The sequence below is a fragment of the Tauraco erythrolophus genome, chromosome 3 (assembly GCF_009769465.1).
Source record: "Tauraco erythrolophus isolate bTauEry1 chromosome 3, bTauEry1.pri, whole genome shotgun sequence".
Taxonomy (NCBI): domain Eukaryota; kingdom Metazoa; phylum Chordata; class Aves; order Musophagiformes; family Musophagidae; genus Tauraco; species Tauraco erythrolophus.
Window position 1 is genome coordinate 57,517,297 of NC_141467.1, and position 136,070 is coordinate 57,653,366.

At 41.2% G+C, this 136,070-nt stretch overlaps 1 protein-coding gene across 4 annotated transcripts; it reads left to right on the forward strand.

Annotated features, from left to right (window-relative positions):
* The first annotated feature begins 5,990 nt into the window (after positions 1-5,990).
* On the forward strand, positions 5,991-104,877 carry DTNA (dystrobrevin alpha). Of its 4 annotated transcripts, none has more exons than XM_086609263.1 (22): positions 5,991-6,075; positions 11,112-11,192; positions 35,388-35,601; positions 44,220-44,305; positions 45,691-45,845; positions 50,450-50,555; positions 52,965-53,131; positions 55,631-55,755; positions 60,962-61,042; positions 62,892-62,981; positions 68,682-68,759; positions 69,377-69,469; positions 76,462-76,549; positions 79,060-79,157; positions 80,543-80,656; positions 83,964-84,060; positions 85,515-85,535; positions 89,598-89,757; positions 92,900-92,989; positions 93,547-93,715; positions 94,452-94,584; positions 104,722-104,877. In XM_086609263.1, exons 1-22 carry the CDS (start codon positions 5,991-5,993, stop codon positions 104,875-104,877), a joined length of 2,487 nt encoding a protein of 828 aa, XP_086465389.1. The 4 variants fall into 4 exon arrangements, with proteins under 4 accessions (XP_086465389.1, XP_086465390.1, XP_086465391.1 ...); XM_086609264.1 differs by having other exon boundaries at positions 85,515-85,532; XM_086609265.1 differs by lacking the exon at positions 62,892-62,981 and having other exon boundaries at positions 68,661-68,759.
* The last annotated feature ends 31,193 nt before the right edge of the window (positions 104,878-136,070 follow it).

Consider the following 136,070-nt stretch of genomic DNA (forward strand, 5'->3'; position numbering starts at 1 on the left):
ATTAAACATGAAATTACTCTATTTTGGCTCTCATGTTTTCTGTCTTCGAATTGCCCTTTCTTTCTTTAGCGATGAACCTCTTCACAATTTGTTGTTTCGACCTCACAGATAAGATTTGCGTAGCATTCAGACTTCTTGAAGACTTGAGTGTTATGAAAACGAGTTGCAGTGGATGCCTTATTAGGCATTTTTGACAGTTTTCTACTAAGGATATGAAGCTCCCAAAGGGGGAACTGATGAAAAATCTGTTGGAAAATTCTTTTTTAAAAACAAGAGACACATTTCACTAAAGGAATAAATCAAGAATTTAAATTTTTTTGTAATATTAAAATTGCAAAATCTGACAGAAATAAGAAGAGGCAGACTTGCTGAGGCTCCTGTTGGAGATAAGCTTAGCAACAGCTTTTATTTTCCCCCTTCACAGTAAATGCTCATCTAGATAGAACACAAACAAGCACAGTAAGTGCAATGCAATTACACCTAGCCTCAGGAAAGAGCACTGAACGATTTTATTACAGTGCCAAAGACTGGTCCTGGAACGTAAAGCTGAGAGAGACCTATTAGGGACCTGCTTCGTTAAAAGGTGTGGAACAAGACATTCATAAGGCACCAATAAATCCATTAAGGAGAAGAGGGCTCTGAAATGGTCTTTCATGATTTTCGTTATTTACTTCAAGGATCGCTGAGGCTGGTGACTTTGCAAATACGGTTTTAGCTAGCACTCACTGTCTCTTTTAACTCTCTGTTCTCCAGTCCAACTTCCCTTTGAAATAAGCAGCCATAACTCTGCTCTAGTTAGCTAAGCAGCATTCACCTACCCGGGCTAAATTTAGAGAAAATGGGAGAAGAGGAAAAGTCTATGGAAAATCTTCTCTCTCAAATTGCTGTGAATCCTGCATGAACAGCACTCCAAACCTGGCTGTTGACTACAGCTTGTAAGTTCCTCGTAAAGTCACTGTAAGCTAGACCCTAGCAGGCTCTTTCATTTTCATAAATCAAAATTTCTGATGCTGGTAAATCCTGAAAAGGAATAGCAGTTTGTTATGTATGGAGGGCATTTTGATGAAACTGTCCTAAGCAATGGCAGACAGGAAGCCTGTGCAGCTGAAAAATGTTACTGTTGTCTACTCAAAGCTGGTTTAAATATTGACCAGCTGCTTAGACAATAGCATCTGATTTGCCGATGGCATGAAAAATAGCCACTGAGAAACCAGCACATTTCTCTACATCCTAATGCTTCCAATTCCCAGAGATACCAAAGCAGGTGTCTAATATTTGACATTTCATGGAAGAAGAAAAGTAGCTGTTTATATCAGAAGTTGAAGATTTCCTTGCTAGGGAAATACAGACTGCTCTCAATAAAGGATGCTTGAGCCTGATTGGTATTTTCTACCTAATGATGGTACTTTTTCCAAAAGAGATACTCACTGTTGGTTTTGCTAGTCTTCTGGAGCAAAACCTCCAGCTAGGAGTTGCATCCCAGAACACTCCCAAGCGCTTCAGAGCCGTAGCGAGCATGACTGGAAGAGGCTCAGGTAGAGATGAGTGTTCCTTTTTATCTTCTGTGCCTGTTGCGATGGAAAAACCAACTTTTATCCGGCCTTAAAGACTGTCAGGAATGTCACCGATCAGGATTTGGAGCCTCCGTTGTCAAACGCACGGCTGCGTCACAGCCGTCACATGGGACTTGATAAATTTTTCATGCCACAATTAATCAATTTCAGCAGATGATTTTCCTCACTGGCTTGCTTCCCACCTCCCTGGGGCACTTCATCCGTCACAGATGAACGGGATGGGGATTTGGGGAAGTGTTAATGGAGTGGCTTTTCTCAGAGCTATCAAACTGTGTGTGCACGTGTGTGTCAGGTCAGGAATTTTTGACAGTCTTCTGGGAAGCGTATGGAACTCTCCAGAGGGGAGCTCCTTCTCCAGGTATACAGGCAATTACTTCTTTTGATGTTTTTTTGGAGCTAATGGTTTAATTGTGGCAGGCATTGCTTTTACCATCGATAAAGATAGCTCAAGAAATGGAAATATACTAATTACAAGAAGGATGACTTAAAACAAGGGTTAATAAAATACGGTATTTACCGTATAAATACTAAACCAAGAAGAACACTTATGTGTGAGAGAGATTATTACAGTACTCATAAGTCAAAGCAGCACAACAGCAAAGGAAATAAAAATGAGGCATTTAGTTCTCATGTATAATAGGTGATATGATGTAATATATGATATTCCTTCCCACGTATTATAAACAAATAAAGTATTAAAAAAAAGGACCAACTATGCTTCTGATACATGATAAGCATGAAAATGAAATTGTAATCAAAATAATTCAAATCAAAGTAAATTATTTCTTTATTGTTTTCCTTTCAAGTGCTACTAATGTCATGAAAGTTTTCAGCTTGTAACACTGGTAGAAATGAAACATCCATGTTTTTTCTGAGGCTGGAAACCTTATACTTGGAATGATTTCTGCTCTGAAATGTCTGTAATATATTGAAGCCTTAATACCTTGCTAATTGGTACCTTACTAATTAGCTCGTGACAAGAATTTTAATTAGATGCACAGTAGGTGTTCTCCCTACTATTTCCTGGGGAGAAAAGTGAAGGGAAAAAGGTAGTGGAAGGAATCAATAGAAGACAAATATAATATAATCCCTACTATGGGAAGAGTGTACATTAATTAACATTTTTCAAAATTACGTCTCTGATAATTTATTCTGTTTTGTAAAGTATGTTAAAGTTCACTTTGTGATTTGCTCTTTTCCCCTGTTGAACAAATTGTACTTTTTTTTCTGTGACTTGACATGTGTTATAAGCAAAATGAGAGATACTGGAACATGACTGTAGTCCATTATGTTCATGGCCAGCCCCAGGGACTGAGCCGAGCGCATTTCGGGCTCAAAGCGTGAGTCTCTGTACTCTGAGTTAAAGATCTGAGCTGTGTACCTGTGAGCTGGATCAAGGTGAACGAGGCTGAAAAGGGAGATGCCCAACACTCATGACCAATGGCGTTAGTTGAACCTGGGCTCTTGCACATTCTAGAGTTAAAAATGCATACGAAAGGCTTGGAAGACACAGTTCAGTGAATTCCTATCAATGGTGATCCAAAAATAACAATATTGATGAGCATCATCTACAATTTTTCTTCTATCAGGAGAAGATGTAAAGGAGGGATAGAAGATATCTGTCTGAAAATACTGCCACCACTAATGTTCTCATTAGCTTAATGCCATATATCCCATTGCAGAGGATTTTAGGATTGTCATTTGGGATGAAGGGTATTTTAAAATCTGCAAAATATCCAGTGCAGTGAGTCTTAAAAATATAAATGCAAAGTTTCTTCCCTCTCCAAGGAAGCCTGATTTGCCTGTGTATAAATATAAAGTTATTTGTCAGGCCTGGTAATCCCCATAAGGCCCAGCAGTGAAAAAGGTGATTCAGTTTCAGTAGATAATGGGACATTGTGAAAAATGATGGTCAGGTCCAGGGAACATTTTATTTAAGGAGATAAAAATAAGGAGAGAATGAATTGCACAAAAGGGAAAACAAGTTAATGATTTTTACCCCATGGAAAAGACACTTTAGGAATGGGCTCTCTGAAGGACTCAGAGAACTTGCTGTACAATTTGCATTATTTGAAAAATACTTTTTTTTCCTTAATTTTGACCGGGAAAAGTCTCCTGCGTGGTGAATAAGGTCACAGGTGAGCCATGTTCCCGTGGATGTGCTGTAGATATTTAAAAGCAATAGCTAAGAAATATTTTAATCCAAGAGGCAGTTGGATGAAAACAGTTATTGGCAGTTATCCAAGGGAGGTTTTTATTATCCAGTTATCCAAGTTTCACCCCTTTTGTTTTCGACAAAGTTTGCAGCGATCACTGTGAGACCAGTGATTATTTCACAAATGTTAAAGAGCATTGATGAAATGAAAACAGCAAATTACTAAATGGAGAAAAATCTGTAAGATTTAAGTGTAAATTGTATCACAAAAGTGAAAGAAAATTATATAATCCTCGTGCCAAAATCAAAATAACCCAATCTCAGTTAGTTAGTATGAACAGTATGTAGTCTGAAAACCAGTTGCGTATTGTTTGTAGAATAGTTCTGAATACAGGAGAAGTCAGAGACAATTACGATGGCCTGTGGCCCACAATAATAAATGTTAATCTAAAATTGTATTTGCTCTGAAGTATTCACTCAACTGCTCTGCCTGGTAAAAGATGCTATGCTATCTTTTCAAAGGACTTTATTAACCCACCTGTCCTACGACATCTGGTCATTTGCCATGACAAATCTGTCTTCTACTGCGAGTTTGATTAGAAACAGGAAGGAGAGAGGAACTCAAACTGGGATTAGTGGGATTACATCGTTTTTCATATTTTATGGGCAGAGAATTAAGGCTAATCCAAGTACGAAGGATATTACGACTTGCAGACTAATTAGGATGTAGGTTGGGTCTGGCGTATCTTGAGGTATATCTCGTTTTGCAGGTAGGTGTGAGTCCTCCTTGACACCTCTAAGCTGGCAAAACACCAAGTACCTCCAGATCAGAGGCTGTGTGGCCGCTTCTGTAAAGCACAATGCTGAAAGCTGTTATCTCTGCGGAAAGGCAGGATATGTTAGCTCAGATTTAATGCCATGCTACACACACCTGTATCACTCCAGGCCAAATTAGAGCATAAGGGTGAGCTTGAATATCCCTACAAACAGGCTGCAGCCATACACTCTGCCCACTTCCTAGTGGGACTGCTGCTCACATCACAAAATGTCCGCCATAGATAGCATTTTAGCAGAGCCTTTATCAGTACTCTGAGAATTGAATAGGCTATTTGGAAACGGCACTTATAATGTACCACCACTTCATTCGAACAGTGCATTTTGGAAGGAAAAAAGCACCACATAACAAAACACCTCTTATGTGATTGCCTTTCTTCTCCAAGAAAAAAGGAAACTGGTTTTCTATCCTGAGTCCTTTGGTGGTGGTAGATTTCAGCATGCAGTACTTTCATCCTTCCTGTTATGTACATATGTGAGTTTGCTATGGGATAAAGTGGAGTATTTTGGATTGCAGGCCTCCGCAGAGCATCTCCTTTATATCCCAGGTGGTCCAGTGTTATTTTACACAGTCTGGTTGAGATAAGGATGTAGATTAAAATGCAGGTCAGAAGCCCTAACCAGACTTGGCAGGGAGGAAAGGATATTGGTTTGCTAGAGTAATTACCCATAGGAAGTGGTGATGCTGACACTGGTTTCATTTTTTAAGTGGTAAAGATGTTTATCTTTACTCTGAAGGCTTTAGTCTTTTATGGTTTGAATGCTGGCTGTGAAGGAACCTGTCTCTTTTCTCTATGCTCTATCCAGCGGTAGCTCGCTTCGAAATACCATGAAAATTTTTATATCTGAAAACTAAAGGAAAATATATTCTTACTTCTGAGCCTTTTACTGGAACTCATTTAATCAGAGATGTACTGTCGTGAATTTGCATGAATATTTGGAGTGTACTTGGTAGAGTAAATAGAGGATATTCTGTTGTGGAGTATAGAATTAGTTGCTGTTGTGTTATTTTTTTGTCTCCTCCATTCAGAATTGGCTAGAAAGGCATTTTCTAAACTACAAAATAATATCCGAATCTTGTATGATTTCTTCTCTCTTACATAATTTAAACCGAAGATTCCTTATTTAAGAAAACCTAAAATGAATTTCAGAGCTTGTGTTACGTAAGTCGGTTAGTTACATCAAGCAGAAAAACTGAACATTGCCTTTGGGAAAGAGAGAGAGGGGAAAAACAAATGCTTGAAAGCAGATTCTAGGGAATGGAGGACAATTGTGGGACCAGCTTCTCCGCAAACCATGCCACAGAGAGGCTGGCAAAAGGCATTGGGTACGCGTGGAGCATCAGTCAACCTCAAAGGTTCTCCAGGATCAGTTATGGATGCTCATGTACGTATGTTCAGTCTGGGAATAATACTCAATATTTTCACATGATTTTGTCTTCCAGAATGATTGAAGATTGTGGGAAAAGAGGAAATACCATGGCAGAAAGAAGGCAGCTGTTTGCAGAGATGCGTAAGTACTTCCTAGAAATGTTTCGCTGTGATAAACCAAGCCAGTTGCAGTGCAGCATCAGTAAAATTTATGCAAGCTTTTCACCTCAAGTAACTGATATCTCCATTTCACAAATGGTTTAATGTCGTGAGACCAAAACTACAGGAAAATGGGCTGATTTGACCAAATAGCAGGAGAGAGGGATTTTCTACATCAGATTTTGTGATTGAATTATTTTAGTCCTTAGCTTCTTGGGACAAAAATGCTGCAATGCACAGGTAGCAGTGAAGAGGGATAAAGGTCTCCAAAAGACTACATCCTTTGGTGGGGGAATCTGTAGTGGGTTCGCACCAGCCAGCTGCTAAGCACCCACACAGCCACTTGCTTAATCTCCAACCAGCCCCCAGCAGCATGGGAGAGAATATAGAGCAAAAGCAAGAAAACTTGTGACTTGAGATGAAGACAGTTGGTTAAGTGACAGAGAGGAAAAAAAGTGACAACAAAACCAACAACAAATGATGCAAAGGTGGCCACTCACCACCTTCCAGACCGATGCCCAGCCAGTCTCTGAGCAGTGTCCACCTTGGAAGACAGAACTCCCCACCCTCTTCCTCCCCTACCACAATTTTATTGCTGAGCATGACATTATATGGCATGGACTATCCTTTTAGCCAGGTGGCGTCATCTGTCCTTGCTGAGTCCCCTCCCAGCCTCTTGCCCACCCCTAGCCGATTCTGGGAGGGGATAGAGTAGGAGTCAAAAAGGCCTGGATGCTGTGCATGCACTGTTCAGCAATAGGTACAACATCGGTGTGTTATCAACACTTTTTCAGCCACAAATCTGAAACACAGCACCGTGCGTGCTGCTATAAAGGAAGTTAGCTCCATCCTAGCCAGACATAGTACAGGGACTCATATACTACATACCCCACTTCAGCACATTTTTCATAGTTCCTAGTGAAGCTTTGTGTTCCCTGAAGATTGTTGTGTCAGGGATGTACTATACTTACAATGTTCCTGCGGTTCTCTTGACAGTTATTTCTCTTACAGTCCACCATTTCTCAAGGAAATTCTATTACGTATAAAGTTTGAGACTGTCACCCTGTTGCTAAGACTTACTTAAGTTCTGTCTGTAATTACTAAGCTTCCTATTATTTGTCCCCTGCAACATACTAAAAAATGGCAGAACATCTCCACCATCTTCTGGGGAAGACTGATATGAGCGTTACTGGGACTGGAGCAGCTGTGCACACTGAAAGGCCGGGTTTGTGCTGGTGAATTAAACATGCTTGGGACTGTTCTCCAGGGGTGACCGAATGCCCTTCATCTGCGCTCCTGAGCTCTCCAAATTAAGGATTTCTCATTCAGATGGCCTACTGAGATGGTGTTGGCCCGTTCCACTGTGTCCACTAGCTCTGTTATGCCCTGTAATTATTTCAATATCACATGAGGCTTGCTGTTGTAGCTCAGATGTATATTTCTCTCATCCCTTGTGTACAACATCTTGGACCAGTGGAGACAGGGGTTGTTCTTTGTCCAGAAGAAAAAAAAAAAAAAAAAACAGGAACAAGAAAAAAGGATGGTGCATTTGTCCATTATCAGAACATACTGTACTTTTAATTAGAATTATAGAAAGGACTTGAGCTTATATCAGCTAAAGTCGATAGCATAACTTCCATTAACTTCAGTTAGTTTGAAATATTCCTAAAATGGAACGTAATTGCTTAAGACTTTGCTGTGAAGATTTATGGTTTGTTCCAACAGCTTTGAAGGCTGTTTTGCTGTTGGGTTGTTTTGGAGGAGTTAAGGAGGCGTTGGGAAAATTTACAATCAGTAGTTGGAGGCAGAGGAGGGACTGTTTTCCCATACTGTATGCAAATAGTTATTGCCTACTATTTTTTCTTTCACATTTTAGTATTTTGACATACTTACTTGAGTCCGGTTTATCTCGTATGTGCTTCCCTTTTCTGTTTGCCTGCCTCCCTTCCTCCTCCTACACATGTACACAGAGAACTGGGTTCTAACTAGGTAAAAAGTGGGGAAAATATTAAGTCTTTGTGAAAAACTAAATATGTTTTAGGCAAGGAAAAGTCCATATTCATAAAACACTGAATTTTGCGTTTGGAGAGTCCTTTGGATTCTTGTGTGTGTAAAGGGTGTCCTTCACTGAAACAGAAGCTCAACCTGGCCTTGCATTCAGGTGGCCTCAGCTGTGTGCAAGCCCACACAATCCGTGTTTGACTAAAGCCATGTGCTCCACATGCCCTACATACTGTGGGCCGTGTGAAGCTTGTTAACATTATAACAAACATAAGCTTCTGGTAAAAAGTTAAACTCCACAGCTTGCTGATGTTAGAGGAAGAAAATTCATAATATAGAGGACATTGTCGGTGGTTTAGGTTCTTGCAGTCATATTTGCAAGTTTGTGATTAAAACCCCACAATACTTTTAGAAGGTGGGTCATGTTCCAGACTACACAAGACAGCAAAAACAAAAAAATAAATCCGACTTTTCCTGCCTTTTTAAGTAGGAAATTTGTTCTGAACAAGTAATAGATGGATTTGATTCTCACTTTAGATTTAGGCCACTATGTGATTTTCCCTGTATTTGAAGAAGTTTAGTTTTACTTTTTTGTTTCCTTTCCTTCAGGAGAGGCATCTTCCTAGTTCCAAAATATAAACTTCTATGAATTAGTATCATGATCAAATTCATCTTCTGTAGAGTCCTGTGGTTAAAGCTTAAATTGTGTCTTATATCTCAGAATGCACCATTGGACGTCAAATCACTAGGCTACCCTTAGTTTTACCTGGCATGCTCAGGTGCATGCTTCAGACTGATGAAGAGAATTCAAAATGTACATCACTGTTGTGCTGCCAGCACATATTATCCAACAAGAAAACAGCATCTGAAGCTTCCAATTTATCCCTTTATTATTTTTGCTAACTGCAAATGGTGTTACCCGAGATGAGCATATTCAAAGGAAACAGAGTGAAACACTGCCAACGGGCAAAAGGGAGGAGAGGCCACTGGCAGTCCTGTAGGCAGGTTACGAATTCACAGTTCTCATTTGCCGTGCTCAGTCCCTCACATCTTTCCACTTGCTTTTCAGGACTCTCCAGGTAAGTGAAATCATTTTTTTACAGAAGTTATTTGACAAATATATCTCTGACGGTGGCAAAATGTGAATCATGATAAAATTAAATTGTCTGTTCCAGGGGTTTATCAGCAAAAACACTTACTCCCAAAACAATGTTGAAGTATACAATCCATTGTGTGTGTAAATAGTAAAGAAAAAAAGCAACATTATTGGCTACAAATTTATTTATTCAGGATTAATGCTGCAACCTAGGAAGCTCAATGAGCCAGAGTCTTACTTTGCTTTGAATCTTTACATCTTGTTAAAAGGCTGAAGTTTTATAAAGGAGCAGTGGCAACTTTTAATAGTAGTTTTCACTGAAGTTAAGAGGGAAAAAGTTACATACATTTTACTCATTGAACTTATTAAAAAAGGAAAGACTTAGTGTTACAAGCATTATCCTTCCTTTTACTAGTAAAAAAGTTTTCCAAAAGCTGTCAGTGAGATACTAATGGAGAAGAGAAAACATTCTCTAATAAATAAAGCACATGATGAAAAAAAAACCCTTTCCAGACCTGACCTCAACTAGTTAAGGGTAGCTTCTCCCAAGAACAAATGATGTTAAGACAGCAGACTGGCAAAAGGGAGTAGCTGGGAGCCCCGGGAAGATGGTTTGGGAGAATCCGGTCAGGAAAAGATCAGCATCTGGGGAGAGGGGAGAGTATCACTCTCTTTTTCATCTCGCAGGTCAGAGCACATTTGAAAAATGTGGGTCCAAAGGGTGGCAGATTGTTTAAGAGTGCGAGTGAGCAATGCCGACACAGCTGTATGTACAACAGTGATGCTGAGCGGCCAAGCTAACAACGTCAAGATCAATCTTAAAGAACACATTTGGGAAGCATGTGTAAAAGCAGAACAGGGCCATATTCCACTCCACTTCTCTTGCAGCCTGATTGTTCCTTGTTTGGATATGTTTCATGTGGACAGTTCCCGAAGAAACTCTGTTTTTTCTGTCTTAGTACCTTGCTCAACTGAACAGAACAGATTTTACTCCTGTTAAAGGGCCAACCACTACAAAAAAGCAAATATGCAAAAATTTAATCTAATGTGTTTCCGTGAAATGTGTGGTAAAATTAATAAGCAGTCTTGTATTTCATAGGACATATTGTAGCTATGAGGCAACACTTCTGTGCGTTAGACATACCAGCCAAGAAGGAGAAGGATTTAAATCAGAATGTCCTCATGGACTTTTAGAGGTGTTTTGGGACGTGTTACAGGTGGTGCACAGCACCAGGTTCTGCCCCAGCCCAGTCCCTCTCTGCTGTGCTTGCGTGTGAAGTAGCGACTGGTCAGTTTATACCCATCTCCTGGACAGCTGCTTGGGAAACGCTGCCACATCTTTGAGTGGGAGCAGCCAGGGCCGAGCTCTGTGTGAAGCAGAGAGCTGACCCTTTGAGGTGTCTGTTGCAGAGAATGTGCCTCCACAAAATGGAGAAAGGCCATACAGCCTGTGCGTTAGTTTTGCCAGCTTCTCCAGGCTGCTCTCAGCCTTCTCGTTACGGCATGATATTGTTTCTAATTTGGTTTGCTGGCAATACTTTGTTCTGATATGGCATGTCAGCCAAAGATATTTGCTATGAGCTTTGCTGCTAAATATTAAAATTAAATGAAGGTTTTCCCTGCTGTTGGAGCCTGGCCAGTGTGTCTTTTAGCCTGCAGCTTGACCAGATTTTCTTCAGAATGACAGACACAGTGGGCTGACTATTCCTTCCCTTCCTTTATGAAAGTCTTTTGACACTGTAGCTCCTGGGATTCCCCTTCTTTCTCCTCACCCCTCTCCACTCTCCCTGCAAAGGAGAGAGCCTTGAAAATTATTAAATAGAGTCAGCTCATGGGTCCTCTTTGTTCTCTGGTTTCCCTGCTAGCAAAGATACATGCGAGTTGTGTTCCATACCAATGTCGCTGTCATTCTCTTCCATTAGGGGCTCAAGATCTGGATCGCATTCGTTTATCCACCTACCGAACAGCATGCAAGCTTAGATTTGTTCAGAAGAAATGCAACTGTAAGTATGTCAGCACTTCTTTCGTATCCTGTCGTTATTAGCTTTCCACTGTGCTCCCTGGTCTGTCCTTCAGATCAGTCACAAATGGGAATTGTTTGATTCGGCATTGCAAGGAGCACTAACCAGAATGCCTGGGCAGATTTTAAATATTAACCTGTTTATATAAGGAACTTGTCTCAAACATGCCAGTGATTCAGTCATAGAAGGGTGGGTCGTGATGCAGGACACAGGTTTATTTAGTAAGTACATTAACTGCATTCTCCAATTTTCTTGTAAAATAACGTTTGGGAGTTCCAGCAAGGTCCTGCAAATTAAATGCTTTTTAGCAGCTCCATGGAGAAGAAATGGTGGTTCCAGTCCTTGTCTATTTGGAGTGCGACTAAGTAAGTGCAATGTCAGTCAGCTCCCTCTGTTCCAGAAGGCCAGCCAGAGACATCTCTTCTAAGAGGGTCAACCTGTTTGTAATCTCTGTATGTCTGTCTGCCTCCGTCTAGGCTTCACTCTTGAGATGTTTCCCACTCGATTAGTGACTTTTTAAATGCTTCTTTTGAGATTCAGGCTTTCTTGCTTTACAGCTGCAGTTTCTATTAGCTCAATCATGAGAAAAGCTGTGAACTTTAATAGAGAAATACATATAAAATCTGTAATGGATTGTATCCTTTCTTTCCATCCAAAATATTTAGAGTGATGCGGTTGTTTTATGTATTTTAACAGATCTTTCCACACTAAGTTTAAAAAAAATCCTAACCAGGGGAACTCTTGCCAGCAGTAGCAGTAGGGAGAGGACTAACGCAGAGAAAACGAGTTTTTTAGTCTTCATATCTAAACTAGAACGAGGGCATGGCTATGCTTGTACTACGCACAGTGGTAAGCACTTTAAGAAATGCTCACTGCAGACAGAGATTAACTGTCCAGGAGAATGTTCCCAGGTTTGAGGCTACATGTGTCTGCGTTACAGAAATGTTTAACTTACACTGTCCAAGTACACTGGAGAGACCAAGTTGTGGCAGAAAAGACTTTGGGGAGTATTTAGTGGGTTATTAGCTACAGCATTGGTCTTTCAGTCGCTTCTGCAGCACGTTTCTCATGTTTTTAATATGTGAAGTATGAATTGAAGGATTAGTATCACATTGTAAGCAGGCTGCCAGACACAAAACCCAGGAGGGGTTTAGTACCTGCCCAGCAGCTGGCTTCTCCCATTCAGAAGGAATTACATTGAAAGACACTATTATGTTGTACTCAGTTGTTTATTTAAATTTTTTAAATTTTATGTTTAAGAGGCTAAAATGTTCATTTTTTTCATGGTAACTGAATACAATAGTCTGTGGTGACAAAAGTATCCAATTAAATTGACAGTGATAGAAAAGTCATAGCATTAAAAGCAAATGAAAAAAAACTAGGGGTGCAATAGCCTCATTGTTGGGAGTGTCTGACTGACAAAAAATATTGGTTGTTAATCCCAAGTTTGTTCCTCTTATTTATCAACTGTGATCTCCTTTTGTGGAACTGTTGCTTCTCTTCATAGAGAACCAATACACATTCCTTTCAGACTGCCAGCTTGTGCCAGGTCACTCGTGGACAGTGCTTGCCTTCTGCTTGCCATTGATAACCTAGGAGAAGTGATTTGCTGATCTTATATCAAAAGCTATACTATATCAACCTCTTCTGAAGAAAAAAAAATAGGGGAACAAACAAAAATGTCATCCTAAGAATTAGGTTCTGTGCAATTTAAGGAATAATGCTTCTTACTCTGGAATAGGATGAATTGCGTGTGTCTTTTCACTGTCGAGTACAGTTTTCTTCTAGTCGTTTCTGGTAGACTGCTGCTCTCCCAGATGGCTTTCTCTTACAAGTGGGAAAAGAAGTCATTCGTTCACCTGATGTGATTTCAGCAGTGACTGGCACTGCCCCGAAATGGTTAATATCAGACCTCCGGCTTGTGTCATCCACTCTTATTTTTTTTTCCCCCTACAGAAATTGCCATTATGCATCGCTCAATACTAAGTTCAGGAGAGAAAAAAAAAAAAACAAAGGACATGGGAAAAAAAACCTTTCTGCAGCATCTGAACTGTTTCATTTAGGGGAGAATATAAAAAGAAAAAGCTCAAAGGCAGCTCTGCTCCACTCCCATTGCATAGCACCTCCTGTCACTCAAGCCATCCTTGTCTTCTTTCAGCTGTGCTCTCCTGCCCTGCCCTGGCACACCAGGCCAGACTTACTAGGAAAACATTGCTTGGAAAGAGTATATTTAAGAGTTTCTTTTAAAGAGCTAATTTAATAAATTGCAGGGAGCTGCTCTTGGCTACAGGCTGAAGGTGTATGAAAATGGAAGCAGAGAGCTGCTTTGAGTGCCAGAAGTGGCTGTTCCAGGAAAAGCAGAGCGGAGGTTTTAGTAACACCACCTTTTTTTACCCGAAGGTGCCCGTTAGCGTAGACAGTCATGGGAATCATCTAACAGGCAGCTACACTTGCAGACGCAGACACAGACACAGCTTCATCTCGTGGCCTCCCTTTGTGAATTCTTCTCTCAGTAGAGAAGGGTGTTTTGCTGAAACCTTCAGCAGCCGGCTGGGTTTTACTGGTGAAGTTGGCAACGTGCGATGGGCAAAGGTGCCTTCATGTTCTAACAGCCATTCTCTCTTGCAGCATTTCTCCTTAAACTAGTTAAATTATCTGGCCAAAGATTATAGAGGAAGTGATAGTTGACTGCCATTTACCAGAACACTAGTACATATGTTGCACTTTGAGTTGGTCAGATTAATTGCTCCATCGAATTACTTCATTTTCAGAAGAGGAAAACTACTTTAAAGATATTTAGCAAACAGCCTTCAAAATTGCAAATACATGTCTTTCTGATAATTCTATAAAATTTTGGGAAAAATACTGTGCATGTGAAAAGTATTTATTTTCTAAAAATTTCTCTGAGCGTTTAAACCAACAGGCAGTTTAAATAAAATCAGCGAAGTGAGAAAAATCAATATCAGTCATTGCAATTATTTGTCAAACAGGATAGAATTTAATCCAGTCCAGCCTCATTCTTCAGAAAAGCAAGAAATTCTTCCTGAGAACTCAGAAAATGATGAGTAGATGAATTTTAAAAAGCTGTAATGTTATCTTTCAAAGAAAAATTCTTTCAAATATAAGCATTCCCCTTTGCCTGTGTTAATGCTACAGATAGATAACATTTACAAATTATTGTTGGCACAGTTCTGAATCTGCGAAGTGCCCAAATGTGTGATGCATTATGTGACAAAAATCCCAAAAGCAAGAGACTCACAAAATCCTACATGCAGGAATCCTAAAAGCTGGAAAGCTTTGTTAGTGCACTATGAATATAAATTCCTTTTATGCTTCTCTATTTCTGCTGACAATTTCTAAAATTGGAAGTATGGAAAAGAGAAACTCTGTAGGTAATGTAGGTACCTTTGAGGATGTGGTGGGTTTAGAAAGAGGTGATTGCAGACTACTTGCTTATTACTTTGCAGAACTCCTGTAGCAATAGACCTGTTGCAATAGCAATAGTCTTCACTTAGTCATAAATACTAACACAAGATGTAGACACCTTTTCTGTAAAAAAAAAAAAAAAAAAAAAAAAAAAATCAAAGAAATACTACAGAAGTCTTGAGAAGATCTTGAGATCTGGACTTCAATAATTCCAAAGGAATGCCAAGAGTCTTGGACAAACAGACCCCAGAGAAAACACTGCTAGTGCTGACATCATCTTCAGATCTCAGTATGTAAAGCAGGAGTGTGTGGCTGCTCCACTGGATCATGGTGTTGGATATAGTCTCGGAAATAGCAGCACTCTAATCATTTGAGGTTAAATTTCATTATTTGAGATAATAAAAGCAGATAGGAAGCAGGTGCAGAAACCTGATCAAACATGCTACGTGTTTATTCCGGTCTGTACTGTACAAAACATACAAAATGCGAGTAGCTGACTTCTTCATCATCTGAATTTTCTAAATGTGCTTTAAAGGTTGCCCTAAATAGTGCACACTGCAAAAATCAAGGAGGGAGATGGAAAAACTACAGGTGAGCACCATGAGGTCTGCAACAGTCACAGAACTTGAAAACCCTACAAGCCAATGTCACTCTGACAAAGTCACACATTAGGGTATTGTCCTTCACTTCACCTCCAGTGCATCGGAGCGTGTTTTGGACACCTGATATACATTCTCACCGTACAGACTCCTGCTCAGCACCCATTACTGCCAGGAAAATGCTGTCTTGAGAAGGTTGATTTACAGCTGTTTATCCGTAGCATTCAGACACAGAAGCATAATAGACTTTCCTAAAACAAGGCGTGAAGGACCAATGACAGCAGTTGCACATGTCTCTCAACGTCCGCCAGTATTCAGGAACCACCAAAAAGCACAATTTGTAGTTATCCCCAGTGATCATTGCGCAGTTGGTTTATTTTAATATTTGATTTTCACTAAATTTATTATATCCCAATTATTTATACAGAAAAACAAGGTGAAATATTGTGTTCACATGCAAATTCCTTCTGGGCTATGGTGGCAGCAGGAGTAAAACATAACAACATATCGTAATCAAAACCATTATACCATTAAACATCACTCACTAATACAATACAGAAGTGTACAGCCGGAAAACTACTGCTGCCCTTGATGAACTTTCCTGAATGTGTTGTGAGATTATTTTATGACTCTGGCTGCAGAAAACAGATTTTGCTGATTTCCCTAGATCAGAATAAATCATTGGCAGTTGAAAGCTTGAATCTAAAGCCATGCTGGTGATAGTAACATGGGGCTTAATTAATATAGACAAAGAGGGAGCTTGTTTTCTCTGGCAGTTTAATCCCAGCACCTTAGGGTCTCAGTGTCTTTGTTTCTCCTTTCAGTACTCTTCTTCGTGGGTGCTGTTTTTTGGTGGGTTTTTTTTTTGCTTTTCTTTGTCTTATCCAAGCTGTAGTACAGCTGTTTCCACATAGGGAGCACAGCTGCCATGCCTGTGATGGAGACCTTGTGAATGTCCAAGAGAGTCTCCTCCATCTCCACCCTGCTCTTCCTCCTGCCTCCTCTGGGCTTAAGCAGTCACAGCTGAGGCATGTAGGCATGTCAGCTTAATTTTCATACATGCTTTTGGATACCTCCCTGATCTGATCTGTCTTTTTACGTTTGTTTTAAGTTAGAATGATTTCTCACCCTCCTGAAATATAATAATTTCTCACTGAAAATGAATGACAGTTATTGTAAACACCCTATTTTTAGATACTTTTCTTAAAGCTTTTTCCCATCTGTATTCTTACACCTCCTGTAACACTATAGCAAGCTGCTGAAACTGTTTTTATCCTAGAAACTGAACGTTTGAGTATCAAGTAATGAGATCAGCCTGTGTGAGCTACTGGCCCCTGTCAGGATGGCAAACACTTTTTAAAAATTACTTGATTATTTGACTAAATAAAATTACTAGGGTTTGGGTATATACTTCATATATATATATATATATATATACTTTTCCTATACTGGGCTGGCAGTTAAAATATCATTTCATCTCATCCCATTCAACATGCCATCCATGACAAAATGAGAAGTGACAGTATCTGGTGCTTGTAGTAAAAGGAAATGATATGAAAGTCTTGATTCCACACTCAAAATGGTGCTGTGACCTTTGTGTTATCCAGTGGCTGAGAAAGTCAACAGGTTCAACTTTCTCTTCTGCATGGCAAAATCTGCACTGATCTTACATATCCAGAAAAGTTCCCTAAGCCAAAGCTAGAGTATATTCAGAAGTGTTCCAGTCTGGCCTGTTGATGCTTAACCACCAAGTGTTTCGTCTTTACATGTTAATTGATTTACGAACTGACAATTGCTTCTCTTTATCTAAACGGGACCTCTTGCCAACATAGTATAAAGCCATTCTTTCTTTGACTTAGTATTTATTTTCTCTAAAGTGTAATGGAGTGCACAAGAAATGCTTGCTGGTGGTATCCTCAGTGTGCAAGAATCCCATGGAGATCCCTGCCATGGCAGGAGGCATTCATTCTCAATATCCTGCCTTTTACTTCTCAAGAACTGTATAACCTGTGCAATTTTATGCCTCATTCTTTTTTGCCCCTCATTCTTTTTTCCTCAGGATGACCAGCCACCAAATTATCATGATTACAGAATTGTTTGGATTCAATAACTTAATCCTTCATCACTGTAGGTTTCCTCGGGTAGTGCTCTGTTCTCATCATTGGTTTTTATCATGTTTTTCATTCCATCTTGAAAGCAATAAAGCACAAGATAGCTTCAGACTGGGTCACGGAGCAATCAAACTGAATGACAAGCAATGTTGCCTACTTGAGAAGTGCAAAAGGTCTGCTTGGCTGCAATTTGAAACAATCTGCCTCTTGAATTTGTGATCGTGGCATTCTCATATTCTTCTAAACTCTCAGTGATCAGTCTTCTATGAGATTTGCTTGAAAATCTTGCAATTTGGAAAAAACCTCACCATTTTGAATTCTTATTTTTGTTCTTTGTTGACCGTCTTGAATACTCTATGATCCATGTATTATTATTACATAAAGATAAGGGCTGGAAATATTAGTTGTGTTCTTTGTTTTCAATTTTAACAGAAGCTGAGTCTTATAGTTAACTTACAGTGAATGACATAATTCACATGGCTCCAAGAAATACAGCTTTAAAAAAAGAAAAAGCACTGTATATTACAGGAGTCATGATACCATTGTGTAAGTTACTAATTCTGGTATCCTGCAGTACTTGAATAATGGAAAGAAAGATGAGTTAATGAATTTAAAAACTTTTTTGTTCCTTTGTCTTTACCAGCGACTTAGAGACTAAATGCTTCTGGAACTGCTAGTACCATTCCATATGGGTTTCCAGGCAACTATGGGGAAAGGATGCATATATTATACGTTCTGCATTATGCATCAATTATTTAATCAAAAGTTCAAAAGGGCTTGATTTAGCATATTCCCTGCAGACAAGTCCTTCGTAAGGATTGTAGTCTAAATGTTCACTCACAGCACAATATCCTGAAAATGGGTTTGAGTTTTCTTCTCTTTTCCTTTTAACTGTAAAAGTTTATTAATGTGCTTGACAGATTGCAATAGCTGTTAGAGAGCTGACATATAACCTGTATATGTGGCGTGTTCATTGAGGGACTACTATTCAGCTGTTTCTTCAATGTTAGCACAAAGTGGACTGTTATTACGAAAAGAGATTGTGGTATCTCAGATGTCCCCGAGTATTTGCTCTTAAAGGCTACCACTGCAAGTCTGTCTCATACAGGATTGGTACAAGAACTATCAGTGGACATTTGGAATTCATTTTAATGTCAAAAAAAGTGAACCAAACAAGGCTCGAACTCTCGATTTTCATTTGCTTAGAGATTGATTTTTCAAACATACCCATGATTCCAAGTGGCTCCTGTTAAAAAATGAGTTGCAGAAGTTTGTCAGCTAATATTATTTTGCCCTTTACAGAGGAAAATGACTGAATTGGCTTCCTTTGAGTCAGAAGTTGACAGGTGCATAGACTAGGCCACGTCCCAAGTATACCTACACGCTGCCCTCTGCTACACCAGTGGCTCAGCCCTGCCTTGATGCAGACGGCTTTTGTAATTGGATCATAGCTGAAAATCTCTTCTTACTGACTTCCTGAACTCTGCTATAACTGCCATTCACTGTGCTATTTCTGATGGCTTTTCTGATGCAGGTTTAAGGTTGGACAGTCTGTTCAGTTCCCCACTGATGTCTCTGAACATCTGCTACTGGTAACAGATGTCAGTCACCTTTGGTCTGGCAGGCTTTCAATTAGTTACCCAAAGCCAGAAAGTTTGTGCATCTTGCTTCATATCAGTCCGCCTAATGAACACTTCAAACAAAATAAAATGTGTGATTATTAGCTTAGTATTGTTCTAGAGAGTATAAAAATTGCAGAATATATGCAGACATACAGTCTCATGCAAACAAACTGATACCTTGGTGATAACAAGATCCCTGTATCTTCTGAGGGGCGCTGCTTCTTCACATGAGCACTTTTTCTCCTTTCACCTTCTTGTTTTTTCCCCTCGAACTGCAACTGTGTTCTTAAGTCTCCTCCTTCATCATTTCCCTGTCCTTCTTCAGCTCTGTGTCATTATCTGTGGCATTTGTTTTATCTCTGACTTCTCTGCAACCCTCGTTCTCTTGGCTGCTCTTTCCTTTCCTGTTATCCTCTTGGCTCCAAGCACCTTTCTTCAGGCAAACCCTCTCTTACACTTGAGCCTTTGTTCCCTTTCCCTGGGCTGTTCTGTAAATACTCTGTTTGAGTATTTACTGGGCCTATCCTGATGTCACGCAAGCACCTCCATAATGTGCCAGAGTGCGTTAAGCAGTGTGACTTAATGCCTGTCACATGTTGATCATTCTCTTAATTTTTTTGCCTTATGACAACATATTTATGTGAACAGGGGGAAAAAAGTAAGAAGTCCTCCTTGGAGCAGATATCAGTGAGTTTGGTGATCATGATCCTTTGTTCCTAGGGAGCTTCAGTCCATCGTCTTGAACCATCCCTGCCTCTATTCTGGATTCAAAGCAGTAAGTCTGGAGGAGTCATACATGCTTTCTGTAGAGCCTAAAGGACTGTTTTGATGTCCTTGAAGAACATTGTTTTCCTAAGAAAATAAGCTTCAGCATTTTGCCCTATCTGTGTGCTGTAGCATTGCATTCAAAGTGTCTTCCTCCATTGCATCTGCTGAGTTGGGATTTTGCTGAGGATCTTTTGCCTTTTCCTGGTTTTGATGCTGTCACTCAGCTGTGGAGGATGAGTAGACACTACGCAGCTTTCCTCCACCTTAACCACACAGTCTGCACCATCTCCTTGCCTAAACAATGATCTCTGCTGCAGCCTCCCATAGATGGTCTGAACTGTCTCCAGCCTTTCCTATTTCCCTTTCAGTATCCACCTCCAGTAACTTTTACAAATAAATCTGCTGTGGAGACAGCAAGTATGTTGGCTGTCCATGTTCTCAGCAATTATGAGCTTCTTCAGGGTGAGGACAGCAAATGGTCCACAGACAGACCATTGGAGTGTGGAGCTTGACATAATTTTAATATAATTCTGTCTTTCTATAATTCCCAAGCAGTGTTTTTTTCCATGTTCATTTGTTTTCAGTTACATCAAAAGTCAGTCTGTGTACCTCTAACAATACAGATCAACTGCATAACACCTAGAATATTCAAAGAGAAGCTTTATCTTAACTGTTATCTTATATTTTACCCCTCCCCCCCCGGCTGCACCTCGGATTATTTTCTGTAAGTCTTGGTGGAAGATTTCATATAGCATGTATCTGGTATGCTAGGACAAATTGTGAGAACAGAAGATGTTAGCCATAAAAATAATTTCCTGCTTTTGTAAGTGCGAAGAGACCACACAATATAATGTCCTCAGTGTGCGTTGTTATTAATATAGTTCTGGGACTCTACACAATGAACATTCAACTTCCCGACGTTGGTTGTGATATACAATGGCTTTACAGAGGCAGTTTTCCTTGTGCTGAATTAAGGCATTGCTGGGCTGAATTCAGACTCAATTATATCTGTGATACTGTTGTTGGCTGCAATGGATTTCCAGCAGGGTATTTGCGAGCAGCCTTTGGCTCTGTACTGTGAGAAGTGTGGACTAATTCCGGGAGAAGTTCTGTATATGCTCAGTCTTTTCCTTGGTCCACATGAACAGATAGACAGATGTCTCCTTACCTGACAGCAAGTAAATTGAAAGTAACTCTGTTGAACTCACTGACATTACTATGGCACGAAGGAAGGAATGAATCAGTTTCGGTGTGTATCATTTGAGGAGGTTGAACTCAATTTCTCGTAAATGAAGCTGACACTAGTATCATACTGCATCTCTTGTAAAGGTGCTGATCTTCCCCAAGTTTAATTTTCCACATTTCGTTCATCTATATTTTGCCCTGAAACTATTTGTCTCGGTTTTGCAGGATACCTTTAAGGATTGTATGTGTAAAATAAAGGATGACAGATAAGTGGCCATGTGTATCGAGACTCTTACTCCATCTAGGGGCTCTGACAATGTCATTAAAGAGCTTCTGACACACAGAAGAGGAAGAATAGATGTGTGGGACTTCACCTAAATCCCATTTATCTGTCATTTCGCATTCTTCAGTCTTGTTCTCTTCTTGTTGTTGCTGATTGTCAAGCTGTGTTTGTGTCAACTGGAGCTTTTCTCCTTTTCTTGCCCTGTTTGTCATACCTGTTTCCTTAAGAGATGGGAAGTTTTAGTGTGTGATACTGCAAATCACTGCAATGGGAGCCACTGCAGTTGCCTCCTGCTACTGGCATTGTGGCAAATCAGCCAGGGACCTGGCGCACCGAGCAGCTCTTGCACAAGACATTGCTTTGAATGTGAGTAATGGCAGGAGGGCAAATGTGGAAAGATCGTGTGAACACAAAGCTGGAGTTCAGTCAAATATTCACTATGGTTCAAATATACTAGGATCGATCTCATTCTCTCTGAAAGCTGAGTGTACCTCAGGTCCCAAAAGATTTTTTTGGCAAATAAATCTTGTTGTTTCCAAATGTAATAGGTGTTTAAATACCTCTGAAACCTTGAAACAGTGGCAGTAATTAGCACCTCCATTACCAATCTCACCAAAAATTTAAATAAGATTAGAGTCTGAACTGTCCTTATGACTTCAAGGGTAAGATGCGTTTTCACCGAAGTCCTATGTGTCACATGAATGTCCTGCTTCATAGCAAGGCTCTTGCTCTCAACAGTTCAGGATGATATTGGGATTTTGCCCCAGAAAGCCTCTGGATTGGCCCAAACTCTTCAGAAGAGAGAAGTGTATGCCATCACTCTTTAGTGTGTCTCTTCTGGTCTGAGGGTGAAAAATGGAATTCTTGTATCAGGCATTTTACCCAAGTATTAAGTTCATTTTAAATATTTCTCTGATTATTTTTAATAGATGAAAACGTTATGGGCCAAATTCAGTCCACACTACATAAGAAATTATTTAAATTAATAGAATAAGAATTGGCTAAGAATATGCATTTGTGTGTAATGTTACATATGTAAGGAAACACGCAATTACTGTTTCATTAGTATCCTGTACCTTGTGTTGCTGTTTACAGTCTAGCCAACCTTAAATGGTTTAAAAAAAAAAAAAATAAAGAGGAAAAAATAACCATGGGCCAAACTTTGAAAAACAGGAGATGAGCCAAGGAGGTTTTTTGTCTTCAGGTGGTTTAAAATGTGTAATAGGTGCTCATTTATTTTCATTGACCTTTGTGATATGACTGAACCTTAAAGGTTAAGAATGTAATCTCAGCCTTTTTTCTATAGCCATGAAGGAAGAAATTGTTATAAAGAACTGTTAAATTGCAGATTCTCTTGTCATCACAAGCCTCCAGTATCGGGGATTTTAAAGAAAACAGCAGTTAATTATGAGAATGGGGATAATACCCTATATCCTTTGAGCTGGGAACACATACTGCTTCAAATTAATTTAAAATGCAAATAACTCAATTTGTTAACATTTACATTCACTTTACACTTGCTTTTTGCTGGCAACAGTGCCAAAGCAAGCTGTAGTCCTCTTGTGGCATGGGAAGTTTTTCAGGGGGGATAGAGGGAGCTGGCAGTGGTTGTATCAAAAGAAAAAAACCCTGAAATTATTTAAGAGAGAAAGAGGTAGTCTTAGTCAGATACGACTTTTGAAGAAACATACTTCCGGAGGAGATTTTATCACTGTAATAAGGACATTCAACATGAAGACGTTCTCCCCTTTCCACCTCATGGCTTTGTTATCATTTGTCTATTGCATGTGATGGCCTGTATAGGACATCCGTCCCACCAGATCTCCAAGCACATAGTGTTTATTCAACCAACTACATAGACAAGGCCATTTTCTGGAGACAGCCTTTGATTTGTGTTAGCTCGCTTGACGTCGTGCCAGTAGAGTTAAAACGTTATAGCAAATGTGTGCTGCGTTTACTAAAATATACCCGGTAGTGCCATCCTGTGGTGAGGACTACAGCTACCAGAAGGCTTGTGCACCGTGTCCCGCCTGTTTGCTAAAAGCCGTTTTGCCTTGGCTTGTTACACACCATCTGAGTTGTGCCAGGCTCTAAAATTATGGTTTTCTTCTCATATGTTCAGTCGTTTCTGAACTTCTAGTTTAATCTGCTAAATAGGAGGGCTGGAATATGGCTTTTTGTTTTCTCAGGAAACGTTTTTTGAAAATCTCCACAATTCAATTTCTGTCACCAGATCTTTAACAGAGATGATACTCTGAAAATCAACTCCAGATACAGTTGCCACCCGGTCTGAGAGTTTTTTTGCCACCTTTTGGAAGTGCAGAAGCTTCTTCCTAATACACTGTTTGCTGTGATATAGCACAGAAGAGTCATATTTAATTAAAAAATTGAAATGCTGTAATTTTACTAATTGAAATATGAACTCAGATGTAAGGCATATTGATCTTATTTTAAGATAAATGAGAAAGCTATTGTGTATTATATATATTTACTGACCAAGTTTTGTTACCTCACATCTCCATGAATTCTTTGGCTAGTTTAAAGCTGATGCTTGGAAAACTCATTTGAAGGAATTATTTAGTCGACTGAGGCCTGATTGCACAATGGCTCAAATAAAGCCTTTCTCATTAAAATAGTATTATGGTGGGATAGCAATAATAATAGAGATGCATAATCTAGGAATACCATCATCTGTTTGGGGAGGGGGTTTATAAAATTTCTGGCTATGGAATACAAGTAGCAACAGGTCTGCTATTAACACCTTGGTCTTTAATTCATAAATATATTTAAGTCTTAAAACAGGAAAATTATGTGTAATCAATGGGCTTAAGCTAAGCGACTTATTAGCAACAGTGCAGAGTTTTAATTGAGTGATCTTTCCTGGTTGTCATCAAAATATTAAGCTTAGAGTTAGACTTTGTAATTATATTATTTTATGTGTGTCATGTGTCATTCAGCATTTTGAACAAAGGATTTCAAAGTGTGTTTGATAAAAGAGAACACTTCCCCAGCATTGGGGTGACAAATGGATGACAACAGTTTCCCAGCCCAGCACTGCAGGGTGCATCACCCCCAGTTCCCTTTTGCAGAATCAACTGTCATTAGTGCTGCTCCTTGGGAAGACTGATGGCTTCTTCTGCCACCCACAGAGAGCCCTTCAGGCTTCACTTAAATATAGGTGAGGCAAAATAGGCAGGAAATGACAGCAGGAGGAGAAGGAATTTTTATTGTAAATTAAACTAAGGTAAAAGAGAAGAATTTTACTGGAGACCTTTATATACGCTTACAACTAGGTGGATTTGTCAGGTAGCATATTAAAAGTAAAAAGACCACATTTCAGTGTATTGTTATCCTAGTGGTTATTCCTCATTAGTAGCACTTGGCCAAGTTGACAGACACTTCCAACAGGCCACGTTTGTTTAATGTGCTGTAGCGATCAGAATCTTGGAAGGTTTTAGAGTTACTCATTTTTCCATCTGGGCAGAACAGTAGGTGAGGATACAAGGATGCAAGCCCAGCTACGTGGACAGGAGAACCTTTCAAACTTTCCCCCCAAAAGTTCAGTGCCTCAATTCTACACGGCACGTCCTGCAGATTTCTGGACACCAAGCAGCTAGGTTGGGCAGCCACTCAGAAATGTCAGCAAGCGACTGGCCAGCACGTGCACAGAGAGCCCAGCCTCTGATGAGCAGGACATTGCATCTGTGGACTGATTCCACACACCATTTTGAACAAAGTCCAGCATGTCCTGTGTGGTGTGTACCACATGGAGAGGTGATCTACATGAATTTAGTGAGTCCAAACGCAGCTAACTTACTCTGCATGCACAGTAGTTCAAAAGAAAGATGTTTCCGTTGGCTGGTCTGAATGTTCAGTTCCTTTTCCAGCACTTCTCCTCGTGCTGAGTGTCTGCCGTTGGGGTGGGCAGGTAGAAGTGGATAGCCTTACTCCACCTTCTTGCTGGGCCAGTGTGTACCACACACCTGCACACTCTCACAGCACAGGCAAAGAGATAACGAGGAGGAGGAATACATGTGGCTGACAGGGGACTAAATGAAACCATGACCTCCCTCTGAGATCCCTTGGCATTTGAAGGAAAGCTTGAGGTAGTATTTGAGTACGCAGAGTGCTGTGAAGGCCCTGTTTGCACGTCACACAAAACCTCTTGAAGATATGGAGGACTCTTTCCCAAGCATTCAAGGGGCCTCAGAGCGAGGTCTGTGGTTTTTTGTTTATTACATGTGTCAGAAAAGAGACTTGGAGCACAGCTTACTTAAGCAATGGCTTTAGAGAAAAATCAGTGAGGCAACACTGATTCCTCCCCAGCAAGAGTTATTATATGTTTTTGCAGTATAAGTTAATAACTAGACAAGGACATCATAGAATCACTGAGGTTGGCAGGGACCTCTGGAGAGAGCAGGGTCAGCTAGACCAGGTTGCTCAGGGCTGTGTCCATTTCGATTTTGAACATCTTCAAGGTTGGAGACTCCACAGCCTCTCTGGGCAATCTGTCAAGTGTTTGACAACCTTCACAAGCAATTTTTTTTCCTCTGTTTAAATGCTTTCCCATATTTTAATTTGTGCCCATTGCCTTCTGTGCTTTCACTGTCCTTTCCCTGAGAAGAGTCTGGCTCCATCTTCTTTATTCCCTTGCATCAGGTGTTTATACACACTTACAAAGTCCCACTGAATGTTCTTTCCTCCAGGCTGAACAGTCCCAACTCTCTCAGCTTCTCCCCATACAACAGTTGCTCCAGTGCTTTCATCATTTTCGTGGCCCTTTGCTGGACTTTGGACCCAGCACTCCAGATGTGTCACAAGTGCCGAGTAGAGGGCAAGGATCACCTCCCTCCACCTGCTGGCACTGCACTGCCCGATGCAGCCCAGGAGGATGTTGGCTGCCTTTGCTGAGAAGGTGTATTGCAGCTCAGCACTCAGCCTGTACTGGTACATGGACTTATTCCTTTCCACATCTGGGACTTTGTATTTCTATTTCTTGCGCTTCTTGAAGTTCCTGTTTGCATATTTCTCCAGCCTGTTGAGGTCCCTCTAAATGTCAGCCCAGCCCTCTGGTGTATCAGTCACGCTTCCCTGTTTTGTGTCAACTGCAAACTTGCTGAGGGTACACTCTGTCCCATCATCCAGGTCATTAATGAAGGTGTTGTTAAACAGTTTTAGCCCCAATATCAAGACTGAGGGTATACTAGTGACTGGCCTCCAACTAGATTTGGTGCCACTGATCAGAAGATTTTCAGCTAATCTATTCAGCCAGTCTTCAGTCTGCCTCACTGTCCACTTATGCAGCCTGCACTCAATAGTTTGCCAATGAGGATATTATGGGACACAGTGCTGAAAGCCTTGCTAATGTCAGAATAAAGAGCATCCACTGCTCTCCCTTGTCCCATAAGCTAGTCATTTCATCGTGGAAGGCAAAGAGGTTGGTCAAGCATGATTTTTGTCTCATAAATGCATACTGACTGCTTCCAATCACCTTCTTGCCCTTAATATACTTGGAAATGGCTTCCAGGAGGATTTGCTCCATCCCCTTCCTGGGGATTGAGGTGAGGTTTTCATTCACTGGATCCTTCTTCTTGCTCTTCTTGGAAATAGGAGCAGCAGTGGCTTTCTCACAGCTCTCGGGAACCTTCCTCAGTTGCCACAATCTTTAAAAAACAATTGAGTGGCCTCACATTGACATCAGCCAGCTCCCTCAGCTGTGAGTACATTCCCCATGAGATCCTATGAACTTGATTATGCCAGTCTGTTTAAACATCCCCCAACTGTATCCTCCTCCACTGAGGTTGTCCCCCGGCTTGTTGCAGGGGCCTTCATCCTAAAGACAAAGCTTACCAGTAAGCCTTGCCAAATTCAATTCCAGGTGGACAGTCTTTGTCAAGATTTTGATTTTTGTGAAGAAAGAAGTAAACGTTGTCTGTGGTTACTCTTGGTTATTAATATATCATCCTCTTATAGCTTTTCATACTATTGTATGGATCTAATACACACATCTCTAAAAATTAAGGCATTTTGGTATCAGAATAACACAGCAATAAATTTATTGATATTTCATTAATTTCTTCTTTAAACTTGCAGTATTTACTCACCAATCGCTGCATCTATAAAACCTAGAAATCAAGTGAAATAGCAAGAAGATGCAGTGAAATATATTTTGACATTAACATATTCACGTACGTTCTGGCAAGCTAGAAGTCCACCACTCATGCTTTTGGGAAACAGTGGTGACCATCCCAAGAGCTGTTGATGGCCTGCAGAGCGTTCTGAAATGGCCCAACTCACACCAAGCTTTTTGGATCAGCTGCCCGCAGGCGCCCAGCTATGCTAGAAGTGGGCTATATGAACTGTGTCTGGCAGCAGAGGTAGGCAGGGGAGGTAGATGAGGAGCCTGAGAGACATGGGAGCAGGAATGGGACTGTACAGGACATTTCCAGGTACAGTCTGAGCAGAGGCAATGAGTAGCCTGAGTGTGCCAGGCTGTGTAGGGTGACAGCTGTCACCAGATGTACCCAGCCAAAGAGCTGGGTACCTCATTTTAGCCCTGTGCAGAAGCAACACCCTGGTACGTTTTCTTCTTCATGCAATTTGGCACCACAGAGCATAGAAGACTGCAAGACATTGTAGCTGGACGTCGATCTGTGTAGTGGTGGGACGTGCAGATAAGGCCTTTGGTGATCATGCTGCAGGTGACTGATTTGAGGGGCAGCTTGGCCACAGACAGGTGAAGTTTAGAGGGAAAATGCGGCTCGCTCAGTCCTCCATTACCCTTCTGGCAGTGGGAGAGAGGGAGCCAAACAGAAGGAGTGAGTGACTTCCCAGGGCTTCATAGCAGTGACAATGACAAATGGCTCCAATACTCTGATTTGTGATGGGTTCATAGATTCTAATCGGAAAAAGAATTGTCTCACATATGTTATAATATTTTTAGGACTGTTAGACAAGGAAGCATAAATCTTTCCCTTTTAATGAAATCCACCTGAAATACCTGACATGCGTTCAAGTGCCATTGATTTCAAATGGCAGTACTAGTGTGTTTAAACTCAAGCATGTCTGTAAGAACTTTGCTGGACTAAAATCTTAATGAAATGTATACTAAAATTTTGGAAATAATTTAAATTAATACTTCTTTAAAAGTTTTTCCTGTATTCACCAACAAAGGAAAATCTGACTAGGAGGAATTCTGTCCTAACTATCAATTAGGTATGTCTAACCTAGATTTAGGTAGGCCTACTGTGTGTTAAGTAAATTTGCATTGATTATTAAAGCCCTAATTTAGTCGCTTTCCTTGTTTGATTAAATGCAATCTCCTCTTCCATGTTCATTTAGTAATAAATGGAAAGATAACATTGTAGAGTTCATGGTTCAGGTGGAATACTAAAAGTACAGTAGAACAGATGAAGATTTTTGCATAAGTAGATCCATTTAATGGTAAGAAAGCATAAGCACACAGACTGGTTTTAATTGATTTTTTTTACCACTTAGAAGATAAACTTCTGCTACAGTTTTCTTTTTTATTCCTGCTTAGGGCAGCATCGTTTCTTGACAACTTGATGTTTGAAGTAATCTGCCCCCTTTGAGATTACTCATATACACAAAATTATCTATATCTCTTAGCCTTTCCATAATTCTAAATAAACTGCATGACAGAAAGAAGATTGCATTTTTCACTGCATAAATAAATTCTAATTTCTTTGCTTTGAGTTGGAAAAAGAAGAATATAGTCCATCTCTTCTCTCACATTTTGGCTATTATGATATCTTTATCTACCAAACAAAAAATCAGTAGTTGTAAGTAAATTAAAGTTACTAGTTACAATAAATTAAAAATACATTAGTTTCCTCCTAATGAAGAGACTAAAAAATGCTTGAAGAAAAGAGGGAGGATCAAGATCAATAAAATTGACATATGCATTTATAGTAAGCAACATAATTTTATCCTAAATTCTGCTTTCTCCAAATGTATCCAGAGTAGACCTCTTCCACAAATTAGCCAAATTGTTGACAGAGTTGTAGGTGATGGAATTCTGCACTGTAACTACTAATTAACACTTTTTCACTATCAAAGTAGTAAAAAGTCATAGGAAAAGTTGTCCTGAACACAGGTAAAGGCAGAACGGCAGGATGTAAAAGTTCAAAGGTGTCTGAAAACTTTGTAGTTTGAGGAAAATATAAAACTCCTTTCAAACTGAGCCAGCCGTCTTTCCTTCACCCTTACATCCGGCAGAAGGAGACTGAGCCATTCAGTTACAATGTGCTGGCAACAGGCGCTCTCCAAAAGTTCTTTTAACAGGTGAAGGAGTCCACTGAAGGAAATAACATTTGTTATTTGGAATATGTTTTCATGCATTAATCTTAATTCTCTGCAGTTCAGCCAGAGTCTCCTCAAAGTATGCGTTTGTTGGTCCCGATTGCAGTGCAGTGAATGGCAGCCATCCGTAACGCTGCTCGTCTGCATCATAGAATCATAGAATCATAGAATCGTTAGGGCTGGAAGGGACCTTCAAAGGTCATCTAGTCCAACCCCCCTGCAAGGAACAGGGATATCTCCAACTAGATCAGGTTGCTCAGGGCCTCATCCAACCGGGCCTTGAACGTCTCCAGGGATGGAGCATCCACCACCTCTCTGGGTAACCTGTTCCAGTGTTCTACAACTCTCATAGTAAAAATTTTTTTCCTAATATCCAACCTGAATCTACCTCCCTCTATTTTAAAACCATTACCCCTTGTCCTATCACAACTGGCCCTCCTGAACAGCCTCTCCCCATCTTTCTTGTAGGCCCCCTTGAGGTACTGGAAGACCGCTATAAGGTCAACCCGGAGCCTCCTCTTCTCCAGGCTGAACAGCCCCAACTCCTTCAGCCTGTCCTCATAGGAAAGGTGCTCCAGCCCTCTTATCATCTTCGTGGCCCTCCTCTGGACCCTCTCCAACTGGTCCATGTCCTTCTTATGTTGGGGACTCCAGAACTGGACGCAATACTCCAAGTGAGGTCTCACGAGGGCAGAGTAGAGGGGGAGAATCACCTCCCTCGACCTGCTGGCCACTCTCCTCTTGATGCAGCCCAGGATGCGGCCCAGGATGCATCGTCCCACCTCTGTCCGGATACTGAACTTTGTTTGCATTGACTAATCACTGTCTGTTACGGAACATGCTCAGATACGAAACCCTCTATGACAGTGCTTAAATGCTACTTAATTTCATAAAAGCTGAATTAGCAGACAGTGTTTACCATAGGAAATCTAATAATGCGGATGTTTAGTTTACCTGTGACTTTAGAAATCTCTTCACAGAAAATCTAAGGGGAAATGTTGCTCATGGAAATCATTACTTTTTTTTCAAACATCAGGCAAATGAGGGAGATCTACACCGGGATACCTGTGCTATTTTCGGAGTGCGAGGCCTTTGAAGGGTCTGTAAAGATTGGCTGGGCTGCGTGATTTTGGATTGCCTTCTGCCACACAGGTGCTAGATACAAGCAGCTTTTGCTCCTGCTGCCTAGTGATCTTCTGCTGATACGGAAGAAACAATTGGCAGATTTCTGTAGCTTTAAAGATCCCTTTGAGAAAGGGCATCTTTCTCATGTTAAGGGATAATTCGCTTTTCGGAGGGAAACAAAAGCGGCAACAGCAACGAGAAGTTGAAAACAAACTTGAAGAGTCTGACTTTGTTGAGGGAATTTAAGGCAGATTTTAGGACAGAGAAAGCTCTCCTGCATCTGTAAGCTCTTCATTACACTGCAAACTCTTTTTGTTAGCATCATAGTAGTATGTAGAAATCAGATTCGGGTTTTATTGGACTACCTGTTGTGCAAAAAAGGAAGGACACCTGCCTTCTTCAATGAGATTAAAGCAATCTCAGGGACAAGTAAATAAATAAATAAATGGGTGTAGCAGGTATTATAGCAAATGGGTAACAGAGGGGATGAAAATTAAAATGAGAGGAATGTGAACTTATGCAGTTTGCAAAGTTGACATTCTGTTATTACATTGAAAAGACAGATATCATAATATATCATATTAGCTGTAGGCATAAATTTCTCATAGTAGAAATGAATAGAGTCGAGCTTGCAGTGGCCTGTGTTTTTCTCTGCGTTTCCCATTGTTGATAGGTTGACTATAGCATTATAGCATGATATAATATGTAAGACTCTGCTTACTATGTGAATAAACTTTAAAAAAATAGGATTCAAAGTAACCAGCAGAGCACTACAGCCAGATGTAATCTGCACAAGGTTAAGCAATGCAGTGTAAGAGACTGTCACTATGACAGGATTTGGTAGCTGTTCATACAGATTAAAGCATTTATTATTCACGTTTTATATAAAATCTGAATTATTCTTGGCCATGTAGTGGTCAGAACAGAAAAGATACCATTTTTTAGTGTCTAAAGAGCAAGGTGTGAGATTCAACTCAGTAAACTTTACCAGCTCTGCGATACGTGTCTTACGTAAACTTGTTGCTTTAGGCTTTGTCTGAGTCAATGAAGAAATACGGGCACCTCCAAAGCACTGTTCGTCCTGTCTCCTGACAGCTGCTTTAAGGTGCCTTTTTCTTCCACTGACGTTAGAGGGAGCCTTGATCAGCAGCTGACAGTGGACACCTAATTTTTGACATTTAATTTTAAATGGATGAATTCTTGCCTGTAACAACTGACTTGAGTAGAGGCCAGAGACTTCAGTCCTCTGTATGACAGTCTAACAAACGCTCCTTGTGATTTTGAGCCAGACATTTCAACAGATATTTTCAAAATTAGCAGATCTTGTTAAAAATCTGGATCTTGTCCATCTTCCATTTCCTCCTTCAGGAAGTATTACTTTCTAGCCTCTATAGAGAGATTTCAAATTCATGAATAAAATGCAAAATAAAATGGTGCAGTAGAATTGTTGTTTATTCAGCTTCAAGTGGAACCAAAGTGTTTCTGGGAAAAAAAAAAAGCCCAAGTAAAATTATTTATAGTACAAATGCACAGCAGTTCCTTGAGACTAATATTTTATAGTGGGTGGGGGACTGTTACTGCTATGTAATTTCCAATAAGTCATTTTCTTATTCTTGTGCCCTACCTTTCTGGCATACCAATGAATATCAGGATAGCTTATGAGGCTTTCAGCTTAGAGTTAACACTGAAACCAGTATTTTTCTTTCAAATGTGTTAGTGTACTGGTATTATTCCCATGTCTGCTAATCTCTGGATATTTCCCTTCTCAGGACCATCATCAAAACCAACTCTGGATATTACTATGTTATGAAAAATATAATATCAGTGCGAAAAGAAAATAAAAATGTGAAAATCTAACAACCACATAGTATCCGTACTGGATCATGTAAAGAATAGACACCAAGCCCCATTTCAGCCTCGTTCCTTATATGCCAGCTGTCTTCCTCCGTGCTCATGAGAGTTTTCCACTACTAGGCTATAGCAATTAAAGTTAACTAGCTGCGTAAAATTCTCACTGTTAGAGAGTCTGGATGTCTGGTTCATCCTCCCTGGCTGTCCTTTTATCAGTGCTAGGGAAACTATCACAGTTCCCCGTGGCTGCAGAAGTAAACACACGTATGGTCAAAACAACAGGCTTATTGCCGCGTTCGTTCCTCCGCACTGGTCAGGTGCAGAGCTGCGTTAAAGGTACCCCAAGCAGCTGTGATGACATGATTTGTTACCCTTTAAATTCCCCTTTTCCACTCCCATGCTTTTTTGCTCTACCATGCTCGTGCACTCCCAGATAAACGGCCTGTCCCTGTTTATTCTTTTCCCACTAGCTCTAATGTTGCTGATTTTACATCCTTATTCAGTATTTACGATAGAGTTGCCCTAGTAATGTCTGCCTCAGTCAGCAGTGCTGTTAAGGTAGTACCCCTGTTTGTGCTGTTTCTCGAGTTGCTATCTTGTTAGTGTAGCCTCAAGTCAAGGTTAACCATCTGCATATGCATTACTCCCTTTTTGCTATTTGTTTTGGCTGGTCGTTTCTTGTGTTGTTTTCTTGTTAGTGTAGCTGCAGTTCAGGTTCGACAGTTTGCACCTACCCTTGCACTCAGAAACCATCCTGGTGAAACTGATGGTGGAAGCACCTTCACCTTCATCTGTTTGGTCTGAATTACCAGAGACAACCCTCTTGGCCAGCGACAGCTAGACCTTGAGGGAAACATCACTCTTAACCTTCTGCTTTCTGCCTACCCTTCCCCTCTTAATAAGGTCACAAATTACATGCACATGGTCCAGCCTATTGCTGCGTCTTCTGATGTAGTGCTCTATATTTCTTCCTTGGTTGCCTTACAGTGGTGACCCAAAGTGGGAAATGCTCATTAACTCTTCTCTCCTTGACCAGACGATGGCCTACTTTCTGGTGACTTCTTTCATTCTCTGCCAAGTCTGGCGTCTGAGCCATGTGGAGAAGCTGCCCAGAAAGGGTCAGTTATGTGCCGGCTGTCTTCCTGGAGATCATTCATCTCCCGTTTATCGGCATTACCTCTGTGGCAACTGATTGAATGAGAATGAGAATGGGAATGACTGCATTATAAGGATTTGAGACCTGTGCCAGATTTTTTATGGGGAAGATGCTCTTTCCCCGGCTAGAAGACAAAAAGAAAGAGTTCCAAGACCTTGTACACTCCATCCACCTGGCTTAATTCAGGATGACACTCTGAGGACGACCTGCCAGCATATAAAATCACCTATAGAAGTTTCTTTTTAATAGAAAGGCCAAATAAATATTTAGATGCCACAAACTGCATCTAAAGAACTGCATCTTTCCGGTTTTCCCGATTATTTGCTAGGGAACAGCAAGAAGTGGAAAAGTGCCTCATCTAGTGCCTGAAGTAGTTGCTGGTGTTGCCACTCACCTGTATGAGATATCTTCCTCCTTGGGCTTACACATGCGGTACCAGGGCATTAGAGATTATTTTTTTCCTGAGGCAGAAGAAACCCAATCATAGGGAAAAAATCTAGACCACGTAAAACGACTGTAACTGATTGCATTATCTATCTAGTATCAGCTTACATTTCCCTGCCATCAGACCATCGTGCCACTTCACAGTTTGAGACAGCGCCTGCAAACCAAGCAAGTAAAAATATAATGATAAGGATTAGAATTAAATTTCTCTACTCACAAAAAAATGCATCTCCTTGCACATACAGATGGCTCTATATATGTCATAAGACTTATCACCATGTTAAGCAGTAAGAACTATACAGTAGTTTCTCTGGTAAAAAAAAGAGAATTTGCACCCTGAACCTCATGATTTGTTTCTTACTGACAGTTTAGTAGGACAGTAGGTAATACTCAAGATAAAAAAAAGGGATGATTCTTTGATTCCAGGTTTGAACTAAATCCAAATTTTGAGTGGCAGTAGAGTTTCTTTGTTTTTGGCATGGTCCACCACTTCTGGAAATGTCAATCTGCGGAAAGCGGATCATAGTGCCACAGTAACAGTGCTACACAAACAAGATTTCTGTTTGGGTACAATATGAAGTCTTTTAAGCTGTCCTTGTAGGTGAAAACAGTCCCCATAAAATTCAGCTCAGAGTAGGACTTCATCATGGAGAGAGATTTAAAAATCGTTTGGCAAATATATTTAGAAGACAGGAAACACAACTTTGCGATCACTTCATTACGTGTTCTTTGTTTAAATGTAGCTTGTCTTCCCTGACTCAATTACAATTCTGTTTCTGTAAAATATTTTGCTTTCCATACAAATTGCTGAAAAGAATTTTCAAAATGTCAGTAGATGATAAGCACTTAGTATTCGTAGGATCTTCTGAAAAGCCCATCTGCTATGCAAATTAATATCTAAGAGTAATTTCTGAATGGGGATTCATAGAAGCATGGTTCAGAAGAACAATTAGCGTATGTTTACCTTCCAGTGGTTTCCGTAAAATATAGATTTTTACTTGAATATTTTATACAATGAGGAATGATTTCCCAAGCTGAAGTTGTACTCATTACAACTAATAATATCAATATATTGTTTGCTTATTAGCGGGTTTGAATTTTATTTACTCATTCCTCCACCAGGTTCAATTCTCAGTGATGGAAAATACATTCATTCGTTTAATTATTCATGAAGCATGTCCTGTGTGATTGTGTTATTCCCTACCCTGTGGGATGAGGTGACTTTTTTTCTCAGTTGCTTTCAGGAGCACGTGTCTCCACTGACTCTTTCTGTCCTGTCCCTTAGTGCACTTGGTGGACATCTGGAATGTGATAGAAGCCTTGCGGGAAAACGCACTGAACAACCTGGACCCCAACATCGAGCTGAACGTGGCTCGCCTGGAAGCTGTGATTTCGACCATCTTCTACCAGCTCAACAAACGGATGCCGACGACCCACCAGATCAACGTGGAGCAATCCATCAGCTTGCTGCTCAACTTCTTGCTAGCAGCCTTTGATCCGTAAGTCTGCCTTTCTTCCCTCCTCTCCCGACTGGTGAAAGGATTTTACTTGCTCTGGAAATATCTTCGGAAAACACTTGCCAAGCTAAATTCGGACCAAAATAATGAGCATTTGAATAGTGCTAACTAGGGAGAGAACCTAAATTAAGGACCTCTGCTTTCCTTTCTGTCGAGCCAAATTCAGCACAACTGTGTTTTCATCCAGTTACTCAGGCTTGTTCCAGTTTATATCAAAGACGAATTATCTACAGAAACAAATTTACATCCACTTCTAATTTTCCTTGTTATTTATTGACACACCAGTGACTGACACCACTGCAATGCCTCTGCAGCAGTGACATGGGTTAATAGCTCATTATTTTGAAAGAGCTCATTTTCCTGCAAGTTCTTGCAGCTGTAAGCAAATATTTTTTCTGGCTTGTGCCAGTGCAGCATGATTTTGAGACCATGACAGAAATAGGATACAGACCTGGAGGTGATGCTGAAATTCATGTTGTTCAGTACTGCATGGGACCCGTATTGCAAAAAGGACAAGTCTGAGACAGAGTGAGCCACTTACCTTAACGGGTATACTGTGTATACATATTAGCATTTCCGAATACATAGTCATCAACTATACTGCAATATGTGCAATCCTCAAAACTGAATTATTGGAGAACAGTGGTGAAGTCTGACTGATGTAGGTGACCTGCTGCCTCTTTATGGCCTGTATTTTGAAAGCTCGCCAGCTGAAAACATTGCCCACAACGCATTAAAGTAAGGATGCTGCCTCTCTCCCCCTCCCTCTTACCCGTCCTCTTGCTTGAAGGTCCCGGTGCTGGGTACCATGCACCTTTCAGAGCCAGCTGGCTCAGTCGCCATGGCAACAGTGAGAACAAGTAGATGTTCCACATGACGAGGCTGCACCCAACCTCCCCTCTGTCCCCTCTGAGGGGAAAAAAACGTAGGCAATCTGTCGTGAAACCGTACCCTTCAGGAATATTTTTCTCGCCCCAAAGGCAGTAGAAGAAGGAACAGGCATTTTAATTTATACCGTTGTGGCTGTGACAAGAGCACTAAAAGGATGATGTAAATGGCTGGACACAGACATTGGTGCATGCTGCCAGCCAACTGCTTCCCGCTGGTAAACACAAGGAAAGACCCGGGACCGTGGAAGCAAGACCTGCAATAATGTGCTTGTTTTGTAGCTCGCTGTAATAGGGGTAGAGAACTCAGCTAGGCGTCAAGGCTACTTGCAGAGGAGAGGATTTTACTCCCCTGTAGGGAAACAGAGAATGTACTTAAAGGGGCAAGGTTTTGCTTTCCCTGAAAACGTCCCATGTGCTGTGCGTTGTGACCTGTTTCTGGGGTCCCATAAGGACCTCCTGGGGTTAAGGAGGCTGTGACTGTCACTCCGTTCACCAAGCAGCAGCTCAGTCTGCCATGCTGCCTTGAGCAGGGTGCACAGGATGCACTTTGCAGAAGGTCAGAGACACCCAAAGGACCCTCAGGAAGAGGCTTCCAGCTCTGGGGTCTGAGATAGGGGCTGACTCCCTATAGCCCCATTTTAAATGCATCAAACATAGGGCATAGAATCATAGAATGGTTTGGTTTGGAAGGGACCTTAAAGATCATCTAGTAAAACATCTGGGATGAGGTTCAGATGCAATCTGAGATATCGAAGTTCAGGCTTCATAGGGATCTGTATCAACTAGATTTTTCTTTACAGTAATGGGAGTTTGGACACTTAGCAGAGATATAAACATAGAAGTTAAACGTCTGATTCCCAAAATGTGCCCTACCCTTTAATATGATTCAGATTATTTAAGTTTTGGGTCAGGTGTTGGTTTAGTGGCCACTGGTGGTCCAAATTTCCATTTCTGGGAAACAGAGGGAGGCAGGTGGCTTTGCATGCCAGAAGGGCAGTGTGAGAGCTGCTGGGTCTAACCAGAGCTGACATCTCTGTGTGGCTCTTTTCCCTCCCTTCCCTTGCAGTACAGCAGAAAGATCCTTCTCTGCTAAAGGCTACCCGTTGGCAGGAGGAGGAGCAAGGTCTTTTCTTGTGCTCTCATGCTCAGAGGGAAGCAATGCATTATATATAGGGGGAACAGGGAGTAGAACTGTGAGGCGGGATGAAGTCTTTTTCTCACCGTCCCTCCATTTATAGAAACTGGACAGTAAAACTAAATTGCCTGCAATCTTCTGCAATGAAAAAAAGAGTTTTACTAGGTGCACGAATCATACTGAAATCATGACAGTCAACCCTAAAATAATCCTGCTATCTTTGCTCTGGATTCACTCTTCTGTTTCTTAGCCTTGTGTTCTAAGGAAACAGTTGGCCTGCAGAAATGCTATCCAAATTTCTAGGTAGCTACTGAGGAATTATTTTTCATGCTTTCTAATGAATGTTAATATGATCACATTTGATTTTATGAATGCAGACAACTATAAAAAAAAAAAAAAACTAACCAAACTCCTAAAAAAAACAGAACCGCTTTCTAAGACCATACCAGTAGACCAAGACCAAATAGCACAGTATAAACGAGAAGGCTGTTCTAAGTGATCATGGATGTTTTTGGTGTTTGTGGCTAGGCAGAGCAATGGCTGCTCCTGCTGTACTGTGAGCAGGTCCAGAAAAGGTTGTGCGGTTTCTCATGTCTTGCTTGAAATGCAAAGAAAGAGAGTGGAGAAATGGAGTCTGTGACTTAACATATACGAAAGGACCACAAGGGACAAGTTAATGTGTGATTTAAAATCTAATAAGCCTACCACTGTCTCATTGATTTAGTTCTAGTTAGTATATCCTGCTCCACATGTGCTGTGCTGGCTGAAGATCTTCCAAACTTTAAACAGAGCTTCTTCATTTATAGCCTGCTGAAAACCTGGCAGGTTTTTTACCATCCTCTAGCAGGAAGTATTTCCCTAGGCCTGCAATACAGATGTCTTCTCAGGAGCTAGAATCTGGCTAGCAAAACTGAAGAGAACCACGGTGCAATGCCATGACATGTAGGCCAGCTTCACTGCCTATGCTGAACTTTCATCACAATTTTGTAATGATTTTTTCATGGCCTTGGGGATTCATTAAGCCTACAGATAATTATATTTCCCTGCTGCTCAACCCTGAAAGGAGGAAAAAATGGGGAAAAATTATAGCATATAAGATGTCATGTGACACTGAGTACGGTGCTCCTTTATGCTAAGCCAAAACCGAAGTGCAACCTTATAAAGTCAAGTCAACAAAATAAAAATTCACAAACAGAAATGCTACTCCGATTAGTTTGCCATTAGTGTGTGAAAATCAGCATCGTGTGGTAGAGGACCCCAACAGACCAAAACCAGTGAACAGAATGAGGCAGTCAGACTTTTAAAAACTTGGACAAAAACATGCCTGATTTGCGTTTTCAACTGCACGTTAAAATTTGGCAATAGCTTCTGCTTCAAGGTCTAAGGTGATTAACTGGCTTTTTGAAACAATGGCGTACTTCCTTCACTGGCACGCCAGTACTATATAAAAAGATGACAAGTTCAAACCTCTCTGAACAATTCATCCCAGGCTGGTGTCGAAGCCTGCGCAGGCGGCTGGGTGGAATGTCAGCCTCATTCAATTGAGCCGTTCCCAGAAAGACTTTTTAAACAGACTGTAAAATATTCTGTGCTGGATCATCTTCAGCACTGACTCAGTATTGCAATACAGCTATTCCTGCTGCAATGTTTAACTGAGATGATCACAGCTGGTTTTTCTCTGTCCCTTGACATACCTGTCCTGCGAATGGAGCTGTGGGCTGTGGAACGGACCCAATCTGGCTGGAGAGGCTTGACTTCTACAAAGAAAAGATAAAGTTTTCACGCCCTTGTTTAATCAAATGCACATTTGTGTCATACTGAGTTCAGTACATAAAGATGTTTAGTATCTGTTTTGGAAGTATAACTTCTTGCTCATCCATCTGTTCAGAGCTGTGAAGTGTTTAATTCCCTCTGTTCTCCACTAATCAGTGAAAGCCATGTAGGCCAGCCAGCTTTTACGAGGGAAGTTGTCATGGTTTAACCTGGCTGGCAACTAAACACCACGCAGCAGCTCACTCACCCTCCCCCACCCCTGGGAAATGGGGAAGAGAACTAAAGGGGAAAAGAGAAGGAGGCTCATAGATTGAAATAAGAACAACTTAATAATTGAAATAAAATGAAATTAAATGTAATAATGATAAAAATAATAATAAACATAATAATATGTGATAATATACAAAATGATAATAATGTATACAAACAAGTGATGCACAATGTAATTGCTCACACCTGGTGACCAACGCCCATCCCATCCCAGCAAGTGACCCTGAAACAGAGAAGTCCCAAAACCACAATCCCATAAGAGAGAGAGTCCCAGAAAGACAAACCGGGGGAAAAAAAAGGCGAGAGAGAGAGAGAGAGAGAACTAGACAATCCGAGAATCCGAACTTCCTGGCTGACCCTGATCTCTATACTGGGCATTATGTTGCATGATAAAGAATATTCCATTGGCCAATTTGGCCCTCAATCCTAAATCTAGGCTCAAATCATAAATAAGGAGTTTTGAGTCCTTTGTCTCAGCCATGCTGCCCACAGCCTGCTGTGCACCTGCACACTGGCAGAACATGGGAAGCTGAAAAGTCCTTGATGTGTCAGTAACAACTTTAAATATCAGCATGTTACCAACATTGTTCTCATACCAAATCTCATAATAAATCCAAAACACAACACTGTTGTAGCTGCTAAAAAGAAAACTAAGCTGAAACCAGGCCAGAAGTCCAGCAAAAAAATGCATTTCAGAGATTTGGTCATTATGCATGTGACTCTCCTAAATCAAAGAATTTTACTTGATTCCAATAAAATTTCCTCTCTGAAACTGGTTTACGAAAATGGGAAATTGTAATTACAGTGTCTGACATTTCAGAATTGACTGCCCTGATTAAGGTGGGCAGTAGGAGGTCCACAAGTAACCAAAGAAATTCCGTTACTTTTGGAAAAGATAACTTAAAGCGTTGGGGGAGCAGTACTTTATGCCTAGTTAGTGAGAAGAATCATGTTTTCTTAATGTCCATTTCTTGGGACACATTTACTGTTTCTGAAGATGAGGTGTTACTTCTTTATAGCTTTCCTCACCATATGGCTGTCTCAATATGAGTATTGCTAGACATCCTGACAAATGTCAGTGTCATCCATTTGGTACCACTCTCCTTGCTGACCTGAAATTCAAATCCAGGCCCTGGGGCTGGACTTAGCCTTGTATGGTGTGTGGACTTTATCAGGCAGTCTGTGGGGCTTCCTTGCTCTGGGGAGAGGCTCTCTCTGTGCAGTCAGAGATTTCAAGAGAAAACTTTCTGCTCTGCTCTGGTGTCTAAAAGCATGTATTATTTTTTGCCCTTTTTTCCCCAGGCAGCAGGAATTAATCTTAAGCCCTGGCCATCATTCCATTTCCTAAGTACTCCATCCTGTGTTGTTGCTAAGTGTACATCAGCTTCAAGGTTTGCCTTTGCCATCATTTATGGTGCTTTCCTGTAGGGATCAGAAGAGTAACCTCAGTAAGAGAGGTGCGATATAAAATCAAAATATTTTCTGTCCTCTCCTATTTCTACTAGTAAAATTTATCTCTTTGCATTAGCCAGCCTAAAGCTTCTTTCATGGAGCACCAGCTTCAGTGGAGATCTTCATGCTGCAGTGAGCCTCTGCTTCAGCATTTGCTTTTACGCAGCGAACACTGCGAGGCCCCAGTGCTGCCAGGTCAAGGGCAGCTGTAGTGCTTAAACATAGCTTAGGGCACTTCTGGATCCAGATGATATTGGCCATTCTTATGGCCCAATTATCTTGTCCGTTCATCAGTCATGTATATTTATATATGCATATGTGTATATGTATGCACACACACATATATATTTGGAGGGCAAATTGAATTTATACTGGCTTTAGTGATGCTTTTATGAATACAAATGACTGACACAAAATACAGTGTCAAAACTAATCAACTCAAATGGAGAGATTGAAGAGATAAATGGAATCTTTTCTTTTTCTGTTCCATAACCATTTAAGAATGGGAAAAGCTGATGGCTCTGGGGTGGAAAGCTGAAGGCGAGTTGCTATGTGTCTGCCATTGGGGAAAATAATCCAGTTAGTAAATGTAACTAAACCTACTGGGAAAAATAATTTAAATCTGAACCACTTCCACCTGGGCTTTATTTTTTTCCTCTAATTCTTCCATTACTTCTTAATAATGCCATAGCTTCCACTTAGCATTTATTTTTCTTTAGTATAACAGCTCTTTTAAAGGCAGGTGAAAACCTCATGATGAAACACTGCGGAAAAATTCCCAAAGGTCTAAAGGGTAGCATGCACAAAAAGAATACAAAATGACCAAATTCTCAGCCATAGCAGAGCTAGGTCCTGGTTTACACAAATTAAAATCCAGTCAATGAACGATGGAAATACAGAAGACTGGAATCCCTACACTGTGATTTTAATCTTATGAAGCCAGTCAAAGAGAACACAATGTAATGAAAAAGAAAATGTGCATGAAAGCCAGCATTAAAAAGCATAGTAGAGATTTATTTCTTAAATAATGAAGTAGTGGATTTATTTCTTTTTGTCTGTATTTCTAGTTGATTTTCTGACAAAAAGCAGAATTTTAAATGAGTGTAAAAATATTTAGACTTAATATTTAGAATCATGAGTTACACTGAAGTAGAACTAAATCCAATTCACCGAACTTTAAAGATTATTAGCTAGCCAAGCTTAGGGAACTGACTCATTTTCTGAAGTCTGAGTGACTTAATGAACATAGCAGTGAAGCATGTTGCATGCTTTAACTTATCGATATGAGTGTACCATTCATGTCTACTGTATATATGTATATGTTACTGCATTAATCTGATTTGGGGTTAGCAGAAAGAGAGACAGTCACAGGCTCTGTGTCTTTCCAGAATCAGTTCATTTTTTAGTTCTGATCAGACACAATTTTCTTCATTAGAATTATGAGTGACAAACAACAGAGTAATTTCAGAAATATTAATGAAGAGCTAAATTTCTGTGTATTGCTATTGCCAGTGCGATTAGACTATCTTTTGTGCGACATTGTATATATTTTAACAGGAAATCTCTTATAAATGTACGGTTCCTGATAAAGACTGAAGGTCACAGAAACTCCACTTCCAGAAAATGACACAAAACTTTATTTTCTGGTCCCATCATTAGCCCTGTCAGTAGAATTTAGAAGGAGACATGGATGCCATTTTGCTAAGCTCACAAATGTTGGCTGTCTCTTCTTTAAAGCATCATGACAATGTGTTCTCACTGATGTCATTAAACAGGTATATGAGAAGCTATTAAGTAATGCTGAGGAGTTTGGATGACAGATAAAAGTTGCTCCAGTGCAACTGTGGACTCTTACTGCCTTATAGTAAGACTCTGAGAATTCCAAGAAAAGATACATTTCACCATTTGGATGCCAAAAAAATGAACATTAAAAAGCAGATGAACTTACAAGAGCATGTTCATTCTCGTCTTTGGAAAGGGACTGAACATTGTAGCATTTTTGTTCTACCATTCCTGTCAACACTGGACTTAGTTTTGCCTAAACTGAGGGGATATAGGTCTTTTAGGAGCTAAGAGTGCTTTGCAGTGTGTGAAGTCATGTGTTACTCATGCAGCTTGAATATACCAAGGTTACTGTAAGGGCAGGTAATCACTGGGGACCATCATGACTGCAGAGGGAGAATGAGGATAGCAAGAGGAGCGATAAAGTTAAGCTGTTGCGTGCTTCGAGACAGTCGAAGGAGGAGTTGGCAATGTGCTAAAGGTGAACACAGCATCCTGAGAGTGCAGTATATGGTCTCATCCATAAAAAAACAAAAAAGAAACAAACAAAAAAAAACACAAAAAAAACCTTTCATTTTTATCTGAAAGTGACTGGATTTACAGAAAAAACTCTTTTTACCCCAAGGCATACTTCTGTGCGCATATGGGGTTTAATAGCATTATGTGTTTCAAGTTGAAAATAGAGAGCCAGGTATAGCCTCAACTTGAACAAACCAGGGACAAGACTCTTCTACATATCACAATAAATGTCCTTTGCGCATTCTGGATACAGGTATAGTCCCCATTTTTCAGCAAAGTTCTTCTTAAAGGTTCATGGGAGTCAGGTGTGTTGTTTAAAAGGCAATTTTCACGATGCAGCTTGTGCAATGGTGTGAACTCTTTCTACTTTTTCACTTTTGTTGCCAGTGTTGATTTTTGCACTGATTTGCAATCTTCTAGGGACAGGAGATACACAGTGCACTTAGGATAAGGAGATCATGAGTATGATAAGTGCCTTCCAGTGCCACTGTAGCACAAATAGTAGTAAGAATCATCATCTTAGTGTATATTGAGATATACAGTTTAATACTGAGCTTCATATACATAATAGATCTGTTCTGAGATCTTTACAGAACAATGTACCGATGTATGTTCCCACAAAACAAACTTTGATTCTGAAGGTCTTGTTTCTTTCTATGTCAATCCACATATTGTGTGCATTACAATATGTCATGTCAATGATACACATTTTAAATGGAAAGAGGTCCATATTATAAAATGGACATGGTAAAATATGTTTGCTTTGTACTTTTGAACAGGGAAGGACATGGTAAAATTTCCGTTTTTGCTGTCAAAATGGCCTTGGCAACTCTTTGTGGAGGAAAGATCATGGACAAATTAAGATGTAAGTCTTTTGAGTGACCTTTTTTACCTGTTAATCATTGTTGTACTTTGAGAAAGAACAGTGCAGCTAGGAAAAGAAGGAATTAGGATAAGTTACAGCTTCATGGCTGGGTTTGGGCTTTGTGCTATATATGTCTTCAAGTAAATCCCGCGAAATATTTCACTAAACTTCACACTGGAATTCATATTTTTGAAGCCAAATTGCATATATTGAGGTTCTGATTGGTGGATTTTATTTTTTTTCTTTGGAATGATTGAATTCAGAGTACAGGTAAGTGCCTCAAATGTTTAACGTCATTTCGCAGTTTCTTCAGACTTTTTTTAATAACATCTCTCTCATTGCACACTTAGAAGTACAATATATTTTTGCACTATTTATATTTCTTCCCATAAAGCATATACTAATTCCATCTATTTTGGAGAACAGGTTCTCATTTCACAGGATTTATTCCCAGTTCCGCACTAGCCAAGGCAAGGTTTACTTGCAGCTCCAATGAAAGACTTTCTGTTTAGTGCTATGATATCTGTCGCTCAGGTCCAGAACACCATTTTTCAGGCTTTTTGACCAAAGGATTAATATCAACCTTCAGTTTCCTCTGAGCCTTCTCCCACAGCCAAAGAAAACTGAGTTTACAAATTGTTGTTGATTAGAGTAGACAAGTAGAAATCCCAGGTGCTAACTTAGTCTTCCAGATTTGGTGCCATTTTTTGATATATTATTTCTATGTAGAAACTCAAATACAGACTCAAATTAAATTAGAAATTATAAATTGAATGCTATTTGTTCCCTAGTCTGCTTTAAGAATAGAAGCAGAGTCCTTCCAGTGGAAGGCTGGAGTACAGTGCTGTTTTTTCAGGTCAGCAGGCCCAGAGTCCTATTGTCAGAATTTCCCTTCTAGGTACCTGGAAATGAAGCAGCTGACATGACAGCCTGAAAAATCATAAATGTTCCTTAGTCTATGGTTCCCTGCTAGGCTTAGGATAATTTTAAACAAGGGGAAAAGTCAAGGCTGAGTAACATGCATCACCAGAATAATAAAACTGTGATATCTTTCTTTATACACGAACAAAAAAGAAAAAAAAAATAAAGAGTGAAAAGTAATGCATTTGAAAGACCTTCAGTGCTTTGTGTGTCCAAAACAATAATAACCGATTTGATCAACTCATTGTCAAGATTTAGATTTGACATGGTAAGCTGGCAGTAGGCAAAAAGCTGATGTCGCATATCTTGTCAAATTGGATTAAACATGCAGAATATTGGAGGCTTCCATAAGCAGAACATGTTGTTTAGCACTTCTAGTTCAAATCAGATGATATTGAATTCAGAGCAAACCTGTAGCTCTCACTGAAGTTGCAGTGTCCTTTCTTTGTCTTTTCCTCCCTCAGATATTTTCTCAATGATTTCCGACTCCAGTGGAGTGATGGTTTATGGCAGATACGACATGTTTCTGCGGGAGGTTCTCAAGCTGCCCACGGCTGTTTTCGAAGGGCCGTCATTTGGTTATACTGAGCAATCAGCAAAATCCTGTTTCTCGCAGCAGGTAAAGAAAGAGTGAGCATCCTAGACACAAAACATCAATCACCCCTCAGAGCAGGTCAAGACTTTCTTCCTTTCTTACATATATGTGCATATTTGCCCAGGAAACACATGGCTGGGTGGAGGGGAGGTCCGCTTTGCTAATTTCTGGCATGAGAGTTAGGTGTCTTCAATAAGAATCTCCTCTCTATAGGTTCCTCTTATAACCATGGAGAAGAGAGAGAGGCTTAGTAAAGAAGTGATTCAGAGCAGGATCTTAACATAGATGTTCCTAAATTAGGGAGCCTAGGGAGACTAACTTTCTAATTTTATCACCTAAGTTAGAAACTTACATTTAGGTGGTATAAATATCCCAAGACATGCAATCCTCCACTCCAGTTAGTTGTTGTTGCTATAAACATATATGAGACTTTAATTTCTCCATACAAAGCTCAACTGCCACCGAAAAATCAAACTGTGTTTTCCAAGTGATGATATACACACATGAGAAGTTTACCAATGAGTAGAAAATTGCCTTAAATCTTTATTGAAAACGGGAGTCAACAGGTATTAGAAAATCCCTAGTCTCTTAGAGATAATATCAGTGAGATAGGGTCAGGAAAGCAGTTAATTTATCCTGAAGAAAAGATGAGATTTTTCCAAAACGTACCAGACTCCATAGATGTACTGAGTACAGTAAGTTGGCTGCAGCTAATACCTAGCACTTCAAAAGATTCCGTAACTGGGGCTGGTTGTCCACTTCTGCAGTGGAGAAAGAGACAATTCCTCTGGCTCTGGCCACACATCACACTGTATAATTCCATAAAAATGAAGTAAGGGAAGTTGCTGAAACTAGGAAAATGTTAGAAATTAAGTGGTATTTTCCGTCTCTTTATCCTTCTGTTCACTAGCTGAATACTGTTGGACAAATAAGTTGAATGGAGCAGGAATAGTGTCATTTTCATGCAATATAGAGGCATTTTTTATTTTCCCTCAGTTTCGTCACTAATCAATAGGCACTCCAGTCAACCAAAACGCATTATTGAAATTCATTTATCGAAGCATCTCCCAAATAATTTTAAATGGTAATGTTTGCATATGTGAAACTAGTCTCATTTCACCAAAAGAGACTTAAGACAGCACTTCATCTTATGCTGAAGAACTTGCATATTTGTGTCAAAAGAATGCTCTTACACAGCAACAGGACATTGAAGCTTTGCATGTTGGACATGATATTATTAAAGATCAAAAAAGACGTTTATTTTCTTGAAAAAATGTCATTCAGGCCTCATTTTCTATCTAAGCAGCCACCAAAAATGGCACTTTCATTGGCATCACATCCAAATGAGTGGCCCAGATGTACTAAAGTACCTTAAGAAACAAAGTCTGCAAACAGGCATTAGGTGGTTTAGTTTACAATCTCCTTTAAAGCTAACGAGAGTTAGGTCTCTGACTGATGTAGGTACACAGCGATTTACAAAGCTGCTGTTTTGCATCTGTAGGCAGCCAAGTGCTCCGCTAAATCTAGTCTAATATTTCACTTAAATTCACTTCATGCAATTCTCGTTACATCTTCACTAGGGATGAACCAGAGTTTTGTAATGAGAGCTGAAACAACATACCCCAATGACACTATGATAAATGATACCCACAGTCCTACCCAATGACTGTAGGTCATTCTTTCACTCTCTCATATTGCACTTAGCGTTATCAACAGTTGATACCTTGGAATAATTTTGGCAGTCTCTCTTGTTCTCAGTGTGGATCATTTTTGCTCAGCAGAAGCCTTTCAGCCCCTTGATACATAAATTCCTCAGTTTCAGGGAAATAAAAAATTCTGGGAATATTCTTCTTCTCACAGTGTCAAATCTACTTCAGTTTGCATCTGAAAGTATTTTTGCTATTGCAGAAATCATAGAATCATAGAATCATAGAATGGCATAGGCTGGAAGGGACCTTAGAGATCATCTAATCCAACCTCCCTGTCATGGGCAGGGACGCCTCTCAGCTAGATCAGGCTACTCAAGGCTCTGTCTAACTTGGCCTTGAACACCTTCAGGGAGGGGGCATCCACAACTTCTCTGGGCAATTTAGTCCAAAGTCTTACCACCCTCATTCCCCATTGTACCAGTTTATTTGATCAAACCATGTATTTTCCTCTGTCTGTGAACCACTGCGAGATTGAATGGCTATTTAGAATAGAAACAACAGTGTTTCCTCATCAGCAAATTTATGGAACAGAAATGCCAGAGCAACTGACATAATGTTTCAGAATACAAATCTGTGGCTCAAAAAGGAGTCTTATCGCCACCACTTTCCTCTACAGATAGGATTAATGTGATGTTATACTGTATTTGTATTAAAAAGTGTTGTTATTATTCTAAAAACCACTTTTTGTTTCTATTTTTTTGTCCCATACTAAAAAGATAGACACTAACTTCATTTTCTTAGCGCTTGGCTAAGTGTTATTCCACAAACCTAGACTCCATCTGCATGTGGAGTATATTTAGAAAACAGCTTTCAGTTTCAACTTTCCCAGCAGCTGAAAAAAAAAACTGTGAGAGGAAAATATGCCTTTTAAAATGTATGGAATTTGCTCTTCTGCTGTTCTTTTAAGGGACACTGCTCTCCCTAATCCGTAAAATCAGTGACCACCAGAGGAGTTTGGCCATAAAGCTGTCAGTGAAGCAAAGTTGCTTTATTTGTTGGAAATCAGCTTCTAAATTATAGCTGCATTCAAAAGCCTATTCCATTGTGGAAGAGCTGTTGTTGTCTCCCCATCTATTTGCTTGTTTAGACTGGTTGTGTGTTTGCTGTCAGCTTATCTGCCTTCAAGAGCAGAGGGAAGACTTAAGGCTACACAGCTCTGCAGTATGGTGCACTGGAGGACTCTTCTTTTCCTAGACTTAGTTTTGCCTTTTCTCCTCCTGTTCTCAGCACTGCTGCAGACAGCACAGACGTTTGCTGGTGGTCAGCAAAGCCTTGCCAAACATCCACAGCAGATCTCCAAAAGAAAGATCCCTTTCTGTGACATGATGCTTACAGTGTAGGAAGCCTTATCTGGGAAGTGGTTATCCCCTTTCTATGGGTGGGAAGATCATTCATACGACAAGCAATTGGTAGCCATTTGTTTTGACTGTCATACTGCAGGTATCATGGGAAAAGGTAGTATTTCAATGAGACTTAAAGCTCATATTCTGGCTATTTCTGTTCATTAAAGAATCAAGACCCTTTTCACAACTAGTCTGAAGTATTTTCTCTTCTTCTAGGGACAAATACCTTTATATATTTCCCAATATCTTGCAATATTTCAGCCCTGAGACTGTAACAGAGTGAGATGTTTTCTGTTGATCACTCAGTTGTATAAGAGAAATAATGATTTTCTTTATGTCTGGTGGCACTTGTATATAAATGCAGCACAGACACTCCATCTGGAAATCCCAGCTCTTAAAAGCACTCCACAACACACGGAGATGATACATGTCACTGCATAGCTGCTGTTTTGCTTCCTCATGGGGTAACCACAGTTCTTTAGCAAGTTAAAGCAGTAGCTTATGCAATCAGATATGAAAATGTAGCAATCCCTTTGGATATGGGGATGCTGCTTAAATATGTATGTCTATAAATTACATCTGCACACATTCTCAACAGGGCTCAATATTTTTGCATCTTAATTTTATTTTAAAGGAAGGCTCACTTGCTAATCTCTTAAGGACTCACTGTCCTTGACAACCCAGTAGCTGTGAACTTTAGTACATACTGTGTGGCCAGTATACTACCTAGGAAAGAGCAAGTATTTGTGGTGGAGGTAGCTCAGGCTGAAATACCACCTGTAGGTCTGAAAACCAAATGAACTAAGATTTATGATGACTTTTTCCAGACCCCTGAGAAATTTAAGGCCCTCCATTACATTTTTCAAATCAACAGGGAGTTTAAATCTCTTTGAAAGATAGAGGGACATAGATCTTCAAGTGTTTACAGGTGTGGAAAGTTTAAGAACAGTTGCAGTCCCTGAGCGTATGCGAACAAGCACAACATCCCACAATCAGAGCTCACCCATAACTATTTGCCATCACTCAACAGACAAGCATAGTTTCTTAAATTACAGTAACACAATTGCCTGTGATGGTCTGTCCTTACTCTGTATTTGTTTTGAAATTATACTCCCTTGTCATTATTGCCTTTCATTTCATTTGCTGGAATACCATCAGTCATTCTCTGCAGTGACTTTACCTGTGAAAATTGATAATACATAGTGATACCCCACATGCAGTTGTGCTCATTATGGGGTAATCAAAACGCATGAAAACACGGAGAGTTGAATGCCAACCTTATTCACAAAGCATCTTCGGGCAATGACTTTCTTCAGAGTTTTAAAGTGAGTGGGAGCTAGGTGCCTCCAACCCAGCCTTGTGAAAAGGCTGCTAGTCATCAGTAGTATACGTTGTAACTACTGAAAATAGCCTGGAGAAGCTTTGCTGGTATCACTTGTTCTTTTTAGTAATCCAGGGCTACAAGCAAATGATGTCTGAAACTTGTTCCCAAGTGTTTCTGTAAGGACAAGATAAAATCATTTTGATACGTCTAATTACTGATTCTTTGTGCATGTTTGTTTGCTTGTTTGAGCAGAAAAAAGTCACATTAAACACTTTCTTGGACACTCTCATGTCTGATCCCCCGCCACAGTGTCTAGTGTGGTTACCACTTCTGCATCGACTAGCAAATGTTGAAAATGGTAAGTAAGAGCTGCTGCCAAAAATAGTCAAAAGAGTAAACTTTTGTGTGATGATTTTCTCACTCTGTAGATGGTTTTGTAGGAGCTACTGTACTGGGTTTGTTGACTCTATGTGTTATTTTTACAGTCACTGGTAAAATATTTCAAGAATCTTGTTGGTCCTCCAGCCAGGAATGTGGCTTAATTTTTGCTATGCTCAGAAAATTATTGTGATCATGTCCTCTCCTCCTGTGCTCTAGATAAGCAAAGAGCAATAGAACTTGATCCAGTCACACACTTACATTTGGTAAACTGTCAAGGCCAGAACTTTTATTAGCTATGACATCTGGCAGCAGAGAAGGAACAGCTTGGCAGTTTCCGTTCATGCATAAGTCTTGGCAAGAGATGTCCAGTGCAGTGCAAAATACCAGCCAAAGGTCCTTATGAAGGATCTCCTCCTAAGCCTACACTACCAGACAATATACTCTGAAAAGGTGCAAGGAAGTTCCAGATTTGTCCTTATCCTTTGCTTAAGGATTTAACTGTGAGGTGACTCTTTCTCCTCAAGGGTTGTCTTTCCCCAAAATGTGTAGATCACAGATATTTAGGCAGGAAGGGACCATGAAGATAACTCATTTAATTATTGCACACTGCATGTTGCATCGCCCTGGACAGTAACATCTTCCTCAGCCTTACAACTTCTTGAGTATCTGGGAAAAAGTTCGTGGACTCACGTGTAGTCCTCCAGCCAAAGCCTTCATATTTTTCTGCAGAAGGTGCTGCCACACTGAAAGTGTAGGGGCAGAGCTAGAAAGCCTGTGCATCTCATCTCACTGTGTGCATCACGAAATTGTAGCCTACAAACTCTGTACAGTTCCTCATGTAGTTCTGGAGGAGTTCCCCAGCTCCAAAGCAGCCTGCTTCTGCTGTCCACATGGACCAGCACTGCCTATATTAAATAGGAAAAAAAAGACAAGAAATGCGTTTTTACTGTCTTGTTTAGCTGGGTATACTTGTTCCCAGTGTGGCATACAAAAATGTTAAAACATTAATTTAGCAAGAGAAATAGATTTTTTTAAAACAGTTTTCCAGCCCAGTATTTTGCCTCAGAGCTTGTTGTGTAAGGGGCTTGTTGAATATATGTTGCTCCCTTGAAGGTTTACCTCCAGCGTAACTGAAGCTTTGGGATGCTGCAGGAAAAAAGAAATAGGGGGGTAGGGGAGGGGCAGGAGGAAGAAAAGATCATGTATACTCGTCCTGTTGAGGAATAAAAACATTTATACCATATTTCCAACAAGAAAACATGGCTGGAGAAAGGCGGGGAGGGCCAGGGGTGCAGCCATTTTTTGGTGATAAGAGGAGAAGGAGGAAGTTGTATGTGGTCCTGTACTAAGTCAATCCCTCTTCCACTGAAAGGCACCAAGGAGGATAAGGTGATGTTCTCAAGTCCTTCTTGGCTACAGAGCCACCTATCTACCCCACCTTCTCCAAGCTGTTGTCATCCATCCCTGTCCTTCACCAGCTTCACACTGTTTCCCAGCCTAGAGCACTAACCTTTCGTGCTGTGAAATTCTGGCAAGGAATTAAAACCTTGACACACTCAGCACTGATCCAAATCCTCCTAGACTGAACCTTCTGATAGAAGAGCAGAAGGTGTCAGGGAACAAGGAGATGTTCAGTACCCTGTGGTAAACTGGGTACATGCTGTAGCGAGGAGAGAGGAACAGAAATAGCAGTATTGCCAGGAAGGGGCTTCAGAATGTCGTGATTGGTGCCTTAACGTGCTCAGTGGCTTACATCCTCATTACTATCTGCTTCTGGGTGGAACAGAGAACAGGACCACACAGGTCTCTTCAGTGGCCAGCTTTCCAAATCTGGGCATCCAGAGCTAAGTGTTCGACTCCATATATAGATACCTAAATGACGCCAGTTGTACAGATGAGACAGCAGTAATTAAGAGACAACGACATGCCTAAGTACATTTTTGTGCTTCCAGTAATCAGACAGCTGAGTTTGACTTTTCCTCCGAGGCACATCCTTTAGCTCCTCAGAGCACAGCAAAACGTTCAGCTTCCCCCAGCAATGCAGCTGAAGGGTGCAGTGGATTTTCTCACGCAGGAATTTCCTCTATCATGTATTCTGTTAGGCACTGAACACATTTTTCGCTGCTGCGACCAGGAAGTGCAGGCATCAGCTCAGAAGCGATGAAGGGTTTGGTACCCAGTGTAGGAAGCATTGCCCGTGGCTCGGCACAGGTTGCTGGGTGGCTACTTGAGTTTTCATGGGTCAAAGCTACAGGCAGCATCTGACACTGCAGATCGCTAGAAACACAGAAGGGGTTCACCTTTCAGTTTGGGGCTTTGTCTGTAAACTTTTGCTGGGGGTTTCTCTGCTTTGGTTTACAGCTCAGCGTTTCTCTCTCCTGCGCAGTCTTCCACCCCGTTGAGTGTTCCTACTGCCACAGCGAGAGCATGATGGGGTTTCGCTACCGCTGCCAGCAGTGTCACAATTACCAGCTCTGTCAGGACTGCTTCTGGAGGGGCCATGCCAGCGGTTCCCACAGCAACCAGCACCAAATGAAAGAGTACACGTCATGGGTAAGGGAAGGCTCGCGACTCACTGCAGACCGCTTTGCCCTCCAGCCGGCAGAGAAGCCCCCAGCCACAGCTCTGGGCAGCCATCTGGCACGGGAAGGCCTGGAGCCGGGCTGCTGGTTCGGATTGGTGACCCTGTCAGGAAGGCTCCAGCCTTGGGAGCCGTCGGGAGAGCACGGAGGTGGGAATGGTCTTTTCTGGGTGAGGATCTGGGCACCTGTGACGGTGCGTGCGGTGGGGAGGGCAGTGCAGGAGGGGCTGGCAGCAGGGCACCGGGCTCACAGCAGCTCCTCCGGTTCCCTCAGGACTCAGGGTAAAATCGTCATTGGCTTGCTCTGTTTGGCTACGTGTAAATGAAATGATGAATACTTAACTCTCAGTCATCAATATTTTCAGTTGAGTGGCTGCAGCATATGCGTAGTGTTTGGGATGGTCCTGGCACTGTATGTTTGAGCGTGGTCACAGGCTTAGATTCACCGTAGTGTTTTCTGTAGAGAAAAACACACTTTGATCTTTTTCTTGTTAAACAAAATAATTCCATGCTTTTTCTAAGCTGGAAGAGAAGTATCAACAGGTACATGAACCTTCTCTAAAGGGCATGAGACCTGGGGGCTAAGCTCTTGGAGCAAAACCCCAACAGAAGCCCTGGGTCACGGAGCATCCCCATCCTGCAGGGTTCAAATCCAGAGACCAGCAGAAAAGTCCTAACTAATCTCAAATATTACAAAATCATATATAGTATAAAAAAAGTAAAATTATGCATATAGCAGTGGCGCATGTTTGAACAGCACTTTGTGTGTATTTTTTAAGAAAGTTCTGAAACTTACCACTTTGTAAATGTCTATTTTCTGTTGATGGAGCAGGCAAGGGTTAAATTTGACGTGGTTTGCTCTGTATGCCAGTCACACAGCCCTGTGCTGCCTCCCGGCAGATCTGGGTCTGTAATTGTTTTTGTGGGTCCTAATTGCTGCTTGTTGCACAGACACGAATGGCTTGAGTTTAGTCTCTGAATAGGAGAGTGCCCACTACATAGCTCTGACTCCATTCCTAATAGCAATTTGTGCTATAAAATCTTTTTTTGCTGTAGCTGAGGAGCTGTAATTATAGGTAGGAAGTAACTGGAAAACTCAGGATTTCTCCTCAGCAGAAGGCAAAACGTGACTACATGCTTAGTGGTTTCAAATGTTTCCTTGTCAGAAACAAATGTTTTGCTTCGAGTTTGAAATTGCCTTTCTGTAGCCTTCGTTAGCATTGTTGTTCAAACCTGGTTAGCGTTCTCCATAACGCATCCGTATCGAGCTCCACGTGCAGATTAAAGGTGTTCATGAGTGCAGTGGAACTCAACTGTTCTCAATTCAGAGTGAAATTGCATTTATAACGAAAGAGAAAAAGCCTGAATTTTACATATTTAGATTGACTTTCTGTAGTAGAAATATTTCATTATTATCTTGGTTGCAGCTGTAAGTCAATGCAGGATGGTGCACAACTACAATATCGCTCTCGTGAAGTTCCAGAAAGATTTTTGGATTTCAGCATGTAGAGCTGTGTTTCAGGGGGAGCAGACAGTGTAAGGATCACTACCCCTGTTTTACTGGCAGAGAAGCTGAATCACAGAGAGATGGGTTGGATTCCCTGAGAATCTCTCACAGAGCCTAAAAGATACCTTAGATCTCTGAGCACTTCTTTAGAAAAGCGTTCAACTGCAAAGAGTGTCCAAAGAAAAGTAGAAAGCAGAAAATATTGATCTTTTTTTTAGATTCACTGATGGGATTTCAGAGTGAAAAGCGTGCTTCTTGTGCAGAGCCTCCCCATCTTTGGTGACAGTGACAGTACATCAGTCTCTTCTGGCGTGCTGTTGCCATGGTGGGGCAATTCCTGCCATGCGTGTCTGAAATTTCCCATTCCCCAATGTGGCAAGGGCTTCAGTGGCCACAGGAGGTGGAAGAGGAGTTTTCTAAAAGCAGCTAAACTGTACAGGGTGCTGGAGCTGAGGATGGAAGTACTAGCGAGGAGAAAGAATATAGGAGCCTTGTGCCTGGCCCACAACTTAGGAAGGAAACGGTGTCCCATACGTTGTATCTATATGGACAGGCACACGCAGATTTGTTCCACTTGCACTCCGAGCTGGTGAGGTGCGAGCCAGCTGCAGCCCAGGCGACGCTAACTTTGTGCTGTGCTTCATTCAATACTACCTGAGAGCAGCATTGCAATGAAGCCGTGGCAACTGCATCTGTCCATATAGATATACCCTGGCATCTGCATCTGTCCGTATAGATATACCCCCCCGAGCCTACTCCAAAGGCCCCTGAAGGTAAGAGTAATCTTTCCTCCAAACTGAGCAGTCTTTGCCTTACCAGACTCTCGGGGTGGGAGGGGGGCGAGGGGGATGTCAGTGTGCGTACACATAAGCCGTAGAGCTTCCTGTTGTTTTGTGCTTCCTATAGCAGAAACAGTGTGCACCTTACTTGTCCAGATTACCTCTTCCTTCCTTGTTCCTCCCAGAAATCACCTGCTAAGAAGCTAACTAATGCACTTAGCAAGTCTTTAAGCTGTGCTTCCAGCCGTGAACCTTTGCACCCAATGTTCCCTGACCAGCCTGAAAAACCTCTAAACCTGGCTCATATTGTGTAAGTATCTGTGTGCTGTAGAAAAAGTAAGCTTTGTTGTAGGAGTTGCTTACACCAAGTGTAGATACTACATCTCTGAACAAAACAAGAGGCAGCTGTGGCGTATCAAGCTCAATGCATCACAAGTGCAAATTCACTGATTGGAGTATTGAGTATTAAAATGTTCGCCTGGTGTGACTTTACTTGAAAAGTCAGTGGGATATGTACACATAACCAAATACAGGGCCACAATGTTGTTACGTCCTCATTCTCCCCAAGAGATAGCCATGCAATTTTACAGAGTTTCAGCACTTTGGGATGTATTCATGCTGAGAACATTAGTTTTGTCATCCAGAGACTCTCAGCTTCAGTGTATCACAAGTATGTCTTGACATGAGGCACCAAAGAAAAGTGAAGTCCTACCAATTTTGTTGTCAGTGTCAGAGTTCTCACTGACTTTAGTGGAGCTGTGGCTTCACACAGCCCTGAAGACTAGCTACGTGATTCTGCATAAGAGTTGTGTCTTTAGTTGCCAAATCACTTGAAAAGGGTCTATTTTCTTTAGATTTTCATATCTTGGGAGAGCAAAATTATTTTTTGATATAGTAGCTTTTGTCACTACTTTTTTTCTGCAGGAATCAAGAAACTCAAAGCAAGGAGAAAATGTACTTGTGCAGGGTGGGGAAATCATCAGTTTGGATTTTTTCGTCTAATGCATGTCCACTGTCCATAGTGGCAGTTGCTCAGATTTTCTCATTTATCAGTTTGTTTTACCTTTGCTTCCACAGTCTGTAAAAAAAAAAAAAAAGTTGTTACATTTTCCAGAAAAAATCAGGACACTGGTTGGAAGAAAGTTACAAAGAAATTATCATGGAAAAATCATTCCAAAGATACTGTCTTTAAAGTATTTCTCTTGTTCTGATATATGTCTGAAGAAAATCTCTTTCTTAACCGCCTTCCCGTTACTTCCCAGTATTTGCATGCTCCATATCTGTGTTACTGGCTGCTGGAACTATTCCATTCTGTAATTATTATACATATTTACTTTTGTCCGTACTGAATGTTTGTATGTAGCATCTTTAAGGGCAAGTTTATGCTGGCCAGTGTGGGCTGTGTGGCACCTGGAAAGTTCATCTAACCTATCTGACGTTTTAAGAATAAATTGTGCTGATGGTCCTCCTCCTGTGGTTACGGCGAAACTTCATGCCAAGGCATGAAAGAGTGCTCTGCGCTTCAGACATGAGGTGCCTCTGACAGATACATAGCGCCAAATCCCTCTTACACTCGACTGTCAGTTAAAACCCCTGCAACTCTTTATGGAGTTGTAGTGGGAAGATGTTGTTCCTTGGAAGAAATCTTCCGGAGATGGTTCTGCTGAACTACCCCAGTTGATACCCAGCTGTGCATGGTATAAAAGCCTGGCTCTGCTGGCGAATCAAGGATAGTTTCACTGGGCAGATTGTGGCCATCCTTAAGAGAAATTAAAAGAGAGAGAGCATGAAATTGAAAGAGAAGTTTCTGTTCCATATTGGCTGGAGGCCCTCAAAGGCCTAGGGGTATGTCAGAAGATAACGGGTAGTGAAAACTGGTCTACTGGGAATGGATGAAATGCATTTAGGCAAGGCAAGGGGAAGGTACAATAATTGAGCAGGATCTGTTCCAAATCTTTGCTGTGAAATTAACACCTACCCTTCTTCCTAACTATACAGACATAATTTAGACTGATTGGGTGTGAGAACTAGCTATTTTGTTTTATGATAGAGTTTCTCTTTATTCATAGATGGAAGGCAATATAACTTGGCAATGTACATTGGCTATAATAATACATGAGTGAAGAGCCTGTAAGTTGTGGAGGTAGCATGATCTACAGCATAATTCACATAAATTAGCTGAGGGGAGAGATACGCTACAGTACCTCATTGAGAATATCTTCTCGCTGATGTGATTTTTATTTTTAAACATAATGGAAGTTGAGAGAAACAGCTCTGGGAAGGAATCCAGGCAAAAAGTGTTTTATATGTGCATTAAATGGAAGAACTTTGGCAACAAAACAGTATCCTTTTCTTAGCTTCCAGCTTAAATGGGGACAAGCACTCTCTGCATTACTGTATAGCCTTTCCTTTTCATCATTATTCCACCTTTGAGTGGTACCAGACAAAAAGACTGCATGGGTTTTTTGTTTTACTGGTGCCACTCGAAATTTTCAATTAAGCCAAAAATGCATCTAAGGCTCATCTAGAGAAGTAGTTACCAAGGTGTCATTAACTTGATGGAGGAAGTCCCCCCACCAGTGGAGCGGTCATTTTTCCTTTATATGCATAAGATTGGCAACAACAAAAAAAACCACCAGACTGCAGAGATGACAAATGTCATGGTCAGTGCATCATGGAGGGATTTTTCAAATGCATTCTGCGCTGGACTGACTTCATTTCCATCTAAGCCTGTGGGAGCATTATTTTTGACATTAGTGTCAAGAGGTTAGACCAGCGTGGAGCACTTTGGAAAATTCCTCTTATTTAATCTGGTTTGTTACTGTGAGTATGTTGTGCCATAACATGCATTTATTACGTAGCGTATTTCAAGAGTATTTCCTCCTCTGCCTCCTTGAGGAAAGTTGACTATCATCAGCTCAGTTTTATCAGAGAACTTAATCGCTCACTTCCAGAAGTTTAGAATTAACCTCAGAAAGATATACATTTATAGTCAATAGCTGAGCTTTCCTTTGCTTTACCATAAAGTCTGCTGTTCTTGTCTTATCGCATCACACAACTGTCTATGTATGTTTGCACATCTGTTTGATATTCAAGCTGAACCTGAGGAATGTGACAGTGGGCATCAGCCTTTAAGAAACTTACCTTGGGAAAGCTCAGATTAGTGTAATATAGTTTTCTTCATATAAGAATTGACAAAGTAATGCTAATCACAAAACCTTAGCAAAGCCTTGGAGTTTGTAGACATTTGTACACAAGAGTAACTCTGCATACGTAAACAGATCAATGACCTTTTATGAGGCTCTCAGCTTATTGTAGAATCAGGGTTGTAAGAATGGAGTATGTCCAATGCACTACTTAGAATGACATACATATTAAACTGATAATTTAATTAATGATCTCTTTTCCATTTCATTTTGGCTGCAAAAGAGATACTTGGTGAGTAATTTTCTTCTTTAGTACACTTCTTGGACGAAGAAGCTTGGAAAAAATGTGATAATCTCATTATTACCAATCCTTAAATTTTTATCAGAGTCCAGAAGCAAATAAATAATTGTCTTTGAATATAGAGACAGTGAAAGGGAAGAGCTCTTCTAGGGGTTAGAAACTTTCCCTTCCACCCTTATGTTGAGATAAAGCTTAGAGAAGACGTGAACCTGATGTGTGTAAGTGGTGATCTGAAGTCCATGGATGCCAGATTCCCATTTCCTACTCAGTAAGAAGAGGTGGATTGGGTGCAAAGCAAAGCCCAAGCTCTGCCAAGGGCGCACTCCTCCTGCCTCCTTCCCTGGGACAGCGCTGGAGTCCAGCTTCTCCTCCCTTCTCTGCTGTTTGGGACTCCACGGCCCAGGGTTAGACCCATCTTTCAGAAACCCTGACTTGTGCCGGGTTAGTTTTTGAATGTGTTCACTGACCAATGTGCATTGAGAAAAGGAAAAACACAGTAGGTGCAGGTAGTTGGTGTGAACTATTTCTCCTACATCAATTACCAGCTTACAGTTCCCAAGCAGCAAAATACCAGTTGCTTACCCATTAAATAAAATTAGTTTCTAAGTATTCTCTCAAAGTTTATTTTCAAATCTCTGTCTTTCAAGACTCATACCACAATGACCTTTCCAGTGGATTGGCTCTGATCATGGCCTCATCCAAGCTCTTCCTAGCTCTGATGAAGGAGTCCATGAAAGATAATATTAAACACTTCTCCATAAGTATATAGAGCACAAAGTGCTGCTTCTCAAATTCATGACTGACCAGAACTGGAGTTTTTCATGTGGGTCTGCAGATGCAGGGTTAGGTTAGAACTGTATTTTCATATAAATAAATAACATGCCAAATCCTACATCTTTCTAGTCCCAATTTTAAACTTCTGAAAATCAGTGTGGCATTTCATGCCGAGAAATCCATTTGGACTTGTCAAAGACCACCTTTATGCTTGTTTTCTAACAGGTACAAAATAAGAAAGAAAAGAGCTAGTAATAGTTCACTTCTGTGCAGAACTGGCTTTCTTCATTTCTTACAAATGGTTTGGATGACCAGTTGTCTTACACAATTGGAGCCCAGTGAATATTTTGCAGATGGCTTCTACATTTTGATTTGCACATTTGCAGAATTCAGAGAGACAGATCTTTCATGGAGCTTAAAGGGGATATTAAGCAACTTGAAATTTAGGCAATTTGAAGTCTGAATTATATATGACTTCAGGTTCTGCTCATACCTGATTGAAAACTTTGTGATTTTAATAACATGTTTTTTAGATTTTCCAGAGTGTCTATATCTTTTGCCCATTGTTGCATAAGAAGTCCATTAAGAAGGGGAAATTTCTCCTTAATGGATACAGAAGAAAAAATTATGCACAAAGTTTTTTTTAAGAGTAGACAATAAAAGAAAGCAGAGGAAATATTCCTTCTCATTTTATTTTTAATAAGAGCAGGAAATAAAGAATGTAATAATAAAACTATCATTATTATGGGTCCTCTTAAACTAGATACCTATTTTAAATTTTGATTTGGGGGTTTGATATACCAGTTGAAAAGCTTTGCAGTTAAACTAGTTTGGTTCTACATGTATTTTATGGGATACTGAGGACTATGGGTGCACTGTGGTCGCTGTGTGGACATGGTAGGATGGAGCTTAGCGCCAGGGTTAACCTCATGAAAAGATTTGTAATTTATTTGTGGTTACCCCCTGCAGACCTCCATGCTGCCACAGGGAACCTGCTACCAGCGCTCAGCCTAGCTGTTTGAAAGCAGTGACTGCACCATGAGTTACAGGCTCTGGAAAGGAAAAATGGCATAGTGGTTATTTTGCCAAAGCAGATTAAAAGTCAAGCAAGTTGCTTAAAACTTCTGCTTAAAAACACAGCATCTTTTATTTAGAACTGTTGCTACTTAAAGCAAAAGATTCCAGTAGTAATGTTACTTTAAACAAGAAGCTTATTTAATTATCTGTAAATACTGTTTCTGATAAGTTTTCTTTTGTGCAAAATTAATACAAATGGGTATTTTGCCTTCCTCTAGGCCCCCCCGACCTGTAACCAGCATGAACGACACACTCTTCTCCCACTCTGTTCCCTCAGGAAGTCCTTTTGCAAACAGAAGGTGAGTTCTTACTCTAATTTAAGGCAAACCACTATATGAGGGTGATGGAGGTTTCAATTTTCAATTCCCTGCCCAGGAAAAAAAAACAAAACACATGAACAAAATCAAAATAAAATTAACAGACGTGAGCAGAAAGTGCGTGCCTTGGTTAATTTGGACTGATACCAAGTTATCTAGATGGAGAGCTGGCATTAGGACACCCCAAACTCCTCAAGACAGAGCACAGAACTTCGGTTCTCATCTGAACCATTATGTCCCACTAACCGTGCTCCGATGCAACCTTGGCACCCTCCCATAGGGGCTGAAAATGGGCTGTTGGTGTGAAGCCATTTTGTAGCAGCACTGTGTAAATAGAAACTGGGATGTGCCACTGCCTACTAGGAATGCCTGCATCGTACTGCAAAATACGATGGGAACAAGAGAAAATGTGTTCATACTTGCAAGATATAGCAAGACATCCTTACTCCTGTCAAACCGTTCAGATTTTCATTAAAGGCTACAAAACAGAAGGAGTAGTCTTGGCATATGGTGACCCTTCAGCAAACAAACCAGAGAAGAGTGGTCAGAAACATTGATCCCAAAGAAAAGGTGCTTGCACAGCTGAGTACAGCCAAAATGTGTGTAGCATTTGCTATCTGTTTCACCCAATCCGTGTAAGCTTACCACTGCACATAGATGAGAAGGTGGCAGAAAAATAACTTCCTGCTGTGTATGGGAAGACGAGTGATGTGTCTTCCTTGGGTGTGTTTTATTGCTTGTTTCCTGCTGTACATACCAGTGCTTCAGCGTTCCCAAATAACCAAACGCAATCTCTGGGTATGCATGCCTACATTTTTTAACACCAAAACCGAACCCGCACTGTACCACTCTGCAATGTCAGAGTAAAAATAGTTTACTACTACTTTGACTTATGAACTTTGTTACCAGGAGCTACACACTGGACGCTCTCAGTGTTAGTGGAAGTAGCTGTTGGGTGTGACTGAGATGCTTTTTGAAAGCCATTCCCAAAGCAGCCCCCAAGACCAGTTCTGCCTATACAGACAGTGAGACTGCAAATGCAAATTCATTTCTGTTGTTGAAGTATAATGGGATTTTATGTGCCAGGGCAAGGGAGGGTAATAATCTATTTGTGGCCTCTCCAGAACAGGCCATTAAGAGCAGTGCTCTTTAAGAGTGTAGGTGTTGCTTCTGTGCAAGAAGTCCCTGTGCTCATTCAACAAAAGCATGCATTGCTGTTTAGGCTGCAGACCTGCAATAATAATCGCGGCACTATCTACTGTGCTGCTTGTTTTTCTTTACATATAAAAAATTCCTGATTATTTTACTTTCATGTTCTTTAGTAATTCAGCTGACTGTTTTTAACTATCAGGACTAAACATACATGATTCCTGAGCCATTAGAATTCCTTTTCTCCTAGAGGAAGAACTCCTTGATGGAGAGTCCCCTGAAGGCAGGATACAATAAAACCCCCAACCATAGGTACCCAGACTTCCTTATACAGCAAAAGTTTCCATATAGCAGTCAGTTCTGACTTTTTTAGAGTTAACAGTACCCTGATATGTAAAGGAATTACATTGTGTGTATATTAAAAGTTTTGTAACTTTTGTTTCATTGACCTTGCAGGATTTTAAGTGTTTGACAGCTTATTCTCATTATTTTTATTTTTCTCTCATAAATTTAATTTGCATCTTCTTTATCCAAAAGAAAAATCACCCTACAAACTGTCAAGTCAGTATCCTTTTTAAATGGTTGCAAATTGCATGTATTGTAATGAACCCACTCTAAACACACTGCTCTCTGTGTATGCTTTTGAGGGTATTAACAAGGTTTCGTTGTTTGAATCATTCAGGTTACTTGGGGGTATAAATGCAGCCAGTCCTGTGGCTGATGAGCATTCTCTTATAAAGCTGTATGTAAATCAGCTTCACAACAACTCACGGTCAGTATGAGAGCACTAACCCACTAATCGCCGTAGTTCTGTAGCTCGTGCACTAAATCATTAGTGATTCTGCTAAACTACTAAAAATATTCTTTAAGGAAGGCTTTGGTGAGCTTAGAGGGTTTCTGTGGCTCTAATTAGTCTTTTGAATAGACTTCCTGCTGGCTGCGGGCTTTGCCAACTTCTCTTGCTTCTGCGCAGCACAAATCTTTCATCTTACCCTTTCACGTAGGATTAATATTAATGTGTCTAGTGGAAGTTGGAAACATTGGTTTTGAAAACCAAAAAAACTACACCTTTATGGTCTCATTGTCAGTGTATGACTTACCTGAGGCATTCTTGACCAAGGAATGAAAGAGGCTCACACGAGAGTCTGGAAAGGACTCCAGATCTCACAGCCAGCCTCCTCTTCCTCTTCCACAGCTCTCGCTGCTGGTGGTTACTGTTCTGCAGTTAACACCACTTGCCAGTAAGCTTCCCCGGACCCTTTTGATTTGCTTTGCAATACGGCCACAGAAAAGGTGGATCTAAATCCTACTGAAGCTAGTGCAGACTTCCCATTTATGTAGTGAGCGTTGGATTTGGACTGATGCCTCCGGTTGCTGCACCCTTTCAGCATTCCCTGTCATCTTAGTGACCTAAAGAAAGAGCCTATTTCATTCTGTAAAAGAAATACACAGTTGGATAAGAACAGTTTCCCCCTTTTTTTTCACCATGGAATATAATGACCGTTCTTTTTTTCTTTTTCGATTAGTCTGTGAGCATTAGCTATAATTCAGTAAGAAAGTACTAAGACCAAGATACCTTGCTGCTAAATGCCAAGTTCTTCAATCTGTATTAAACTCATAACAGTATCTTCATTCATTCTTTTAGGTTTTACTATTATTATTACCCTGGGAAAATCAGGCGTCATTAGTGGAAGCTCATCCTCTCATACATCAGAGAAACAGACTTTGACAGCTCTGTTTGTAATTGTGCTGATTTTATATTAAATGCTCCATGATTCATATTATAATAAAAATTGTACAAACTCAGGGCAAAATTTCTAGCGGAATGTAATCTATGCTAAAAGCTCGGCTGGCTGTGTTTTCACTGCAGACAACTTCTGGTTACTTTAATTTGTGTTGCAATCTAGTCCAGAGATTTCAGGTAGCTTTAAAGAAAGTTTTTATGTAATTAGAATGTTTATGCAAAGAAAAATTGGCATAGACTGTCATTTTTGGCATTCCCATGGTATTTATTTCAGCTGACTGTGCTCACGTGAGAACATAACCGTTCACAACCAGTTTCTCCCTGTAGCAGGAAATGCTGAATTCAGCACACCGAGTCATTCTGCTGCTGGAAGTGGATGTGATATCTTATGTTCAACACAGTACTGTCTTAATTTCTGGATTCATGGGTAAAAAAAGGGGAATGAACCGAGGAGAAGAATAATCTCACTAGAGAAAAGATCTTTGATAACTAGTGAATACAATGACAAATTGTAGGGAACAGCTGAAAGGAGAATAAACATTATATCCCTGGAAGTGCTCAAGGCCAGATTAGATAAGGCTTTGAGCAACCTGATCTAGTGGAAGGTGTCCCTGCCCATGGCAGGGGGGTTGGAACTAGATGATCTCTAAGGTCCCTTCCAACCCAAACCATTCTAGGATTCTATGTTCTTTGCAGTTTAATTGCATTTGAAGCACCTATTTGGGGTGGATATGCAATTATTCCAAAGCTCAGAGGTTGAGTTCAGGCTTTCCCTCAGGTGCTTCTTAGTTTCGTCAAGCCACTTCAGAATCTAAATCCCTTTAAAATTTCTCTGCTGGCTTTGCTTAGTTTGAGCCACCATGTCAATAAGAGAGCTTTCAGTTATAAACATCTTTCTTATAAGTATCTACAGCATGCAAATTGACTTCAACAATATGCTCTGTACATCTCAAGAACAACTTTAAAGCATTTATATTAGAAAAGAAGAAACAAGAAATCTCTGATCTTTTCCCAAATACCAAGTCACTATCATTTTCTTCGATGACAGCTAATATGTGATTAAAACCACAAGTCTTGTAGTTTTTTGCTATAGCTAATATTCAGGTTTTAATCGCACATTTGGTTTTGTGATCTCCTATCACCTAGAGGGCAGCAGAACAAGGGAATATTGCTGCAGAGTAGGTAATGTCCTTGCAAACCCAATGAATTGGATATGTTATGTCAAAACAGGTAATTTGAGCATTATAGAAACTTCTGTTCAGTCAAGAGGAATGATTCTATACCCTGAATTAATGTTTTCTTCCTTATTTGGATTCTTTTATTCCCCAGCTGCAGTCTGTCAGTGCTGCCTTAAAGTACATAGCTACCGTAGTAATGGATACAATCTCTTCCTCTTTCTTAATAAATGTCTTCTTTAAGCTATTGAACTATAGGGCTAAGGTGGGATAAGATGAAACAGAACTTTTTTCATACATTTTTCTCAGCCCCTCCCTTACAGCTAATACATTTAATTCTTCTGAAGGAGTAATACACTGGAATAAATGGAGTGATGCAGCACATTCTGATGAACTTGAAATTGCTTGGCAATTCTGTGGTAGATAGAAAGAATGCACTATGGTATCAAATGCCCTTAGCCAAGGAGAAATTGACTCTAATTTAATGCTGAGTCAGAGTAGCTGGTGCCTTTTTTGAACTCCACATAAAAGCTAAAAACAATTGGATATTCTACATGGGCATAGCGAGAGATTAGGCCAAATTTCTGGACAACAGCTAACTTTGGAGCGAAACATACTGGTTGCTGGTTGTCCATGTTTCTGTCTCTAGGGAGTGTGGTAGACTTGAACTGCATGTTGCCTTTGTATGTTGTTTTCAGAACAAGAGGAGAACCCTCCTTATTTCATCGGCAATATTTTACCTGCTAAAGGAAGGGTTTATATGCCTGATTGTTTAGTAGCCAGGTAGACACTAAAGAGCGTATAATAATATTCTTAGGTTTATATCTTTGTAGACATCTGCTCAGAGTTGGAAGTTTTGTCTCTTAATCGGGATGGGAAAACATCCTTTGGCATTTTACAAAATGTTCCATTTTAACAGGGATATATCTTTTAAATATATGTTCCAGTTGGTAAGACCCAGACAAGCTCACTATGGCCAAAACAATCTCTAAAGTATTAGGTGTATTTTGGGGAATATGTGGAGGATGTAGGAAGACGTAGAAGAACAAGAAGGAGAAAAGTCAGCCCTTCCAAATGAAGGAAGAAACAGGGACAAAGATCAAAGGGATTATACAAGAGACAGCCTAACCTTGGTATCCAAAGTACTGAAATTACAAAAGAATTAGTAAGCACCTGGAGGATCATAAACCAATGAGAAATAACCAGCATGGATTTGTCAAGAACAAATTATGTCAAATCAAACTAGTTTATTTCAGCATAACTGTTCCAGTGGGTAAAAAAGAAGCAGCAAATATGATGCAGGTTGACCTTGAAAGGACTTTTGACATAGTCCCAGATGACACAGAAGTACCCAAAGGAAATATGGACTAGGAGAAATTAGTGTAAGAGCAACATTGAAAATCAGTAATTACATGTTCAAAAGTTTGCTGTCATTCTAGGAGGAGGGCATATCAGATGGGATTTTTGAAGGCTATCCTAAGTCAGACATTGTGCACTATTTCTTATAATGACCTAACGAGAGCAACAGAGAGAGTGTATGCAATTTGTATATGGTACCAAGGTTGAAATAGTTATAGGAAGGAGTGCTTGGAGAGCAGTTTCTAAATTAAAAAATGAGCTCAGTTGCAATGGTTGTAATGGATGTCCAAATGATCTGAAATCAGTTAGAGGAAACTCAGTAATTATAAGTGAAAAGTGCTGTAGCAAGGAAGCAAATAATCAAATAAAAGATGGAGCGTAATTGGGTGGACAGAAATATTTTAACAGAGGACCTAGCAGTTGCAGTGAACCACAAACTAATTGAAGTCAGCAATACGATTGTTAGATTGCATCTGACCCTGGAACATCATGTGGAAAGCCATTAAAATTCATTCCCCGGAGGAGGAGACATCTTCCTGGAGGTTTGCACTCACTGCGGGGCAACAGCACAGGGACAAATATGCTAACCAGCATGACAGAGTCCAGAGGAGACACACAAACATCAGAAAAGCTTAAAAAACATAACTCATAAGAAGAGGTTGGAAGATACAAGTTTGTTTAGTCAACTAAGAGGGAAATGGACATTGGTAGACATGATATCAATTGCTCAGTGAGTAACATTTTCTTGCCTGTCCCTCCATCCTAACTATGTTGCTTCTGGAGCATGGGAGAGGAGAACTTACGGTTGGTAGAGGGGCATCACACTGCACCGTTAGAAAGAAAAGCACAAAATCTGCCCTGGGGTCTTTGGTCTCCCATTGTGGCAACATATTTGTCTTTACTTAGAAACTGAACTCTGCGTTTTTGGCTAAAATGGCACACCCTGTACCCCTTGAATAATACATTTTCCTTTTGTAACTGGGAAGAAAACATGACAAAATACTTTCCTTCTAGATGGCATGGAGCATGCTTGTCTGCGTGGATATTACTTCTGTGGAAGCGCAACACAGATAAATAACATGCTGACAGGCACAGGAATGTGAAGCAAGCATTTTTTCTTACTGTGCAAGTACTGCATTTTATTCAGCTATCTTCCAGATTTATTATAAATGAATAGGACTTTGGTTCTTAGGACACCCATCAGTACCATCCTTTTCAGAACCCCGCTGCCAACCTTGACCTCACAAAAGAATGGGAATGGCACGCCCCTCATCTTACTGAATTCCTTCTTCGTCCTAATATTAAAAGATTTTGATCTTCAGTCCATCAGAGCCACATCTGCCCAGATTTATAATGCATCACTTTTGTACATCATCTGCTTATACACACACACACAGATGCACAGGTGCGTGCATTCTCACACACCTGTGTTTTGATCAAAGACATTTACAGCATCAGTAGCCAAACCAAAAAATAAAGGTGAAAAATTTTTAAAAAGAAGAAAGTAAAATATATTTTTGTTTTGCTTTGTTGTTTTTCGAATCAAAAATGCTGCAGCATGAAAGAAAAACTAACATTTAAATATCTCCATTTTTAGCCAGCGTTAACTTAAGAAATTATTAACGTAGGTATTTTAGCATAGGGAAAGATGCAGTTACTGCAATCCATTAAATAATTCAGTCAGGAAAAAGAAGTGAGTTTGATGAAATTTAAAAAAAAAAAAAATCAACAGAAGAACAGTACTTCTGAGGGTTAAATTGATGTATCCCCCATCATTGGATATAAATGAGCACATTTCCGTAGATTATTGACACTATCTAATGGCAAATGTGGAGAAAAGCAATTTAGTTGTTACAGTGAAGCTTTCCCAACTTGAAGCCTGTGTTTCAGAGTATGTTTACCTCAGACTCCACCTGGAAACTACACGAACCTTCAGCTTTCCGTTTGTGAGAGAAGCACATTTGGTTTGTCTGTTCTGTAGTGAAGACTTTAGAGTTTGCTTTTGGAGAACAGGAGGGAAAACTCTAATTCTTGACTTTGTATTTCCTGAAGTTTTCTAAAATTTCTTTAAAGCTTCTATTGCTATTCTTATTTAGTCCAGGGCACTTGAATGAGTTTCTCCAAACTCTGTTCTGTAATTAATTTCAGACATCACTGTTTACCCTCTTCTTAGTTTTCCTGTCTTATTAACTAGCTCTCCTTCCAAGAATACTGAAGTAGAGCAGAGCAAACTGCTGGCTAGGGCTGTTCCAGCTTTCTTGAAAGGCAAAGGGTAAGTTAAAGAGAGAGTTATGTTCGTAGCTTGCACTAACACAGCTAAACCAAAACCTCTTCCTCTATTCCTCCTGCTTTTAATGTATTCTATAAACATCTTTCCTGAGAAAATTAGGATAACCAATTAACCCAGTAAGCTAAATCGGGCATGTTAAAATATTTTTATGTACACCTAGATGCGTGAGGTCTCGATCAGACACTTCCAAGCACATCCAACTTGTGATTTCAGTATGTTAATCATGTGTGTAACATATGTATTTTTAACATATATGTGCAATACGTAGTATATTAAGCCAAATAGTGCCAACCTCACCATCTGCTGTATTTTGAAATAAATGGTACTGTACAGCTCCAGTCCCTGGCCCAATCTGGCATGTCATGGATTTCCGAGGCTGGCTCTGTAATCGAGTGAAATTCTACTATTTTAAGCCATTAAATACTTAACATATAAATTAGCATAATAACAAAATAATTTCTGTGCTTTTTTTTTTTCCTGAGAACACTTAAATATTCATTCCTAAATTCCCATTTCACAGTCTCACTTGCTCCTGCTTTCTCTGTTTATTTTCCTCTGTCTGTCCGGACCGCACCCTCTCTCCCCCAACCCCGTTTCAGGTTACAGTACAGCCTCGATGTTGCAGACAGGCTGGCCGATGAACATGTACTCATCGGGTTGTATGTCAACATGCTGCAGAGCAACCCCGCACGGTTAGTGCAGGTTTGGCACCTTTGGGGAACCCAGGAAAGGGACGTTGGTCGGCCAAATGCTCTCACTGTTTCCTCCTGGCTGCGAGTTGAAGCAGCTCTTTATGAGCGCTAACCTAAAGGGAATGCGTGTGAATACGGGGTATGTCCTCCCAAAGCTGGTGGATTGTGGCAATTGCTGTTGTTCTCTCTAGTGATGCTAAGTAGCAAGGTATTGCAAATAACCACTTAGTTAAGAATGTCTATACAAATTGATTCAGAACACCATGCTTTAGTCAGTGCAGGACTTGATGATGGTACAGAAATCTTCATACAACAAAGACTAACCAGTCCACGTTTTCAAGGTGTTAATTTTTGAGGCGATACATAATTTGTAGCTTCACCTTACCTTGAAAGTAAGGAATGGTAATAGCATGTAACTAATGATAATTATTTATCCATGGAAGGCACTGGAACATGTTACCCAGAGAAGTTGTGGATGTCCCACCTCTGGAAGTATTCAAGGCCAGGTTGGATGAGGCTTTGAGCAACCTGATCTAGGGGAAGGTGTCCCTGCCCATGGCAGGGGCGTTGGTACTAGATGATCTTTAAGGTCTCTTCCAACCCAAACCATTCTAGAATTCTATGATTCTGTAATAGTAATAGTAGAAATTTGCTTGCTAACCTAGTGAAGGAAGGAGTTCACTTCAATTTTTACATATGTCAAGCATTGTTTTAAATTGCCTGATCTCTGCATTGTTGGATATAAATTTGTCCTTATCTTTCACTCAGACTCAAGTATGAGAAGTTTGCAAATGGGTGTCTTGAATATAGTTCATTATTTCTGCTGGAGTGCATACAGAGCTTTGTCTACTAAACCCACTTGCTGTCCTAGCCCTTGTGGCATCACAACAGGCCACTCTGTGGAGGGGAAACGCTGGCTCAGGCTCGCCTCTCCAAATTTTTTGCAGCCCTGTACTATCAAGGTGGTGAGCAGTGTAGTATATGGCCCTGGAAAATGTGGCGCTGAACAGAAAACTGTACAGTATTTCTGTACTCATGAGGTTTCTTTTGTTCATAACAAATCATTCAGTTTCCCATACTGCTATTGCAGAATATTTCCCAAGTTAGCAGAAACCCTCCATTTACTCTTAAATGTAGAGAAGGCAATAAGCAACTTCATTTGGGAGGGTGAATGCAATGGTTCTCTGCAGTCTTACAAAATTCGCTTCTGTGTGAAGTTGAAGATGGGGGTAATTTGCCATGCCCAGTGGAAAAAACAGTCTGCTTTCATTGTTCTGGACCTGAGTCTGTAGCCCACTGGAATGTGCGCGTGGGGAAAGAAAAGGCAAACTAGTTTTCAGTGAGGAAAATGGAAACCATTTCTTCAAAACATAAATGTTTTGAAAGGGAATTTCATTCCTGGAGAAGCACCTCTAGGAAGCAGGCTTATTGAGTAATATTTGTGTCGTGGCTGTGAAAACAAGCTGTTGTGTGTAGACCAGTCATTGCCCATCTGTGACTGAGGACAGGAGTACGCTACCACTCAGTCTCATTTGATATGGAGAAGGAAATGTGGCCCTGCCTACCACAAGTGACTTACTTGATACAATTGTCGAAGAGGCGAGCGAAGAATGGACATGGTTTAGAGTAATATTTGCTCTAAGCTGGTGTGCTGGGTGTGACATTTTGTCTGTGATGCATTTAGCTTCAGTGAGGACCACCAGTTAGATCCCCTAGTGATTGCTTAGCCTCGTCTTTACCATCTCCATCCTCTAAATTGTATCCAGTATATTCCAACCTGTTCCTTCAAGCTTTTAAGCCAACTTCACCAAGTGCATTTGTATCCAGATATGCACATAGAAATTATGTGCCATAATATCCTTCAAATTTAATATTGAGGGATGAATGGAGAGTGACTGTAATGGCCTTAAATGTTTAAATAACTGATGCAGAGCGTAGTACATAACTGATTACTGACATAAAATCACTGCAGTCCCAGCATCCTCAACGAGAAACAACCATCTCAGTTATTTTTGTAAGATGCCAATTAGATTTTGACAGAAATGTAAGCGAGAGGGAGAGCAGCCTTAGCCATGCATCAAACCATGCTGCATTGCCATTTTCTGCTTTGCGGCAATGAGACTGGTAGTAGAGAAAGTGAATGGTTACATTTTGGTAAAGACAAGAAGAACAAACGAAACCTTGCCATCCTGAAGCTCCTGTGTGAAGCCAGTTTTCAGGAGAGGCCTCTGCTGCATCTCACACAGCCTGGGGTGGCATCTTCAGGACCTGTGAACTCCTTCTGCCCGTGCCCCGAAGGGGCTGGATGCAGTTTGCCCAAAACCCACACAGCTGTGTTAGAATGATGCTGACCTCAAGTTATTTCACCCTGCAGCTTAACAAGATTTGGTAACCTGAGTAAAGCACGTAGTTAAGCGTGATCAGGTAGCTTCTGACTTAGGGGAGGCTGCAGCTAGCCAGCTCAGCTTAGGCAGTTGTGTCTGCCTGCAAAACACCACGGCTACATACCCATACGTGCCATCACGTATTTTCAAGTGCTACTGGCAGCCAAAGATGAAAAGAGGAATGATTGTAGCTGTGAGGAAAACCTACAGAAATACTTTGTGAGCACAATACATAAAATTATCTTAATAGCTATCTAGTAGCATTTCAAAACAAAATGAGGAAGTTGTTTTAGATATTGAGTCAGGCTAATCTATAGTAGCTAATGATTGATCCAGTAAAGCCCAGTATACCTTTTTTCTGTTTTAAATGTAGCTAGTATTTATATTTAGGGTTTTTTAAATTAATTTTCACTGCTTATCTTTATTTTTCATCTGCAGTTATTTGATACCGCAACTAGAAGTACAAGTTTTCCTTTCCATTCTTCACAGGCTAATAAGCTACTTGAGGTTTTTTAAGAATCCAGTACTCCAGGGCAAATTAAGAAACAAGAGAAAGACTTAATTCATTATTTATAGTAACTGTATGGATAGAAAAAGTATCCCTTAGCCAGATATTTTGGTTAGTTTAATCTTAAAGTGTGTTTTAGCATGTAAACCAAATACTTGATATTTAATTTAGTTCATCTTTAGTGTCTGGTTCTAAAAAAGAACTTTTAACTGCAAATGGTTTTCCTTTTTGCTCATATAAATTAGAGACATTACCTATTTAGAATATTAATTCCACATATTTCAGTCTTTTCAGGAGCAGAATAAAATGAGATAAAACATATTTTAAGTAGGAGGTTATTTTTGTTCCATAGAAAGTTACTTTCTGATTTTTTTATGTTATACTGTGTAATACTGTGGTGAGTCATATTCCTGTACTATAAAAGTGCCATGCTATTCTATGATATTTTTTAAAATGTTTATTAAGGAGGTGTGCACAACAACTAGCTCTAGCTAGGAAGGCTGGTCGAATCTTCCTTTGAGAAGAAAAATATTCAGAGACCCATTGATTACAGAGGAAATGTACAGACACTTGACTTCCTTGAACAGAGTTAATTTTTATGATTATACCCACATACCTGAGTGTTATTATCATTTTGTTGGTAAAATCTTGGTGATTCTGAAGTAAATGGCAAATTAACAATAGCAGAGGGTGCAGATGACATGCCTCAGTTCAAAGCACCTTAAAATCAGGGCAATTTCGAAAGTGTCACAGATAACCAATGCTCAGAATACATTTGGTGGGTTGCTGTTAGGACATTGTTATAAAGCCCTGAGGCTTAGAAAGGTACCCTTTAATTTGTCAGTATTTTCTGTAGTAAATTATTTATTAAGTGAAGGTTTGTAGAATAAGACCATGTCGTGAAGACCACACCGATACCTCTATTGCAAAAATTTCACGAGAGACTGGCATTTCTGAGACTTTTTTAACCAGTGGTGACTTAATTTTAAAACCATCAGGGGACATCCGTATCACGTATTGCAGGGTGCCTACTGCCGAACAGGCTGATTTGACATATCTAAAGCCTGAGAAATAGCAAAGATCCTCCAGTGTTATGCCTTTGTTCACAGGCTATCATATTTTTCATCCTTTGCCTGCAGTTTTGAGATCCCTTTTTACAGAACTCCTTTAGACCGTAGAATATTACACAGATCAAATAAAGCTTAAAAAGAAGTCCTGTTATAAAGGTTATAATATTGGATATTCACTCTACATCTGAATGATAATAATTCTACCAGACCAATTATTGGTAATAATTATAAAGTCTTTATAAAGAAATGATCACTAATGGAGAAGCAGTGTTACAGCGTTGTTTAACTTCTTTGGAAAAGCAGGATCAGCAGCAGGATATTTGTATGCAAAATGTTCAGAAAGGATGCCTGAATCATTCGCTTGAGGGTCTCAAATTCTGCACACATATTCATAATATTTTAAAGCTTGTGTGTATTTCACTGTATCATTGTCTGTGAAGTTGCTGAGGTAAAACAGAAGTGAGTTATGGCAAATAAGAACTCTGAGACATAAAAGTCTTGGCAGTCAAGGCTAATGCTGCTGTGCCTACCTCTGTGCTTAATGATCACATAGAATAGGTACATTCCAGAATTAAATTTATCTCAGACATTGAAATTTAATTTACCAAGCTTTGGGGCCAGTGATTTGTAGCATTCATAGACCAAATTTGGCACGCTGCTACATCTATTTTATGGCGTCCACCTACACATAAATATATATCAAAGACTTTAAATGGCAAGTAAGAATCAATAAGCTGCAGTGGCTTGGTTCTTTCAGTAAAATCATTGTCTCAGGGGTTAACTCACATCTCAGAACTATGTTGCAGATTGTGTTATGCCAAGAAGTGGAACCATAATCCCTTATTTTTCCAGGATGGATAATATGATTGCACATTGCTGTAAAGGAGAATTGATGCTGAATGCTTGCTGTTTTCCCAGCCATCTGTTAGGATGTGATGTTTTAGTCATTATGGAAAAATTAAAAATTAATTACACTGTCATGAAAGTAACCCTTATTACCTGGTTTGCATAATTTTATGCCTCTGCAAGAGTTGCTTGCCCCTTTCTTTCTCTGAATGACATCTCAGGACAGTAAGCATGAGTATGTAAGAAGCAGAACTGTATAAATTTAGAAAAATACCTTTAGCTTGAGTCTTTTCAGAAAGTAAATCAGTTATCCCACAAGAATCTAAGTAAGAATAGAATTAAGCTATATATCTAACAAAATAAATTAAACATGACCAAACCCAAAAAGTCAGTGTTCATCTACCACCAGAAGTCTTATGTGCAGTCTGCTGCACGAGCTCAGCTTACACAAACCCTCTCTGGGTCTCACTTTTCATAGCTTTCCTGTTGTTCTAAACTTCATGTTTGTGGTCTCACAGGTTCTTGTCAGAATGCGAAAAAGATTATGTTTGTCTCTTTTCCCTTACCTCAGCAAGCCATAACAAATCCACATGACTCCCAGCTTTAGTTTAATGATCAATGAATATCAACCACTACTCATCTTTCAAACATACCTTCTAAATCCCAGTGGACTTAATCAAGCCAACCAGAAGATGTACATTGTTGTTCCCTGAGGTACCTGGGGATATGAACTCACTGAAAAAATTTGGAGAAATATTTCCTTTTCCTTTTAACGATGCTGATTCTTCAAAAGCAGAACTTTTCACACAAGTGCCATTTTCATCTGGAAGGCTTTTTCAAGTTCGAGAAATAGTTCTGGCAAAAATCAGAATAAGATGCCCATGCCTACAATAACCCTTGTTTTGTGCGCTCTTTTGAAATGTGGAGCTCATTCTCCAGCAACCAGTTGCACACCCTGAAGAGCCCATGGGCAGGGAGGCATGTGCCTGTCTCCCTTCTGCCAAAACACCAGCCGGTTGCCAAGGCACAAGAAAATAAGTCAGACTTACCTCTGACTGGGCTAGTCTGCAGGCTGTCTGGTATTCCACGCAGCAAAGCCTTCTCCTCACCGCTTCTTAGGGGCTTCATTTTTTTTCTCTTGTGTATACTAAAAGTAATGCAATATAGAATTCTAAGTCCAAGGATTACCCAGGGTCAGCAAAGTCCTCTTCATATTTCATTTTTTTGTCAGTTTGTTAGTTTTGGTGGTTCTCTGCAAACTTCCTGATATTTAGAAATAATAAAGGTTCTCACTATATTACCTTTTCCTGCTCATCTGACTAAATAATAGCCTCCATTTAAAATAAGGACAGCTGGCAAGGGATTAACCTGAGGGAAATATTTGCCTTTGATGTTGTTAGAAAAAAATAAAGTAATAAATTGCAGTATTTTAAAAGAATTCAGCATATTTGCAGTAAGTTCTTACACCTTCTGAGTAATTTTTATGGAGATTCTGTGCATGTGACCAAAACAGATGCTTTTCATAGTTGGTGCTAGTAGACTCCTGCATCCTGGCAGCAGAAGTTGGCTCCAGGTTAAAGTCAGTCCCAGTCTGGGATCAGTGGTGCACCATTGTGTGATTCTCTGAAATCTTACTCCTAAATATCAAGAAACCAAGAATAAAAGAGTCTGACTATAAATTCCTAGATCAGTGGTTCCAAACTGTGGTCCATGAGGCCTTGGTAAGTGCCCTGCAAAACTGTCCTAAATAGTGTTTTCTGTTGCGAATCTGACAAAGCTTCTAGATTCCCACTAATCCATTGTCCAAAAAGTAGTCCCTCTTCTAGGTGATACAACAAAGCTGAGGAGTAAAACAAATGCTGACTGGTGGTCCTAACCACCTACCAACCCTCTTTGGACAGAGTAGTCTGCGAGTTGAATCTTGCATGGCCCTGGCCAGGGGCTGCAGACTGCTGCTGTTTCCCTCTAAGGGAAGATGCTGCCTGGCCCCTGGAGCTGATCCTTCCAGGGAAATTACCCTTCCACTTCTGCCCTTTGCTCAATTAGCTTTTGCCGTTGTTAATTTGGCAACATTTTGCTTCTAAATTCTTTAATGAGGGTGTGGGAGCAGACAGCGTGACAGAGCAATGGTCATTTTTACCGTGTATTAACATGTCTTCCCTCCTTCCCTTCCAACCCGAGCAGCGTGCTCGACAGCGCAAGTCGCCTGGATGAAGAACATAAGCTGATCGCCAGGTATGCAGCAAGGCTGGCAGCAGAAACTTCTTCATCAGTAAGTGTTTTAATTAAAAAGGAAGGTACTTTCCTTCTGTATGTTCTAGAGTCTTGGCAAGATCAGGGAAATTACATCTGATGGTCTTAATGATTAATGGATTATTTTTCCCTATCCTTTTCATCAGACACTGTTATGATTTAGTAATAACACTTTTATGCAGTCCGTTTAAACCAAAGAATCCACATACTAATGCGTATAATCTATATACTAATGCAATGGTATTTAAACTATTACAGCAAAGGGAATCTGACATCTTGAACTTGGGAAAGACTAGAAAGTATTGTCTGGACTAACTTTGGTTAAAGGTTAATGATTTACTGAAGTGGAAAAATGGGGTGGTGAATCCATTTTATTCTTTAGTTCAAATATCACGGCTGCTAGGGCCCTAAGTGCTGAGGATTTTAAAGAACGATCTTCAGCAGGATGACTGTAATGACCCCCTGCATTAGCCCTGGCTCTCATTTTCATTTCAGAGCAATGATTATTCTGCTCTATGTATCCCAAGATAGAAGGTGATGGCAGGCTAAAACCTCACTAACTATATTCAGGAATAAGAGAGAATGAAGCAGGAACCTAATCGAAGTATATAAAATCTTAAATGGCACAAATAAGGTCAGCCTAGTTCCTTTTTTTCCATCTCAGCACATTTGATAGAACAAGGGACCATAAATGATGGTTAAGTGAAAAGCAGCTGATCTGGAGTGCCCGGAAGCATATTTTCACACTGAGATTTACACTGCGAGGTCAATTGAAAAGGCACCACTCTTCATGTAAAAACACTGAGTCGCGTTCATCCCAGGTGAAGGCAGCGAGGATGAATCTACCACCCTGTGCAGCCATCTGTCATGGAAAATTTCCCACTACCTGCAGCTGCAGGGGAAGAGAGGGGTGCCCGGGTGCTCCTGGTCTGCCAGCCCAGCCCAAATGAATCCCTTTGAGAGGTGTGACACAGTGTTTCAAATTTGAGGCAACCTGTAGGTGATGGTCCGGTTTCTGAAGGATAGTAATTCTAGATTCAAGATTTCCCATTAATAATGTCTCTGGGTAGAAACTGGTGGAAATCAGTTGTATATAACATGTGTCTGTGATGTGGGGGAAACTTAGGAAACAGTACTTAAGTAGCTTTTAAATAGAGCTGGTTTGAAGGTAAATACTGAATTACTCTTTGGCGTCCATCTGTGCTCTTTGAACAAAGGAGACAGAAGGAAAAGAGAAGGTTTCTGTATACAGAAATCTTTCCAAGCACAAGAGTGGCACCACATTAGAAGCACAGTGGAAGTTTTTAAAGCTTTGCTGATGGTCATTCTGGTTTTTAAGGAACAAAATGTACTGACAACACCGAGCATTCAGGATAATGATTGTGGGTCCGTCTGTATCACTCGTGACATCCACCAGCATGTTTCAGTTCTTCTTCTTTGTGTATTCCTCTGCTCCCCTATGGTTGGAGTGTTAATGGGAAAATGTACCCATGGCATAAAAAATAGTAAATGGTTACAGGCATAGCGTACTGTCCTTTCCCCACAGACAGCGCTAACAAAGGTTAGCACTGAGATGTATCTTATCCTTTCTGAGGGTCCATTCTTGCAAGGTGCCACCTCCTGGAGAAGGAAGTGCCTGGCATCACATAAAATTGGGCTCCAGAGTTACACCTCACAAAGCTCTTACAGTGAGAAACACTGAGATAAACAGCTGTAACTCAGCAGAGTATTTTTTAATGTCTAATTCTTTCAGATTGGAGTTAGAAATAAATGCATGTCTTTGATAGCTGTGAAACTTTAAATGTCTTGCTCTGCATTGTCATTGATATAATACTGAAATACAGGAGTACGAACAAACAAACCAATATTTGCTTATTTCTGATAAACATGAAAAAGAGCATAGTCCGATGAAGATGTAGCAAGCACTGTCTAGTTTGGTAAGAAATAGTTTAATTGCCATTTGATTTTATTTGGGGGAAAAGGGTTCTGCTTAACTTGGGACTGGGGAAAGAGCTTTACCTGAGTGTATCGGAGAATTTGCCAAATGGGCCACACAGCCAGACTGAAAACTGAGTACAGCTTTCAGACTGAAAGTGAAACCATGCTTTCAAGAGAAGGAAGCTTGACTGCACTGGAAACACATCCTCTTCTTTTTGGAGAGGAACACTCTTTTTTGCTTCAGTGTTTTCATCTTGTCTGTAGTATCAAAATTAAGAGCCATATTACAACATATCACAACAACTGCCTGCAGCAGTGCCATTGCCTTTTACAATTGGTTCAAAGGAAGCTCCTTGAAGCAGTGAATGACAGGATGGTAAACACTGAGTCTTATTTACTCTAGCACTTACCCTGCTTTTACTAGCACAGGAGCCATCCTGGTATGAACACAACATGGATGCTCTTTTTTTCAGTGTAGGCAAGCCTGGTACTGCATTTTCTGTAAGCAGATTTCACAGAGCAGATCTGCATTGAACTCATAGGTACATCTTGGCTATTCCTTCTTCAGTGCGGCCTTCTCTTTTACAACAGCAACAGGGTCAGCAGAGAGGGGCATCAGATATCTCCTTCACCATTGATGCAAACAAGCAACAAAGGCAGCTGATTGCAGAGCTTGAAAATAAAAACCGGTAAGCATCCACAAAGTACCTGGGTTTGTTTAGTCCCCTGTATGTTGTGCATGTTTTGTTTGTTTTACCACCTACGTTTTTTACCACCTACTTCTGTGCAATGTGCTTATACATGCACAAACACCTCCCCCTACAAAAGGCACAGGGCACAAAAAGGTCTATGGAATATGACAAAAGGCTTTGAAATCCACAGCCACCTTGTGTTTTAATATGTACTGTTCAATGACGTGATATAACAATCGATACTTTACTGTTTGCAGCTGCTGTTTGTTAAGAGGTTTTTTTTTAAAAAAGAAGCCTGTCCTGTTTCAAAACCAGATTAACTTTGTGTTGGATTCTCTGTAGCACTGTAACCTGAAATGATAAAAGGATCAGTCACACTGGTAATGTTATGCTCCCCTGCTTTCATTTGTGAAAAGACAATCAAAGCTCTCCACAACACAATCTGCCTGGGAAAGGTTTGCAGAAAGGTTAGCAGCAAGTTAGGCTGCTGATCAAATGAGACACTAGGTACAAATGTGACTGAGACTGAGAGAGAGTGTCCACCAAATATAGGCCAGCCGGCCCCAAAAAGAGTGACGCCCATTTGTTAGCAGCAGAGGATCTGGCCCTGGGTATCAGACTGCCTGATGCCATGAAATGTATGGCAGCAGAGCTCTGCTTTTACTGCTGGACTGTACAATAGAGGCCAGCCCAGACCAGATGGTTTCCTATTCCGAACTCTGCACTGCCTTCTGTCACCCTGTAATGAGCCACCAGCTCCAGTGTTGATTTGTCTTTCATAGTTGGAGGCTGCCTCCTGACCGTCTGCTATTCAGTTGTGAAGAAGAGAAAAAATCCACAAAGGTTTCAACCTTCTGCTGCGAAGCTTTGTATTAGCCTTTTGACAGCACTCCAGGGCTGGCAAGCCAGCCATAACAAGTCCTATTAAAGGGCTTCTCCGTGAATTGTTTACCGCTCTCAGATCTCTGCTTACCCTGGAAGTTTTTTTTTAAGTGCGAAATATTTTCTCTGTTACTCGAGAGGGGCCAGGTATTATTTATTTTTTTGTGAAGTTCATATGCTGCTTGAAATGTTCACGGGAAAGAAGTAGAAGGGAGCAATTTAATTAAGCATATTGCTATTTCATATCTACCTCTTGACTTTTGAGGGTCTTGAAGAAATATTTCCCTTTATGGTGAAATCTTAAAACTCTATTTAAAAGATCTCCAGAGACCTGTCTCAGTGCTGAGGGCTTCTTTTGTTGTTTGGAGCCTGGTCATTATATCCACGTTGATGAAGAGCAACATACAGTCACACTTTTTTCTCCTCTTGCGATGTCCAGTGAGATGGTTTTGTGGAAAATAATATTGACTTGTAGTCTTCTGCTTATTCTCCTCCCCAAGAGAAATCCTACAGGAGATCCAGAGGCTGCGACTTGAACATGAGCAAGCATCTCAGCCCACACCAGAGAAGGCACAACAAAATCCCACCCTCCTTGCAGAGCTCCGGCTCCTGAGGTAAGTCCACAGCAGTAAAACCTCCGGCAATGACTGGAGACAAAAGAAGAAATAAGAGATAAGCCTGGCTTACAGTTTTGGGGGCTTTTTTAAGTAAATAACACTGTGTATTTTTTCTCCATTTTCGGTGCAGGTTGTAGTCCTAAAAGTAATTAAGCTTACGCTTGAAAGAGCATGCATGAGGAATCTCACATATTACTCATCTACATTAAATTAAGCACGTGCATTAGTGTTTGCAGAGTTAGGCCCTTAGGTCATTTGGAATAGGTCCCCACAGTCTTGTCCAAACACCATTAACTATATGGGGAAAAACGTCATTCTGTCAGAACAAATGCTTCTACAAAGACTTCTCCTTTATGCTAGAGTAAATATAGAGCTACATGAAAATGCAGCCAGAATTAAACCTTAATTTTTGGAAATTTCCCCCATGTGTTGAACTCTAAGGAGAGGTCACTTCTCTTCACGGTGCAAAACCGGGCTGCAGAAGGATCCTCCTTGTCATGTGGGAAGTGAGGAGTAATGTCATCTGCAGCAGCTGAAGATTTAGAGAAACATTTCTCCCATTATCCCACCAAGCTAAAAACATTGATATGGATGTGTCTGCATGTTAATTAGGATACTCTACATGGATATACTAATTGCCACGTATATCACATTGAAGAAGAACAGTTGTCGTTGGCCCAGATCTGTAGGCTCCCTGCAAGTCCTGAAGTTCATGTTTTAAGAGCCAGAGAATCCAGTAAGAACTATTCAGAACACCTCATATGAATAGAGTGTTAACACTTTATTTCTAGTGAAACAATGCTAGATTAAATTTTATTCACCCCCCTATAGAGCAGTTCTCTCATGAGAAGACTAAAGAACGTTTTTGGCCACATAGCCACTCCTCACACAAGTAATATTTTAGTGGTCTGATTCATAACCAAAGGAAATTACTGTAAAAAACTGTGCTAAATTTTTTTCTTTACAGATACTGTATAGTTTTATTATTGAGTTTTTCACACTAAAATATTTTCCTGTTTCACAAATAATTACATTTGCTTTCCAATTTGCAAACAAATTAGCTTCTTCATTTCTATGAGTGATTTTAGTATGTAATTACTCCTAGATATATACAGGCAAGTGACGTTATGAGAGAGATATAAAACTGACTGTGATGAAAATGCATACACTGCATAAAATGTACCAGTAATGTAGCTCCTGTGCATCAAGCCTAAAGTCTATTTTAAGCAGATTTAGGAGATTGGCTTTATATGTAATCGACAAATAAAATTCATTATTCTTAAAAAAAAAATCAAATGACAGTGCAGTGTTAGCAGACTGACTACTTAATTTTTCCCTCTTTTCAATTTTCCTGCACATATCAAAAGCATAATAACCTTATTTGAATTTCCTGACACAGGATGTCCCTAGGGCAGTGATGCTGAGTTCCTCAACTATCTTATCTTTTCTGATTTAATATGCAGTGTCAGAGTCAGAAAATAACTTTTAATCTGTGAGTCTGTACTGCTTTGCATACCTTCTAAAATGTTCACCATCTGAAAGGCAAAAGATTGGCTTTTGACTTACTGTGGAATTTCGACACCACCTCAAATTCCTAGGCACCTAAGATGTCACTAGGCTGTTCTTACCATGTGCAAATCAGCGGGAGTCAGAAGAGCCACACCGATTTATGTCTGTTACCCCACAGACTTTTGGGGCTTGAAGCAATTAGGACAGTAGGGCAATTTAGTTCGTATAACAATAAGAAATGCTGGAATCTGTAAATTATGTTGTGGATGACTGTCCCAGCATCTGTCACTAGGTGCTGTATTGTTGCAGACTGACTGAAATGAGGTTCTGAACACAGCATTCCTTCACATTACTGGTGCTGTCTTGGAGACAGGTTGGAAAGCCCATTACTTTCAAGAACTTGCTCTGGAGTACAGTGGGAGAAAAAAATTCAGAGGAGCTGTCTGTACCTTGCACGCTGCTTAGTTCCTCTCTCCCTGTAGAAAGGATCTCAGCCCCAGCAGAGGTCTGTGCTAGGACCTGCCGCTTCAAACTACATGGATAGGGTGTCTGATTTTTATTAGCGGTTTCTTAAACTCATTTGCCTTTGTACAGTTTATAGCATTTCCAACCATTACACACTTGTAAGAGAAAAGCCAGCACAGACAATTTGTAGGAGAAAATAGATTAATCCTCCAGAAAAGTAAATACAACTTGGCAGTGTTACTATCTGATGCTATTATATAGGTGAGAGATAGCACACATGAACAATCCTGTAGAAATCAGTGTTGTTTCTATCAGTAACTGTTCAGACAACTTACAGAGAAGGCTCAAAATCAGGGTTTCATATTTCCCTAAAAAAAGGAAATGTATTTAGTCTTGTTGACTCTGGTGCTTTTTCATTTAGGATTAAATTGTCATATTTTGCAGGTAGTCCAGGGCTAATGACATAGTGAATTTATGTTATTTGCAACACAATAGTGTGTAAAATATACCTAATATGTATATTTTTCAACAGTAGTGTTGTTAATTATGTCATAGCTTCCAGGAGGCAACAATTTTATTTTGTGGTTTTGTGGGGACCTCTCTCATACAATTTAGTGATTGAACATGTGTGAGTGCTGAACCCCCATCCTGTGCAGTGGAGCTGTGCAGAATCAAAGCTGTTCCCTTTTATGTGGACAAAAACTGACTGTCACACTTGAAGTGGCTCAGTATTCAGACTCTCTTAGGACCAGAACTGGACTCCGAGTCCAAAGAGCTATTTTCAAGCAGTTATATATCCCCTATATGATAGTCTTACTCTTGCTTCCAGGAAAAAAAAAAAAGAAAGAAACAAAAGCAGATAATTGTGGTTTTCAGGCTGAATTTCTGAACTCTCTTAGCTTCTCTCATGCCTCGCTCTGTTCAGTGCCCCTGCTGTAATTTCCTGTCCTTCAGGGCATGGCTTTAATTTCTCCTGACAGCTAGTGAGGTTATTGACTAGAGACATCGAAAGACAAAAACCACCAGGCATTCCCACAAGGGAATATAACACAAATTTGTTTGAACCTCATTTGTTCTTTGGAGAAGGGTCTGTGTCAGTGTCTATCTGTTTCGTAATCACTATATTCAGTCCCAGGAATATTCTCAGTAGGAGGGGACTCCCTAGCTTTCATGTCGCCCTGTTTCTAAGCACTATGCTGAATTCATACAGTGTGTTTGCTTTCCTGCGGTCTATAGGCGTATACTTCATCGTCGAGGTGGGGAAATGATGCAGTTAAAAGCTGCTGATGCTGTGAGGGGTAAGTTCTGATCAGATTTGCTTGTTTCTCAGACAGCGGAAGGATGAGCTGGAACAGAGGATGTCTGCTCTTCAGGAAAGCCGGAGGGAGCTTATGGTTCAGTTAGAAGGCCTCATGAAACTGCTGAAGGTAAGGAGCTCCACTTGATACTACCAAGAAGAAAAGGCAGAGAAGCAAGAGAGGAGAGGGAGGAGAGACGGCCACAGAATTCTGCAGAACTTGACCATTTCCACCCATAAAACTTGGCTTTGTGTCCTTCCTTTCTATTTTTTGCTTTGGTCTTTCAAATAATGTTGTTCCTGCAATAACATCACATCATCATTGTCACGTACTGCTAAGTGCGTGGAACATTAGAGACACCTCCAAACTACTGAAGAATTAATACAATCCTTTGAATAATATTGCAGCGTGATGCAATACAGTCCTGTTTAGCTCGTTTACAAAGGGATTAGGTTGCATCTCCAGATTTCAGGCTAGAGGTCTCTGGCTCGACCGTTTGACAATGTCCAAAATATTTTGTAGTCCAGTTTCAGGTGTTCTGAGAGTTTTCTCTGTTGAGGACATCAAATATCAAACAAAAGAATGTGAAAAGAAACAAAACAACACATAAAATGAGGTAACTATTAACTGTGAGACAAATAACTCGGCACTGTTGTTATCTGCACCAGCATCAGCTGATGTACAGTACAGAATTGTTTTTACTATTTCTTTGCCCATTCAGCTAATTCTGTCAGACATGCCATTTGACAACCACATCTAACTCTCTGACCTTAGAGATGCTTCCCCAACAGCACTTGGTCATTTCCATAAATACAGAAACAAGCCCTTGTTAAACAAATGAAGCATACCTCAACAAAGGATCTCAGTTAAAAATGAAGATATCAAAAAGCGTGTCCATTTTTAAGACAGACTAGGGTAAGACAGAAAATGTATCCGTATTTGCAGAGCCCAGCCCTATTTTACCTGATTTTTCTCAGGACAGATGATGCCAGAAATTCTCTTTGGAAGAAAGTGCTCTGAATAGCATCAGTCCATTTTGTTGTTGATAAAATGAGTGCATGAATATTCATTGCAACTTGGGTCACATATGACTCTGATAAAAGCAGAAAGAATTTCTCTGAAATCCATTTAGCAAAATGTGTTTGCATTGAAGAATGAGTTTGACCCTTTATGTCATTTGCATCTCCTCAGGCACAGGCTTCTGCAGCCACGATGCAGGAACTGGTGGTGCCTGCGCAGCAGGGCCAACTGAGTAGCCAGCAGATTTTGGGGAGCTGGGAGTAGACAGAATACTTTTCGCTCTTATCTATGAAATGCTGCAGTGCTACAAGTAGCAGTCAGGGCTGCTTGCTGTCATTGCACTGCCTGGACAAAGAGAACTTGGGATAGGAAATGATGTTAGCTTTCTGCACGCTTTGCACTGTTCTGGTGTTTCAAAGTGTGCAGAGGTGGGACCATAACCTGGTCACATACTTTCAACTATCTCGACTGTAGCTTTAACCCTGTACTCCAAATTTGGCTTTGTTTTCTGCTCTTCACTTACATCCTGGCAAATCTCATGTGCTGATCCTCTTTTTCTTTAGGAAGAAGAATTGAAACAGGTAGTAAGTTACCTCCTTTTTGGAGGCCTCACTAACTCCTTAATGTGATTGTGTTCCTGTGATTTATTTTACTTCCTTTGCTTGAAATGTGTGTGTGTTCTTTTGACCAAAATTACTATTTTGCAATTCTTTCACGCATTTTTTTTCAAGTATCTTGGCACAATTTTCGCAATTAAACCTGTTAGCCCTCTAGAAAGTGAGTCACAGCTACAAGGAGTCTTGATCTTTTTCTCACTCCTCTAAATAAGAACATGTAAGATATAGAAACCACCACCCAAATGTAGTGAAACAAAGCCAGAATATGAATTAAAAAACACTTCTATGGTATAGATAACATTTTGAAAATGTAATGAGAATTTTGAAACTTTAATAAAAGTATAACTGAGTTTAAATTAGACCAGAACAATGAGTTTGAAATCCTACTTTATCCAGAAAAAAAAGTGAAGGCATTGTTTGCACATCTTTTAAAGTTGGCACTAACAGTCCTGTGAGTCTTCAGGAAAATAATCTAGTTTCTTAAATGGCTTCTGCAAGCTAGATCAAAAAGGGCAAGTATTTATATTACTAATGGTAAATTTTAGAAGATTTAATTGTTTTGGAGCTTTTTAGTGTTGAAATGGATCTTGGAAAGATATTAGGCTAAAAAACCCCACATTTCGGACAACAATCTGATTTACAAGTCCAATAAAAAATGTTTCGTTCTAAAAAACCACACTTCCTCTTTCTTTCACAAGTCTGATGTGTTCTGTCTGTGATAGAGCATGCAGAGTTTGTAAGTAATGCTGACGTTCATAAAACTAACATTTTGGCTAGTTTTTGTAGAGCATCAATCTGTTGCACAAAAGAAAAATTGGACAAAACATCGCCTCTGTATAAGGGCCATCTTTTTGATTCTGTGTAACAGTATTAAAAGATTTTTGATTCACAAAAGAGAAGTTTCCGTTGTGACAAGAGTTTCCCTACCATATAAAATGTTCACTGGACAGTGTAAGTGAAAGCACATTTTCAGGCTATTACGAGATACGATTTTCTTCTTCCAAGAGTAACAGCCTCACTGAATACCAGGTGGTGACACTAAGGAATTACTATCACATTTTCCATGAAATGATCCCCATTACACTGCCGTTTCATGATCTGTTGAGGGAAACAGGGTTAAATTAATTTGTGGAGGAACTCAATTGAAATGAGCAGCCTGGCAATTCATTTAATGCTTATGAACTTTCTATTTCTCTACTGCCCTTCCTTGAGAAAGGATAATGAGTTCTTCACATCCGTGTGGTTTGATGAGGCTGTGAGAGGGGCTTTCCCTGGGTGCCATCCCGGCCGAGTTCCGGCAGAGGGAGCAATGGGCTAAAGCTCCTGTGAAGCCAGTTTTCGTTTCAAGCATTTTATCCTAAGCGTGCATGACATTTGATAGTGGGGAACCTTTCCCTGTCTAGCAAGGGTTAACTTAAAATCCGTAGCAGGTTGACTAGGGATGATGAATTAAATAAAATGCATGGAAGTTTTCCTAGATGGCACGAGCCCATTGATAGCTGCAACCAAGTGCAACATAAAAGCTGAAGCCATCCATATATCTGTGGTGGCTGTCGTAGCTCCCCTTTCAGCATGTCTTAGTCCTCAGCTGGGGCAGCTGCCGAGGTTTGGGAGCAATTCGGTGCTCAGTTTCTCTGCTGAGATTGGCAAGAAGTCCCTACTGATTATCATAGCAGCTTTGAGGCCATTAGCTCTAGCCTGTGAAAACCACATTTCTCCTGTTAATCACTAAGCAGGAATCTAATCCTCAGAGCTACTCCATTCCCACAAACTTGGACTGAGGTGGACCTAGATGAGTAAAATATAATTAAAGTGCTCACCTCTCTGAAACCAGACATTGCCTAATATCCTCCTATTTCAATTTGCTGTTCATCAGTTCTGTCTGATATTGCCCAAACAGTATAAAAAGAGAGGAGTTTTTTACTGGACAGGGGACTCCAAATGCTTCATCGCCCTGTGGTTCTCAAACAGTTTGTTCCAATGCTGAAAGCTACAGATAAGAGAGCACTGTTTATTATAAACACAAGATCTCAGTCATAGCTGCAAAGCAGACACAAGGGTAAGCACTGGTGTGCAGCAGCCTTTACATTTCTCTTGTGGGAAAATTCCAGTGAAATACTACTGGCAGGCATCTGTTATTTTTAGTAAATAAAATGCCTATTCTGAAGTTCATTCCTTAAATATGACTTGGCTATAGGAAGCAAATTTTGTCCATTTTTTTCTCCTCTTCTCTGAAAAGGACCACTGTTGTTGGTATTCCCCAGAAGCGAGATCAAAGGCAAAGGAGAGCTGAGGAAAAAGGGCAAGCAAAAGAGGGAGCCGGGAACCAGAAATTCTTTCGCAAATTTGTTTCACAGAGGATGAAACATCCCCTGCAATGACATGAAAGGAAATAGCTGTAGCTCCCAGATCCCCTGCCTGGTGTGCAGAGGGTGCCACTTCCAGGGACCTTGGGGCATCTCCAGGTCGCTCTGTGCAGGACTAGAGATTGCCTCTGTTGCCTCTGGAGGACTAGAGATCTGCATTTCTGCTGGAGTGGGTACAGATGATTCCAGAAACGGGAGAGCACCTGGCCTTTATGTATTCAACTTCCCTTTCATCCATCATTTAAATGTTCTAAAACTGATCATTAAAGAAATTATGAGTATTAAATCCTCTGTTCTCTCATCAGTAATATCCTTATTCTTCCTAACCTAATTTGCCCTTGATGTGTCTTTAGTGTTAATGTCTCTTAGAAAGGAGTGATAGGAGAAAGAACAAATAGCTTAGTATTCTGATTTATTATTTATGGTCTGGGGCAGGAATTTATAATAATCTCACAGCAATACTGCACTCCTCCTGCAATGGGCTGCTTCTGTCTTTTTTAGAACGCATTTGCCAAACCGTGTCAAGGCTGCCACAGCAGAAGTCAAAAGAAATGACATGGGAAGCGTTAAGAAATCCTTCTGAATTCTCAGAATAAACCTCACTGAGGGAAACACCAGCCCTCGGGTTGCTTTTCACTGTAAACAACCAGGTGCTTGTGTTGTAGTTCGCCTTTAACAGCACTCGAGCCACCTCCATCCTCAGCATCTACCAGACACAGGTTTTGAGTCAAAAGCCGTGGGCTCCAGCATCTGCTTTTCCTTACATGGACACACATTCCCAGAGGTTTTGAAACAGTGGATGAGAAGGGCACTCTGTCTCTTTATCGCTCACCCAGCTGCGTTTGTAAAAATGACAATTTTGTAAAGTTTGCTTGAATTTCAGCTAAGTGGTGCTAACTGTGAGGTGCTAACAGCATGGCATTTTATATGACTGGTGTTAAAACATTTTCACTTCCAGCAACTAAACCCATAGCAGGAATTTATATTGCCCTATCCCCACAGTGTTTTGGGAGTGCCTGAGTATATCCTGTAGAGTGAACAATTTAATAGCATATGATTTAATAGTGGCTTAAAATAGTTCTCTAGCTCTGAATAAAAAGCATAAAACTATATTATTTATTACAAGTGTCAGACTTTATGTGACTGAGAGGCTGCATGTACCATGAACTTCTCCTGCAGGGAGGCAGAGGGCAGGGCGGTGATCGGCTCTCACGGCAGCGCTCTGATGAAAGGGGCTGTTTCAGTCCCTTGCCAGGCTGAAAACCACATCAGTGCCAGCGTCTTTCCCCTTCTCACAGCCTGAATGGGTTATGTTTTCTCAAACATGCATGTGAACTGGGGGGGTGAGAGAGGGAAGAGGGCAGAGAGAACGTCTATACTTTGGTGCTTATTAACTTGCATTTTTTTTTAATTTAGCTGCCTGACATTTTCCCATGCTTAAAGGAAGTCAGATCTTGACTCATATTTTCCTACTTACTATTTTTCTACACGGGTGGGTTGCTGTCTGCTAACAACCGACTTCAGTGTATTTCTTTTAGGAAAATTAACATTATCCAACTGATCTACGAATAGCATGATGCCTTTAAGCTGAGGGATGGGTGACAAGGATAGCAGGTGAGGGCTCTTGCACAGATCTGTTTAACCCCTTGTGATTGTTTTGCAGACCCAAGGGGCAGGCTCCCCACGTTCCTCACCCAGCCACACTATCAGTCGACCGATTCCAATGCCCATCAGGTCTGCCTCTGCCTGCTCCACCCCAACCCACGCACCTCAGGACTCTCTGACCGGGGTGGGAGGAGATGTGCAGGAAGCCTTTGCACAAAGTAAGTCTCATTAGTAGTTTGTCTGAGGTACTTGGAGGCTGTGTGAAGAATCGTTATTTCTTGTGGTTAATGACTACATGAACTTGAGCTTCTGAGTTGTGCATAATGAAATAAAACCAAAAAAAGAATCTGCAACAACTGTGTTTTTCCATTGAAAATCAACTTTGTCAGCCATCAGACTTTGCTGTCAAAGCGAGCAGGTAAGGAGAAACTGGACAATGATGCAAATTAATTGATTTTGTGGTAAAAGGGAATTTTAATGCAAGATGGTCAGAGCAGTTATCAGTGCTCTGTTAAACTAGGAGAAGAAAAATTGCTGTTGACCTCAGCAAGGTGTTGGCAATGTGTTTGGTTGTCAGTGTCTTTGGTTTTAAATAAAGACTTTGCTAGGAATAGATGACACAATCATAGAATTAGTCCAGGTGAAAACGGCTCTTAAAAGACACCATGTCCTCCTGCTCCAAGAAGGGAGGCTTCAAAGTGAAATCAGACCGTTCAGAACCTTAACCAGGTCTGTTCTGAACAGCTCCTAGCACGCATTTTCCACAGCCTCTGTTCCAGTGTTTGACCATGCTTACTGTGTCAATTTTTTGTCCTTGTATCTCCCTTCATGCAGCCTGTGACTGTTGTCCCTTGTCCTTTTGCTTCGAGTCTCTGAGAAGGGTCCAGCTAGACTAGTCAGTAATCAAGTCTGGAAGTCTAGGTGAACCCTTCCTCTGTGTTTCCAGAAAACTGCCATAGGCTGCACTGTGTTTCTCACTTCTCTTTCCACTCTTTTGTCAAGTAACAATAAATTTTAACTCTTTTGAATTTCTAAGGCCACAGATTAAATTATAACGTTCAATACTAAAGTAAATAGTCTGTGTGATCTAAATGAAGAAGTATTCTTTCTTTTTCTAATCTACTCTCTCCTAAAATATTTACATAGAATCATAGAATGGTTTGAGTTGGAAGGGACCTTAAAGATCATCTAGTTCCAATCCCTCTGCCATGGGCAGGGACACCTTCCACTAAATCAGGTTGCTCAAAGCCTCATCCAGCCTGGCCTTGAACACTTCCAGGGATGGGGCAGCCACAACTTCTCTGGGCAACCTGCCTGTTCCAGTGCCTCACCACCCTCAGAGGGAAGAATTTCTTCCTTATATCTAATCTAAATCTATGCTCTTTCAGTTTAAAGCCATTGCCCCTTGTCCTATCACTACAGACCCTTGTAAAAAGGTCCTATCCAGCTTTCTTGTAGGCCCCTTTTAGGTACTGGAAGGCTGCTAGAAGTTCTCCCTGGAGCCTTCTCTTCTCCAGGCTGAACAGCTCTGGAGTTCCTCTGCTGCAGTGGAGGCATGTTTGTTTCCAGGAGCCCAGTTCAGCCTCCTCATGCACCTTTCCCCTCGTCTTGCATGGCAATTGTGTCTGTGTGTATCTTATGGTAAGGTTGAATCTATAATGCAATCAAGAACTTTCTACTAAAGTGCTAGTCGATTCATATATTGAACATGTTTTACCAAGGCATGATTCTTAGTTCCAACATAACAGGTTCCTGGATATCTCATTTTCTGTGGCAAAAGAAACAGGCAAGACGTATTTTATTTCTTTCTGATATGAAAAAAAATCAAGACAGGCAAAAATATGGACCACTAATCCCTATGCTCTTATAGGACAGTTTCTTCCAGAGCTGAGAATAAGAGAAATGATGTAGTGGCTACAATAAAATATCCATAAAAAATACTTAGGCTGCCTCACTCGAATGCTTTTTAAGTATATAGATGTGTTCTGTTCAAGAGAAAAAGCAGTATAAAAAGGTAAGCGATCACATTTTAGAACTGCTGTATTTGATAAATATCTAGCTTTATGTCATTATTTACCATATTCTCTAGGTGGGAAAGTCAAACCCAAATAACCTGAAACCAGCCGCTGTTCTGTCACATCTCGACATACAACTTTGTGAGGGAGGGGTGGGCTGAGATTTTACGACTTCGTTCTGTGCTGCACCAACAGAGATCTGCCTATGGTTAAAAGCGTGGTTTCTCTTGGGTTTGTTTTTTTCTCTTTTATAGTGTTTGCAGTAGTTCAGAGATACAAAATTGAGAAGACTTTAGAGAGGTAGTGGCTGTCTGGGAGTGTGCATGTATGTGTGTGTGTGTAAGAGGGAGATTAACTACTTTACTTTACATTCCAGGAACCATTTGCTAATGGATATATTTATTAAATAAAACCTCTTTAAGATTTGGGGAACTTTTTTTAAATGCATTGTTTTATATTCCACCAGTTTTAAAGAATCTACAGCAGTCAAATCCTGCCAATTCCTGTGAATAATACAGTCTGGAAGATTAGAGATTCTGTGGGATATATTGATTATTCAGCTACAATAGGAGCTATGTTTGGGATTTGGGGGAGTTAAGCACATATTACTCACAGCCTGCTCCTAGGGAAGGAGTATTTCATACACTCACAAGAATCTCTCATGATTGATGGTTAAGGGAATATTGCCAAGTTCAGCAGGGAAGCACTTCTAGATCTGTTATTAGAAAGAGTTTAAAAGCAGCCTGGAGCTGTTTAGAGAGGCAATAGTGTTTCCTTTATTTTAAAAAAAGAGAGAGAGAGAGAAAGTAAATTATGGAATATGCAAGAAAGTCCTTGAGCTACAGGAGAGGCTGAGATGGAGCAGAGAAGAAAAATCCACATCAGTCTTGATGAGGTCAAGTGTGTTTCTTCAACATTTGCCATAATTATCTGGCAAATACCTGGCAATAATGGTGTCATTAAACAGCTGTGGGAACTTAGAGAAAACACTTCATTTCTTCCCTCCTCCCCCACAGACACTGCAAATGAGTTCACGCTGGATTTAATCTTCCAGGCCTGGTCTGCTGGTGTCACTACACAAATGCAAGCTTGATGGCAATGAATAATCTCCACGTATCTGGCATTGTGATTAAATGAAGCATGAGAGCAGACTTCTGCTCTTGCATACAGCACAAGTAAATGAGGCCATTCTGCAGAGAACTCTTCTGCACGTGTCCCTTGTAAGGATATTGATACCCTGAATTATCACAATGGCATTTTCAACAGGGTTAAAACTGCTTTCAACAGAAAAACATATGTCTTGTGAAGAATAGTAACACTGTGCTTTGTCTGTCTTTTGCTTCAGGTGCAAGACGAAACTTAAGAAATGATTTGCTGGTGGCAGCAGATTCAATCACCAACACCATGTCTTCTTTGGTAAAAGAACTAAATTCTGGTGAGTGAGGCTGACAAGGGTGGATAGTCACCACATTGACATTTCACATATATTTGAAAAATGGGAGATAGGGATGTATAAGCCAACAAAAAAGCAAAGATTTTCACGCTTTTGGAAAAAAAAAAAAAAGCAACACCTAAATAACAGCGTCAGGAATACAGCAATTCTGAAAGCCATGGACATAGGGGTTCAGCTGGGTACAGTGAAAATTCTGAGAAGTTTGTTTGTGATTCCATGTGGAGTGGGATTTCGCTCTTTAGAAATGTCATTCAGTGTAGAACATACACGACCTGTTGTAAAATGCAATCTGTAGTATTCTCATAAAAATGTCCTACATAAAAAAACTAAGATAAGCAAAGCTTAAAGCTTCACTGTTCTGTCACACCACAAGAAGAAAATATATTAGTTCTGCTGGTATATGTAGAATAATATACAGTTCTTTGCTATGAGGAAGTGGCATTCTGAGTTGGAAAGGCAGAGAAAGGCTTAGAGAAATAGGCAAGTACACTTGCTCTGTGAAAGTTAAATGGAACCATGTGTCACCTTTTGCTTCACAGAAGTGGGCAGCGAGACAGAAAGCAATGTGGATTCTGAATTTGGACGGACTCATTTTGATGACCTTGTTCCGTCCCCAACGTCTGAGAAGGCTTTCCTCGCCCAGATCCATGCCCGGAAGCCAGGGTACATCCACAGCGCTGCTGCCACTGGCTCCATCCGCAGTGACATGTGGGTACCTGCTGGATTCACCTTCTTCATCTCATTCTTTTCCTGTTGAAAACAATATGCAGCATGTAATATTTTCTCTCCCTCTCAACTATTTGATTACCAAAAAAAAAAAGCCTAAATCCAAGTGAGGACAGCTTCATGGTTAGATAGTAATGAGCTCTGTAAACAAGGATGCTCTCAGGAATGAGCTGTCTCACATCCAGTCTGGTACACTTAGGCAGCATGGAGGCTGTGGGACAGCTGTGGTCTGTAATATGCCCAGCAGTTCTATTCCCTGCTTATCCAGACTGAGGGGCCTGTTGGAGTCCACTGGAAAAAGAGTAGTTTTTAAATGTAAAAGACAGAATGCTTTTTATTGACCAACTCAATTGATCAACGAACCAATTTATTTTTAGAACCTGAGTCTTCCTACCAAAGACAATAGGCAACTTTCCAGTTATTTTTAGTTCGACCTCTTTGTATCAAGTTATTGAGAACTTTTGTTACTCATTCCTGTAGGGCTGTACCCCCAAAATGCCTTCAGCAGAATATGCCCTTTGGTCTACTTCATCAATACCTGACCACTGGAGAGGGGAAACAGCAGAAGTATTTACCACTGCCAGGAAATTGCTAACCAATGGAGCATGTGGTTGGACTGAAAGTATCCTGCTCTCCTTATAGCTTACAATAAAGGGAGGTTTTATTGACTCTGAATGTGGTTCGTCTCAGGAGGCTATTTATTAATAATTGTCTTTAGGGTTACAGAAGATGGAGATCCCTATGTCAGAGCAGATGATGAAAATTACGAGAATGACTCTGTCCGCCAGCTGGAGAACGAACTGAAAATGGAGGAGTACCTGAAGCAGAAGCTGCAGGATGAGGCATACCAGGTGGGAGAAGGACACGAGCTGCCTGTACATCTCCATAAGTGAGAAACAGTAATGCGCCATAGCTGCCCAGCGCCCTTCTTAACCTGTCCTGGGGCCTAGGGCATGATCTTTTCTCGGTTGCTAGGCCAGCCACATTCCAAAAACTGCTGTCGTTCTCTTCCACAGCCATGCATGCATCTTGGTTTTGTGCATTTCCAGGAAGACCATGCTGCCTGAGGCACACAACAGTAGTTCTTAAGCTCACCAGGGCATCCAGTGGGACAGAATTGCTGCAGAGCTTGTTCCCTGCTGGTGCCTATCAAGTCACTTAGACCTCATTCCTCCATACCATAGGCGCTGGTTGGTGGTATCAAGCGGAGTTCTTGCTATATTTGGATTATTTTTTTCTTTAGTAGCGAAAAACATTCATAATGGTTTCTCCACTGTGAACTGAAGCTCAAGTGCAGTCTGTGTGTTATGGTCACTGTCAGAATCTGGAAGGAGAGGAAAGGGTCTGAAATTAATTATATCCCAGAGGACCAAGTATTCAACAAGCATCTAGTATAGAGAATCCTGGAGATTTGTCATTAAACACCCCCTGATGAAGTTTTCAAAGGGCATTTGTTTAAGAGTCTGAGTAAAGCAAATTTGCCAGGGGGAGATGGAATTCTGTAGATATCCTGTCCTGTCTGCATTAATGGTCTTCACTTCTACCAGATGTAGTGGACTATCACCAGTTTTTAAGTTACTCTGACTTGGATCATCCTAATATAAAATTCATCTTATAATGTTGGTAGTAATGTCAGTAGAAGGGCACATCCGATTGTTATTTGGGAGCAGAGCTGAAGCAATAAAAGTAACTATTTTCCCACATGGTGACAAATTAAAATTCGAAACTCACTGCTACAGAATGTAACAGAAACCAAAAGTATGAATGGGCTAAAAAAAAGGATTAAGCAGGTACTGAGAGATCAGGTGTATGGAAAAGAGGTTCAAAAGCACCTTCTGGGCAGGAATTCTTTAGGCTTCTGATTGCTGGGAGATAACAAAATCTAGCCTTTTTTTCTGGTAGTTTTCCTCTAGTGCCCACTGCCAGTCACTTTGAACACCAGAATCTGGAACTGACAGGATCATGATCTAATGAAGAATGACTGCTCTTTCGATCTTATTTTTGTAAAGCTGCTGAGATAAGTTAGTCTTCTAAAGTTCATTGACTCATATAAAAATTGCACGTAGTTTTGAGGTTGATGTGAGCATCTCTTTTTGTCGTTGTTTACCTAGGTCTGATACATGCCCATGGTAGCTTGCCAAAAGTCATTTCATTGCAAAGGTCTTTAAGGACATGACGACAGGAGCAAAATTGTCATAGGCTATCTGGTAAAATGACAGTGGATGACATGGAGTTTTTTGTCACAATTTTTTATCCAAGATAGGAAGCAAAAATGACAGCCTTTAAACTTCTGAACAGGATGAGCAGCTACTGCTGATGTAATGGAAAGTAATTGTCAGTTATAAAGAAGGAGCACCTCAATGGTGACAGCTGTCAAGCATTGAATAATAGATGTTATTATTGCTGGTAAAAATTCCATTTTCTCCAGAAAGAACGATAGACCAATTTGACTGTACTTTGATTACAGGATGGAAGTGCAATATGTGGCAACAGTGTTACATGAGTTTCACGAGTTACAATGGGATTTTCTGTATGCATAAAATTGAGTATGCATGTGCACTGCAAAATAAGGGCATTCATGGTGTAGTAGAAGTTATACATGTCACTCCATAGAACTAGGTGTTACTATTGCTTCAGTCAAAACAGAGCTTTTCTACTGTCTTCCAACAACATTGCTAGAAGAAGGGGAGAAAATCTCCCTATCCATGTCAGAATAAAACTCCTTTTGAATTTAGGTCAGCCAAGACTCCACTCAGGAGAACTTTGTTCCCCATTGTTTTACATGATTTGTTTCCACTGGGGGGCGGGGAAAGCAGAAAAAGAGAAAGGCTTTTCTTTCAGAATGTATTCACTGAGGAAACAGAAAGTCCTCATTCTAGACAAGTTCTGTTTAATAGCATTTTTCCAAAAGAAATATCGTGATGTACTTTACTGTCTGTGAGATTGTCAGCTCCTACCAGGCAATAATTTGACAGTAGTGACTTGTAAGTAGAAACTATTTTTAGTTGATAACCACAGACCCAAAGTATGCGATGTGTGAGAAGTCCTTCCCAGTGTGGCTGATGCCCTTTCCATTAGGGAATGGGTTTAAAGCAAGCAAGAATAGCTATTAAGTTAGTAGGGATCACTAGGATGATCAGGAAATGGTTGCATAGTGTCATGTATTGATCCTGAGAGATGTGCTTTGGGTTTGGCTCATTCTCTGCACTTTGCAGTTAATTTGTGATATTTTGCTATTCTGTGCTTTTTTCTGCTAGTATCACTGCGTAGACTTTAAAGATAAAGACACGGCTTTCTTTCTACTTGCCAAAACAAAGGAAAATTGGAAAATTTCTGTTTAGGGTATGCTATTGAACAGTAGCCAGGTCAACTATTCTCATTTTGCATCCAACCGTTGGAATTTATTACAGGCTATTTTACTATTTGTACTCAGATGTACACTGCATTCATCTGGACAGCCAAAAAAAAGCTGGTGGCTGTAGCTATCGTAATGCAATTGTCAGCTGAAAAAAATCTGCAAGGAGGAACTCCTACTAAGGTTACAGAATGGTAACCTCAGTAACAGTATGGTAACCATTTTTATGTTATTAAATGTCTCACTTTGTGTAAAAGCAGCACATTTAGAAAAATGTGTAGATGTAGTGTAGCATGGAAGATGATTGGTCAAAACCCACTCTTGTTATTTTGTGTCACCTTGTCTCCAAGCAAGATTTTCAAGCTAAACTCTAAATTGGTATTACAGTGTAAGCAAAAAACTCAAGATACACAAGGAAATCTGGGACAGGGAACCTCAAAGGAGACTTCTTTCTCTCTCTTTTTTTTGAAGCATGTTGTAAATAACAAATATCTGTACCAAAAAAAGACATTTAGTGCACAAGTGCAAATGCTAACAGTGCTTATCCTCCCACATCTGCTACCAGCTGTGCTCTTGTTACAGTCTTTTGCTGGATATGTTGTATAAGACACTTTTCTTTGGGTTTATTTTCTGGATCCGTAATTGTTCCCTTTATTTCTAGGCTTATGCATGGCTTTCTTCAGAATAATACACTGCCTGGCTGCTCACTGGCTTAATTTGTCATCTTCTTGTTTTCTATCCTTTGTATCTACAGGTCAGTTTACAAAGTTGAGTGCAATATCCTTCTCTCTCTCCTCTCAAGTAAGTATCATTATGATTTAGAAGAATGTTTGGAATGAATCCTCATAACGTGTATTTCAGTTGCGATGCACCTGTGCTGCCTGAGTGTATGTGGAGATGCTGTTTCTTTCTTCTTTTAAGCTGTGTAGGGATGCCTAGGAATGTCTCTAAATCATTTCTAGTAATCTGTTTGAAATATGGTCCTAGTCTTGAGGATTCCTGTTAAGCCACCACCTTTTTAACTTCTTCCTTTGTTGACCGTAAGAGTGAGAACGTGTGCTTTTTGTCCCTGGGGATGATGACGAATATATTAGCCAGTACAGAGAAACCTTTTCCAGAAGATAAAGAATCAGATTACATTTCAGGAGACCTGAGTTTAAGTCCTTACAATGCTTTAGTCTTCCTAAGATAACTGAAATAAATCATTTCTGGTGAGACCAGAACATCTACTCTAGCGTGTGAAACAGGAGTTATGCAAACATTAGAGAAAGCTTGACCACAGAGGTGTCCTCAGATGTGTTATGGAAGTTTAAAATGCCTCAATCCAAAGTGCAAGGTACTCAGCTACTAGCTAGAGTCTGGCAATTCGGAGATTGGGCAAGCAGATCTATAAATTCCCTGCTGGCCCATATTCGGGTCACGTTCTTTACATGTGCCAACCTCACAGTTGCAGCACTGCATTTAATGCCAAGTTCAGCAATTGTGTTTTTATTCAGGAACACAGACAACAGCTATTTTTATGAAGTAGCCTGTTATTCTGAACGTTTGCCCAGGAAATGGGAGACCACACGTTTCCTGCTTGCCTCATCTAAAGCTGTGGACTCTTCATTTCTGACTTCCAAGGAGAGCGCAGTGCCCTGCTGAGAAGATGGCAGTGAGACAATGCTGTCCATCCTACTGTGACACTGAACCATGGGGTAACAGGGCCAGAAAGGGAGGAGAAATCAAAATAGGGGTCTGACTCTGGTCCCCAAACTGAGTCTTCCTCAAAGCCAGAACTAAAAGCAGCCAAGGTCAACTATCAAACAGGCACTTCAAGTTGGGAGCAGGATCATGTTCAGATAAGCAAAACCAGTGAACGAGCCTGTGCCAACTTCAGCAGCAATTCACATTGCTAGATTTCGTATGCCATGTTTTATGCCGGACCTCCATTATTTATCTGGCAATTTTGATGGCAAATTTGACCCTGATTCAAGGGGTTTGAACTTCTGATGACAGTAGAATTTGGATGTTGAAGTGTGGACCTTGTGAAAGCAGCTGCCAGTCTTCAGTGTTAAAAGCTGTTAGGTGTTTCTGAAACATCTCTAGCAGCTAAAGCAGAATAAATGGATGTGAAAAGCAAATAAACAGCAATACCCAGAGTACGATAAACACCAAATAACTGCTTATAAAAATTCTCCTAATGTTGCCCCTCAGGTTACATTCATTTTCTCAGTAGCCTTGTTAAAAACAGAAGCCATGTAGAGTTTGCTAAACACTGACAGCCAGAAAAACAAGTGTTCTTCTATTTTGTTGCTGTCGTCAGTTATAGACAGGTTACATGCAAAGGAAAATAGATCTTCCAACGATAGTGGATGTGTGTATAACTATGTATATAGTGGAAATGTTATATATAAATGAATTGAATTACAGTTACGAATAACTATGACTTTAAAAGGCAGTAGCATTCAGACAAACCATTTGCAATATTAAGTGGAAAAAAAATTCCTATTTATTGGAATTATAAAGCTCAGGCAATCCCATTTAAGGTTTCTGCTTTTGTTGGGAAGTAATGTTAAAGTAGTGATGTGAGGAAACGTATACTGCTGTACAGCCTAGCTTTCCTGGAAGTGTGTGTCCTGTCTCAAATTAGTAGAGATCTGAGACTGAGCTACTAGCTCATCTCCTGGATGCTTTTGAAACCTTTTGAAACCCAGTCAAAAAGAAATTTTTTAAAGCACTGTGCTCTGGCTAATTCCGTAGTGAAACTCTTTTTAGCTCCCAGGGCGTACTGAAGTACCAAAGACTGAAATATTCCCACCATTTGTAATAACCTGGTCCAATAGAAATTAGCAACAAAAAACAGTGAACTTGGCACTTCATCTATATCCACAAAAACAAACTCTGTATTGTGGTACCTTGTGATAAATACATCTGCACATGATAAGCGTGGCTTAGTCTTTTCAAGATTCAGTTTTGTGAATATGGAAGATTAAAGTATCTTCTGCTTTTTGTTTGGTGCTGATATTTCATAGCCTTGGAAAATTAAATCCCAAATTGTTCATACCAGTCACAATGTCTAAAGCGCTTTTGCTGTTTACGTTGGGTTCTTGCTTAGCAATTGCATCAAGACTTTTGCTTCTGACATAATATCATTCAATCAATGATTATACAAATACAGTCAGTATTATATCACCTAGATGGCCATATGAGGTAGAAAGCCAGTAGACTTTCTTGTCTCATAACAGTATTACATTTGTGCTTATTTTAAAAAAGGTGGGAAAAGTAGAAACAGTTTATTATAGCTTATGAGTGATCCTGCCACTGAAGGCCAGCCACAGGGTTTTGCTCATTTCCTAGTTTATCAGTCGTGGACAAGTGGTGTTGATGTCATTTGATAAGGCTTTTTGCATTCTATTTGCACTTGCATTTTTGAAAGTGTTATGTACAATTCACTAGAATTGATTTTGAAATAACATCTAACAAATTCCCAAGAGATCAAGTGGTTCCAGTAATATATCAAACATAATTTAATCATGTTTTCAGTTTACTTTTTATATTAAATGTACTTTAATACCACTTGGTTTATTTTTAATAGAGTAGCAGAGTGAATTACTCTAGACAGATCTTGAAATTAGGTGAATGTGCAACTTTGACCTTATTTTGCCTTTATCGCCCTGATAGCAGTTGCTTTTTTGTGAAGGATGGCCAATGTGAGCAGAAAGCTTCCATCTCTGAAAGTGATTAAAAAGTTGTCATTTTCAATGAAGAGCTGTCGACTTGTGCAGTGGACATGTTCCCACTAGACCTACAATTTCCTAGATTTTCTAAAGCAGTGCTTTCTTAGTGCTGGATTAGCAATGTTTTAGTTGGTCGTGCCTAATTCATTTATATGCATTATTATAACAGAAAAGAAGGTGTGAAAAACTGACAAAAATCAGACCTAAAGCATCGACTTAAGAGGGAGTACAGGGAGGAGTCTGTGTTAGAGGTTTTGTTCTCAATTTTTTAAATGCAATCACATTTTCTCAATGTTGACAAAAGCATGTAATAATTCAAGTTGAAGACTCAGTTCTGTTCCCGCTCCAAACCCTTTCACTTGCTCTAAACCTTGTCACACAAATTGTGCGGTCTGGGTCTTTGTGTGGCCAGGAGTGACATTTTCCAATGCAAAAATGACTGAATGGTTTGTATTGAAACAGGTGGAAATTTTTCAAGCACAGAAACCCCAAATCCCTTCAACTTTTTTATATGAATGCACTGTTAGATTATTGTTTATTCAACTCGACTGTTTTTCCAGGACAGAAGTCTGATTGAGTAACACTTTCATGTTTTTCTCATCTTTTCGCTTTTTCTTCAAACTCCGTTTTCATGTTTACCAGCAGAGATTAGGAATATTGCCAAACGTCAGGTGATAAAGCCCATGGGCCAGGGGAGATGATCTAATCAATGCAGCTGTTGGTTAAACCGAAGGGCACAGACAATTCGTTTAAGTGCTGTGAAGACACAACTGCCCTGCACCTCTGTTTTTTTCCGGGAAGGAAATAAGGTTTTAAAGCTAGTGTGCGTTTCGCTGGCTGCTGACATTTTCAGCCCTTTGCAACATGGACCCAGCCATTTACCGTTTGGGAAGAACGGGACACAGAATCCATAGGCTGGGATCCCAGTCAGGTTATTAGCCCACAGTTAATGGACGTGTGGATTTCAGATTTGCCGTGCCCACTGCCTGAGGTCACCTTTCCCAGCTGTGCCCTGGCCCTGCTTTGGCTGTAGGACTCCAAACTGCTCATCAGAGTTGACTGGCTGCCTTTAAAGCTTATGCGCTGCGGTTGATTCCCAGCATGGGCTTCATGGGAAGAGCTCAGGAGATCACAGTGGTGTAGGTGCCTTGGTTGATTGGGCCCTCAGAAGGTCATCTGGTCCACTCTCCTGCCTGACACCAATCTAGCTCCAGCACAGACCATGTCAGCCATGGCTTTGTCTAGCAAAGACCTGAAAACTTCCACGAATGGAGATTTCACCACCTCCCTGGGCATCCTCCTCTAGTACAGTGCCACCCTCCTTGTGGTTTTTTTTTCCCTTAATGTCCACCCTGAACCTCCTAAAATGCAGTTTGTCTTTTTTGTCCTTTTTATGTGCTTCAGCACTACCAAGAAGGTTTTGGCTTTATTATCCTTGTAACTACCCCTCAAATATTTGCTAGCTGGTCCTCCCTTGCCACCACTGCCCCAGCCTCAGCAAGCCCCATTTCTTCACCCTCTCCCTCCGAAGTCACTGATGCAGTGGTGAAGAAGCAGGATGCAGGCACTAGATAAACTGCTTACATCCATAAGTCATATTCTACTAGGACAACCAAATTATTCAGCATCTCTTTTTGTTTGTTTTCTGAACAAATACATAAAAACCAGCATCATGTCGACAATTTCATTTGAAAACAACAGCAGGCTGACAGCACAGGAGTTTTCAGAAATGTCTGCTACATTCACTCAACTATATTTTGATTTTCCTCTTTATTTTTCTCTTGAAGTCCTCCTCTTCTTAGCATGTAGGTGTAAAAAAGCTGTAAAAGAACTGTGACTGAGTTAACTGGGAAGAAGCAGCTTTAGTTTGTGAATTTAATTCTAAAATTACACAAGTGATAGAGATGGTTTTTGAAAATCACTGAATGATAAGTAACAGAAAAGAACCTGTAGATCAAGTTACAAAAAGGTCAAGTAACAAGTTTGATAACATGACAAATCGGATGAGTCTTAACTTGGAATTAATTCCGGCATTTCCAAAATGTTGCAATGAATTTAGGGCTTGGAAGTTTATTAGTACTCATTATTTCTTGTATGAAAATCTTTCTATCCCAATGCTGGCTGTGGAACAGAGAGAAGAGAGAATTTAGAATAACCTGTCCAAACTCTGCCAAAGAGAAGCAATTTATCCAGAAAATTCGAAACAAACCCAAATACTTGGCAGTACTGTCAATGCATCTTACAAGCCACTCTTATTTTGCTCTTGTGGTTTATAATGATACCATCAAGAAATATGAGATATACCTATATTTACATAACCCTGAAATTGATTAAATAAAAATCAGTCTCAGGCAGCTGAGAACCGACCTCTTCCATGCCTTTCATTTGCATTTTTTGGCTGAATCGTGAAGAGCAAAATGTTGCTTTACTAAGATTTCCAAATTAGTTTGCAGACTGAAGCAGTGCAGATGCATGTCTGATTTTTCAAAAGTACTCGTTTAAAACGTACCTCTGAAATTTTTTGTGAATCTGTCATTAGACTTGCAGAGCAGGTTTCCTTCCCATTTATCAACAAAATGTTAACGCTAGGTCTTTTATAGCTGCCAGACACAAGGAGATACTAAATTAAGATCATCATACCATTTGGCATGCTTAAGTATTAAGGAATTGGATGGAAGCATTTGTGTTTGAATAATTAATACAATCAAATGGTGTCAGGAAGGAGAAGCAGCAAGCTGAACTACCTGACCTTTCTTCATTCATCAGCTTTAATTTAACTCTATTTAGCTGAAGTAATTTGCATTTCACCTCTCATCTTGGGGACCAGCTTTATAAGTAGAAGAGAATTCATGTCAGTAGGGTTTGTTCTTCTGTCGCTCACCAGCCTGGGCTGTGGCACCAAGGACACTGTTGCATCTTCCACAGCCAGGAGGAAATGGCCTGCCTCTTGTAGGCAGGGTTGGTACCTTGAGTTGATTATTTAATTAGTAGTTCATTATATTCAACTCAATCCAGCTGGCTAATAATGACTGGATGCCATAGTTCTTCTATGCTGTTATTGTCAGATCTCATGCGATACGGATTGGTTTTCTGTCTGAGGTAGTTCCAGAGTAAAAGGATGAGCTCCTTAATCTTGAAAGGGTCAGATGTGTAAACAGTGCCTTTACCAAAAATATGCCAAAAAAAAAAGTTTGCAATATTACCTGACTGTAGATCCTAACATAGTTCTGAGACGGGGCAGCAGTTGTCTATCAAGCATTTTCCATTACCAAAACTTTGATACCTCCAATACAGGAATTTAAGATGCCGATGCTTCAGGATACAGAGAAGCACCAAGGAGAAATTGATGCACCAGCAGATTAGGCTGTTCTGTTTGTGAGCTACAGCACCCAGAATCATCCTTTTAAGTAACTCCATTTCTTTTTAGGCATAAGGCAATATACCTGAGCATGTAAGTTAAGAGTGAGACGTATACACGTGAGGGGGGAATCCTGATGATGAATGACTCTTAACTAGGCAGCTGAACACTGTGCACAAGGGGAATAATCTGTGGTTTCGCTACCAAGAACCTATTTATAGAGGAACCTGGAAGAGCAAAATGGAAGGGAAAATGGGCACGCCTGCAAATCTGTGTTAATGCAGACCCCTGGTAAGAAGAGTTTCCACCTTCCCAGGTGCCCTGTAAGTTTCTGTTTACAGCTGAGATACCTATGGCTCACCTCAGTAGAATGGCCTTTTCACTCTTTTAACTTTTTCAAGGATAACCACAGGAATTGGCCAGCTCGTCCTTTTGTCTCTCAGTAAAGCAGCAGGCAGAGGCTTTATTTGCTCTGCGTGCGTGGGTTTGTGCACACACCTGCAGCATCTGAAACCAGCGCTCTTCTTAAAAACCTTCCCTAACTGTTTCTCCACAGGCAAGCTGCAGTCAGACAGACAATGAAAGCTACGTAAGAACTGACGACGAGGAGAGCTGCTTTCGGACAGACGATGAAGAAAACTCAGCTGCCAACTTCACAGAAGAGTGGAACCAAGAGGTGCAGCGTCTCTTGACAAAAAAATCACATAACTAAGTTCTGAGGACTGTAGCACAGTACTTTTGTTCTAAGAGTTGTAGTTTGTAGATGTGTGTTTTTGACAACGAGACTTTTGTTTAAAGCTAACTTATATTAGCTACATCTTCTGTAACATGGCTCATTACCGGGGAAGAAAACAGACTGACGTACATACCGCCGTTACAAAGGATGGCGGCATTAACGACTCACGTAAACCCTTTGCACATGATATTAAACCTGTTCAGTTTACAATGACAATACTGTTTATAGATAGAAATTTGATTTCTGAATACTTTGAGATTTTAGTAGATTGGTTTACTATACACTGTACATTTTTTCCACAGAAGAAATAAAAAGCTACAATTATGCATTTAACACTGAATGATTATGCTCCTGAGTGTATATATCTAGTAGCCCAAAAAACAAAGTACCAGACTATATTTGCAATTTGTTTGCAAGTCTTTAAGTTAAGACTTATGCAAAATGTACTAAAATAATAATAATAATAATAATAATATAACTAATAATATTAATAAAAAAAACTCTCTAATTTAGGGCTAAAGTGTAACTTAGGAATGTTTCTTTCAAAATAATCTAACAAATCAGCCATAGAAGTTAGTGTAAATATTTTTTTTCCAAATAGATCATATACAAAAGGTGACATTCAAATGATATAGAATCTAGTTTTTAAATCAGCACAGATCTTCTTAAAACTGTGAACTATGTTTTGAAATACTCGTTGCTAAAGCTGTTTATAAACCACAGGTGCCATAAGATCCCTGAACTGACTAATGTTATGTATAATCCTCCATGGTATTGTTTCATTGATGTTTTAGCTTGAGTAAGCATGTGTTCAACAAACCGGCTCTGTCCATCTCTCTGCCCCTCCTACTCGCCCCCCTCCGTTATGTTATTTTCGAGGCCTTCAGCTTTAAATGTACAGGCTTAAAGTGCGCTTGCAACTGTTTTCTTTTGATTTCCAAATGTGTATTGCCTTAGCCAGCCACCAGATGTTCTGCATGCACTCTTGGAAACGTGTAGTGAGACTCTTTCGGAGCTGGATGGAGAAATAGCTATCAGTGAAAAGCACAAGAGAAGTGGTGGATTTTTTCGGAAGGACAGGCATACAGGTACAGAATTGGAGTTTTGCCCGGTTTAGTATTTTTCAAGTATAAAGGCATTTCAGGAGAAAGGGGACCACCCTGGCCATTTTGGATTGGGCAGACTGCTAGCTAAAAAGTGTTTGCTCTGCTGTGACCTACAGATACTCCTGAGCAGGGGTTGACACAAACTAGCTGGAATGTCGTCCCCACAGCATACTGCTTGGAAATAAAGGTGGCGCCTGTATGGCACACAGCGCTGCCGTGCAGAGAAATCAGAGCCAGGCCGGGAACAGCTGGACCAGAAGCAGGGCGGTAACACCAGTGCAATGTCACACGCGGAGCCCTCCTGAGAAGCACCGTGTGTTAGCTCGGGACGACCTCTGTGCTAACGAGCTAACGTGGTAGTACTGCCCTAAGACAACACTACGGCCTCCAGTATCTGGCTGACCTGAAGTGACACTGTCGAACAGCCCTGAAAACAGTAGCGTTTCATACAGATATTTCACACCAGCACAGTTTGCCTACAGCAAGTGACGAGATACCCATCTAAAGCAGGTTAACATGGTTTGTCTGTCCTCGCTTTCATGGTGATGTGGCTGTGCGCTACCCTATTTACGTGAGATTGCTATGTAGATTGACACAGTGAGTCCACTAGTTTGCATGCACTCTCTAGGCTCGTGGCTGTTTCCCTGGGCACTATGTGTTAGGGAATGAGTATCTGTATGAAAGAGCTGCTGCCATTTTTCACTTTCATATTGTATTACTGCATATGCAGATCTCTTATCCACATCTCCTTGCGTATCTGGACTTGGTCTCAGACATCCAAATGCATACTAAGGCATCCAGATATCTTCATGTAAACTTTTCATTTTTGCAATCACTGGTCTTTGCTTCTGGGGTGTGTGCCATCCCGGCAAGGCAGGCACCATATCCTCCAATGCCCCCTCCTCCAACCTCCTCTCAGGAACGGGTGAGCCTCCACTAGTGCCTAGCACTCCACATTTAAAGCTACTCCAGTGAAGCTGTAGATGTTGCTGTCAGCTCAGGATTCCAGATGAGCATTTCCTGAACAGAGATAAAACAAGCTAGAACACAGCTACGTGCAATGGCTGACTAATTCAACCCATGTCATGTTTGACTGTACTCAGAGTAATGTATCCCTCCCATCATCTTAATGTCTGCGTGCTCATTATTGCTATGCTTAAAGTAGATGCAATGGAATAAATCCATTGCAAGGGCTCCCGGACTAGGAGTAGGGAAAAAAGTTGATGGATCAAGCACCTTTCTCTCAGGCTGGTGTCAACAAGGTGATTCCCAGCAGAGCTCTGGGTCCATTATGCCCTGGAGCTCTGAGATGAAGCACCTCTTTCTTGGCTCTTCAAATACCTATTTTAAGCATTTTCCAACTGTTAAGCTGGCTGCCTTTTTGCCCAGCTGGTCTTTGTCTGCTTGTCGAATATTGTTTTGGTTGTGGTTGGTGGTCATTAAAACAAACAGGGTTACCGAAGAGGTCCCTGGCATGGGCCTTTTCGTAACTACCAATGGCCCACCACAGCAGTCAAAACTCCAGGTGGTTTTACTGTCACTGGAGGGAAACCAGTGGTTTGGAATCAGGAGACAGGGATGTGGAGATGTATAGGGTCCTCGAATGTCCAAAGCGAAGGTGGAGAATGGGTTGTCTGTAAGTAGTAATGTTAACTAAACTGCATAAAAAGGTGTGTGGCCTTTGTTGTGATATAATATGTATTTTCTTATATGCATGAGCCAAATTGTTGCATCATAATTTATCTTAAGTGTGTCTGCCTTTACTTTCAGTCATCTTCTCCCATCCTTATTGGTTTTTGGCAATTGCTGTAGATAGACCTTGTAAATATCGCAACCTCGGGTTGCTGTAATCGCGTTGGTTCAATTCAGCAGACGGAGCTGTGAACAGCAAGCACTCCACTGTGTCCTGAAGACAAAAGGGCATTTTTACTTTTGAACCAAAAATTAAAAAAAAAAAGTATGAAGAGTTACATCTTGAGGGTACTAACTGTAAGACATTTGTAAAACTACTGTACTTGACACCACTTGAGACAGATACAGAGACACTAAAGATGTCATGATATTCATTGGTATTGTAACAGAACTGCTATTGTATGGGGTTTTTGTATTGCTGTTAAGTATTGTTGTGTGTGTGTGTGTTGGAACCTACTGGGGACATGTTATATTTTGAAGTGATTAAACTATTTAATTGTGTGTCTATATTTTGGAATGGAATTATTTCTTCATTAAAAAGATTTTTAAAAGTAATCTATGGAGCATCGTGTTTGTGGCTTGTTTTGGTTTTGGAAGTCCTCTTCCATGGAGCCCAAGCACAGGGTTTTTTCATTGGGAAAGGAGAATGTTTCCCGGTGGCACAGCAAGCAGTCTTTGCTTCACCACCGCTATCTCCTCACCTCTGTGCAAGAGATCTCCTTCCACCACTTTCCCCAGCGCTTTGAGCATGGCACCGAGCAGCGCCTGCGTTCCAGCGGCCCGAGCAGTTTCTTCTTTCCTCCTGGTCCTCAGGAACCTAAACCAAAGCCCTATCTGCAATACTGTAATTTTCCTTATTCACTGTGTTTCTCTCTCTGTCCTTAGAAGGAGCAAAACCTTGAACGAGATGCCTTTTAATGGCTTTGCTATACATGGTCACGTTATCTTTTATTGCAGAAGGACATGACGTCTTTATTTTTCCAATTACACTTTCAAGGTATCTTTCCATATCAGAGGTTGGTAATTACAACTGGTTGCTCACCGAAAAGAGCACAGATTTGCAAAGCAAGAGCTCTTACTTAAAGCAACAGGTTTGTGTCCTGGTGAAGTACCTCCAGGCATGGCAAAGACAGCCAGGAGGCCATGCCCGGCTGTGCTTTTTGTGCCGGTAGTGCTGGTGGGCCATCACAGTGCTCGTTGGGGGCGTGCTGATGAGCCGTGGTGGCAGCCCCTTCCAGGAGACGAGCTGCAGCCGGCCGTTGCACAGCCTGTCCCTGGCACAGTAGCACAGCCAAAACGTCCCCAGCTGCACGCACAACCTTGCTAACTGGCCAATTAATTACACCGGGGTGGAGTCTGTTAGAAGGAAAGCAGTAGCAGCACACCAAAAATAGCCTCTATCTACTCACCACATATCCCAGTATCTTGGGCAGTAAATGAAACCCAGTCTGCTGCCTCCTTCAATGTCGACTGCTGTAGTAACCTATAAATCACCAGAGTTTATTTGCCCTAATTCCCCTGTCTACATGGTGATGTTCTTCAATAAAGATGATCATTTTACACTGTAAATTATTTGCCAGATGTGCTGAACTTTGCCTCCACAATCCTAGTCCAAATTCATATCCGTGGGATTGTAATATATGATGACATATCATCAGCTCCTGAGAATAATTCTTGTTTTATCCATGCATAATCCCAAATTGCTGTACTTCTTCCTAACCCACAATCAGCTACGGCCTTTGGGGAACAAAGGAGCCAGTGAAAACTAATTTATAGGCAAAGGCTGTTTTCCTCTTTGCCTCTTGGTTGCTCTAGCTATTTTCTGCTCCCCACGAGGAAAACAGACTCATGCAGGAAGAAATAAATTTGTTTCATTTGCAAAAGGAAATAAAAATACTATATATAAAAATACTTAGATTTGAAAATAGAAGTATAAGAATAAAGAATAAAGAATAAAGAAAATAAGTGGTCTTTACATCTGGGAAGTTGGCACCTTGGCTGCAACAGGGCTGAACTAGATGACTGAAAGCATCTGGCACTTTCTAAAAGCGCCTAAGAGTCTCATTCAGCAGCACATGGGTCTATGGCCGCTCTTCCAAAGTTTGATTGGGAGGCCTTGTCCTGGTTTCAGCTGAGACAGTTAGTTCTTCTTTTTAGCAGCTAGAAGAACTCCGTGTTTTGGTTTTAGTCTGGGATTCATTATAAGAATGTTGACAGCGCACTGATGTTTATAGTTGGCACTGAGGTCTCAAGGACTTTTCAGCTTCCTGTGTTTGTGCCAGTGCGCAGGAGCACAGGAGGCTGGGGGGAGCATGGCCAAGACAGAGGGTCCACCACTCCCCTTGTGATTTGTACTTAGACTTAGGATTGAGGGCCAAACTGGCCAATGGAGTATTCCATATCATGCAGCGTCATGCCCAGTATAAAAATGAGAGACAGCTGGAAAGAAGGGCTTTTGCTCTTTCGGGGCTCTCACTCTCAGACTCTTGGAGCGCTCTCTCTCTCGCTCTCTTTTCATACCTCTCACTCATCCGGGATTGCGGTGTCGGGACTTATCTGTTTCGAGATCATTTGCCAGGACGGGACAGGCCTTGGCCAAGGGGTGGAGAGCAATTGCACTGTGCATCACTTGTTTGCATATATTATTATCATTATACGTGTATATATTCATATGTTATTATTAGTAGTATTAAACTGTTCTTATCTCAACCCACGGGTCTCTTTCCCTTTTCCCCACAACCAAAACAAAAAGGATTAAGAATCCTTTTTCCCATCCTGGGGTGGGGGTGGGCGAGCAGCAGCCGTGTGTTGTTCAGCTGCTGCCGGCCCAGACTGCGACAGGCTGTTGCTTCACAGTCGCCTGTTCCATTGCAAAGCAGCCCTCAGTTCGAAGGGGAACTTTTTAAGAGAACATAGCAGGAATATGAAGCTGAGTCTGTCACAGAAATAGGTTAAGTGAGGCAGGAAATCTCCTCTATTGTTCCACGATGAAAAAAACGCATTGAGGAATTTCATATGCTTCAGGATCATCCCTTCTAATACCCCAGATAATCCACCGATGAAGGATTCTGCTTTGCTTTCTCCTGAGTGATTGCTGCCAGTGGAGCTGTCTGAGGATGAGGACGGCTCTCCCATGCTGCCAGCGCAGCACTGACACCCCTTTAGCTGCGAAAGGCAAAGCGGCAGAATTAAGCCTCACCTCTGACCAGCTTCCCATTCCTCCGAGAGGTACGAGCCAGCGACGAACAGGTCCCAGACTTGACTAAGCCTTTCTGATGGCCCACAAGTCTAGAGCTGTCTAGAAAAGGCTGTTTTGGGGAAGCAATCCCCTAGGACAAGTTTGGGAAACGTGCACAGGGGAATCGTGCAGCCACATCATGCAAAGCTACTGCAGCTTGGAGATAACAAAGACTAAAAAGACAGGCAATGTGAAAGAGCAGTTGCTTTTCCGTGCCTTAGAAGGAAACGGAGGGGCCACGGCACATTTTGTTGTTGGTATGCGATGTTGCAGAATGTAGTTTACTATTTATTACGACATCATTTACCGCTAGCAAATTAACTTCCTCATGGCTTATGTTTTTTACATAACACTCAGTGGTGGGCAGATGGCAGATGTGTGTGTTAGGCCTGCTGCTCGTTACACTAATTGTCAGCCGTAAAGGCCTCCCAGTCAACGTTTCTTCCTCGGCTCGTTGTAGCCCAGCGTTGCGTGCAGCCTGCACATCCTTTTGGGAAAGAGGCACCCTGCAAGTGTGTGTTTTGTGCAGTTTTCTTATTACTGCTGCATTTGGGTTTGGCCCCTCTTAGTACACTCCTGTCTAAAAAACACCCCTGGGTCAAAGCAGTTTCCAACCTGGGAATGTGAGTGTGCGTACCTACATCTCTCAGCCTTGGTCTTTGCATCCCCCAGATCTCTGAAAGCCTCCCCTGACCTCAGCCCGGGGCACAAAGCCTCCACCAACTGCACCTCAGGGTGACCACAGGTCTTCACGCAGAACACTTGTCCTTATACTAATGTCATTCCAGTATTGTGCCAGGGTGAAACAGGATTTACTTGAAACCTGCTCAAAAGCAGGGAGTCGTTGGCACCTCCTCTCAGAGCAGCTCCCTTGGAAACACGCTTGTCGCCCTCGGTGAGCGTGCATCTCTCTCTGCCCTCCCGTCCCACTTCCCACCAGAGCTGCCATGGGGCCCAGACTGGAGTTTCTCCCCCCTACAGTCCCTCACTCGGGTCAAAAAGTTTCTTTTGGACATCGAAACCTCTTCCCTGGTTTTGCCGAAAGCATTGGTACTCCTTTGTAAGCCCCTCAGACTTAACTCTCCTCCTGCCCCCTCACTGTTGCCTAGTCCAATTACACTTGGGTTTTTTTTTCTTTTTTCGCTTTGTTGTTTTTTAAGGCCACTGGCAGTAGCCTTAAATCCCCAGTGACATTATGCACATATCACTGCTGCTATCACTAGGAACCAGGTGCTTATCAAGCCTTCAAGATCCATGCTTTTGTCTCTGTGCTTCTCTCAGGGCTGTCTTCATGTGAATGAACAAGAGCTTACAGGTGCTATAAGAAGCAGCGTTCATCACCATATATATTACGTAGGTGCAACTAAGCTCAGAACTCCCCTGAGAGACCGCAGCTCTGAAAAGACACCCTACTGCCCCCTCTACAAAGTAGCAAAGTAGCACTTTTAATATTTTGAAATGGCATTGCGTGCTGCTCTCCAGAGCTGGTTTTACATTTGCTACCTATAAACGTGTGCTTGCTCTCAGCTCATTTGCCCAGAGCCCCTCGCAGCCTCGAGTCCCCCAGCAGACCAAAGGGTTCGAGCTCTGTTTGTTTCGGCTGAGAGGCTGATATTGGAGCTATTGTAGATGGAAATTAGTACTCAAGGGAGCACTGCTTCCAGGGAATCCTCTCATCAGTTGCTCTGAGTCACGCGCTTATTGGAGGACACGTCACCAGAAACACATTTTCTGCCACGTTTTGGATCCGAGCTCTCACAGATTAATTGAGTTCATGTATAAACGCAAGAAGGAGGAGTGCAGAACACTCTCTTAAGGTCGCGATTCTGAGAAATGTATGCAGAAAGACACCTGTTCGCCAATTAAAAGCTGGTTTTATAGAGATTACATAAAGTCTGCACAGCTCTAGCATTGGTTGCTGTCTGACGAAGTGATAATCAACAGAAAAAATAACTGGGTTTGGCTCTAAGTGGGGGTTACAGAGGCTGATGGCATCTGGAAGTGGAAAAATTAAACCATCTTATGTTTAGCTGGGGATCCATCACTTAACCTAAAGGGAGCAAAACCAGAGGACTAAAACCAAATTAAAACCAGATCACTGTTTCAGCAGCTATTCAGTGGCCAGCTACTGCTTTCCTTGGGATGCAAGTCGTTATTCCCCTTAACGTGTTACGCTGCTGGGAGCAACGGAGCTCATCTGCTGGGCTAATACTGCCTAGTGGCAGGTGTTTTCCCATGGCTGACCATCCGGTACAGCTGGGGTGGAGCAGGCACCTCAGTTTGTCCTAAAAGCACTCTCGAGTTGATGGCAAGACTGCGTCTGGTCAACCCTTTAACAAAATGTGATTAATAACCATGGGGTGTTTTTCCTGGCAATTGAAACCTTTTCCAAGATGGAAATAATGTTCATGTCTTCAGTCACTTAACAGATGAGACAGAAAAGCTAGTGGCCTTGTCCAGAAAGCATGAGTCAGCCTAATTCTGGGGTGAGGTTTCACACCGGGCTGCGTGATAATTCAAAGAGCGAGACCCTTTGTATCAGGTCCTTCCCCTATCCTTCGTTATAGACCGGCTGTACACTAGTAATACTTATTCTCTCACCTCTGAATATAGAATTTGGCCAGCACAACTTAAGCCAACATGTTAAAAAAAAACTGGGAAAGGCAAGGCTTAAATTTTGTTCAGTGTCTGCGTCATGCCCTGTTGCCTAGGTATCCACATTTAAAATTCAGAGGCTTGTTTCTAGGAGTTATGAGCTAGAGACATAAACAAGCTCTTCTAAGGATGCAGAAGAGAAGAGGACTCAAATTTGTTTCACTATATTTACTTTGTTGTGCTCATTTAGACATTCATTGTCTAACAATGGCCTAGAAACACAGATACCCTGCAGAAGTTTTCCCTTACTCGCTTCAGCTGGCTTTATATGCCTAGTCCTGTCTAATCCCCGGCACAGACAGACATATGCACACGTACACCGATGACTTTCTTGTTATGTTAAATAAGAGGCCACATTCCAAACTGCACGGCATGAGTCAGATGCAGTAAGTTACCCTATCCAGTTTGCATGGGTCAGGTTCTTCTCGTTTTCACTGTACAAGAGGATGAACAGTCCCCCATCAGACAAAGGCGAGAGCTGCGCTCCATGTGTCCTCCTGCCAGCCTCCCCAGGCGACGCTGGCCATACCCTGCCTGAGCTGGTGCCCATCCACAGCCCAGGAATTGCCTTTCCCCTTGGCTCACAGCTCAGGCACCAGCTCTTTTTTTTTGTGAGATCCTATTGGTCTGAGGGCCCTGATTTTACTGGACAGAGGCCACCAAACTCTCTGGTCTTGGTTTTGTATCTTCAGAGCACGCAGCTGCTGCGGTGGCAGTCAGGGCCCATGATGTCGAACATGGCGAGGTGTCTCCCCTCCTCCGGAGGTGGGATGATCCAAGCTAAGAGGGAAAACACGTGACAAAATGATAAAAAGACGAGGTGACAGGGATGTTCATCTGCTAACATGAAGTATCAGTAGACATCACTGGTGGGCCTCAGGCCAATTTGCTTCTAAGCTGTGAAGAGATAGTAGCTGTTTGGAGTACGAGCAAGATGTGCTTGCCCGTTAGCCTCGTCTGATGGAAGCAGCACTAGCGTGGCTTCCCTGATCAAGAAAGAACTTTTCTTTAAGGGTACAATAGTAACGAAAATGTTTATTCTTTATGGCCTATGAATGCATTTCATTACCATTTAGTGATATCGTAGCTGTAACTCCAGGAAAACATATTCTCAATATACCATATGTCTACAGAGATATTCAAGCTTGCTCCGGAATTTCTGGGCTGAATTCTGGCACGTTTAGCTCAACCCAGCATTTCCCCTCATCTAATTTCCCACAGAGGCATATGGACGTGTCTTTAGCTGCATAAACCTAATTATGGTCCCACAGCCCCAAAACTGACAACTAAATTACCGTTCCAGAATACTTGCAGAACAAAGCTTAAGCAGAAGTGTTGCAGCTTGATTTGTTGGACCAGCAGTCTGAAAAGAAAGATTGTTATGTAAATTTAATTTGGAAATTACTAGCAAGAGCGATGCCATAGAACAGAGTCTTTTTATTTTTTAAAATGATTCCACCTTATTATAATCGCATTCTAGTTCGGTTACATTAGCATAAATAAATTGCAGGTGTATCAAGTCATTTTGGTAGAGTAGACAGGTTTTTGAAGATGAAGTCTTTCTCATACAATGCAGTCGTAAAAGAGGTCTTAAGTATTCTTAAGAACCCAGCATTGGTTGAAAATGTGAAAAGCTGCAAAACTGTTCTGGAAAGCTGCAAAATTGTTGTTCTGAAAGCACTTGTTTTCAGTAGAAAGTTGGCAGCGTTCATAAATGAAGTCACACTGTGAAAATTAAAGATACCCACCCTGGCCAGTCCTAGTCCATACCTTTCTTCCTCTGATGTCGTTCCTTTTATATTTGCTGCCTGAAGTCAAAGTCAGGCAGGGTTTGAAATCTCATAAAACCTATAACTCATGAAGATCAGTGCTATATAGGGGTGATCCAACATAATCGTGCAAGAAGTAATCTCTGTCGTAGTTGAGACTTCATTCTCATGCCTATCTTTCTCGGTTACAAGAACCGATACACCTTCAAGCAATAGAAGGATAGATAAGTGTCTTGGAAACGAGGGCAAGGACCTTTTGGAGATTAGAGTTTCTATCTATCTTAGTTGAAATTAACACTATTTGTACTCTACTGACATTATTTATACTTGTTTACATATGACATAGCAAGGCTTGGAAAAATTAGTCAATACAAGTCTAACCCTCATAGAAGAGTATTGGCCTGATCCATTATCCACTGACCTAAAAGATAAAGCTCTTATTTTGGAAGCGCGGGATCAAGACCAATATGATAGTCCTGTTGGGTCATAGAATATGGAGATATTTTCAGCTTTTCCTTACATTTCTAAAGAATCTAAAAAGTAACATCCAATAGATGTGAAACAGGAAAAAAAAAAAGGTGATTTTTAAAAAGTGCAAACCTGCAGCCATGGAGGTTAGAGAGAGCAAATGCAAAACCCATTCAAATAACTATAGGAAATGCAGAAAGACAGGAACGTCAGGAACGGAACAGGCTCCGGGGTGACCTTATAGCGGTCTTCCAGTACCTCAAGGGGGCCTACAGGAAAGATGGGGAGAGGCTGTTCAGGAGGGCCAGTTATGATAGGACAAGGAGTAATGGTTTTAAAATAGAGGGAGGTAGGTTCAGGTTGGATATTAGGAAAAAATTTTTTACTATGAGAGTGGTAGAACACTGGAACAGGTTGCCCAGAGAGGTGGTGGATGCTCCATCCCTGGAGACGTTCAAGGCCAGGTTGGACAAGGCCCTGAGCAACCTGATCTAGTTGGAGATATCCCTGTTCCTTGCAGGGGGGTTGGACTAGATGACCTTTGAAGGTCCCTTCCAGCCCTAACCATTCTATGATTCTATGATTCTATGTATTTCTTTATGTTAGTCATCAGCACATCTGTCTTTTAAAATCTGCTGCATTTCCACTAATGGCTGTATCCTGGCTTTTTCTTATAGTAGATATTAAGTAGCAAAGTTGTAAAACTAGAATAATTCAAGAAAACTAAATATGCAGTGAAATAAACTCAAAATGCTGGGGTTTCTTTATTGCAGATAAAGATTTCCCCCTAGAAACTAATCGTAGGAATGAAAGAGTCGTGTCACATTTTTCAAGACAAAAAGAAAAAAAACAAGCAGCACAGATTTTTGGCATGACATTAGGCTTCAGATTTTCAACAGCCCTTTTCACTGCATGTAGAGACAATAATCCTGGCGCAACGTGAGCCAAGTCGTTGGCGTGCAGCACAATTTTCAACCATCCTCTCCTTCCACCCCGCAGCCACAGCTACTGTATGACTTGGTGTGCAATCTTGCTCCTGCAATTTGCTCTGTGTCCCTTCACATCTTCAGTGGCAATAGAGGAACTAAGGAGTGATGGTGAAGGAGACCAGGAAAGAATAAATACCACTTCGGAATGATTTTGAAGCATTTGCCTGACTTTTCATAGGCAAACATTAAATTAAGACATAAGGGATATTTCAAACATCGTCCTTAAGCATAAAGTTGTACATAAAACCCCACTGCTGGCTTATATCTTTTATTTATGGCCAAAAAGTATCATTCTTACTGCCCTTGTTACACTTCCTCTCCTCCATCCTCCTATCCTAACGGGATGTTTCTTTTCCAACGCCTCCAAGCATGGGCCCATCCCTGCTCCGTAGTGTCCTCCTCCAGGCCTCAGTCAATTCACATGACCTGCATTTTGGTCCGGCTCGTCTCACTAGTGGAACATTGATGGGGCTGGAGCTGCCTCCTCACCCTCTGGGGACAGCAAGCCCATCCTGCATGGCTGGTCCTGCTTCCTCCCAGCAACCAGGAGGCTTGATGTGCTCATGCCCATGTGCTGTCTTCAGCTTGAGGCTAAATACCTGCCTGAAGTGCATGCCAACGAGCTCTCCAGAAGGACATTCTCCACCCTGCCTCCAGGAAACCTGGTGCTGAGTCACAACTTTCCTCCCCACAGCAGGGTCTACCGCCTTCTCCATCCCGCAGTTGAAGTTAACACTGAAGTTCAGGTAAACTCACAAGACATGGACTGTGACCTCCAAAAGAGTAACGATGAATTGTTTTCCCATGCCTTTTGCTCTTTCTGGGATTTGGCGAAGGCCTTGACTTCCACGGCTTTGAAGTTTTTCTTCCTCAAGAGTGTCTTTGTTTTCTGCATGAGACACTTACCTCTTGTCTAGCCTTCAAAACTCGAGTGTCTGGAAAGTTGGAGAAATTACAACTTCAGAGGACCCTCAAGCAATGAAGAAGGAGAGGAGCTTCCAGGCAGCCTGTAAATTCTTGGGGCCAAGAATGTAAACTTGTCCAAGCTTATATTCCCTTCCAGCACAAAACTGGTGTAAAAGAGCATAGGTGCAAATGTGAAAAAGCTCTTTGTTCATTTGTTTATTTTCTCAAATACCTGCTTTAACGCAGTGATAAATTAATGTTTTATGATACCTCTGTGTAAGTTTATAGACCACAGCACTTATTATTACCTGTGACAGCTGAGGTTCCCAGCCCATCAGTACCTGCAAAAGCAGAGGAGAACAGACTTGGCTTCACTACTGTTCTGAGGTCAGAGGGAAAAAAATGTGGAGACAGTTTTTTCTTTTCCAAAAAACTGCATTTGAGCTTTTAAAATGCACCAGAGGGAATGATTACAAAGAGCCACAACAGCACTTTAAAATATTTGTCATGGAGGGTCACCATTAAAATTTATTTTAATGTCACGTACACTAACTCCGTTTGTCCAATTTTGTACACAGTTTTAGAATGAAGAAATCATGGGTTGTTGGGGTTTTTTTCCATTTTATAGTTTAAAAATTGATTCATATGAAAAAACAATTGTAAGAGAAAATTTCCTTTTCAGAGAGACATTGCAATGGCTAAAAGGGAGAAAGGATCCCCTGGAGCACATAAGCGGTGTTGAAGAAAGGGGCGTTAAATCATTCAAAAGTGAGGGCTTTATAATTACAGTCTATATTATATTTTTCTTAATAAACTGCATTTGGTGCAATAAATAAATAAAGTGCAATCAGTCCAAAACTCCGCAGACATCAGACTCAGACAGGGAAGGGGGAGAGGGTGCATGTGCCCATGCACACATGGCTGGGGAGATGGCAGGGGGACACTCATGTGCCTTCTGTGTTCCAGATTTATTTTGGCTTTAAAGAGAAAAACTCTAATTAAAAAAACTGAGTGAAGTGTGTTCTGTTCTGTCAGCTTCTATTTATAGTTACCACAGGACAGAAACTAATCGGAAACACAAATTGCAGAATATAACAGTCAGAATACATGAATTCTGGCAGCTCTGGCTGCTCCACTGAAGAACCCGTGTGAGAAGGCAGGGCAGGTGCCTCCTCCCTCTGCACTTGCATCCGTCCTTCTCCTGGCTTTTGACTGCTTGGAAAGCAGGGTGAGGAGCTCCACCACAACCTGGAGCAATGTTGTTGCAAAGATTTTCTGATTCCCAGGGGACTGTCCAAGTCAAGCAAATGCCAAACTATTCAGTGTTGTTCTACGAATACGTTGCTGCTGGAGAGGGGGACTTTGGGAGACTGGGCAGTGCTGGAGGATGTTCATAGACACGAGGTAACATGCTGACAGCATTATTCCAGTGTGTTAATAGCTGTATTAGCCCTGGTGAAGCTGTTGCAGTACACTTGTTAAACCTGCTTATTTTGTTTGGGCATCCATCAGGCCTTTCAAAGTTACTTTATCCAGTGTTTTGGAATAACATACCAATTGGTGAGTAAGCGAGTAAAACTTCAAGTTACGCATAAGTAAGTGGTTTCATTTCTGCCACGGCTCTTCTGTGCAGGAGGTGATGTGCTCCCGTCACGCTTTGCAAAGCTCAGCCAAAGATCACAGTGCAACTCCCTGGCCAGCTATGTCATCTTCTTACTTGCCGAAATTGCTTTTATACGTCTGCTCTGGTCACATTTCTCCTCGCTTAGCTCATAAAGAAACCCCAGTAAATCTCCCTTCAATCCAAATTCGCAGTTTCCAGAAATTGGTTCAGTCAGCAATGTCTGTACTCTTCTCCGCTGAGGAGAACGTCTGAATTACCCACTTGCCTCCTGGCTCTGCCTGTGCAGTCAGAAGCCAGGATACTTCATAGCCCCAACAGCTAAAGCCTATTGCACTGTTCACCTAGTCCTTTGACACAGACATTCCTCATCCCTTCCCCTGTGCAATATCCTTGCGTGATGCTTCCTAGAAGAAATAGCCATAAAACGTGTTGATGAGTTAAGGACTATGGCCTTGATATCTCCAGGGGGCATAATGAAGCCTTTTAACAACAACAATTAATAACGACAAGAAAAACTTGATTAATAGGATGAGAAGGCAGCAGTAAGGAAATTTCTTGTTCATTCGTTGATTAAGAGCTTCAGAAACCATAGATCATATTGTTCTCACTGAGTCTTAGCTAAAGAATGACACAAAGACGGCAACACCTTTACTACAAATAATTTATTTCAGTAGTAGTTAGATCACTCTTTGTGCTAACAATGGAAAATATAAAAATTGCTTAGTAATAGGTGTAAATGCTTGGGGACCCAGTGATACCAAAATTAGTAAGTGTTATCACCATACCATGGAACCAGACTTGTGCCCCGCTTCACACTGCCCTTTCCTAGTGGTGTCATGATAAACTTTAATAACACACAAAAGAAAGTACGTTCCTCCTTACACTTTATCACAAAAATTAAGAGATTTCTCATTCATCTATGGGGTCGAACATCGCTTCCTTAGGGTACCCATAGCCAGACATGCACTGGCCCTGCTGTGAGACCTCTCCCTTTGGCCCCATAGTCCTGGGGCTCTTAGTGGATGAGGTTATCAGAAAAACCTTCAGGTCTCACATCAAACTGAATTTAACCAAGCAGCCCTGAAGCCTGATGTTTCTGTGCTCTCTACAGTCTCTTGAGACATGCTCCTGGTGTATTGTTAGCCAGGATAATGTGGTTGCCCTGCACGTCCTAATAATTTGTCACCACCTCAGATCCTGTTTCCCCAGAATAAGGAGTAACAGGCGAAGCTCCTGCAGCAAAGGGCAGCCGCCTGCCTTTGACTCTTTCAAGGGTTAGCCGTTTTCTCAGCCAGCTTACAATTTTAACTATTTAAAGCAAGGATTTCTGTATTTCTTGTAGAATTACAGTAGAAATGCTTTAATCATCTATATGCTTTGAACAGCGATTTTTATCGAATGAGAGCATGGTGCCACACCTTGCTGTATCAGCTGCTGTTATGACTGTTTTAAGGCTTCATTCCCCCAAGTGCTCCCAAGGGATCCTGGTTACCAGCTGCACCCCATCATTATGGGTCCTAGGAGATGCTGTCGGCCTGAATCCCAGGCGTGGGGCATACTCTAGCTTTGCTGTCTTGACGCAGCTCCATTTATTTCGCCCTTTGCACTCAGTCGTCTCTCTACTGTGGTGACTTGCAGGCAGAAGGGTCAGTTTTGTATAACCAAAAGCTAACTAATTAGATCAATCTCTTGAGGCCTATTTGTAAGGGGAAAATACCTTCTGGTATTAATTTGCTTCAGTAATGCAAATGATGTATTTCTGGCTTGTCTTCTCAGACGCTGTTTCCACTATTTTCACACTTCTGAAAAGGGAGCGGACAGTGCAGCCAACAGTCTGGGTTTAGCCTATGAGCTCCTGCTACATCTTAAGTCTAAACTCTTATCCTTTCCTATCTGCACTAAATACTACTTTAATTTTTATATAAAAAAGTCCACTAATGCCACGTAAAATCTCACATTGTGAAGCCATTCAGGCTGATACATCAGAAAAATACTGCCATATCCACCCGTCTTTTTAGATCCTCCTTCTTCTATAGATCTTTCCATGGCTACTTCTGCTGCAGTGGGATAATGAAGGCAGCGACTGCAGCCCTGTCACACGTCCTCCCCCAGGACACTTCTTCTGCCTTCGAAGCTATTGCACAGCTCCTGGCCCTTCCCCACACTGGTGTCCCAGAGAGCAAGTGAGCTCCACCATGCCTCCAGCAGCAGCAAGGACCTCACAGATCGAGGGAGCACCAGTGAGGAGCTTTGTAGAGGCTCTGGGTGAAGGCACTTCTGGAGGGATCACCCAGACCCTTGGCCGCTGCCCCAGCCTGGGCTCCTCTCGGAGGAGGGAGCAGCTGGCACAGCTCCCTGCAACAGTTCGTTATCGCAGCTCCGCTACCTACCAGGCAAATTAATTTTAAGGCCACAGGTGTTTCACCGTGTGCAAACTTACTTCAGGACAAGACTCTTGTAGTAAAACTGAACTGGCAAGGAGAGAAAAGGGAAGATGTCATTCCTGTAGAGTACAGCCGGCGTTTCGACATCTGCCGGTTTCTGACACAAAGAAAACGGTGCCTTTTATATTCCTGTCATTCCCCTTCTTCTGCTTTCTGTCTTTTGGTCAGCAAATATACTCAGTTTTGAATAGTCAATTCGCAAACTAAACATGGTATAGAATAAACCAAGAGCCAAGAGATGGTTTTTCTAGCTACTGACTTGCACCTAGCACATGCCTTAGGTTGTTTTTAATAACATTAGAACATAAATGTAAAGACTAACATAGCTTATAGGGGATAATTTCACTTAAAGGGAACACTTGGATTCTGGGAAAATGTTGGCTTTTTACTGTTCATTAGCTACTCTGATCTATCACAGTTCCATGTCTGCCGAGAGTATTGAATGGTAAACCCTTGCCTATGATCTACTGTGCATCATTTTCATAGTCCTACAGAAGGTGGGACGTGCAATACTGCATGGGACTTCTGTCACACAGAGTTTTGGTGTCTGTCAATTAGCAATGTGCCAAAAAAATTCAAATGCAATTTTATATCTGTAAGGCGACTGTCAAACAGCCACACTGCCTCGTATACGCTGGTCTCCGGCTGACTGAGTCCCACAGAAAGTCTGTCTCCTGCGTCAATGAGAGCAGAAGAGGTCAATATTAGTACCTCAAACAACTGTCGATTTATAGTAGGCAACATCCATCAGATAAAATGATTAAGAGATCAGCTTTCCAAACCATGACCCCGATTGGCCAACAAAGATGCAGAGTGCGAGCGCTAGTGTGACTGCATCTGTCAGGACGTATTAGCTCTGAGAAATCGTTACCCACCCTAGGGAGGAAAATTAGCAAAGAAAACCACCCACCCCCTCCCCTGGCCTTAGTCTGAGCTGTGTGTAAATGGGACTTTCACCAAGCAGGAGAAGGAAACAGAGCAGAGCTTTTCCTTACCACCAGGCAGCCATAAACTTTCCAGATCTATTCCTGGAGAAACAAAAGGCAAATCAGTGAGAATAAAGTTTGGCAACAGTGATTTTCTTAAGGCTCCTGGCCTCCCTAGCCTGCCCTTTGTGAGAATTGGGTTTGGCAAGACCTGGGAGTTGCTTGTTCCTCTTGGTTTGGAGGTGATGTTCCCTGACCGCTGACAGCTTTACATTCAAATGATACAACAAAACACTATTAATTCATAAGCGAAGAAGGATTTCCACCTTTTTTTGGGTGGACTTTGTTGTTGTTTTTTTCATTACTAGTTCAGTTTCCCAGTAGAAGCACTTCTCACACCAGGGGCTGCCTCTGGAAAGGCTGGCATGACCTTTAGTGAAAGCATAGCTCAGTCTTTAAGAATCCTTATATCTGAGCTAATCCTTGGCACTTGTTATTGCACAGTGTGCTCTACAGTGGTGAATGAATGAGGAATATTAGCTCTGTTCCACAGGTAAAGAAGCAGAGGTGCAAAACTTGCACTAATTTTAAATATTCAATTCAAGGGAATCATGGCCCTGATTTTCAGAGAAGGTATTTTCTCAATGAACCTCAACTTCTCATTTTTACACGTTTCAGCTTCAATTATTTTTTGTTCAGATTACTGTACCGATCTTTAATATAGAGTCCTAATTGTTGCATATGATGAACAGAACAGTTGTCTGTGGCGGGGAGGATGGCTTCATTGCGCATTTCTAGGTCTGGTAACATTCTAAGCTCGTAGGAGGTGTAAAGTTTTTGGTAAAAAAGATGGGATTTTTGGCACATGAAGTTGACAGACAAATATATATCTTCTTTTGAGAGATCTTGTTAATGTCATTTTCTTTTTCTGTATTTTTAAAAAACAGTGTGCTGGTTTTGGAATGCTTCTTTTTTTTCCAAGTACTGCATTAGAATATAAGCAGTAAGGAAAAATATATCCAGGTCATACAGTACAAAGGAGTATTCCTCCTACTCAGTGACAGACAGCCACTGGTGATAGAAATAGATAAGAAGAGAAAAGTCTTTGAAGCTAAAACTTTACTTTTCTACCCTAGTTGTGTACCAGACTGAAGGCAGAAGAAACACATACCTGTGAAAGCAAAGCACTCAAGAAAAACCTTGAGAAAACATCCTGGGAAAAATCTTAGCTCTGCTGAATGAGTTTTGCTATCGACTTGTACAAGGTGAGGCATTTGCCCACTTGCCCCAAGCTGCTCTACCGGTCCTGCTGCTGGTTACAGGGTACCCTGGGACCCAGCTGGTCGAGAGAGATGGCCCAGGGTGCTCTGTCCTTGCCAAACGTCTGCAAGCCCATCCAGGCTCAAATACTTGGCACAAAGATTAGCATAGCCGGTCCTCTTTGCTTACTCTCCCTTCCACTACTAATTTAGCCAAGATCCTCAAAGATATTTACACTTTTTAGTAGTTTTTAGAATCTCAGTCATACTGATGGACTACAGCGCTGGCAGGCCTGATCCTGACCCACAGTCATATTGCCAGAGGTTTGAGAAGATGTATTCAGCAAGTTAAAAGCATTTGAGCAGTCAAGTACGTACCAGCAAGGGTTATTGGTACGTTTGCTGCAGGTTTCCTGAGTGGCTCCGGGTATGTCACCAAATTTTCATGTGCACCAACTGCCCATCCCTAGGATGGAGCATTTCACTTTGTTTTCTATTTTTACAGTGTAATTCAAGCATAATTAATACAGTGTAATATCTAAAGGGCCTATACCGTCTTTCTTTTCTTCCTTTCCTCCTCCCATCTCTTGGTCTCTGTCCTTTTGCCAACTGTCCTACACTTTAGTCTTTATGTCATGGTGCTCAAACTAGGTTTTAAAAAAAAACCTCAAAACACACATGATTTTTGTACTGTGACCTCGGTTTGTACACTTTTAGGAGGGATTCTGTGTTCTGCCACAGAAACACAGCTAAACAAATCCACCAGGGATTATCAGGGAAGACGCTCAAATCAAAAATGGTGAATAAAACAGAAGATCTCCACACACATACTTGCAAGGTACCTGTTACAGTGGGAACACAAGCCTGAATGAAGATTGGGGTTAAATCATCATGTGAATTTGATGAGAAAGCCAGACTGTGCCCACTTGCCCTCCACACCCCGTTGGTGGCAAGGGAGAGCATATTCCTGCACTTGGAATATGGCCTTGTGCTAGGATCTAACATAGAACACCCTCACTTCAGAAACTGGAGATGGTTTTGCAGCTTTTATTTTTGGTTCATGCAAAAATCCCAGACCACAATAGTTCTGTAAGGGGAAGAGAATCAATGGTAATGCCTTGAATAAAAGCACACCAGAAAATAGGCCTGGCACCGCTTCCTTTGGCCTCGGAGCGCTCTCCTAGTCGTTCTTCCGAGGATGAGTAATGCTGGGTGTGGAAGCTCCCGTTCGTCAGGGAGGCTGCGTTGACTGTGAAAATCAGAACTGTGGGTTAATCTGAGGCACGCAGCAAACTGAACAAACACGGCAGTGGTGGTAGATATCATGAGAATGTACAGTGAAATTTCAAAGCAAGAGAGAAAAGTTCAGATGGAGGTGACTCTGCTGCTGAATGTTTACCTTGGCCCAGCGTGCAAGTCTGTAAATAATACAGTATATTAATACACTGGTGTACTTTCAGCCATCACTGTTTCAGCAAGAAGAAATTGCAGCCTGCCCGACATCCATGTGTTTCCAAAGGTGAGGTGTCGGGAGGTAGTCTCAGCCCTGGTGCCTCTCCAGGCCAGGTTCATGGATGACTGAAGACAGAGGAGGGTCCGCCAGTGACTTCCACAAACGTGGAAGACCTATGGTTCTCATGACCTATGGGCATGTAAACACGAAACAACAAACATCTGTCACCTCAAAAGCAGGGAAGTGACAGAAGTGTCGACCAGATTTCATTAGCTGTGTATGGGCAGGTTTCAGATTAACACAAGTCTGTACTTTGGTCTAAAAAATATGCCCTTAGATGCTCCTGTTTCCCAGTGGATCTCTTCCATTGCAGCATTTTTAGCTCTTTACTGTCTCCCACCAAATTGCATATGAAGAGGAATTGCCATCTCACTGCTAAAAACATAAATCACGGAATGCCTGATCTTCCAGCTGCAGAGTGACTGCGAGATCACGCACAGGCACGGCAAGGGACAAGCCCGCTTGCTGTGTGTTGTTGGCAGGCATTCCTGTTCCTCAGAGAGGGAGGAGGAGAAACACAACATGAAAGTGAAGAGGCCAAGGCTGCCTTTTAGTCCTTTGGCTGCTAGCTGATTTTCCTTGGATGAGAACAGGGAAAAAAAGTGAAAGATCTGCCCAAGGCTGAGATCTTTGGACTAAATTCGCCCTGACACAAAGTGGGACAGCTCCCTTCAGAAGATGTACCTGTCTACTCGTTGTCTGGAGCCTTCCCATCCTGGAGGATTTGTTCAGCCATTTTGCTGTGTGCTACTTTTCTGCTCTTTTGGCATCACTTTTGGAATGAGGGAACATGAAATCTTCTGATCTTCAGTACAAAGGAGCAAAATGAGCAAACGCAAGCCTGTAAGTCGCAGAAAAGGGTGAAGATGGTATCGTCTTCCCCATCACTGTATCTCCTCTGGCTAATGTCTCTCACAGTCAACAGCTTCCAGCACCGAGGCTGGTGGGGCCGTGCCACGGACAGTGCCATGGAGGAGAACCCGTGGTGCCAATGCCACACAGCACCTGGGCACAGCCACTGGCTGCTTCTCAGCAGCCTTCGCTTCTGATTTATGACCGTGCAGGGCATGGTTGTGGCTCAGAGACAGCACAAAAATAGGCTGTGCAGACAGACTGACTTTCTGCAGCAGCGATAGCGTGTCTATGGAGATAGGGCTTCCTACAGTTTATCATGCTGCTTTCAATTAGAAGTCTGTCTGAAAAATACAGTCGTAGAAACCAGTGGTAGCAAAAATCTGTAAGCATATGTAGGTGCTGAAATAGAGAATGGTATGGAAATTGGAAATCCCAGGAGATGGCTTAGCAGACCCAAAGGGAACAACAAGTATTTTCTTTGAAAAATAATGCATATGAATATCTTGAGCTACTTGCAATTAAAATTTTATTCTAAACATTTAACCTCTTTTCTCTCCATGACTTCTCTACCACTAGTCTCAATTGTTTGTGATTTCCCTTCTTAAAGGAGTCCATGAATGTTTTATGTGAACACGTTTCAGTCTATGTGTGCCCTTGAATACTATATGGCTTTAGCCTCAAGTATTTGCTTATCCTGATTTGCTCTGTGTTCTCTCATTGCTCATCTAAACAACAGAAGTTATTTTTCTTCCGTACTATACGAGTGAGCCCACACAGATGGGAAGATCATTTGTTACTGCTTTGCTGAGAACATACAAGTGACCATGTAAGAGATTCACGTTTCAGATAAGAGGGAATGCATTTGTTTCCCCAACATATTTTTACACTGTTATAAACCTGTTGCCCAAGGAAATCAAAGCAATGCCTATATTAAATCAATTTTCACAGATTTCTGGTGGTTACTACCCACATTTTACAACTTAAAAAAATGAAGGAAAGAGGACATGAGTGATACACCTTGGCTTTCAGAGAGAGAAGTTGAAGGAAAAACAAAGAACTGAAGATGTATTTTGTTGCAACAAGGTTGTCTTCAGCAGTGAAGCCACTCTTAATTTTTCCAAAATGTCATCGTCTGATAATTAGTGAAAGCACAGTTATAAATTGGGGATTTTCATTTTTGTTTCTCTATTTCTATAGTTGAATCTCTATAGTGAGATTTAGAGGTAGGTAAAGGAATGAACTCTTTGCTTATTGAATTCATCCAGTGCTTACACCAACTGCTTTTCTGGAGGAAAAAATTATGCTTGTCTGTCTGTCTGATTGTACTGTTATATGCTTTTAATTTTCAGTTTCTTCAGAAGCAATTTCTTTGCTCATATTTCGCTAATCGAATATGTTCTATAGATCAATTTTCATTACATTGCATTTCTGCCTCACTGGTTAGGAGGAATGAGCCATGAACTGTAGACCATATCTCATCCTGGCCAGGGGAGATAATCAAAGAGATGGTTAAATCTGCTTCCTATACAGTCTGATAATTTTGAGCAATAATTTTTTTTTTCTCCTCTCTCCCTTCTGACCCCAGTGAATACAACTTGCTAATCAGAACTTCAAATGAAAGGGGAGGGGAAAAATAAAACTATATACAGTACCATACTGTGGCACAAATTAACAACTTCTTCAGTGTTCTCTCTTGGATTCAAAGCTGCAGTAGAACAAATCACATTCTTAATCTTTTAATTAGAATTTTTTAATTTGAGTCATGTGAGGTTACACTTAATAATATAAAAACACAAATGTGACGCTTAGCAGAGGGAGGTCCTGAACAATTTGTAAAAAAACTGCCAAGAAGCTTCAGTTGATTCTTGGGGGTTTTTTTGATGAAAAATACATGTGGAGAAAGAACTACTGTTTTAAAATACTGCCAGAATCTTATCTGAAAATCAGAGATTGCACCAAAACAATGATGCAATCTATTGTACTTCAAGATTATCAGAAAACAGCTGTGAATACATTTATTATCTATGCTCTATTTTGGAGTCTTTTGGCATATCAAAGTTCTGGTTTACTATGCAATATAGCCCAGGTATTCAGGAATCTCAGATTGCTCACAAATCATTATATTCATTTGATATCCATAAGGTTTAAGTTATTTTTACTCAATTTTGGGAACTGGACATGGAGGCTTCAAAGTTGAAAAGCCCTGAGTACTAAAATGTCCCTCCCCTTTTTTTTCTTTTACTGAAAGTTAATACAAGATCACAAGAACAGATATATTGGATCAGATTCAAGGTCCAGCTAGTCCAGGATCCTGTCTCTGGCAGTAACAAATATTACCTACTTTGGGAAGAATATAAAAATAGGCGGTCATGTAGTGACATTCTCTTAATATAGTTACCAGCCTCTGTAATCACAGCTCAGGGAATGCCTGCACCAGAGATAGTGTCTTGGTGTTCAATAGACCCTGAGGATTTTTTTTTCCATTAATGTATTCAATCAATTTTAACTCTTTTAAGCCGTTTAGACCCATAACATCCTGTGGCAGTGAGATCCCCAAATTAGATACCTGTTGTGCAAAGAACACATTTCTTCTTACATCTCTTCTCAGTCTGCCACCTAAAACCTGGATGTTTTACCCCAAATTCCTTTGTTCTGGGAAAGAGAAAACAGTCACTCCCAAATTACCTTTTTGGTGCTGCTCAGGATTTAAGAGAGGTCTCTGTCATATCCCCTCATTGCCCTTTCTCCTGGCTGTTGACTGCTCACCTATTTGTCACTTCTTGAGCAGAAGTGGTACCACATCTTTCATCTGGCTGGCTACTTTCTGCGTAGTTCTTCCTCTGCTATCGTATTCTTTTAGCAGCGAGTAGGGGAGAGAAACCAGATCCAGACACACCATGGATTTATAGGTATTATGGCATAACAATAAATAGCATAATGATGTGAAACACAAAAAAATAAGGAGAGTTAGCAACACTGACAGTGAAAGCAACACTGCTGATCCATTAGCAATAGTGAACACACAAAATCTGGTTTAGATGGCACTGTACAAACATTTTAATCACATTTGCAAATTCACTTCAATTAATTAAAAAAGATTCATTTGTTATTGAATCATTATGCCTGTTTTAGAAATGTTAAGTCTTATGGAAATGATGAAAATATTATAAACTCCAGTCTGACATGCCAATTTTAGGTCAACCTGTACTCATCGCCCAGCTAGGGTTTCAGGCTCAGTTTTGGCTTTCAACTCGTCAAACTTTGGTAATATTTTCAAGCTTCTAAATGAAATATTTCTGGTTCTACCTTGGCATAGAGCATTTCAATTCAAATATGAGAACTAGGAAAAATGGGAAACATGGATTCTTTTTTCTATTTTGGCAACTTTTCAGCATATCTGTACAGCTAAAGTTCTTCCACGCCAAAAGCTGAAATTTATTCAGCTCCAGTTACTGAAAAGGGTTTTGAGTGTTTTAGTAGAACTGACTGTGTGACTGATTTAAATCAACCTAGAGACTGACCAGTGCACAGGAGTGTTCATTCAGTATGGGAGGTGGCAAAGTCAGGGCTAGTTCAGCTCCATAGAGAGGAGTGCATTGAAGCTACACAGAAGAGGGCCTTGCAGAAATCCTTGGTTGGGTATCCACAGATCAAATGCATGCAGGTGTTATCCAGAGATGTCACCTGCTTTGTAACTCATGGCTGATGTGGGACACAGGCTCTGTGAGTTATGCTTCAGGCATCCAGGAGTAACGATCAGTCCTCAGGTCACTACCTCAGAGGTGCTCCCTGCGGAAAGCAAGCTGCAAACCCCTGAAATTGCAGAGTGTTTCCTTCTTCTTCCTCATCATCTCATCTTGGCAGAGGTGCCAGCTTCCCTTCAGCTGGTTTCCAGTTCTCCTGGGCATTTGGCATTTGTGGCGTGGGTGGAGAACGACGTTACATGCACCAAAACAGAGACCCAGAGCTCAGAGCTGCCGTGTAATGTGCCGCAAGCTCACGTTGCTCCCCTATGTCCCCATTGGACCATGGAGGCAGCAAGACAGGGCTCTGGCAGGGCTGGCAAGAGGCTGTTCTTGGGACACGGGGCCATCTGAGCTGCAGACAGGAGGACCCCAGCCCCACAATGAGATACCAGCCCACTTCCACCTTCAGGATCTTGTTGCTGTGTCAGCGACACCTTCTAATCACGAGGTGCATTGAGCAGCCTGCTGGACACTTACGTGACCTGTACTTCTCCCTTGGATTGTTGTCTGTTCAAAACACGTAGAGAGCTGGAGGGCAAAGGGAGCATGATTGTGTGTGTGCAAAGGACAGATAGCCTGCTCCAGCCTAAATGCAGTGACCCAGGCCAGGACAAAACTTATCTTCCTTACAGTATTTACTCTGCAACTCATGAAGCTGAAAGAAGCTTAATTTTGCGGACAGCTAATTTTTAAAACATAATGGTGTTGGATGGGGAGGAGTAATTGAGAGGTTTGGGGTTTTTTTGGGAGGTTTTTTGGTATTTATTTCCCCCAAAGCACGTGGAGCAGAAAAAAGCAATAGCTATCATAATTGCATATCTTTCCATGGAGCCTCATTAGCGTCAGGAAGTCTGCAGTGCAAAGCATTGTGAATACTATTTGTTTAACTAAACCATTACAAGTAGCCGCTTTCTGGACAGTTGAAACAAAAATATCTGTGTAGTTCTCTTCTTTCTTCCTCCTAGCACTGCTACTCCTGGCTTTGCTCCCAGACAGCTCTCTTCAATGAAGAAAATGTCCTTTATTGCACGTCAAAAGCAACACATCCCAACAATTAAAAAATGTTTGCTATGGTAATTTTTTTTTGTTCCTGCCTAGTTTCATAGAATCATAGAATCATAGAATGGTTAGGGCTGGAAGGGACCTTCGAAGGTCATCTAGTCCAACCCCCCTGCAAGGAACAGGGATATCTCCAACTAGATCAGGTTGCTCAGGGCCTCATCCAACCTGGCCTTGAATGTCTCCAGGGATGGAGCATCCACCACCTCTCCGGGCAACCTGTTCCAGTGTTCTACAACTCTCATGGTAAAAAATTTTATTCTAATATCCAATCTGAATCTACCTCCCTCTATTTTAAAACCATTACCCCTTGTCCTATCACAACTGGTCCTCCTGAACAGCCTCTCCCCATCTTTCCTGTAGGCCCCCTTGAGGTACTGGAAGACCGCTATAAGGTCACCCCGGAGCCTCCTCTTCTCCAGGCTGAACAGACCCAACTCTTTCAGCCTGTCCTCATAGGAAAGGTGCTCCAGCCCTCTTATCATCTTCGTGGCCCTCCTCTGGACCCTCTCCAACTGGTCCATGTCCTTCTTATGTTGGGGGCTCCAGAACTGGACGCAGTACTCCAGGTGAGGTCTCACGAGGGCAGAGTAGAGGGGAAGAATCACCTCTCTCGACCTGCTGGCCACGCTCCTCTTGATGCAGCTCAGGACGCGGTTGGCCTTCTGGGCCGCAAGAGCACATTGCCGGCTCATATTGAGCTTCTCATCCACCAGTACTCCCAAGTCCTTCTCCTCAGGGCTGCTCTCGATCCATTTTCCGCCCAGTCTGTATTTGTGCCTGGGATTGCCACAACCCAGATGTAGGACCTTGCATTTGGCCTGGTTGAACTTCATGAGGTTGGCACGGGCCCACCTCTCCAGCCTGTCGAGGTCCCTCTGGATGGCATCCCTCCCTTCCAGCGTGTCGACAGCACCACACAGCTTGGTGTCATCGGCGAACTTGCTGAGGGTGCACTCCATGCCACTGTCCACGTCACCGACAAAGATGTTGAAGAGGGCCGGGCCCAACATGGACCCCTGAGGGAGGCCACTCGTGACCGGTCTCCACTTGGACATTGAGCCGTTGACCACTACTCTCTGAGTGCGGCCATTGAGCCAATTCCTTATCCACCGAGTGGTCCATCCATCAAACCCATGCCTCTCTAGTTTAGAGAGAAGAATGTCGTGCGGGACAGTGTCAAAAGCTTTGCACAAGTCCAGGTAGATGATATCCATTGGTCAACCCTTGTCCACCGATGCTGTCACCCCATCATAAAAGGCCACCAAGTTGGTCAGGCACGATCTGCCTTTGGTGAAGCCATGTTGGCTGTCACCCACCACCTCCTTGCTCTCCATGTGCCTTAGCATGGTTCCCAGGAGAATCTGCTCCATGACCTTGCCAGGCACAGAGGTGAGGCTGACCGGCCTGTAGTTGCCCGGGTCCTCCTTGTTCCCCTTTTTAAAAATGGGGGTTATGTTCCCTCTCTTCCAGTCATCGGGGACCTCGCCAGACCGCCACAACTTCTCAAATACAATAGCCAGTGGCTTGGCAACTTCATCCGCCAGTTCCTTCAGGACCCGCGGATGGATCTCATCAGGTCCCATGGACTTGTGCACCTTCAAGTTCCTCAGATATTCCCGAACCTGCTCTTCAAGTACAGTGGGCGGTGGTTCATCCTCACAGTCCCTGCTAGTTCTTTCCACAGCTTGGGCAGTAAGACAAGAGGCTTTATCAGTGAAAACTGAGGCGAAAAAGTCATTGAGTACCTCAGCCTTCTCTATGTCCCGGGTAATCAGAGCACCAGTATCCTTCCAGAGGGGGCCTACGTTCTCCTTGGACTTCCTTTTGTCCCCTACCTACCTATAGAAGCTTTTCTTATTGCTTTTTATATCCCTTGCTAAATTTAATTCCTTCAGGGCTTTAGCCTTCCTCACTTGATCCCACTCGTACAGCTCGTTCAGTGTACGATGTATACTCTGTGCCTGCTAACAGCAATGCTTGCTTTCAAACTTCCAGCCCAACAAGCAGCACCACAAAAGAATTACATTTCTTTGCCTGCAAATAAATAATTAAAACCAGAATAGTGGTTCTAAGAGGCAAGATTAATCCGACTTTCTTTATTATCATCATCAGAAATTGGAGGCTGCTGAAGAATATAGGCCAATATATTCATGTGTGCCAAATACTAACAAAATTCTGGAGTTGTTTAGGCGTCTCTTTTGATTTCAGAATGCTAGATAACTAATTATTTTTGCAGTAAGCTTAAGTAAGACTTCGGGAATTAAGTTCTTATTTCTGGGAACTTATCTCTTGTCTAAATTCTGCAGGTGTGGGGCATGGTGGTTCTTCTTGCCTCATTTGAAAAGCTTTGCTCATCTTTTGCTGTCAACAGAACTTGGAAACTCCAGCCCCAGTCAGTAAAAGATGTGTTGACATGAAGGTTTTAGTGCACATCAGGGGTGTTTTCTTACAGGGACTCACCTGGTTGTCCCCACTGGGCTTTCTTTCACACTGTGCAGCAGGTGCAGATGCCAAAAAAAACAGATTCCTTTTGGAAGAAATCAAACCAGATGATGCAATGCATTTACAAATATAAATGCGTTTACCGAACATCAGCTGCTAAAGCCCCTCAGTTCACAGGACCAGCCCAGAGCTCGTCCAGCGTAATCCCTCCTGAGCACACACGTAACGTGGCCCTCAGGTTCACCAGCACTTCCCTCCACAAAGCCACTGCCTGCTCCTGTAAGCAGAGCCAAACCCGTGCCAAGGACGATGCCCTTTGCTAAGCTGCTGCCAAAATGTTCAGCTCATTGCAAAATACAGTCCGTGACAATTTACATGTGTTGTTGCCAGAGTTACTGAAGTGCTGTGCTACCCATAGCACTTAGTCACAGTGAGGTGCACATGGTATGCAGAAGAGGAAGGAGGCGACGGGGCAGGGCAAAGATACAAGATCTATTTCTTATCATGACTGATCAAGGAAGCTGCTCTTTCACCATCAGCAGGGCACTGCAAGGCCATAACCGCTGGAATCTGCCCTTTGTAACTCTCAAGATTCGTGCTTTTCTGCATTTGTGACAGCATTTCAAAAGAACTCCTTTACACCCCATATGAACCAAAGTGCGTTTACCATCTCATACTAATCCGTCTTTCTTCAGAGATCTCTGCTACCTGTTTAAAAATGATCATTTCCTCACAGTAATCACTTTAGCTGCAGTGGTATGTGTGTTGTCAATAATTCTACACAAGCTTCTGTCCTATATAAACAGTATGCCTGGGTTTTCAGTCAAACTCTGAACCTGTAACTCTGATCAGCAGTCATGATGTAGACCTCTATTTCACTTCTTTCTTGTGCTATTAGAATGGTATCAATATTTGAATATTTATAATTTTATGTAAACGACAACCAGAGAGCTTTTTAAGTTCGACGACTACTGTATATGCTCAGGAGTCTGGTACTTCTTCCTTATTTTCTTTTATGAGTGTTCCTCACATATGACATTTAACTTAAAAAATTGCTGTCTGTGGGAGAGAAAGTGACTTGTGGAGGTAGGCATTGCTTATGCAAATTGTTCAGCCCTCTGGGAAAAGGTTTAGTCACTTGTCATTAGTTTCCTTATTACCCAGTGCAATGGATGAACAGTCACTGGTTTGAATATACATTTTCAAATGTAATATTTAATAAAAACTCACCTTTTGTACAGAAAAAATTGGCTGTGAACCACTCATAGAAAATCTACAGCCTGAGAGGAAAACGTGTTAGTTTTTGTTCTCTTACCGTTAGTCACTATTACAAGACAAAGCCAACCGCGCGTACACAGACAGTGCGCAGAATTAATTTCATCGAGAACAAAGAAACACATGGTGGCAGGGGGAACAGTGTTAGGGGTTTGCAATGCTCTGCTGACTGGGATATTCAGTCCACTGGTCTCTTCCACCATTGTTTGTTTTATTCCTACAGATTCAATAGGACCTGATGCGGCTCTGCACACACAGTTCATTTACTTCTTACATGGCTTGTTTCTATGGTAATACTAAAACAGGAGATTTCTAATTACTCATGCTTCCTTATTTAGAAAAAACAATGTCAGATGCCGTAAGCTGAGCCATTTTAACCCATGATACCAGGCAAATGCATTACTTTGCATCTGTGTATGGCAATGCTTCTTACTGCTGTGATTACCTGCAGTGACCTTGTCTTTACAGGAAGGAGAAAATGTGGGCTTTTTCAGGAGAAGTAGTTCCTCACTTTACCCCTTATTTCATTGCTTCAGTTCCTGACAGTCAAGAGAAGAACACGCAGCTCTCTCCAGCATCTCTTACAGTGAAACGTGCACAATGTTTTCAAAAAACTACCCTCCAAGTTGCAAAGGAATACCACTGTGAAGGGAAAGTGTCCTCAACACAAGTTTTATCTCAGCTTCCTAATTATTCCCTCAGGGAGCAGAATTTCTTCCAGTCATAATCAGGATAAGTCTGGCTCTTCAAAGCAGATGATTTTCTGAATTTTACATCATTTGGAGGTCACCTGCGGAAGGTGAGGAGACCTTGTACCATGGCACATTGCCTTTTGCAACCATTTTGTCAGACCTTCGCTGCTTTCCCTGAGGCTATTCAGGAACGGTGCTTCCCCCGTGCTGTAGGGGTGCAGGGACAAGCTTCACACCTGGTTAGGTGCTATCTGCCTCCTCTGCTAGGTGCCACAGACAGTGTCTGCTCAGCCATCTGCTTCTGTCCCACAGACATAGCTACCATACCACCTTCACATAGGTGAAGTTTCCAAGGAAAGGAGATCTTCAGCCTCACTGCTCCTCACTTGCTCAGTGTATTTCCCCTGATTATCATCTGGTGGGTCCCAGCAACTGGGGACTGTCCCCCTCCGTAGTGGGGCTATAGTCTCCTTTCACTAAAAAAAGGAGACCTACCTCCTTTTTACAC

Excerpts from the sequence above, each read along its gene's own strand:
- DTNA (XM_086609263.1), top strand. The coding sequence starts at position 5,991 with ATGATTTTGTCTTCCAGAATGATTGAAGATTGTGGGAAAAGAGGAAAT. Across the intron at positions 44,306-45,690 it reads GATCATGGACAAATTAAGAT|ATATTTTCTCAATGATTTCC; the intron begins GTAAGTCTTTTG and ends TTCCTCCCTCAG. Across the intron at positions 69,470-76,461 it reads CTGCAGAGCAACCCCGCACG|CGTGCTCGACAGCGCAAGTC; the intron begins GTTAGTGCAGGT and ends CAACCCGAGCAG.